We start from the raw sequence: 144,179 nt of genomic DNA on the forward strand, positions 1-144,179 counted from the left end.
CCTATGCGAGGTCCATGTTTGTTGCAATGGACGTCGTTTTCTTTGGATCTGTCGGGTGAACCTGCACCTCCTTGGAATCTTTCGTGGTATTAAAGGTTGGCTCCCTGAGAGGCCTTCCTACATATGGCAACACATCATAATCAGTTGTGAGCCTTGACGCCATGTATTCTGCTTGCATCCCGAAAGTTTCTGACAGTCGATGAAAATCCTTGTCGCATTTATCAGCTAACGCGAAACTTCCTTTGACTGTAATTGGTCCATTATGTCCAGGTAGCCTCCACAACAGGTACGTGTAGTGTGGTACCGCCATAAACCTGGCATATGCTGGTCGTCCCAACAGGGCGTGATACTGCGACGGGAAATCCACGACTTCAAACTCCAGCCTTTCTATCCTGTAGTTTTCTCGGATCCCAAACTGAACGTCGAGACTGATCTTCCCCAACGGATAACTTGGCTTCTCTGGCGTGATACCATGAAAACGTGTATCAGTTGGTTTCAGATTTGCTAGGGATATGTTCATCTTCCTTAGTGTATCTGCGTACATAAGGTTTAGACTGCTGCCTCCATCTATGAATACTCGAGATACGTCGAATCCTGCAATCACTGCTGGTAAGATAAGTGCTGACTGCCCTGGTCGAGGAACTTGCTGCGGGTGATCCGCTATTATGAAGCCAATTTCCTGTCCCGACCAATTTAGGTACTCAGTCGTTGGTGGAGGTATCTTCTCTGCCATGAACACTTATCGCGAGATTACTTTCTGAGCCCTGTTAGACGGCCTAGCTTTCTGAATCATCGAGACCACGCCGTTGGAATTGGGGTCGACATATGGAGGTGGGTGTGGTGCTGCCGCTATTCTGAGCTGGTGTCTATTTTCGTCCGTAATTGCGGGAGGAGGTGGCAGGTGGATCTCACTCCTGGGCCCCTGGGGGTTTCTATTTGTTGCTTGAGCATTGGCTTGCCCTGCAAACCTCAACATTGCTTGAAAATTTCGACAGTCCTTCTGTAGATGTCCTGACTGCCTCTTCCCATTATTGTCGACATAGAAATGCATCTGACATGGCCCGTTCATCATATCCTCAGGGGATACAAAAGGTCTCTGAAACCTTGGTCCACTATTTTGTCTGTTATTCCGAGAGTCATCTCTATTGTCGCCTCGCTGCTTGTTACTCCTTTGATATTCATCTCTATTGTTTCCTCCAGTGCTTCCCCGAAAACCAGCCGATATTTGATCAGGAGCATCATAACTCGAGAATTGCCGAGGGAATCGTCGCCTGTTTTGAAAGTTTCGACCACGGTCCTCCTCCGGTGACTTGTGTCGCTTATTGTGGACAGCATCTTCTCCATCTGCCCACCTGTTTGCTATCTCCATCAATGCTGACACTGTCCTTGGGTTAGTTCTCCCCAAGTCTTCGACAAAATCTCCTCGTCGAATTCCTGCTACGAACGCATCTATTGCTCTCTCGTCAGATATGTTCTCTGCCGAGTTTTTAATGATGTTCCACCTCTGGATGTACTTTCTCATTGATTCATCATGCTTTTGTCGACACGATCTCAACTCTTCTTGTGATGCGGGTTTTTTTGCAGGTGGATCGTAAATTCTTGACGAATACATCCTCAAAACTGTCCCAGCTGTCGATGGAACCTGGAGGAAGCTTCTTTATCCAAGATCTTGCGGCTCCACTCAGATGTACTTGAATACTCTGCATGGCTGTTGCTCTGGTTCCACCTATTAGCTTCACCGTCTCAAGGTAATCGACTAGCCAATCCTCGGGATCTTGCAGGCCATCGAATTTTTTGAAATTATCGGGTAACTTAAACCCTGAAGGAACCCGAGTTTTCCGGACCCTCCTTGTAAAGCACGGTAGCCCACACATATCCTCGTCATCTATCTCTGGGGAATGCCGATGTTCCCTTCTATTTTGTCGTGCTCTGTCTACCCGTGCTTGGGCTGCTGTATCTCTTGCCCCACTTGTTCTCTCGGGAACTGGTGCTGCTGCAGTAGGTCGTGGACTATTTTGCCTTGCTGATCCTTCGGGAGGCGAATTTATAAACGTCGTTCCCATGGCACCAACTCCTGCCATGGCCATATTGTACAATGCCTCTCTTGGATCTCCGGGAGGTGGCTTGGATGCGAGGATGAAAGCCTGCATCGCCATGTACCCAGCTTCTGGTGTCTTAGGGATAATGTTCCCCCTCGTGTCTATCGACATAAATGACATGTCGAGGTTTTGAACCAAATTCTCCCTATCTGCCTCAGGTATATTCTGCAGCCGCGATCTTGCCCTATTTCGAGCTGCTCTGTGACTATCTCCCGAAGTGCCAGATTGTCGACTCAACTTCGCCCTTCGCCTGCTTGACGCGGAAGCCGCTTCCTGCCTCCTATCCAACTCGTTTTTTTGTTTCTCGAGCTCCCGCCTGATACGTGCAAGTCTATATTGATATGCTTGTAACTCCTCAGGTGTCGCCGTTACAGTCATTGGTTCTGTGCCATCAATGGCTCTCGCAACTCTATCTCATACTGCCTGCGGAAATTGTATCATCTGCCGCACTCCAGGCCCAACATATTTTTTTCCTAAACCTCGAGTGAGGTCTGCAGGGTCGACATACGGATTTCCCGCATCGTCGAAGTTCTCTGACGTCTCCTCCTGTGGGCGACTTGTTTCTCCAATGGCATAGATCTGATGATATTTTGGATTTTGAACTTTGTCAGGTTTGGTGACACCATCATAGAGAGTGGTGAAGACCTTCCCCACAACATTGGATCTGTCGATGAAGTTGAAGCTGTCTATGTTGCTCGGGTCATCGCTTATATCGGAGTCCGCAGATGACTCGAAAGACATGTCGCTGAAGATCTTGGCGAGTTTTTCGCTTGCCACAGTACTGATGAAGCGTGGCGATGAAGTTTCCTCGTCGCCTGACTCGATGGACGATGCAGAACTCAAAAAATCGGGATCGACCGCTGATAATCCCGACGAGATCGGAATTTCGAGACGATACGCTCCTTCTTTCTCGACGCGGAAGTGGAACTTTCCGAACGTCATCTTCATGGGCTCCTCCAGATACGCATATGCATCCAAACGGGAGAGCGGGTGAGGAACAAAATCAATTAGACCAGTTTCGATCTGTTTACCTCTGTCCATCGCGTTGCTTGCAGTTGACGAAGTCAACGATCTTGAACGTGCCATCGAGATCAGATCCTTGACACCTCCAATTCCCACAGACGGCGCCAATTGACAAGGGATTAACTTATCAATGCCTACGGATTATAGACTAGGGTTTTAGCGGAAGTAGAGGGCAAGTAGATCTCGAAGGTTTCAGCCGAAAAGTACTCGGCGATGTGAAAACTAGGGTTGCGTGAGACAATGAATCGGTCCTCTCTTTGTCCCTCGACTCCCTCTTATATAGGAGGTGGAGCCGAGGGATTCACAATATACATTTTACAGAGTCCGGGAAAGTTTCTAACTCATCCCGTAAGATTACAAGTATATTTTTCATAATACAACTCTAGCTTTCCTTAATACTAACTTGGGCTTCCGAATCTTCATATTCATCGAGTCGTGGGCCTTCAGTAAACCCCGGGTACCATCTTCGGCAGGCCCATTGGGGATGCCTATGTCAACTGTAAAAGAATAAGATACAAATGAATACATGAGCTATATGTGTGTGTATATATATATATCAAATCACAATCAAACAATTATGACTGAAACTCAGCACAAGTTATGGTAAGAAAATAAATTTGTGAATATTGTTTTCGTACCTCTCTATTTCTTTGATTATTCGTTCTCTCGCTGACAATCTTGTGGATGTACTCGCAAACGTAGTATCCACATAGATTAGTCCCCTCTGGTTGTTTCGCGCATTTCTGTACAAGAATATAATTCAATCAAACAATAATCAAGTATGATAAAGGTGTGTGGACCTAGGTAGTACTACTTACTTTGTTCGCACGCCATATTAGCTTCGGTTTCCATTCATGGGACTGATCTTCCTGGATGAACGTTTGCCATACGCTGCCCGACAAAAGAAAATGCATAAAAGAGTTGTCAATTTATTCATATCAGGAAATTAACGAAAAAACCGATAAGAATTAAAATTACTTTTTGAGCATATCAAAAGCCGACTTGTATAGTATAGGCTCTTTGGTTAGTGAGTCAAAGACTTCAACTTCTCCATCGTATATTTTAATGACGATAAGAATAAAGTGGAACCTGCGCACGTTTAAATATGCAGTGTCATATATATAAGTCATCACTTAAAATTTTAACATATGGTGAGCAAAATAGAATGTGTTATAAGACAGTAACACTCACTTGAAGTTGTAAGGCCAAAGTATTATCTTTTTGTCACGTTGTCGCTTCAAAAACCTTAGCAAAGTCTCCGGTGTATCCTTGTTATAGATGGGATTTTCTATGGTTCTTTCATGCATTGTATCTGGGTCAATGAACCCAATGTCCGTGATTTCATCCCTTTTGCATTCGAGCTTCTTCGATCTGCATAATATAGCGCACAAAAGATTAAATTGAATATAATTTGCAGACAATGAACGAGCTGAGCTAAAGACTTCTCAAATTGCATTAATAAATCACTTACAGACAATAGCAACTGATGATAGATTTGTCGAGGGCCCGGAGATTGTATAACTGAAAACGTTCGCAGAAGTCAACGCTCACAGAGTATTCTTGGAAGTAGTGCTCATCCTTAACTCGCACCATCATAGTCTCGATCCCTCTCTTTGTGGCATTAATGTACCACAGATGCAAATTACGCATACTTGTTGGTAACGACCTGATATTCTCGACCAAATCGTTCCCTTGAACAAATTTATATGCTACTTCAGCAATGGGGTAATCGGTTGTGTTTTGTCGAGAACTTTCAACGGCCTTCTCGTCAAACACCTTGAGAGGGGGGGCCGATTGAACGGGTTCTTCTACGAGCTGGTGCACTTGTTTCCTTTTTTTCTCCGAGACCACCGATTGACCGGGTTTTTTCGCCTCCACCATATCGTCATACGACCTTTCAATAGAACGCCTATAGTCAGATGGCGGCGATGGTACAGGGTCATATAGATTCTCAACGGTACGCACAACTTTCACCGGATCTAGAGTCTTCTCAAAAGGTATCTATGACACTTTCTTAGCAAAATGGGCTTCCAACTGGGACTTACAGGTTTCCATGTTTTCCTCGATAGTTTTTTCCCAAGGTAACTTCTCAATAGGCGGCAGTGGTTTCTCCATTCTAGGTCTCTTCCTAGGCGGCGTACCGTTCCGCTTAACGGGCGCTGTCTTACGCGGAGGATCTCAAGATGGTGGACTCGCGCTGGGTGACATAGGCATCCCCAATGGGCTTGCCGAAGAAGGTACCCGGGGTTTGATTGAAGGCCCACGACCCGAAGTTTATGAAGCCCGGAAGCCCAGTTGTGGAGCAGTTTGGGAACATAGAGTTGTATTAGAAATAATGATTTGTAACTACTACGGGTCGAACTCAAAGAGTCTCCCGGACTTTGTAACTTGTACATCACGAAGCCCTCGACTCCGCCTCCTACATAAGGGGGAGTCGAGGGACAAAGAGAGGATCGATTCATTGTCAACATAACCCTAGTTTTCCCAGCAGTCGAGTACCTTTTCCGGCTGAAACCCTCGAGATCTACTTGCCCTCTACTTCCGCTAAAACCCTAGTCTACAATCTGTAGGCATTGACAAGTTGATACCTTGTCAATTGGCGCCGTCTGTGGGAATTAGAGGCGACAAGGAGCTGATCTCGATGGCACGTTCAACATCGTCGATATCTTCGGTGGCAAGCAACGCGATGGATGGAGGTAAACGGATCGAAACTGATCTAGTCGATTTTATTGCTCACCCGCCCTCCCGTGTGGATGCATATGCGTATCTGGAGGAGCCCATAGAGATGACGTTCGGAAGTTTCCACTTCCGCGTCGGGAAGGATGGATCTCACCGTCTCGCGATGCCGAATTCTTCGGGATCGTTCGCGGTCGATTCTGATTTCTCGGGATCGGCATCATCCTTCGAGTCAGGCGAAGAGGAGATCTCGCCGTCAATCTTCACCAAGCCCGCGTCAAGCGGAAAACTCGCCAAGATCTTCAGCAACATGTCCTTCGGGTCGTCTGCGGACTCCAATATAAGCAGTGACTCAGATAGTGTCGATAGCTTCATCGACAAACCTACCCTTATTCGGGAGGTCTTCGCCGATCGTTACGACGGTGTCACCGACAGAGAAAAGAACAACTCAGGGCCAACATATCATCAAGTATACGTGATTGGCGAATCCAGCCATCCGGAGAACGAAACATCAGAGGCTTTCGATGATTTGGGAAATCCATACGTCGATCCCGCTGATCTTACGCGAGGTTTAGGGACCAAATATGTCGGGACTACACCACGCCAGAAGTTGCAGCTACCACAAGCAGCTTGGGATAGAGCGACAACAGCCCTAAACGGCACCAACCCGTTGACTACTGCCGCGACGGTGGAAGAGTTGCAAGCGTACCAATATAGGCTCGCGCGTGCAAGTCGAGAATTGGAGAAACAAAAGGTGAAACTGGAGCAAAGAAAGGCAGCAGCTTCCGCGTCAAGCAGGCGTAGAGCTGAGCTGAGTCGACAATCAGGAACTTCGGGAAATAGCCACAGAGAAGCTCGCAACAGGGCAAGATCTCAGCTGCACAACATACCTGAAGGCGAGAGGGAGCATCTGGTCCAAAACCTCGACATGTCCTTTATGTCGATAGACACAAGAGGAAACATCATCCCAAAAACACCGGAAGCCGGGTACATGGCGACTCAGGCTTACATACTGGCATCAAGGCCACCACCTGGAGATCCAAGGGAAGCGCTCTATAACATGGCTATGGTAGGAGTCGGAGTTATGGGGACAGCGTTCGCAAGTACAAGCACACCTCCCGAAGGCGTGGCAAGGCAAAATAGTCCACGACCCACAGTAGTGGTTCAGGACCCTCCGAGAACGTCGGCAAGAGATACAGCCACACAGGCGCGGGTCGACAGGGCGCGACAAGAAAGGAGAGAACGTCGGCACTCACCAGAGGTCGATGAGGAGGATATGTGCGGCCTCCCCTGTTTTACTCGACGAGTTCGTAAAACACGGGTCCCGTCTGGGTTTAAATTACCCGACAACTACAAGAAGTTCGACGGATTGCAAGATCCTGAGGATTGGTTGGTGGATTACCTGGAGACAGTAAAGCTTACGGGTGGAACCAAAGCAACTGCCATGCAGAGCATCCAGGTACACTTGAGCGGAGCAACGCGATCGTGGATAAAAAAGTTACCGCCTGGATCTATCGACAGTTGGGAAACCTTCGAGGACATGTTCGTAAAGAAATTTTTATCCACATGCAAGAAACCTGCGTCAATAGAGCAACTAAGAGCTTGTCGACAGAAATATGACGAGTCGATGAGGACATACATCCAGCGGTGGAACATTATCAAAAACTCGGCAGAGAATATATTTGATGAAAGAGCGATAGATGCATTTGTCGCTGGGATCAGGAGGAAGGATTTAGTCGAGGACTTGGGAAGGACTAATCCAAAAATAATATCGGCACTCATGGAGATAGCGAATCGCTGGGCAGATGGAGAAGATGTTGTTCACAACAAGCGGCATAGGTCGCCTGAGGATGACCGTAACCGAAATATTCAAAATAGACGACGTTTTTCTCGACAGTTCACAGATTATGACGGTCCCGGCCAAATATCGGCCGGCTTCCGAGGAAATATAGGAGGAAACAGTCGAGATGATTCTCAAAAGAGCGGTGAGCACCGCAGCGATTACAGGACGGTCCTCGTCCCAATAGGCAAAATAATGGTCCAAGGTTCCAGAGGCTGTATATATCTGCCGAAGATATGTTGAACGGACCATGCCAAATGCACTTCTACCTCGACAACAACGGGAAGAGACAGTTGGGACATCTGCAGAAGGACTGTCGAACTTTCCAAGTACTGAACAAGTACGCAGGGCATGTCAATACACAGGCAGCAAATAGAAATCCCCAGGGGCCAAGGAGTGAGATTCATCTTCCACCTCCTCCCGCAATCACGGACGAAAATCGACATCAGTTGCAAATAGCGGTAGCTCCAATGAATGGTCCCTATATCAACACCAATGGGGAGGTCTCGATGATTCAGAAGGGCAGGCCATCCAATAGAGCTCAAAAAGTAATTTCGCGGCAAGTCTTTATGGCTGAGAAGATGCCTCCACCAACAATTGAGTACCTGAATTGGTCGGGGCAGGACATCGGCTTCACCATAGCGGACCACCCGCAGCAAGTCCCTCGACCAGGGCAATCAGCTTTGATCCTGCCGGCGGTGATTGCAGGATTCGACGTTTCACGAGTGTTCATAGATGGAGGCAGCAGCTTGAACCTCATGTATGCAGATACTTTGAGGAAAATGAATATATCCTTGGCGAACCTGACACCAACCGACACGCGTTTTCATGGTATTACACCAGATAAGCCAAGTTATCCATTGGGAAAGATCAGTCTCGACGTTCAGTTTGGAACCCCAGAGAATTACAGGAGAGAGAAGCTGGAATTTGAAGTCGTGGATTTCCCGTCACAGTATCACGCTTTGCTAGGGCGACCGGCGTATGCCAGGTTTATGGCGGTACCACACTACACATACTTGTTGTGGAGGCTCCCTGGACCTAAGGGCCCGATCACAGTAAAATGAAGCTTCGCACTAGCGGATAAGTGCGACAAGGATTTTCATCGGCTAGAAGAAACTTTCGGGATGCAAGCAGAATATCTGGCGTCAAAGCTGACAACTGACTACAATGTATTACCAGATGGAGGGAGGCCGCTCAAGGAACCCACCTTTGATACCACGAAGAACTCGAAGGAAGTGCAGATACACCCGACAGATCCCAAGAAAACGACAGCTATCGCCACAAACATGGACCTCACATAGGAAAGCGCGCTCGTCGAGTTCCTCCGTGAGCGCTGGGAAATCTTCGCATGGTGTCCAGCTAACATGCCAGGAGTACCCAGGGAACTTGCCGAGCACCCCCTTAACTTGGATCCATTGGCCAGGCCAATTAGACAACCTCTGCGGCGTTTTTCGGAACCAAACCGCAAAGCAATGCTGTCAGAAATTAATCGACTCAGAGAAGCTGGATTCATCAAAGAGTTACATACAGAAGCCACGTGGGTAGCTAACCTAGTGCTGGTCCCAAAGAAAAACACGGAGGTCCTTCGCATGTGCGTCGACTTCACGTGTCTCAATAAACATTGTCCAAAGGATCACTTTCCCCTCCCGAGGATTGATCAAATTATCTTCTCCACGGCAGGCTGTGAACGTCTTTCCTTCCTGGACGCTTATTCTGGTTATAACCAGATACGACTAAAAGAAGAAGATGAAGTCAAAACAGCTTTCATAACACCCTATGGCGTGTTCTGCTATAGAACAATGCCTTTCGGGTTAAAAAACGCGGGAGCCACATATCAACGGCTGATGCAAAAATGTCTCGCCACGCAGATTGGCAAGAACATTCAAGTGTACATCGACGATGTCGTCATTACAACAAAGCAGGGCTCAACCTTGGTTGAGGACCTCAAGGAGACTTTCGACAATCTCGATAAGTTTTGCCTCAAGCTGAACCCGATGAAGTGCTCTTTCGGCGTCCCTGCAGGAGAACTTCTCGGGTTTCTGGTGTCAGCAAGAGGAATCGAGGCTAACCCAGAGAAAATCCAGGCTATAATAACAATGCGGAAGCCAACCAAGCTAAAGGAAATACAGCAATTAACTGGGCGAGTCGCGGCTTTGAGCAGATTCGTCGCCAGACTGGGAGAAAAGGCGTTGCCATTTTACGCCCTGATCAAGCAAGGAGAGAAGTTCGAGTGGAATGAAGAAGCAGACAGAGCCTTTGAGAACCTCAAGCGCACAATCTCAACACCTCCAATATTGGTAGCACCTAAGGAAAAGGAACCCCTCTTGTTATATATTGCAGCCACACCTCAGGTGGTCAGCACGGTACTTGTGGTCGAGAGAGAAGAAGAAGGGAAACTTCATGGAGTTCAGAGGCCGGTATATTTCATCAGTGAAGTTTTATCGCCTTCAAAACAGCGGTACCCGCATTATCAGAAGTTGGCATATGGGGTGTTCACAACTGCAAGAAAGTTGCGACACTATTTTTCGGCGCATCCGATAATAGTGGTCAATAAGGCACCTTTATCAAATATATTAAACAATCCAGAGGCTACGGGTCGTGTCTCCCTTTGGGGAATAGAACTTTCCCCTCGGGACATCACGTACGAAAAAAGAAAAGCAATAAAGTCGCAGATCTTACCAGACTTTGTCGCAGAATGGATGGAGCTGCAAAGCACGGGACCTCCAGACTTGTCGAGAACATGGACCATGAACTTTGACGGATCCAAAAGGCTAGAAGGAGCTGGAGCAGGCGTGATATTAGTATCGCCTCAGGGAGATAAGTTGAAGTATGTGCTACGGATGACGTTTCCTAACGCGTCTAATAACGAGGCGGAGTACGAGGCACTCATACACGGGATGAAGATGGCGAAAGCTTGCGGCGCAACCCGGTTAAAAATATTCTGTGATTCTCAACTAGTGGCTCAACAGGTGATGAACCAGTGCGACGCAGTCAACGACAGCATGATAGCATACAAGGAGGTATACAACGAACTCGAGAAACTTTTTGATGGGTGCGAAGTGAATCATATTAGCAGACTCAGCAACGACGAAGCCGACATTTTGGCAAACATCGGGTCGCAATGTTTGGCAATACCACCCGACGTATTTTGGGAGGAGATAAGTGAAAGATCAACAAAGGCGAAGAAATAGCCAAAGAAAAAGGAGAAGCTCGAGAAAGCTTTGGGGGCTCCACCGGCAGTAGAAGCAAGTACATCGGGAGATGAAGAAGAATCACATGAGGTGATGGTGGTTCAGGTTCCTTGGATGCAGGTATATGTCGCATATATTTCAAGGAAAGAAATACCCGAGGATCCAGTAGAAGCAAGGCGAGTTATTCGACGGTCCAAGGCTTTCACTGTGGTTAAAGGTGAGCTGTATAAGCGAAGTATATCGGGCGTTTTGCAGCGATGTGTCACGCCCGAAGAAGGTCGAGTACTCTTAAGAGATGTGCATGAAGGAGTGTGCGGACACCACGCAAGCAGTCGAGCTATTGCAGCCAAGGTTTTTAGAGCAGGGTTCTACTGGCTAACAGCAATCGAAGATGCAAAGGACATAGTACGTACCTGCGATGCGTGCCAAAGGTTCGCCGCAAAACCTCATTCTCCGGCAGCAGAGCTGATGCCAATACCGTTGTCATGGCCCTTCGCTCAATGGGGTCTCGATATGGTGGGCAAATTGCATAAGGCATGGCCAGGAGGGTACGAGTATATGCTTGTAGCTGTCGACAAGTTTACCAAGTGGGTTGAGGCAAAACCAATAATCTCGCCAGACGCAGCATCAGCGGTAAAGTTCATCAAAAGTATAGTTTTTCGGTTTGGAGTTCCTCATAGCATAGTCACAGACAATGGCAGCAATTTTACATCCAAGGAATTCAAAGCATATTGCGCAGAAGTAGGCATCAAGTTACATTTTGCGTCGGTGGCGCACCCGCAAACCAATGGTCAAGTCGAGAAAGCAAACGACATCATCTGCAGCGGCATCAAGAAACGCCTGTTAGCACCATTGGAAAAAGCTCGACACACTTGGCCAGAGGAGTTGCCTAGCGTGTTATGGAGCATACGGACGACGCCCAATACAGCGACACAAGAAACTCCGTTTTTTCTGGTCCACGGAGCTGAGGCAGTGTTACCAATAGAGTTAGAACACAATTCCCCGAGAGTGGCGGAATTTAATGAAGAAACCTCGAGGAAGGCACTTGAAGACGACGTGGACGCACTCGATGAAGCTAGAGATGAAGTGCTATCAAGAGTTACCAAGTATCAGCAAGACCTGAAAAACTATCATAGTCGACGATTGCGCCCGAGATCTATTCAAGTTGGCGACCTCGTTCTTCGGCTTACTCAGGACAGCCACGAAAAACTTGAGTCACCATGGGTGGGACCATACATCGTTACAGAGGTGATCGCAGGAGGAGCATACAGAATAAAGGACAAGAAGACAGGGGTCGCAGAGCCAAATCCATGGAACGTGGCGCAGCTTCGGCGTTTTTACGCATAGAAGTCAAAATATAGATGCATGTAAACATACAATGTACTGAAACGCTCGCGAGTTTTCAGACGCACTCTTTTCCTTTCAGGGCACCGAGTGGGGCTGGAAGGTTTTTAATGAGGCGGGCTCGCGATGCTGCAATATAGTGAAGATATTGGTGACATACATCTTTTTCTTCGACAGACTCGGGGGCTTGCAACCCGCGAGTTACACAATATATACTCGGTCTTTACAATATAGACAACCAATTTGCCTTGGTCTAAAAACCTCGCAAATAACATAACTATATTCGGGGGGCTAAAGGAAAAAATACATAGCTCTCGTAACTTACAATATATTTCTCGCAATATACAAGATATCTATGTATTTCAGGGAAAACTTGACAGAAGGGAAAGAACTTCAATCACCCCCTAAAAGGTCATCTATGTTTACCCTCTCTTCTCCCGCAGAAGCACCCATGAAATCAGCATAATGGCTGTCCGTGAAGTATGCAGCATCCATCCGAAGAAGATCATCAATCATCCTTTCGGCTACGGGTGTCACCACTTCATTGATCTTGTCGACGTTCCTCCTTCGCTTCTTTAAGCGTTCGTGGCAAAGATCAACAACGTTGGACATATCAAGTTTCGGGTAGCAGATCTGGAGCATGATCATAGCAAACCTAGCACCAGCCATCAATTGAGCCTTCACAAATCCGTGAACTCGCTGAACACTTTTAAACTTGTTCATCAGTTCGGGCAGAGTTTTGGGTTGCAGGTTCCGAGGAAACATGGCATTGTAAACCATGGCGAGTGTCCTTGTGCAGAAGTCGAGATATTCCCGAACCTGGGAAGCACGATCTTGAAATCGTACAATTTGTCGGGTTTGGTCCGGAGAAGACCAAAAGCTGGAGTTGTTCTGCTGTGCAAGACGAACGAGAATCTCGGTCCTCGCATTAACACGCTGGTCTTCGGCAGCAACATCCAAGAAAGAACCTAACCATATCAAAAGATATGAGGACCGAAAAACTCGTATGCAAAGTAAGTAAAAGAACGCATGAGGTGAGACTTACCCGCCATATCCAGACTTGCGTCAGTCAGCAGGTCAAGCATATAATTCTCTCGAGACGTAGCTTGCAAAGCCTCGGCAACGGCAGCATCTTTTAACTCTGAGGCTTCTTGAGCCTGCTGAAGAGCCATTTTTTCCCGCTCGGAAGATTTGCGCGATTGTTCCTTGAAAATAAGGGATTGTTTCTTCGCGGCCTGGAGTTGTTGTCGAAGTTCAGCTATTTCTAGTTGATTTAAGTTCACAGATGAGGAGTCATCCAGCAAAACTTCGTCAGCTATACGTGTGGAGTAAGAAGTTGCAGGAGAAGCAGAAGGTGGTACAGCAGCCTTAGAATAGTTGTCAAATATCAACTGAAAGAAAGAAAAGGTCGACATCAATAACCAAACAGAGGATTACTCCTTTCATTAATAAGTGGGGATATTTACAAGTGATGGTCCATTACAAAAGGTCAGCTCCTAGCGAGTCGACGAAAATAGTCGCATATCGTAAGGATATCGACATCTATCAAAAGAAAGAGGAGTAAGTTGGTCTACTTGACCTCCGGCCTGGCGGAACTGGAAGGAGTAGCTGGCTTGTATCCAAGGAAGGAGAGAATCTTCTTCGAGTGCAGTTTGGCGGCCTTGATTAGAGACTGCCATCTCTCCTTGTTCATCCTCTTCGCCTCACCAGTTTTCGCCCAGTCGACGCTCTGCTGGGCCTCGGCAATCAAAGCTATGGTGCCTTCCACGCCGATCTTCAAGTTTTCTTGCCGGAAAGCAAGTCCAAGATCTTCCTCAGGGATGAACTGCTTGGCGAGATCGGCGTAGGCCTCTGGTTGTTTTTTCTTCGGGAAGAAGTAGGGGAAAAGGCGCGTAAACGCGGTCCGCGCATCAGCAATGCTGCGGCGCGCCAGATCAACGTGAATTTCAAGGAGGGAAAGGGCGTCGACGAGACGGTCCCCTTCTGGCTCCTGCAGTTCGAAGTCTTGACCCATTTTTCCTGCTGAAACAAAGTGCGGGTTATCAACAGATATAAGGACACATCTTGGAAGGGACTCGAGAAAAGTGCTTAGTAAACTTACTGGCGAAGCGCCGATTTTGCGACTCAAGGCGGCCGATGATAGCTTCTTCACGCGCTATCTGTTGGGTTGTCTTCTCGCTTAAGGAATCTTCAGCCTGGTGAAGCCTCTTCTGAAGATCCCCAACAGAGGCAGCGTCTTCTTCGGCTTTCTTGCGAGCTTTTTCGCTTTGCTCCAGCTTGAGGGCAAGGTCATCGGTGCGCTTATTGGCCTCAGAAAGGCCCTCTAGCAAAACAAGAGGTAACAATGTTATGACAAAAAAGCAGAGGAAAATCTACTCGATGAAAAGAGGCAAGAGAGGAATACCTTTCAACTTATCAGCATGGTCATGATACCCGATAAATTGGGTACCAAGACGAATAAATTCTTTCATCAAAGGCTGAAAAGTAATAAGGATGAGAAAAACAAGATGGGGAAAAAGTTCGACAGCAAAAAAGAAATTGAGCAGAGCACTTACATCGTCCATAGGAGGAGTCGCAGAGCTACCAGTCAAAAGACTCGACTCTTTGCCTGGCTCAATCCTCGCTCTCTTCGGTGACGGGGCACGGGGGCTCGCGACAGGAGTCGGATGCCTTATATCTTGAGGAGGCGAGGTTTCGTCCGTAACTGGGCGAGTCTCCGAAAGAACTAAAGTACGAGACGTGCTCGTCAGAGCAGCCACGTTAGCAAGAGGATCTTCTTCCTCCTCGCCACTATACATCAAGAAATAGTATAAGAAACGACCAACAAGCAATATATCGGGTGCAAAATAAAGACAGGGACTTACGAGCTGACGAGGGCATCGTCGTACGGGTTGAAGGCTATCCCCTCTTCTTCGGGTGCAGTCTCCTCGACAGGAGATTTCCCCGCTTTGGAAGTGCCAGAGTCCGCGACCTCATCCCTTTTGCTCTTGTTTGTCGGGGAAGCAGCAGAAGGGAGAGAATGCGTCGACTCAGAAGCTTCAGATTCTTCTCTTTCAGAGGAAGCCGCGGATTTACGAGAACCCGCGACTTCACTCTCAGGACGAGAAGTACCCTGGTTCTCGTCGGTGACGACGGTTCGTTCTTCGATTTCCCCGCCTTCAGGAAGGGGAGGAAGAGAAGATAGAATTTGGTGCTTCTACAAGGAGCAAAGATATATCGACAAAAAAGTCAGCAATTCACCAGCACGAAATAAAGGCAAAAGAAATCAGCAAAAATAGCAGTCGACAAATGTTAAAAATTCGGAAGGACAAAAAGTTTACCTTGGGGAGGGCGTTGGTGCCGCTATACGGCTCCACGCGACAGGAGGATGGAACGGCGTCTTTCTTGCTGAGCGATGAGATTTTTCGGACAAGCTTCTCCAAATCCTTTACTGACAGATCCTTGGAGAAGCGGTCCACGTCTTTGGCGCCAGAATACATCCAGAGAGGGTTCTTGCGAGCCTGAAGAGGCTGCACCCTAATCCTAAGGAAGTATGCAGTAATCTGAATACCCGACAGTTCTTTGCCACGGGTATTCTGGAGTTCGTGGATTCGCTTCATCAGCGCATCTGTCACCGTTTTTTCTTCATCAGAAGCTTCAGCGTCCCACGAGTGACGACGAAAGATTTTCTCGGCGCCGTCAAAAGGAGCGACATTGTACTCTTGCGAGTCGTTATGCTCTTCATGGATGTAAAGCCATCTTCTGCGCCATCGTTGAACAGAGTCAGGGAATTTGACATCGAAATATTCGACATCTGGGCGGACGCATATAACTACACCACCTACATTATAGGCGGTGGTGTGGGAGCTGTTGCGGCGGACAAGGAATATGCGTTTCCACAGGCCCCAGTTGGGAGGGGTCCCGAGAAAGCATTCGCAGAGGGTGATGAAGATAGATATGTGAAGGATGGAATTGGGGGTGAGATGATGAAGTTGCAGGCCGTAAACAAAGAGTAGTCCACGAAGAAATTCGTGGATCGGAGTAGCTAAACCGCGGATGAGGTGGTCGACAAAGGTTACCCGGTATCCAATGCGCGGCGTGGGGTAGCTCTCCTCGCCGGGGAAGATCAGCGTCTTCTCCTGCTTCATAAACCCAAGCTTCTTGAGCAGGTTCACGTCCTGGTTGGAGATCCTGGATCTCTCCCACTCGGAAAACTGCAGATCTTCCGTCGCCATGGGTGAAGTGTGCTTGGTGAGCCTGGACCGCGGCGGCATTCAGTGGGATTGACTGGTAGGAAAGTAAGCACGGGCGCAGGAGCGTTTTTGGCAATGGGGATTTTGGAAAGAGATGGAGCAGAGGTGCGGCGCAGCGAAGGGGAGAACGGAGGAAGAAGAAGATCCTTTATAGACAACTTGCGAATCGACGTACCGTTAGATGCAGCAGTAATGGACTTGATGCTTTACACGTGGCTCAAAGGGGTAAAAATGTATTTTCACTGTGAAGGAACTGGACAGGCGCTGCAGTGCGCGTGCCAGAAAAAGCGGAGGACGTGTGTCCCCCACTTGCGTAACGTGTCAAACTGCTGGAGATTTTGGGTCCACAAGCCAGTGACAGGACAGAACTCGTGTTCTCCTGATACGACGGTCGTGGCTATCGTCAGCACTGATGTCACTTTAAAAGAGAGAAATTTCGACTGTGTTGTTCTGAAGATTGGCGACAGAGATGGATTGATGATAACTTCGTGAGCTTTTGATCAAATACAAGTTTTTGATCAAATGCTCGGGGGCTACTTTTGAAAGAAGGAAACCTCGAGTATGGCAAGAAAGAAAAGGCGAGAGCCTATGATCAAATACAAGCATTTGTTCATATGCTCGGGGGCTACTCCCATCGGGAGCGCTGGTCGCGCACCCGATAAAGATGGAAGCACTGGAAAAAGTCGACAATATAGCAATTGCGATACTGCAAAGGTGAGCCTACAACCAAGTACAAGCACTTGGTTGTAGCCTCGGGGGCTACTCCCATCGGGAGCGCTGGTCGCGCACCCGATAAAGATAAAACGAGCAGAAGAAATGACAATATAGCGACAAATGTGTTAAAAAGGTGAGCCTACAACCAAGTGCAAGCACTTGGCTGTAGCCTCGGGGGCTACTCCCATTGGGAACGTTGTTCGCGTGCCTGATGAAATTCAAGAAATCTTGGCGAGCATATTTCGAGTTATCAAAATAACTCTTCATATACTCCCATCGGGAGGACAAGATAACAATACACAAGTCATCCGTTGACTCGAATAAATGTGCTATTCCAGCAGCCGAAAAAGGCACTCGACAATATATTCTCAGAGCGCTTCAGTTGCGAATTAATCTCTGAATGCCGCAAAACTTTGCGAAGGTAAGTCCCCAGGATCTGTCCTGTGCGGCGTGGCACCGCCTCTGACTGTGCTTTGCTACTTTTTCCGTATCAACAGATACGAAGAAAAATCCTAACGGACGCGTTAGGTACCCGATAAAACATAAACTGGGGTCCGGCATATGGTAAGACCTTAAGCGGCGCATGTCGAACTTACACCAGTTTCCCGAGATCATGTCCGGGGACTTGATCTTGAAGTAGGTTTTTGCGGATTGCCACGAGAGCAGTTAACTGGTACCTGATCCGTCAGATGAACCAACCCCAACTACCATTATCCCTGTACAACATATGGCTGTTATAAAATGATTCGGAAAAATTATGTGTTATTATAATGACGGAGATTTTCCCTGATTCTTCGGTTCAAGAAAAATCTCGGGGGCTACTGACATAGGCATCCCCAATGGGCTTGCCGAAGAAGGTACCCGGGGTTTGATTGAAGGCCCACGACCCGAAGTTTATGAAGCCCGAAAGCCCAGTTGTGGAGCAGTTTGGGAACATAGAGTTGTATTAGAAATAATGATTTGTAACTACTACGGGTCGAACTCAAAGAGTCTCCCGGACTTTGTAACTTGTACATCACGAAGCCCTCGACTCCGCCTCCTACATAAGGGGGAGTCGAGGGACAAAGAGAGGATCGATTCATTGTCAACATAACCCTAGTTTTCCCAGCAGTCGAGTACCTTTTCCGGCTGAAACCCTCGAGATCTACTTGCCATCTACTTCTGCTAAAACCCTAGTCTACAATCTGTAGGCATTGACAAGTTGATACCTTGTCACTGGGGTCCCTCTCAGGTAGGTGTGGACTTTGCTGCTCATGTGGACTGCTACCAGGAGGAGTCGATGGCCATTGCTGCTCATGTCGAATTTGATGCTCATGTGGACTGCTACGAGGAGGAGTCTGTGGCCTTGGCAAAAGTACGATGTATTTCTTGGGCCGTAGGGCGAAACCGCGCTTGACATCGGCCATTGTCTTCTCATCGTCACCTCCAGGAAAATCAAGCTCCAATGTTTCATAACCCGTCAGAACGTCATCCACCCCGACACGAGCACAACCAGGTGGAATGGGCATATGATGGTGCGTTGCTCCATCTTCATTTGGGTAAACATAGCCGACCGCCACCTTAACGGACACGTTCCTCATTGACATATATAGCTCGCAATCTATCTTCTCCGTGACATAATCCACGGGGTAGCTTCCTCCACATCCATCAAGATGAGAGGAACCCACACTGCTTCTTCGCTGAGATGGGGCGGCATCGGCTTGAGGATCTTGTAGAAACAGCGGCTGATCAGGTGCCCTCTGATTTTTCTCAAGCACCTCCACCCTATTTATCAATTACGTTAACCTGTCTGACTCCTTCTTCTTCTTTCTCGAACGGCTTCTATAAGTGTCAGCGCACTCCAGCCACGCTTCCTTCATGGTGACACCTGGGAGGGCTCGTACCTGTCCAACGTGTTCAGGATTCCCCAGAGCGAGTGTCAGCTCGTCATTCTCTCTATCGGGAATGTACTCTCCCTTTCTAACCTTTTCAATTGCATCTATAAGCTGCGTCGTGATTGCTTCAATTTTTTCCTTCCATTTTCCCTTTGCAACGATCTGCCCTGTCTTTGGGTCCAACCCTGCCCCATGCGCGAACAACCAGAACTTGGACCGGTCGGGCCAGTCCCATGTCTGTGGAGTGATTCCTGCCTCCATCAGTTTAGTTTCAAATGCTCTCCACTTCGGAATGGCAGTCTTGTAGCCACCTGTCCCCAAATGATGGAAATGTACCTTCTTTGAAGCATTTTTCGTATTTATGACTGATCGGGACACAGCAGTAGACGATTGCTTATACCTCGTAAATGCGGGCCAGTGATCTTTTATCTTCACTAGACTTTCAGTGAATACTGGATCTTCATGTTTATATCTGTCCCATAAATTTTTCTTCCAGGTCTGGAATTGTGTGGCCATCTTCTTCAGAGTCCATTCCTTGACTTTCTTCTTCTGTCCTTCTGTCATGTCTTCCGGTAGGTTGAAGTGTGTCAGTAGACTGTCCCAAAGAAAAAAATTCAGAGTATCGTTGACATAACTAGCTTCAGGCCCCGCATTCTTCGGCTTATGCCACTCTGGAATGCTGATCGGTACATGGTCCCTAACAAGAACTCCAGCTTGATTTATAAATTTGCGGCAGTGCTCTTTGGGATCCATCGGTTCACCACTATCCTTAAATACGGTGAGGGCTAACCTACCCTCACCCTTTAGACGTTGCGTCGGGCCTCGTTGTTTTTTAACAGATTTGCTCGATGATCCAGAAGGCTAAAAGAAAAATGATTCGTTAATAAGTGCAATACAAATAAATGAATGCATCTAGTGATGAACATAGCCTTGATATATAAATATACACCTCACCGGAGTTTGTTAAGGACACTTCGTTGTCTCTTCTAATTTCTTCATACTCAAGTCCCTCACCGACATCGTTCAGAAATTGTGAGGACTCATAGTCATCTACAACGGGTTCTCCATCGGGTTCCGGTCCACGGGCACTCTCATATATCATTTTCTGCACGATTTCTTTTTGATCCTCATCTCGAACGAAGGTGCCGTCCTCCATAGCTCAATGTCACTACAAAATTAAGTGCAATTATTTCATTCATCATGTCATGATCATAACAGATTGCTAGATGGATAACAATTGCTAGATGGATAAAAATTAAGTGCAATTATTTCTACACGGAATCGGCGTTCCCCCTCCTCCTCTCGCTCTTCTCTCTATTTCTCGACCCTAGCCCTAACACTCGGCGCTCCTCCTCGATGTCACGGTGGCACCGCCACGGACTCGGCGTTCCTCCACCGACGCCGAGAGCGCCACGGCCACGGACTCGGTGTTCCTCCACCGACGCCGAGAGCGACACGGCCACAGACTCGGCGTTCCCCCTCCTCTCGCTCTTCTCTCTATTTCTCTCCATCTACATGTAATCAGCGTCCCCCCTCCTCCTCTCGCTCTTCTCTCTATTTCTCGACCCTAACCCTGACACTCGGCGCTCCTCCTCGATGTCGCGGTGGCACCGGCATGGACTCGGCGTTCCTCCACCGACGCCGAGAGCGCCACGGCCACGGACTCGGCGTTCCTCCACTGACGCCGAGAGCGGCACCGCCACGGACTCGGCGTTCCCCCTCCTCCTCTCGCTCTTCTCTCTATTTCTCTCCATCTACGCGGAATCGGCGTTCCCCCTCCTCCTCTTGCTCTTCTCTCTATTTCTCGACCCTAACCCTAACACTCGGCGCTCCCTCTTCTTCCTCTACCTATCGAGCCAGGACAGCACGGTGCAGGTCACCGCCAAGGCCTTCGCCTTGCGCTGCACCATCTCCGTCTTCAACGTCACCACCATGCAGCGGCCGCCGCCTCCTCGCCTTGCGCTGCACCATCTCCGTCGCCACCATGCAGCGGCCGTCGCCTCCTCGCCTTGCACTGCACAATCTCCGTCGCCACCATGCAGCGGCCGTCGCCTCCTCGCCTTGCGTTGCACCATCTCCGTCGCCACCATGCAGCGGGCGCCGCCTCCTCGCCTTGCGCTGCACCATCTCCGTCGCTACCATGCAGCGGCCGCCACCTCCTCGCCAGCATCGGTGTCAATCAAAGGCCAGCCAGGTGCTATCCCCCGGGCTGGGGATTGTGTCGAGCACCTGGCGGGCGGTGGTCGGCGAGCGCGCGGTGGCATGGGGCGCCGTGGCCGGCCTGGTCATCTAGGTGGCGCGCGCGCGGCGAGACGGGCAGGGAATCGAGGCGGCGGCGCAGAGGCTAGCGGCGGGCGACGGCGCCGGAGGAGGGGAGGAAGGGGCCGGGCCGGAGGTCTCACCTCGGTTGGCCGGCGCGCGGAGAGGATGGAGCGGCGGCGACGGCGGCGGCGCGTGGAGCTGCGGGGCGACGGCGATGATGACGGCGTGGTCCGCGCGGGCGACGGCGACGGTCCTCTGTGTGTGCGCGCGGTGAATTTGTTCTGCTCTGGTTCGATTTGGCCGCGCGGCCAAGGGAAAAGGAGCTGCGGACCTTTGGTATCGGTTGGAGCCACCAACCGGTACGTACCGGTTGGTGGCTCCAACCGATACCAAAGGTAATTTTTTTGTTTTCTTTTTCTTTTTCTCTTTCTTTTCTTTTTCCGTTTCTTTTCTGTTTCTTTTTCTTTTTCTATTTCTTTTCTGTTTCTTTTCTTTTTCTGTTTCTTTTTTTTTCTTTTTCTATTTATTTTTCTTTTCTATTTTTCTTTTCTATTTCTATTTATTTTTTATTTTTATTTATTTTTCTATTTCTTTTCTGTTTCTTTTCTTTTTCTATTTCTTTTTCTTTTCTATTTCTTTTTCTTTTTCTATTTCTTTTTTTCTTTTCTATTTCTTTTTCTATTTCTTTTTCTATTTCTTTTCTGCTTTTTTTCTTTACTCCCGCCACGATGCCGTCCGCGCGGGAAAGTTTTCCGCCACGACGCCGCGCGGGAGGAAAAGGGCGGGAAATAATGGGAGGGAATAAAATTTTATTACGATTGAACTGGAATTAAAGTACATAGCTCAACTGAAAATTAAGATACATGGCCAGATTCGAATGTTGGAGTCATTCAGTCATACTCGTGCTTAACCCTATAAATGTCGCCATTGTAGTCATCGTAGTCGCCGACGTCGTCGTCGCTGGCATCGGGGTCGCGGTAGTCGAACCTCGGCTGGTGAGCACGCGTGGGCTGGGACTGAGGGTAGCGCAGGCGGGGGCCACGGTAGGCCATGACGCTCTGGAGAGTCCGGCCGCGCCACCACAGCCGACGGCCGGCCTCGTTGAAGTTCGAACGAGGTGGGCCATCCTCCTCGTGCCTGGCAAGCGCACTCTCACGCCGATTGATGAAGAAGCTGTCCCAAGTCGGGTTGTAGTCGGGATGCCACTGGGGATTCCTCCGCTACTCTGGCGTGAGCTCGAAGTAGCAGTGGTTCGTGATGGCCATCTGGCGCGCCACACCTAGAGGGATAGGAGGGACCGGTACGCCTCCGACGCTCAGCAACCAGCCGGTTGGGGCGCAGTAGCCCGGCGGGCAGGGGTAGTTCGAGGCGCAAAGCGCCTCCGCCTCCCGGGGGGTTAGAGATACGATGGAAGCCATGGGATAGAATGATGAGGTTTGCAGATATGAGTCTAGATGTGATATGTAAATGGAGGCCAAGCCTACATATATATAGTGAAAAAATGGCGGGAAGACGGAGGCGGGAAGACAGAGGTGGGAAGCGGTGGAAAGCGCGGGAAGAAAATAGGCGGGAACGCAGTGGCGCGGGAAACTTTCATCCCGGGTGGGGGCTCAAACCGGGACAAAAGATTGGGGGGCCTTATCTGGGGGAGGCTTGTCTGGGAGGGCCTTATCTGGGGGGTGGCTAACCTTTAGTACCGGCTGGTGGGTGCAACCGGGACTAAAGGTGGTTTTTGTGTCATCTAACAAAACTGTCGGTGGGAAAAATTTCCCTGCAAGCCCGTGAAAGACTCCATCTCCTCTAACAGTAATGGGGAAAGGGTTGGGAAATCTCCCGTGGCGGAGCTTCTCGAAGATGTCGTTGGTGCACACGCCCTACGGCATCTTCGGAAGCCCGTGAAAGCTACTTAACTAGTAAAACAAGCCAACCATCTCCATTGTTAATATCTTACATACAGTAACATCATTACACAAAAATAAATGGGAAAGTGATTTCCATATTGAGATACACAAGTTATGATCCCTATATAGTCTTCTGAGTTTTCTTCGTGTATTTCCCTTTCTTCTGATTGCGACGCAACCATGGACAATCTTCATTATTTAACATGATGCTTGGGTCAGTTTTTACCTTGAAGGGTGGAATATCATCAAACTTATTATAATCTTCTGACATGTCTGTCTTGTCCTCTACTCCCACGATGTTTCTTTTTCCTGAAAGAACTATGTGGCGCTTTGGCTCATCGTATGATGTGTCCTCTTGCCTTTCTTTTCTTTTTTTTCGGTTTGGTAGACATGTCCTTCACATAAAAAACCTGAGCCACTTCACTGGCTAGGACGAATGGTTCGGTGTCGTACCCTAGATTCTTGAGATCCACTGTAGTCATTCCGTACTGCGGGTCTACCTGTACCCCGTCTTTCAGGTTGAACCATTTGCACCGGAATAAAGGGACCTTGAAATTATGTCCATAGTCAAGTTCCCATATTTCCTCTATGTACCCATAATATGTGACCTTCTTCCCATTGTCCTCTGCTGCATCAAAGCGGACACCACTATTTTGGTTGGTGCTCTTTTTATCTTGGGCGAACGTGTAAAATATATTCCCATTTATCTCGTACCCTTGAAAAGTCGATATAGTCGAAGATGGTTGCTTGGCCAACAAGTATAGCTGTTCTTCATCAGTGACATTCATGAGACGTGTTTGCAACCAACTGCCGAAAGTCTTCATGTGTTCTCCATCAATCCAATCTTCACATTGCTCCGGGTATTCAGAGCGTAAGATATTCTTGTGTTCCACTATGTACGGAGCCACCAAGCTGAAATTATGTAGAACTGTGTAGTGTGCTTGAGTGAAAGAATGTCCGTCCATACACGTTGTTGCTTTCTTTCCTAGCGTGTCTTTTCCACGCAGTCTCCCCTCATAGCGCGATTCAGGAACACCGATCGGCTTAAGGTCAGGAATAAAGTCAACACAAAACTCAATGACCTCCTCTGTTCCATAGCCCTTGGAGATGCTTCCTTCTGGCCTAGCACGGTTATGAACGTACTTCTTTAAGACTCCCATGAATCTCTCAAAGGGGAACATATTGTGTAGAAATACAGGACCGAGAACGCCAATCTCTTTGACCAGGTGAACGAGGAGATGCGTCATAATATTGAAGAATGATGGTGGGAACACCAACTCGAAGCTGACTAGACATTGCACCACATCCTTCTGTAAATTTTGTAGAGTTAGTGGATTGATCACCTTCTAAGAAATTGCATTGAGGAACGCACATAGCTTCACAATGGGTACTCGTACATTTTCCGGCAGAAGCCCCCTCAATGCAACCAGAAGTAATTGTGTCATAATCACGTGGCAGTCATGAGACTTTAGGTTTTGAAACTTTTTCTCTGACATGTTTATTATTCCCTTTATATTCGACGAGAAGCCAGAAAGGACCTTGATGCTACTCAGGACTTCAAAAAAGATCTCCTTCTCTTCTTTGGTAAGAGCGTAGCTGGCAGTACCTTGATACTTCTCTGGATTCAGGTTGTTTCCTTCGTGGATACTTTGCTGGTCCTGCCGTGCATCCGGTGTATCTTTTGTCTTCCCATACACGCCCAAGAAGTTTAGCAGGTTCACGCAAAGATTTTTCGTCACGTGCATCACGTCGATTGCAGAGTGAACCTCTAAGATTTTCCAGTAGGGTAGCTCCCAAAATATAGACTTCTTCTTTCACATGGGTACGTGTCCGTCAACATCATGCGGAACAGATTGTCCGCCAGGACCCTTTCCAAAGATCACTTTTAAATCCTTGACCATATCATATATAACATCCCCAGTAGGGCGGGTAGGCTTCGTTCGGTTATCTGCCTCACCTCTGAAATGATTTTCTCTCTTTCTTACGTGATGTTGTTTTGGAAGAAATCAACGATGCCCCAGGTACACATTCTTGTTTCCCAAATATATACTATCAGTCTCACATAAATAGTGTGTGCATGTATTGTATCCCTTGTTTGACTGTCCTAAAATGTTACTAAGAGCAGGCCAATCATTGATGATTACAAACAACAACGCTCGTAGGTTAAATTCCTTTTGTTCGTGCTCATCCCACACAGGTACACCTTCTTCACGCCACAACTGTAAAAGTTCTTCAACCAATGGCCTCAGGTACACATCAATGTCGTTGCCGGGTTGCCTCGGGCCTTGGATGAGCACTGGCATCATAATGAACTTCCGCTTCATGCACAACCAAGGAGGAAGGTTATAGATACATAGAGTCACTGGCCAGGTGCTATGACTGGAGCTCTGCTCCTCGAAAGGATTAAAGCCATCTGTACTTAGACCAAATCTTAAGTTCTTTGCGTCATCTGAAAATGACTTGAACTCTCTGTCGATTTTTCTCCACTGCGACCCGTCAGCGGGGTGTCTCAGCATCACATCTTTCTTACGGTCATCTTTGTGCCATCGCAACAACTTGCCATGCTCTTTGTTTTGGAACAAACGTTTCAACCGTGGTATTATAGGAGCATACCACATCACCTTTGCAGGAACCCTCTTCCTGGGGGTGGACTCGCCCTCAACATCGCCAGGGTCATCTCGCATGATCTTATACCTCAATGCACTACATACCGGGCATGCATTCAAATTCTCGTACTCCTCGCGGTAGAGGATGCAGTCATTGATGCATGCATGTATCTTCTGCACCTCTAATTCTAGAGGGCAGACAACCTTCTTTGCTTCGTACGTACTAGAGGGCAATACGTTCTCCCCTGGAAGCATCTTCTTTATTATTTTTAGCAACTTTTCAAATCCCTTGTCAGAAGTACCATTCTCTGCCTTCCATTGCAGCAATTCTAGCGTGGTACCCAGCTTTTTCTGGCCATCTTCGCAATTTGGGTATAACAGTTTGTTGTGATCCTCTAACATTTTCTCCAACTTCAACCTCTCCTTTTCACTTCCGCAGTTTATCTTCGCATCAAGAATGGCCCGACCCAAATCATCATCGGGGTCATCAAAAATCGGCTCATCAAAAATGGGCTCTTCTTCAGCTTCGTCTTCCCCCATTCTACTATCACCGTCTTCAGTGAACATAGGATAGTTGTCACTATCCTCTTCTTCTTCGTTGTCTTCCAATATAACCCCTCTTTCTCCGTGCTTGGTCAAACAATTATAGCTGGGCATGAAACCGTTCTCAAGCAGGTGGACGTGAAGGGTCTTTGAGGTAGAGTAATCCTTCGTATTCTTACAGGAACTACATGGACAATAAATGAAACCATTCGACCGCCTGTTTGCCTCAGCCACGTTGAGAAAATAATGCATGCCATTAATGAAGTCGGGATGGCACCGGTCACCGTACATCCATTGTCGATTCATCTGCATTATATAAGTATATCAAAAATCATTAATTACACAACATCATGGATATATGAGTGACCAACTTAATTAATATTCAAGTTCATCACATAAAACTAAGTTTTTTTATAAAAAAGAAGAGGCTCACCGAGGTGGTACGGTGCCGGCTAGGGGACGACGCTGGCGATCGACGGCGGTGAGGACGGGGATGATACTAAAACCTACAAAACGTACTTTAATTTGAGCTCAAATTGCATATAAAAAGAATGAAATCCCTAACTTAGGCATTTCATCGAACACCTTGCTAGCACTAGAAAAATAATACGAGTTAAACTAGCAAAGAAATGAGCTAAATTAGAAACGACGGAAGAAAGGATGATATTGCTAACCCTTGGATAGATGGATGCCATTAATCTTGTTAAAATGGTGGAGAAAAAATGAAGATTTGTTGGAGTGTGAGGGGTGCAAAATATTTAGAAATGTGAGAGGAGAGAAGGAGAAGAGAAAATGAGAGATGCAGGGATCGGGGGCGCTGAAGATATAGGAAGGTACCCTTTAGTACCGGTTCTTTAGATGAACCGGTACCAAAGGTCCAGCCCTGGCCCCACCTACGCCTGAAAATTGGGCTGAAAACCTTTCGTATCGGTTCGTAAGAGAACCGGTACTAAAGGCTCAGACGGTTGCCCATTTTTCTACTAGTGGTCATTATCTCCGGAATTCTTCCCCTTCATTTCTTTTGCTTGCTTCACTCCCATTGGTCTTTTGGGCCTTGCCACCGAGCTTGGCATAGAACTTCTCTTGACACCATCACTTGATGCTTCATCCTCATCATCATCGCCCACAAGGTGTGGCTCCATCTTGGCTCTGATGGGCACCTCCATGTCTCGGTTCCTCCACTTCTCTTCCTTCTCAAGCACCGTGTAGCAATGTGCTAAAGTGAATGGTCTCCCTTTCACCACCTTTCCTTTCTTCGATTTCTTCCAGTTACCTCTAAATAGATTTTGGGCAACGGTGAGCTGCACAAAGAAGAGAACAAATTAGGCACAAATAAATCACATATTTGACATATGAAACATCAACAAAAACACAACTCACCCTATCAAAGTCGCGGTAAATCGGCGGTTTTTGTGTGCCGCGCTAAAATAGCGCTTCTGCTGGAGATGCTATAAAATTAACTATTTCAATTGCAAGCTCTTTCTTTTGATGTGCTGAAATGTTTGTTATCTAATAATCACTCTGTCCATATCACAAAAATAAATAAAAAAGATGACGGTAGTCTTCGAGATTTGCCTTTGACCACTAACTTTTTTTCACTATGATACATGTTTTAAACGAAAATTTATATCATAATCTACATCTGAGGACAAGTTTAAGCATATGATTTACAAGTTCTGATTCAAAATATTAGAAACAATCCATATAATAACAGGAGTCATCTCCAAAACAACAGCTATTTGTGATCCGGAGGGAGTAAGGTTTTTTGTTTAAATAAAAGATTCCTTAAAAATATTATAAACCAATGATCCCATATTCATTCCTTTTTTTGTTCAATCATATAATCAGCAAACAAGTAGAAATCCAGTTGAACCATATTGCAATGACTAAGCACACAAGTAGGTATACTTCCAACGAAGTTCCAACTTTTTTTTACCAATCTTTTTGCCAAGTGCAGAATCTGGTTCTCATATTTATCTATTCCCCTATTTACGACGAAGGCATCAGGCCTGATTCGATCGTCTGAGTGCCTTGAAATCATTTCTAAATTCCCCATACCCACTACTAAAAAAGTTAAGTATTTTGATAATGAGATTGGCTTTGTCAGTGAGCTTCCCACTAGGAGCAAAAATAGAAAAGATAAAAGGGAGCCCAAGTTGACCTGGACAGCTTTGGATTAGTGCACTTTAAGCTTCACCCGGGAGTAATATGTAGCAGCTAGCAAGCAAAAGTCCACCATCACTTTCTGTCTCATGATATTCAGCAACAGAAGTAAAACTTGACCGCGGCAACAATATCCAGCCAGAAATTTTATATGGAAGCAAGATTTGGAAAACCTTTCTGGTATTGATTCAAATGTTTGATTTCTTCAGAGCATGACGATGATAGAACAACTCCACCTTCACAGGACCATGGCAAAACCCAAAAGAAGGGGCATGCATGACTGACTGTGACTGACAGTAATATGTAGTGCAATCTGATGCATTGAAACCCATGGAAGTTGAGTGGGAAAAAATCATTGAATTTATGCATATATATGAGTATGACAACAACTAAATCTTCGTATATCGCTATGCTATTACATTGACCATTATCATGATCAGACCAAACATCATCGTGATAACTAAAAACAATGGTGGTCAACCTTTACATCCTGAACATGAATATCAGTTACATGGTGGTTACAGCCTATATACACCCTCGTGATCATCTGCCCCTAGAGTTTGTCCTACCACTGTCACTCCTTGGTGAATTTCCCCGACCACGCGGCATCGATGGGCTGTCTCGTCTAGCCTCCCTTGATTTCGACTTGCTCTTCATCAACTCGATCTGCTCGAGCGCCTCAACGACCTCCTTCATGGACGGGCGGCTCTTCGGTTCACCAGACAGGCACTTGAGAGTGAGCTGAGCAGCGTGGAAGGCCCCTCTTGCATGGTACTGCCCCTCAAGCCGGCTATCCATCAGCTGGCTCAGTCTCCTCCGGTCAGCCAGTAGCGGCTTTGCCCAGTTCACCAAGTTGAGTTTCTCGCTTGGGCGGCTTGGGTCCAATGCCCTCAGCCCGCATAGCATCTCGAGCAGCACGACGCCGAAGCCGTACACATCACTCTTCACATACAGGTGACCTAGAATGGAATGGAAATCAGTGTTAACCACTGCTATGAACAGATGATGTACATTGCTTATTTTGTATTTGAGCCTGAATACTAGAATGAGGGTTAGCTGGAGAACATACCAGTAGAGACATACTCTGGAGCTGCATAGCCGTACGTGCCCATGACTCGTGTCGTCACGTGCGACTCCCCATCATCTGGGCCATGCTTGGCCAATCCAAAATCTGAGAGCTTTGCATTGAAGTGCTGAACACACATGACATGGTTGCAGGCTGGTTAGAGTCTAATTCAGAGAGAGATTGGCATTGATAGCTCTTAGAATAATGCTTACCGAATCTAATAGGATGTTCGAAGCTTTGAAGTCCCGGTAAATGATCTGTCTTTCGGATGAATGAAGGAAGGCGAGGCCACGAGCTGCACCAATGACAATCTTCAGCCTAAGGCTCCAAGACAGTGGCTCGTAAACTGCCCCTCCTGGTGATGTTAATGAATTAGTAAGGAAAATGAATAAATGCGGAATTTGTTCACAAATTTCCTTTGGTAGACAAGCAAAAAAAAAAGCACACACGTGCAAACCTTAATTTTGACCCTCTATTGGAAATTGACTTGGCAAGAATGATGGAAGGCAGTAGCAACAAGATATTTTCTAGGTTCGTACAATCTAGTCGATGCTAATGCCCTCGAAAAGTGCTAGTGTCGTTAGTTGTATCGCACTATGGACCATGGTGCTTGGTATATAATAATGTGATGAAAATGATGTTGCAGTTTCACCAGCATCTGCAAGGCGTGCTACTTTGCAGACCAGGTCGGCATAAAGAGAAGAACAGTTTGACAAAAGGAGAACTGTTTCAGATACGATCATTAGAAAAAGATGGTGTGCCGAAAGAAAGACTCACTTCTGAAGAGGTGGTTCTCTAAGCTCCCCTTTGCCATGAACTCGTACACGAGCATTAGCTCGCTGTCCTCCATGCAGTAGCCCAAGAGTTTGACTAGGTTGGGGTGTGAGATCCTCCCAAGGAAATTCACTTCAGACTGCATCGAAAAGACATAATTCCTTATGAGAGAAGTGAACACTGGAAAATCTTAGAAAAGTAGTACTACATCAAAAATAACAATAAAATATGAAAAACCTATTTACCGATACTATAAATATACTAGTGCTATTTTTTTTCCAAAAAATAGTGCTACCTATGTCCATAAAAGGATGTCTTAGTTTTGTCTAACTTTAGATGTATAAAGACACCATTTAGTGTATAGATACATCCGAATTTACACAAATCTAAGACATCTTTTTATAGACGGAGGGAGCACTAGTAGTTGTCAACAAGACAATAGATACAATGTGAGATAACAGTAGTATGTGGGTATGCACAAAAATCAAGCAACAAGAGCACTATGACCAATAATGCAAAGGGCCAGCATTGTCCACTTGGCCACAAACATGCAAATGTGGCGATTGCAGCTTGAGAAAATCCAAGCTACTATCATTGGTTCCAATGATTTCAGGAAGACTGAAACATACCTAAGAATTACCAAGCACCATTTTTTGTCATTTTAACCATTGAAATTCATAATTCAGTAAAACAAAACAAAAAACATGTACAGAGAACCAGTTCATCTCTGGATGAGGAATCACCTGCCATTGCTCCATCCCCTGCACACTCTCGGGGTTGAGCTTCTTGACGGCGACCACCGTGGCGGTGCTTCCCTTGGATGGATTCATGTCAACCCACCCCTTGTAGACCTTCCCGAAGCCGCCCTCCCCGAGCACCGTCTCGGCCCTGAAGCCCCTGCAGGCGCTCTTGAGCTCGGCGAATGTGAAGATCCGGAGGTTGGGGGACTCGAGGATCTCTCCGCCCTCCGGATAGTCATCGGTGCTGCAGCCGCTGACCGTCGACGGCATGAAGGTGCTGGCGGTGGACAGCTTCCCCGTGGTGGCGGTGGTGGAGGAGCTCGTGGTCCTCTTCGACGCAGACATCCCTACACAGAGCATCAGCAAATGTGAGGGCTTGTGCTTACTGGTTTACCAGAAGCAACGCATTTGATGCGCTGGATTGAGATACTGAACTGAAAAGTTCATGAACTGAACACAGTTTGGAATCGAGCTGTTTATCATTTGGGCAGAGTTGTCAAGTAGTTGCCCGCCCATGGAAGAAGGAAAAATTCAAGTGAGGCCAAACATGAACTTATTTGGCTGGTACATATTGTAACTTGTAAAGAGTAACAAAAAATTCTGCTACTTTCTACATATGTATCGGTGGAGTGTGTATGCAAGCAATAAACAAAAATTTGATTGCAAGAGCGAGGTTTACTTCGCTAGAACTACATACAGACACAGGTTGACCAAGTCCTTACTACTTTCTACATGTGTATCGGTGGAGTATGCATGCCGGCAGTTGCAGCAGGGAGAGGTTGCTACCGGTACTAGTCCCACTGCTAGGGCAGAGTAAGTCTAAGAACAGAGAAATTCTTCTACAGTTAAATCCAAGAAATGCACAAGGGCGGCCGTCCTCAAGACAAAAACGGGCGTAGAAATGGGGAGGGCATCAGGGAAGAAAAAGAACTTTCTCCCAGCGGCAAAAAGATATGGAGTCTGGCGCAGGAGAGTACTGAACAAACCCCAAAGCCTGAAACTTTTTCCTCTCGCAAGAGGAAACAAAAGAGAGAACAAGAATGAAACGGGTGGAGGAAGGGATTTGGCCGCGGCGGGGTTCGGCGTCGGTGTGTGTATACCTGCGGGGTTGGTGGGCGCGGCGGCGTTGTTGGCGCCCCAGCCCCAGGGGATGAGCCCGTCCATGGCGCTCGCGCAGTTCCCCATCCGGGCGGGCCGGCCGGCCGTGCGAGAAGCAGCCTGCGACCGCAGCCGCAACTGGAACTGCGGCGCAGCAGATGCTTGGTGGGGGGAGGCGGGGAAGGAGGGAGGAAGTTGGAGTAGTCGCAGAGGGAAGCGACGCGGAAGAAGAAGAAGAAGAACCGACGCCGAGTGAGTTACTCCACTCGATTTCAGACAGAGACGACGACGACCACCGAGAAAATGCACTATGAGTTCTGCAGAATTTCTCGTCTCTTTGCACTGACGAAATATGCACGTCGGTTCTGTCTCTGACATGTGGGGCCATGTTTGTCCTCTCTGCCGTGGAGTCCACGGGACGGTCAACGGCAATAAAGTGCCAATGTTCTCAAAAAAAAAAAGTGCAGTGTTAATCTTTCTTTTTCTTCTGCAGATTGCAGCATGGAGTTTTAAGTAAGCGGGCCAAGAGATGCTTTGATTCTCGGTGTTTAATTAAGCATCCGTGTCAGGACGACTTGCAAAACATATTCTCTTGAACATACATACCACTTAAGTTTTATTTATTATATATACATTTCGTAACCAAGATATTCTCATTTTATTCATTGGCATTATATTTCGAGCCATATACATTGATTCTCTTAAGAGAATATATCACTCAATTGTGTATTTGAGAAATCCAACTTTCGAAAGATTAAAAATGACACTATACATTGATTTTAAACCATTCTCACCTCAGGAGTCCATATACCTTATGTCCAACTTTACTACTGTAGCAACCTCTGCTTATCTTAGTTTTGTGCATTGTTGTGCCAAGTAAAGTCGTTGATAGTAAGGTTCATACTAGATTTGGATTACTGCGCAGAAACAGATTTCTTTGCTGTAACGAATCTGGGCCTAATTCTCTGTAGGTAACTCAGAAAATTATGTCAATTTACGTGAGTGATTCTCAGATATGTACGCAACTTTCATTCAATTTGGGAATTTTCATTTGAGCAAGTCTGGTGCCACTTTAAAATTCGTCTTTACGAACTGTTCTGTTTTGACAGATTCTGCCTTTTATTTCGCATTGCCTCTTTTGCTATGTTGGATGAATTTCTTTGTTCCATTAATATCCAGTAGCTTTGTGCAATGTCCAGAAGTGTTAAGAATGATTATGTCACCTCTGAACATGTAAATTTTTATTGTGCACTAACCCTCTAATGAGTTGTTTCGAGTTTAGTGTGGAGGAAGTTTTCAAGGATCAAGAGAGGGAGATGATACAATATGATCAAGGAGAGTGAAAGCTCTAAGCTTGGGGATGCCCCGGTGGTTCACCCCTGCATATTTTAAGAAGACTCAAGCGTCTAAGCTTGGGGATGCCCAAGGCATCCCCTTCTTCATCGACAACATTATCAGGTTCCTCCCCTGAAACTATATTTTTATTCCATCACATCTTATGTGCTTTGCTTGGAGCGTCGGTTTGTTTTTGTTTTTGTTTTTGTTTGAATAAAATGGATCCTAGCATTCATTGTGTGGGAGAGAGACACGCTCCGCTGTTGCATATGGACAAATATGTCCTTAGGCTTTACTCATAATATTTATGGCGAAGGTTGAATCTTCTTCGTTAAATTGTTATATGGTTGGAATCGGGAAATGCTACATGTAGTAATTCTAAATGTCTTGAATAATTTGATACTTGGCAATTGTTGTGCTCATGTTTAAGCTCTTGCATCATATACTTTGCACCTATTAATGAAGAAATACATAGAGCTTGCTAAAATTTGGTTTGCATAATTGGTCTCTCTAAAGTCTAGATAATTTCTAGTATTGAGTTTTGAACAACAAGGAAGACGGTGTAGAGTCTTATAATGTTTACAATATGTCTTTTATGTAAGTTTTGCTGCACCGGTTCATCCTTGTGTTTGTTTCAAATAACTTTGCTAGCCTAAACCTTGTATCGAGAGGGAATACTTCTCATGCATCCAAAATCCTTGAGCCAACCACTATGCCATTTGTGTCCACCATACCTACCTACTACATGGTATTTCTCCGCCATTCCAAAGTAAAATTGCTTGAGTGCTACCTTTAAAATTTCCATTCTTTACCTTTGCAATATATAGCTCATGGGACAAATAGCTTAAAAACTATTGTGGTATTGAATATGTACTTATGCACTTTATCTCTTATTAAGTTGTTTGTTGTGCGATAACCATGTTCCTGGGGACGCCATCAACTACTCTTTGTTGAATATCATGTGAGTTGCTATGCATGTCCGTCTTGTCTGAAGTAAGGAAGATTTACCACTCATTTAATGGTTAGAGCATGCATACTGTTAGAGAAGAACATTGGGCCGCTAACTAAAGCCATGAATCATGGTGAAAGTTTCAGTTTTGGACATACATCCTCAATCTCATATGAGAACATTAATTGTTGCTACATGCTTATGCATTAAAGAGGAGTCCATTATCTGTTGTCTATGTTGTCCCGGTATGGATGTCTAAGTTGAGAATAATCAAAAGCGAGAAATCCAAATGCGAGTTTTCTCCTTAGATCTTTGTACATGCGGCATAGAGGTACCCCTTTGTGACACTTGGTTAAAACATGTGTATTGCGATGATAATCCCGGTAATCCAAGCTAATTAGGACAAGGTGCGGGCACTATTAGTACACTATGCATGAGGCTTGCAACTTGTAAGATATAATTTACATAACACATATGCTTTATTACTACCGTTGACAAAATTGTTTCTTGTTTCCAAAACCAAAGCTCTAGCACAAATATAGCAATCAATGCTTCCCTCTGCGAAGGGCCTTTCTTTTACTTTTATGTTGAGTCAGTTCACCTATCTCTTTCCACCTCAAGAAGCAAACACTTGTGTGAACTGTGCATTGATTCCTACATACTTGCATATTGCACTTGTTATATTACTTTACATTGACAATATCCATGAGATATACATGTTATAAGTTGAAAGCAACCGCTGAAACTCAATCTTCCTTTGTGTTACTTCAATACCTTTACTTTGATTTATTGCTTTATGAGTTAACTCTTATGCAAGACTTATTGATGCTTGTCTTGAAAGTACTATTCATGAAAAGTCTTTGCTTTGTGATTCATTTGTTTACTCATGTCATTACCATTGTTTTGATCGCTGCATTCATTACATATGCTTACAATAGTATGATCAAGGTTATGATGGCATGTCACTCCAGAAATTATCTTTGTTATCGTTTACTCGCCGGACGAGCAGGAACTAAGCTTGGGGATGCTGATACGTCTCCGACGTATCGATAATTTCTTATGTTCCATGCCACATTATTGATGATATCTACATGTTTTATGCATACTTTATGTCATATTTATGCATTTTCCGGCACTAACCTATTAACGAGATGCCGAAGAGCCAGTTGCTATTTTCTGCTGTTTTTGGTTTCAGAAATCCTAGTAAGGAAATATTCTCGGAATTGGACGAAATCAACGCACAGGGGCCTATTTTTACACGAAGCTTCCAGAAGACCGGAGGGGAGACCAAGTGGGGCCACGGGGCGCCGCCACACTAGGGCGGCGCGGCCTAGAGGGGGCCCGCGCGGCCCTAGCGTGTGGGGCCCCCGTGACTCTCCCGACTCCGCCCTTCCGCCTACTTAAAGCCTTCGTCGCGAAACCCCCAGTACCGAGAGCCACGATACGGAAAACCTTTCAGAGACGCCGCCGCCGCCAATCCCATCTCGGGGGATTCAGGAGATCGCCTCCGGCACCCTGCCGGAGAGGGGAATCATCTCCCGGAGGACTCTTCATCGCCATGATCGCCTCCGGAGTGATGAGTGAGTAGTTCACCCCTAGACTATGGGTCCATAGCAGTAGCTAGATGGTCGTCTTCTCCTTATGTGCTTCATTGTCGGATCTTGTGAGCTGCCTAACATGATCAAGATCATCTATCTGTAATGCTATATGTTGTGTTTGTCGGGATCCGATGGATAGAGAATACTATGTTATGTTGATTATCAATCTATTACCTATGTGTTGTTTATGATCTTGCATGCTCTCCGTTATTAGTAGAGGCTCTGGCCAAGTTTTTACTCTTAACTCCAAGAGGGAGTATTTATGCTCGATAGTGGGTTCATGCCTCCATTAAATCTGGGACAAAGGATGAAAAGTTCTAAGGTTGTGGATGTGCTGTTGCCACTAGGGATAAAACATTGATGCTATGTCCGAGGATGTAGTTATTGATTACATTACGCACCATACTTAATGCAATTGTCTGTTGTTTGCAACTTAATACTGGAAGGGGTTCGGATGATAACCTGAAGGTGGACTTTTTAGCCATAGATGCATGCTGGATAGCGGTCTATGTACTTTGTCGTAATGCCCAATTAAATCTCACTATACTCATCATATCATGTATGTGCATGGTCATGCCCTCTCTATTTGTCAATTGCCGACTGTAATTTGTTCACCCAACATGCTATTTATCTTATGGGAGAGACACCTCTAGTGAACTGTGGACCCCGGTCCTATTCTTTTACATTGAATACAATCTGCTGCAATACTTGTTCTTTACTGTTTTCTGCAAACAATCATCATCCACACTATACATCTAATCCTTTGTTACAGCAAGCCGGTGAGATTGACAACCTCAGTGTTTCGTTGGGGCAAAGTACTTTGGTTGTGTTGTGCAGGTTCCACGTTGGCGCCGGAATCCCTGGTGTTGCGCCGCACTACATCCCGCCGCCATCAACCTTCAACGTGCTTCTTGACTCCTACTGGTTCGATTAAACCTTGGTTTCTTACTGAGGGAAACTTGCTACTGTGCGCATCATACCTTCCTCTTGGGGTTCCCAACGGACGTGTCAACTACACGTATCACGGAGCCTTCCGGAACTCAACCCCCCGTCCAGATCACGAGTCCAGGCCTCAGGTAGGTCCTCCTCTTCACGCAAGAGAGGCCCTAGGACCCCCGCCTTTATTCAGGTCGGACTCCCACGTCGGCGACCATCCCGGGCTGGCCAATCCAACCCTCCACCGGCAACACCATCGCCGGCTTCCATGCTCCTCCATCTCGCCGCCGGATGGCGGTGATAGATCAAGGATCCACCACCACCAACCCCAGGCCGACCATCTTCGGCAAAGAAGAGGGCCACCTCCTCCGTCGAACCCAAGGCTGCTGCCCCGGGCGCCCTCGTGTCGCGGAAGAATCCCGAGATCGCCTCCATGCACCGACGAGAGGCGGGGGAGGGCATGGCGCAGATCGAGGGCCTGGCCGCCGTCCACCCAGCCCCTGCCGGAGTGCTACGGGGGAAAGCCGACGGAAGGAGGGAGACAGGACGCCACCGCCCAACCCACCCGCGCCGGCCGGTCCGCCAGGGGATAGCCGCCGGGAGGAGAGGGCTGCAGCGCACGTCGCCCATCCCATCCGATCTGCGCCTGCTCCGCCATGCGTCGAGGAGGTGGGATCCGGCCGCCGTTCATCACGCAGCGACGAGGAAGGGCCTCCGCCGCCGCCACGCCCCGAGGATCTTTGCCCCGGCGGCGCTACCGACGGCGGCGGCGGCTGTTAGGGTTGGGAGGGTGGGGTGCGGGAGTGAGGGTTGGGTGCGGGAGAGCCAGATGCGTTTTTCGGCAACTTGAGACTTGAGAGGATGTATTTATTTTCTCTATCTATCTCACTTGAAGAATAATAATGGTCCAAGACTTGAGGACGACATTCTAGATAGCAGCAGCTCGCTACGACATGGATCGGATGGTCAATTATATATCTTCCCGGTTAACTAGCTGAAATCCGTCCTGTCGGCTCGCGCTGAAGCTGGCCGGTCGATGGAGCGGGTTTTCCACGACGAAGACGAACCGCACGTCGATGCATTTACGCACGTTTCTTCTTCGAGATGGAGCCGTACGTCGTTGCCGTGTGAAACTCCGACAGGCGACGGGAGAATGGCCTGCGCGCCAAGTCAAGTTGCATGTCCTGAACGTTGATGCATATGCATACAGACCGGAGGCAAAGCTTAATTTTCTTCTTTGAGATGGATGGAGCTGCGTCGTCGTCGGCGAAATCCGTCTACTTTCTCAGTTCACAGTCCACCCACGCTATGCACGCGCCGAAATGTATCTAGCTCAGTCAGACGGGTACCTAGGCTAGGCCAACCCAACAACTTCACAGCCAAAAACGGGAGCTCCTACTCATCTTCTTAAGCGATGACTACGGACCATCCCGCTCAGAGAATGAGGGGCGCCTCAGAAGTAAATTAGGCTCAGCCAATGTTTCGTACGGCCTTAGAGCAGGTCTAACAGGCCCCTTATAACCCGCCCACCCCGTAAAATTCCGGCGACATACGGGGCAGGCGCGGTTTGGGCCGTCTAGCAGGCCCCGTATTCGGGCCGCCCCGTTTCGGCGGAATACGGGGCCCAGGAAATCGGCCCCTCCGCCCACTATTTATGCTGGGCGCAGGTGCGAGTGAGGGGTTAACCCCTCACTCGCAACCCTAGCTCCGCCGTGCGCCGCCGCCTCCTCCTCCTGCTCCGGCGAGCAATTAGTCGCTCCCTCACGCCGCATTCCACCCGCCGCCACCTATGGACTCCCGCCGCCGTAGTACCGCCTCGCCGGCAGCACCATCGGCAGCACCAGCGGCGGAGGAAGCGGAGGCGGCGAGGAGGAAGAGGAGGCGGCAGAGGAGGAGGCGGCCTTCCGGCGTGCGGTGGCCGAATCCGAGGCGGATGCCGCCGAGAAAGCTCGGGCGGAGGCAGAGGAGCAGGCGGCGGCCATCGCCGCCGTCCAGGAGTTCGAGGCGTTCGAGGCGCAGGAGGCGCAGGAGGAGGCGGCCACCATCGCCTTCATCCCCTACGTCATCCTTGACGAGTAGACGTAGGTTGATCCGTAGTTAGATGTAGTATGATCCGTAGTATGATCGGAATGTATGTATGATCCGTAGTATGATCAATGAAGATGAACTTCCCGGGGTTTTATTTTTGAAAATACGGAGCGAAATACGGGGTCTGCTAGACGGAATGGCTCGAAATGGAGCAGTTTTTCGATACGGGGCGAAATGCGAGAGTTATACGGGGCAGCGAAATACGGGGCCTGTTAGACATGCTCTTAGTCCATCCTTGCTCCGCTATTTTCAGTGGTGATTCCGTCCACTGATTGTGTGCTCCGGTTTTCTTTGGTTTTTTATTTTGACAAATATTCAGTTTCCGAAAAAAGTTTAAATTTGAAAATTGTTCAGATTTTGAAAATTTTCAGCATTTGAAAAATACTCAAACCAGAAAAATGCTCAAATACAAAATAAACATGATATTTGTAAATGCGAACATTTAAAAAATTGAAATTCTTAAAACTCTAAACATTTTCAAAATGGCAACACTACTTAAATGGAATATTTTTCAAAATCTTAGCGCTTTCAAAATTTAAATATTTAGACAAATTAAAATAATAAAAGGGAAAAAAGACAAAACAAAATAGATACCAAACAAAGAAAACAAGAAAAAGCAGACAAAAAATGAAGAAAAGCCTACTGCCAACCACTTGACAGCCAAAAGCAGAGAAAATCGAAAAACATGTTATCGATAATAGACACCTAGGGGTAAATGGGCTGGCCTAATTAAATTTCGCCATGTGCGATCATTAGATAGAGTTTGTATTAGGTGGGAGATCCTATGTGCCAACCCGTGCGGCAGTTGTGCCCTACCGCACACTCTGGTGTGCCCCGTGGCAGTCTGTTGGGTCGCGACCCAACAAGATATGCAGTTTTTTCTTTTTTGTTTCGTTGTTGTTTTTTTAATAGATTTTATTTTAAAAACAAATGATTTTTTTTTGCAATGTGAGAATTTATAAAAAAAATTGAACAATTTTCATAATCTTGAAATTTTAAAAAAATTTGAACAAATTCTATTTTTTAAATGGAACAAATTGTATTAGGTGGGTAGCTATGGAGATGGGCGTGCATGGAGGGCAGTAGGATGCCTCGATGGTAGGTGACGTGGCGGATGAAGGACTAATCAAGGAAGGCGAGGTGAAGTAGCTTGCATGCGGTGGCTCAACGAAAAAGGTTGATGGAGTCCAAACATGCGAGAGGCCGTCGGTAGCGTGCACTCGTCCATCACTCGTCCATCGCCGGTGAAAGCTGATTATGTTGCTTTTTTTGCAGAACATGGTGGAGACTCACACACTCACAAATACATGCATACACACAACCCTATGAACATATGCATACGCACCCTGCCCCTAAGCATGAGCACCTCCGACAGACGGAGCCCGAGAGAATAATTTGGTAAGTTTTAAGATTGACGAAGTCACCGGACGTCTAACTATCAACGGAATATCATTTCCCATTTAAAAAATTATTCTATTTTTTACAAGACATCATCAAAGCGGTTAAACTAAAATGTAATCCTTAATTAGTACCTTGTTGGCTGATTTTGGCGAGCTTGGTCTCCCCAATCCATCTACGAAACACGCAATAAATCAGGGCGAGTTGGATTTGGAACCGGTGCGTGCAGCTCTACCTATCGACACCAGGGCCTTTGCTGTTGCCGCGCGCTGACCGAGACGTGTGAGCCATGACATACGATACGAGCACGTATATATGCAGAACGGAAACCCTCGCCGAATCCTAGTCCAGTTCGGCGACCGATGGACCTATATATAGTATTAGGTACGTCCAGCCGCCCAACCGCCGCCGAGTGCTTGACCAAGATCGATGGAAACCCCAGCAGCCCTCGACGGAGGCGCCACGGACGCATCGGCATTGTCGTCATCATCGCAGCTGCCGGGCGCCGCCATGTCTTCCTCGACCACGCCACTTGCTCCGGCGGCGCCGGCGAGGAAGAGGACGCCGGGGAGGTGGAGGAGGCTCCCGCGCGTCCGGACCCCAGCCATGGAGGCCACGAGGGTGGCCATGCAGGCCGTAGAGGTGCTGGGGATCGTCGATTTTGAGGAGCGGAACCGGTTTCTCCTGCAGAGGGCCGACGAGCTGGAGGCCATGGACGCCAACGACTGCGACTCGGAGGAAGCCAAGACCGCCTTCCTGATCGCCCGAGCCCAGGAAGTCGCCTTCTGCCGCAAAATCGCCAGAACCAGGCCGGAGGATGTGGTCCTCCGCCCCATCGAGCTCAGCGACACACAGTAATTACTTGGACCCTCACTTCAAATTAACCATGCACCTTGCCTGCCTAAAATTATCGACCACTACTTCCGCCACCGACTATGCAGAGAAATTAAGGACAATGCAAAGTTTTGCACTTTTACTCATTACTTTTTGATTAAAAAAAAAAGTGCTCATCTTGTTCGGCACTTGTTGTTATCAGGTTCCGAACATCTAGTTCCTGTACTTGACAAATTAATACTAGTAGTATGTAGTACTAGTAAGCAGTTGGATTTATTTGAATTTAGAGTTCGTATATTATGATTCTGCTGCAACTGTATTGAGTGAGTGTACCTTAATTAACTTCCTGCAGGGAAGAGCACCTGACCGCTGAGGAGATGGAAGCGCAGCTGGCTCCACGCAAGGTCTCTCATACAGCGCAAGTGCAACACTTTGCTCAGCTTGCTCTGGCGCACTACAATGGCAGAAAGACAACGGTATGTATCTACGCAAAACCTGTACACTCTCAGTTTCGATCATATACTAGTTTTTGCTCTATTTTCTTGGTCCACTTTAAATCTTACTGATGGAAAGAATGTAAACACAATCAGCACAAGTTTGAGCTCTCTCAAGCCTTGACGTCCAACTGCTTCTCCGAGGCATGTGGGACGACGTACGCTCATGTCAATTTCACCGCCGTTCCCCAGAAGAGTCACTCAAATGACGACCCAGGTCATGCTCACATGAACAAGAGGCTGTTCTTCGCCGAGCTTATGTTTGTTCTCCATCTCGGGGCGCACGAAGGTACAGAACCGATGCGTGTCCTGCATGTCTCTACTATTGATGATGTTCCCTGCTACGGTATGTTCTTAGAGTCTCTTTTATTCTAGATCATTAAACATGCTTCCATTGTTCTTGATTTGGACAATAGCATTAACAATGAATCCTGAAAGCTAGTGATCATGATGGAGTTATGTTGCTTGATCTGCAGGTGGATGCCACGAGATAAGCCGAAAGATCAACCACACGATGAGGGGGGTCATGGATTACGAGCGCTGCCATGCATGTCATGGCATTCTCAAGCATCCAAAAGGAGATATGTTCATCGGAGGGAATAACAGTACTAGGATGCCTTATTATTCTGCAATCTAAGATCGTAATGCCCCGTGGTAACTTATGCATTGAGTACTTATTTTTGTAACTTTGGGCATTGAAGTAGCGACGACAAGAGAATTTCACAAAAAAATGTCTTACTGTGTACATCTGCAGTTTACTCAAAGGTGCATAGAGCGGTGCTTTCAAATTAGTGACAAGCTCAAGGTGACGGATCCCATCTCTATTGCAGCTGAATGTTTTTTCCTGTGTCAACATTATTGGATACTAGTGTCTCCACCACTAATGTTTAAGGAGATTTTTGTTGTCCCAAGAGAGATATTTTCTTCCCCGAATTCTTTCTAGAAACATAAGTACAAAAGATTCTATAAACCTTTGAGATATCCTATGCAAAAGAAATTAAAAGGGCCTCATATAAACAATGTGTCTACTGAATTTTCATGCGAATACTAACAAAGCATGTTGGCAGTTTATTTATTTCGACATTTCCAACCTAACTAGATTTAAAAAATTAATATTTGTGCAAAAGTTGTAGGTTGTGTTTGACATAGGGTTGGATTATGATAATCTCAATTCCCAAACAATAATTTTCTTCTCTTTAGACTAGGTAGCCAATTTTTCGATTCGTGGATATTTTTCTACATTAGACTATAAAGCTTGATGCAAAGCAAATGCACGAATAGGAAACCGAAGCTTTATAATTTAATATTAAAATTATTAATGATTGATCTGTATTGGGACAATGATCCAATGTTATGGTAAAATACCAATATTTAACTTGATGTTTCTAGAAAAAAGAAAAAAAATGAAATTACATTTTGACAAATCTGAAATTAATGTTAAACCAAAAATAGTAATAAAAATAAAGTTTTTATAACAATAGTAATCCACTTACATTCAAGTATCAAATCAAGTGTATACAATTACTTACGTCCAATCTATATTCGCATTGGTGGCAGAAATTTCACACCCCCTGTTGATTGAACTTTGTTTCAGGTAAGCCTCCTAAAGTTTTAGTGTATCGTTTGGACCATGGGTTTGCACTTGTAACAAATTCGGCCATAGTCTATAGTATGTTTTTTCTCCTTTATCAGTGGACAGATAACACTTACTAGTTTATTTCAACATAATAATGATGTGCACAAGTTCTTTAATGATAACTGGACTCCTTAGGTGCATTATTTTTCCTAAAAGAGGATGACCTTTCACGACCACACTTGGGTTGCTATTCTCATAATAATTAATTGTCTATCTCGATCGTGGTGTATAATTTGTTTGGCACTGCTATTCTCATAATTATGATCCGCCTTCCAGTAGACACGAGGGGTCTTTTCATTGGAAAATCATCTTAATTTGCTCTAATTTTACAAAGAAAAGTTTGGATGCATGAAGCTTCCGTGATTGTACTTTATTTCCAACACGAAATAATCAAGTAAGTTATACTATTTGAGGATCAATGTGTTAGACTTACAAGGTATCCTGCAAACTCTAGTCCACTATATGTGGTTCTAGGGAGCTAATACCATCAATTTGTTTTTCTTCCGACGATTACTTCTCCATTTTTGGGTTAATGCGAGAAGATTAACTTAAATGGAGAAACTTCTAGTCAACCGAAACAAAGTGAGGTGCATGGTTGACGCCAAAATGTTGGTCCGAAATATCTGGTCTAATAAGGTCATATGCAGCTTCGAATCAAAGTCTCAACTCATTAGACGATAAAATGTTGGGCGCAAGCAAAAGAAGAAGTAGACCAAGTCACAGTCGAGTTGTCTGTTTGTCGGGAACAAACAAGGGCCGGGGTTGTAGGCAAGGCCGATCCTAACATTTCTGGGGCCCAGGGCAAAACTAGAATCTAGGGCCTATATGCATAAAAATGGTTGTATGTTTTGGTCCAAAATATGTTGAAAAGGGTGAAGAGGATGATCCCCAGCCATTGAATCTTCTTGGAATATTTACGAATTAATCCGTGACACTCATTGGTCGAAGCAGCTGTAGCAAACTCGGCAATGTCTGATGCATGAAAAACAAACAAAGCTCAGGCAAAAAATAGAGAGAAATAGAAAGACAAGAGGTACCGTATGCTGGGCGTCGACTGCACGCACCACAGCCCGGTGTAGACGGCCTTGAAGCCAACGTCGCCTCCTTCTCCTGGTGGGCAAGGGGTTTTGAGGCCTCTCTGTTGGGTGCTTGGTAGCGGCAAAAGAAAGAAGGGGGGCAAGGGTGAGTTCTAGGAACAAGAAAGGCATCAAGGCATCTCCAACGTGGCGAGATTTTTCGGTCAGCGTTTTCTTGCCAACAACACCATACATACATGTTATGTTGCTTTTTTTGCGGAACATGCTGTAGACGCACACACTCACAAATACATACATACACTCAACCCTATGCACAGTGGCGGAGCTTGGGAGAAAATGAGGGGGCGAAATGCAAAATACGAGGATTTTGGGGGCGGGGGCAAAAGTCTAATTTTTTTTTCTTCCAAGCTACTCCCAAACAGGATTCCTTCATAGTTTGCTAAAAATCTGGGGGGCGGTGCCCCCTGGCTTACACTAATCTATGCCCCTGCCTATGAACATATGCATGCACACCCTACCCTAAGCATGAGCACTAATGAGAGACGGAGCCCGAGAGAATAATCCGGTAGGTTTTAAGATTGGCAAATTAAATCACCACAATTGACAGAAACAGCGTCTCCCATTTAAAAAAAATCTATTTTTTATGAGACATCATCAAAGGGTTAAAACTAAAATTTAATCCTTAGTGGGGGATAGGGATGTTAACGACTCAACCATGTTGGCTGATTTTGGCGAGCTTGGTCTCCCCAATCCATCTACGAAACACGCAATAAATCAGGGCGAATTGGATTTGGAGCCGATGAGCGTGCAGCTCTACCTATCGACACCCCTGGCCCTTTGCTGTTGCCGCGCGCTGACCGAGACGTTCTTCAGTGGGAGGCGACGTTCCCGTCGACAGCGAGGCGCGTGTGGTGATTTCGTCAATCTCAAGACCCGCCGGATCAGTTCTTCGATGCAGTATCTTGGAGGTGCTCATAGGGGTAGGGTGTGCGTGCGTGCGTTCATAGGGGTGAGTGTGTGCGCGTATGTATGAGCGTCTTTGATTGTACTGTGTTTCGCAAAAAAAAAAAAAAAAAAAAAGACGAGCACGTACGTATGCAGAACGGAAACCCTGGCCGAATCCTATATTAGGTACGTCCAGCCGCCGCCGAGTGCTTGACCCAGATGGAAACCCCAGCAGCCCTCGCCGGAGGCGCCACCGCCACCGCCACGGACGCATCGGCATTGTCGTCATCATCGCAGCCGGGCGCCGCCATGTCTTCCTCGACCACGCCGCTTCTCGCTCCGGCGGCGCCGGCGAGGAAGAGGACGCCGGGGCGGTGGAGGAGGCTCCCGCGCGTCCGGACCCCAGCCATGGAGGCCACGAGGGTGGCCATGCAGGCCGTAGAGGTGCTGGGGATCGTGGATTTTGAGGAGCGGAACCGGTTTTACCTGAAGAAGGCCGAGGAGCTGGAGGCAATGGACGCCGACGACTGCGACTCGGAGGAAGCCAAGGCCACCTTCCTGATCGCCCGAGCCGAGGAAGTCGCCTTCTGCCGCAAAATCGCCAGAACCAGGCCGGAGGATGTGGTCCTCCGCCCCATCGAGCTCAGCGACACCAAGTAAGGAACACCACCACCTGCCAAAATTTCCATGCTTTGTTCTCTCTAGGAATTTTTTTTGGCTCCTGGATATCGTTATTTTGTGGGATTTGCCAAAACACACCACTCAATCATGTACTACTTGCCGAGTACCATTACAATTTTGTGGTACAATTGCTGTAACAACCACCATAGAAGGTAAGCTTCTGGTGTAGAGAGGTCAATTGACACGAGAACCTTTTTGCCCTTCGGTATTTATATTGCGGTCAAATTCTTCACTGCCGTTGAGCATCTTACCACCGTGATCCCCACCTCGTCAATCTAGCGTGGCCACTGATCACCTAATTTACCGGCCGTACGCCTTGCTAGCGTCCACTCGGTGGATTGGAGTGTCCAATTGGTATGGTACACCCCGTCAATTTAGACTTGACTTTCCTTTTTTTTGGCCTTGTGGTGTGCTTCAGCAAATGTACCACACAACTATAATGGTGGTCAGCAAAGACATGATTGCGTGGTGTGATTTGGCAAAGGCCACAAAATAACCGTGTATAGGAGCCAATTTTCCCTCTTGATAATGCGGTAGAAGAAAGTGCAAAGTAGTACCTAACTTTCACCTGCAGGGAGGAGCTGGTCACCGCTGAGGAGATGGAAGCACGCTTCGCCGGGCGCAAGGTCTCTCATGTAGCACAATTACAGCACTTTGCTCAACTTGCCTTGGACCATTATAATGCCAGAAAGGCAGAGGTATGCATCCAAAACTTATCAAATATATAATTCTGTTATTAGTTGGTTCACTAACTAGATCTTTTTACGAAAATGCCAGCACAACCAGTTTGATCTATCTCAAGCCTTGACATCCAACTGCTTCTCTGAGGCTTGTGGAACGACATATGCCCATGTCAACTTCACAGCCATTCCCCAGAAAAATCAGAGCGATCACCCGATGAAGAGACTCTTCTTCGCCGAGCTTATGCTAATTCCAGAGCTCCTGTCATGTAAAGATGCCGAGCCTATGAAAGTGCTTCAAGTCTCCACTATTAATGATGTTCCTTGTTTTGGTATGGTGTCTGTGTCTGAATCTCTTGCTATGTATTTTGAGGTCACTAACGTGTTGCCTCGTAAGCTAAATATATAGTTATGCATTGTCACCATTTAGATGTATTAACTGTTTAGAAATCAATAACATGCTCCTTGGTGACTAAAGCTCTCCTCTTCTTTTTGAGGTCACTAACGTGTTACCTCGTAAGCTAAATATATAGTTATGCAGTGTCACCATTTAGATGTATTTACTGTTTAGCAACCAATAACATGTTTCCTGGTGACTAAAGCTCTCCTCTTTATTTTAAGGTCACTAACGTGTTGCCTCTTAAGCTAAATATATAGTTATGCAGCGTCACCATTTAGATGTATTAACTGTTTAGCAACCAATAACATGCTTCTTGGTGACTAAAGCTCTCCTCTTCATTTTGAGGTCACTAACATGTTGCCTCGTAAGCTAAATATATATTTATGCATTGTCACCATTTAGATGTATTTACTGTTCAACCAGTAACAAGCTTCTTGGTGACTAGAGCTCTCCTCTTTATTTTGAGGTCACTAACGTGTTGCCTCGTAAGCTAAATATATAGTTATGCATTGTCACCATTTAGATGTATTTACTGTTCAGCAACCAATAACATGCTTCTTGGTGACTAAAGCTCTCTTTATTAGGGACGAATCACCAACTCTTGGTCCTTAATGATTAATGGATACTTGTAGGCATTTTGGATCTCCTTGTCTGCTCTCTACATCATCAACAACTAAGTCTTATATTTTTTATCAAATGTGTAGTATACTAACTTAATACATCATACAAATAGCAATTTAAATGTTGACCTATGGCATTTGTTGCTCAACATGATGAGTCAAATCATGGAGAAGCCGACTGTAATTTTGCTCTTTCTTGTGCTTGGAAACTAATCCTTGACATGAATGAGGAAGATCACACTATTATGGCTACTAGATTAGATCTTAAGTTGTAGGTATGATCAATAGGGGTATGAGGCCCGAGTCCCTGTTAACCTGTTTATGGATAAGAGCCTAATTGTGGATACACATAGAAAGGGATTAGAAAGAGAGACCTATTATGCTGGCCTGCTTTATTCATTGCCAGTGCCTGACAATCTGACATCCTATAGCCACTCCTCACACCTTCAAATTTAGATAAAATAAAATAATTAACTTGCAAATAAATCAGTTAATCTGAACTTCCTAAAATAAACAGTTGAACATACCTCTAGTTCTTGCTGGATTGCAGCTCCTGGTGAGGCCACCTTCTTATGCTTGTAGGTTATGCTCCACATGGCAGATAGTTTCTCATCTCATGTTCTCAAAATATGAAACTGAGATAGCTGTGGATATCATCGGTCGCTTCAGCTTAGCTGTTGCACGAGTGCTGGATGGACTATTGTCCTCAGCCTGATGACTAGCTCTCCTCGCGCAGATTTGTGCAATAGGTTTTGGTCACTCAAACTGGTGTTCCAAAATAGAAAAGTGCAAACAGAAAGCCTTTTGAACAAAGAAATCTAGCAAGCTCTTTGAAAATAAAAAATAGTGCTATATGTGCAGTTTGCTAGTCTAGGTCTGCTGCAAGTTTGAAATGATTTGTATGAATGCCGCTTTAGTTGATAGAGAGATCTTATGCCGCTTTATCTATTGTAGCAGCATTTAGATATGTGTGTGCTTGTACTTGAACTTTGTAATCTGTATTTAATTTTGAAATATCATGTGTGTTGCTCTGCAGGTGGATGCCACGAGATACGTCGCAGGATCGATCACAAGATGAGGGGGGTTATGGATTACGAGCGCTGCCACGCGTGCCGCGACATTCTCAAGCATCCAAAAGGAGAGACCTTCGATGGAGGGCATAATAGCACCAGGATGCCGTACTTCTCTGCAATTTAAGTCTGAAATGGCCGCAGATTGAAAACTATTGTCATGGGTGGTGCTTTGAGATAAGTTATTGTCATGTGTGCTGTCTGCATGGATGCTTTCAGATTAGAGGGTTATATGAATAGTTTGAAACCAAGTATGCTTCAAACCGGTGCTGGTTACCCTTGTGAATCCTTCTTGCCCATGACTATATTATCTCATGAATCTTCTTTAGAACAAGTTATAATATTATGGGAGTGCCTAATGAACAGCTAGCTGTTTTTCAATTTGGTAACAGACAGATTTTTATAGCCAATTAGAAAATAGCAGCTGTACTGACTGATATAATGAGAGAATAAGTAAAATCTGTCTGTTTCTAGGTTACGAAACGGACAGATCTTAGCATGGCGGGCTCAGTCTTTGATTTCTAGTCCGTTTGAGTGCTTGGCAAAAAGAAACTAAGCCTGTAAAAGCCCATTAGTACCAACCAACACATTGCACAGGCTTTGGTGTTTTTGCTGGGCTAAGCTAGACTCGGTCCAATTCAACAGAAAAGAGGGAAACGTGCACACCAATGCCAAAGTAACAGAAATAGAAAGGGAAAATTGATTTTCACCACCAAGACACACCACGGTGTGGCTGTTGGGTGGTAAATCGTACGGGAAAGACCCAAGGATCTAGCAAAGGGGAATAGGACAGGAAATGAAAGGGAAACAAGATACAGACCAGAGATGGTACAAAAAGAACAAGGAATTCTGTCTGAAGATAGAGATGACCTGCAAGACATAAAAGACAATTTGCAAGCCCAGATAACTCTCGAATCAAAACCCTTATGATCTAGTACATCAAACATGCACCAACAATCGAATATAACAGCCAGTAGAAACAATAGGTAGAGAAAAAAAATGATGAACCTAGTGTTTCTATGCAAATTGCCTACTCCAGTTCTAGTTGATGGGTAAACAGGAGGGGTCCCATGGTAAATGAAGCACAGTGAGCAAAGTTAAACAGAGAAGACCATCCAGAAAGCTATTCACAAAAGACCATTTTGAACAAACTTGCATCCAACTTAGTCCAGCGAGTTCGCATTGGAATGACCAAACCCAGAATACTACAAGTTTGATAGAATGGCTCGACAAGCTCAACGTGCGAAGCATATAACATAAAAATTCAGTAGAACGTCGTCAGATACAATTTACTGCGCGAACACACACATGGCAACTTCCCAAAATACCGAGAATCAATGGGCACCCACCCACCACACAGCTTCACACCTACAGCACATAGAATGATATTGTGACAGTGCCTTTGTCTTGTGGAACAACATCAGTACATCGAGTCATGTATCCAATCATTCATCAGGGCAAACTGACTCCATCCGGTCTGAAGCTAACCCTTATGGCAGAGCTCATGTAGAAGTCTACTTCCATGGTATTTCCCTGATACATTGCCAGAACTGCAACTCCGTCTTTTGGAAGGCTGAGAGCTTCACAAATCGCTTAGTGATCCTCTGCATAAGAAGAAAAACATGGAATAAAATGAAAGAATGCATGGATGTTACGGTCGGTCTGACCTATACACGTAGGAAGCCCACTAGTGGCTAGTTATGGGCTTAGCCCAAGTAAATTAGGGGCTTAGCCCAAGTAAATTAGGGTTTCGAGGAGGCCGTCCTCCTATATAAACACTTGTATCCCTTCAAGATTAATCAGACAATAATTCAGTATCATTACTGTCTCGTCTCCTGAAGGGAGACGGGAGAACCCTAGCCCCCGCCGCACCAACCCTAGCCGCCTCCTTCTTCCTCCGCGACGGCGCCCAGCCGCCGGCGCCGAGCTCCCCAACCTCTCCGCCCTCACTTCCACCCTTACAACCTCCGCCCTAAACCCGGTAGAACCCTAGTCACTACTACTTTGGTATCAGATTGCCTAGGTCTCATGGGTTCCAACAGCCCCCCCGTCGACACCATCGCCGCCACGTCCACCGCCGCCACCAACATCACTCCCGCCGCCATGACCGGCGCCCACGCGGCTGCGAGGCCGCCGCCGCCGCCAACGGAGACCAGGCCGCCGCCGTCCCCACGGGCCTCGACCTCCTGCCCGCTACTTTGGCGGACCTCGCCGACGGCCTCCGCGCCATCCGCCGAGCTCGCGGAGATCGGGGCCGGCCGCACCCGCCGTCCCCACCGTCCGCCGTTCCGCCGCCGCCCCACCGACCGCGGTTCCGCCGCCGCCGCCGCCACCGCCGCTACGCCGCCGCCCCACCGACCGCCGCTACGCCGCCGCCCCCACCGCCCGCCTCGGCGCCGGCCCGGGGCCGGCCCGCGTGGTGGCCGCCGTCGCCCTCGCCGATTCCCACGTGGACCGACGCGGCGCCCGTCTACACCCATCTCGCGCCGCGGACGACGGTCCAGCCACCCGCCCATCGCCCTGGCGGTCTGGCGGGTTTGCGGGGCCCTTCGCCGCAAGCACGTCCGTCAACCCAAGCCGCCGGGCGGACACCCCGAGGTCCCGCCCGTGGCACACGCAGCCGCCCGCTTCACGAAGCCGGAGTTCGCCACCTACGACGGCGCCACCGACCCCCGAATCGGCTGAACCGGTGTGAGCGATTTCGGGGGCGGACGCTCGGCACCGACCGCACATGGATCGCCTCCTATCACCTACGGGCGCCGCGCGGACTTGGTACTACGCCCTCGAGCAGACGAGGGCGGGATGCCGCCTTGGGAGCGTTTCCGCGACTGTGCCTCCGGCGGTTTGGGCCGACCCTCCGTGGCAGCCGCCTCGCCGAGCTAGGACGCCTCGCCTTCACCACCACGGTCCAGGACTTCGCCGACCGCTTTCGAGGCGCTCGCGTGCCATGCCCCGGGCGTTTCGGCACGCCGGCGCGCCGATCTCTTCGTCGGCGGCCTCCCGACTACATCCGCGTCGACGTCGAGATGCGCGAGCCGGCGGACCTGCAGACGGCCATGTACTACGCACGAGCCTACGAGCGGCGCGCCCTCGCCATGCGGCGGGTCTACGCGCAGCGTGGCGGCGCTCGTCCGCGCCCCGCCCCGCTCCGACGCCCACCGGCCCGCCACGCCCGCACCGGCCGCTGCGCCCGCAGCCCTCCTGCGCCAACTCGCCCCTTCAAACGGCCGACAGTGCCGCGGAGCAGCTTGAGCGGCGCCGCTGTGGGCCGTGCTTCAACCGCGACGAGAAGTACGCGCCGGGCCACACGTGCGCCCGCCTCTTCTACTTGGAGACCCTCGACGACGCCGACGTTGAGGCCCTCACCGCCGTGCTCGCGGCCGCCACCGTCACGCGAGGCCGGTGTCACGACCTACGCGCCCGATCGACGCGTCCGCCTTCGTCGTGTCTCTCCATGCTATGGCGGGCATCAAAACGGCAAAGACGATGCCGCTTCCGGTGACGATCAAGGGGAGCGTCTCCCGCGCCGCGGTGGACACGGGCTCCACGCACAACTTCTGTCCAACACCGCCATGCGCCGCCTCGCTCTCACCCGGCGGGATCGGAGAAGTACAGCGTCACCGTCGCCAACGGGGATCGTCTTACGTGCCGGGCGTGGCGCGACAGTTCCCGTGCTCGTAGGCGACGAGCCGTTCTCCATCGGCCGTGTCGGCATCGACTTGGGCTGCTACGACTTCATCCTCGGCCTCGACTTCGAGCACCTTAGGCCCCATCCTATGGGACCTCGACGTGCTTGTCCCTCATCTTACGGCGCGAGGGCGGCCGCCGTGTTCACCGGACGGGCGTGGGCAGCACCGGCACATCCCCGCAGCTACACCCGATGGCCGCCGCGCTAGACGAGGCGCATCCGCTCTGGCCGCCCTATCGCGAAGACGGCGACCTCTTCGACGAGACGCAGGGCCTCCTCCCTCGCCACCCTGTGACCATCGCATCCACTGCCGCCGAACACGGCACCCGTAGGCGTGCGGCCGTGCCGTACCCCCACCTGCAGAAGGACGAGCTCGAGCGCCGGTGGCGGTCATGCTAGCACAGGGCATCTACGGATCTCGACGTCACCATTCTCGCGCCCGTGCTCTGGTGCGCAAGACCGACGGCACGTGGCGTTTCTGCATCGACTTCCGCGCCCTCAACACCGTCACGTCCAAGGACAAGTTCCCCATCCCCGTCGTGGATGAGCTCCTGGATGAGCTGCATGGCGCGCGCTTTTTCACCAAGCTCGACTTGCGCTCGGGCTATCATCAGGTGCGCATGCACCCGGACGACATCGCCAAGACGGCGTTCCGCACTCACCATGGCCACTACGAGTTTTTGGTGATGCCGTTCGGCCTCTCCAATGCGCCGGCGACCTTCCAGGCTCTGATGAACGACGTGCTCAGCCCCTACTTACGCCGCTTTGTGCTTGTTTTCTTTGATGATATTTTGATCTACAGCGCATCTTGGGCGGAGCACTGCAAAGACGTGGCCATCATCTTCAACGAGCTTCGAGCGCATCGTCTTCACCTCAAGCGCTCGAAGTGCTCGTTTGGCACGACCTCCGTCGCATACTTGGGCCACGTCATCTCCGCCGACGGTGTCGCGATGGACGCGGACAAGGTCGCTGCCGTCGCCGCGGCCAACGCCCCGCCGCCACGAGCTCTTCGCGGATTTTTGGGCCTCGCCGGATACTACCGGCGCTACATCCAGGACTTCGGTCTCATCGCCGCACCCCTCACGCGCTTGCTTCGCCGCGACGCTTTCTCCTGGGACGAGGAGGCGGCCACGGCCTTCGCCGGCCTGCAGCGGGCACTCACGACGGGTCCCGTTCTTCAGATGCCGGACTTCGACGAGCCGTTCGTGGTGGACTGCGACGCCTCCGGCATCGGCTTCGGCGACGTCCTTCACCAGGGCGAGGGTCCACTCGCCTTCTTCAGTCACCCCTTCGCCGCGCGCCACCACAAGCTCGCCGCATATGAGCGCGAGCTGATCGGGCTGGTCCAGGCAGTGCGCCACTAGCGGGCGTATCTTTGGGGCCGGACATTCCGTGTGCGCACGGACCACTACAGCCTGAAGTTCTTGCTGGATTAGCGCCTTTCCACCGTGCCGCAACATCAGTGGATCAGCAAGCTCTTCGGCCGACTTCATCGTCGAGTACCGTCCCGCCGCCTCAACACGATCGCGACGCCCTGTCCCGCCGAGACGTTGACGATGCCGCGACGCACCCACGATCGGTGCAGCCCTCTCGCATCCACTCCGGGCCATCTTTCGCCTTCATCGACGAGGTTCGCCGCGCCATCGCCACGGCTGCGGATGCGCAGCAGCTGCGCGCCGCCGGCCGACGGCGAGCTGGCCGCGCCTCGGCGCTCGGACGAGGGACTACTCCTCCATGGCCGCCGCATCTTCGTGCCGGATCATGGAGACCTGCGCCACCAGGCCTTGTCCTTGGCGCATTCTCGCAGTCACGAGGGCGCCCGTAAGACCCCGCACCGTCTCCGCGCTGATTTTTACATTCCAGGGGATGGCGCCACGGTGCGAGATCGGGTGCGGGCGTGTGTCACATGCCGGCGGAACAAGACGGAGACGCTTCGTGCAGCGCAAAGCTTGCTACGGCCATCGGACGTGCCGTCCTGTGTGTGGGCGGACATCTCGATGGACTTCATTGAGGGCTACCGAAGGTTGGCGGCAAGTCCGTCATCCTCACGGTGGTTGACCGCTTCTCCAAGTACGCGCACTTCATCGCCCTCGGCCATCCCTATACGGCGGCGTCCGTGGCACGCGCTTTCTTCGACGGCATCGTTCGCCTCCACGGGTTTCCATCCTCCATCGTCAGTGATCGTGATCCTGTGTTCACAGTCACGTACGGGAGGGACCTTTTTGGGTTGGCGGGCGTGAAGCTCCGCATGAGTACGGCGTTTCATCCTCGGACGGACGGCCAGTCCGAGGTCGTCAACAAGATCATCGCCATGTACTGCGCCGCATCACCGGGGACCGTCCACGGGCTTGGGTGGACCGCCGGGCGTGGGCCGAGTACCGCTACAACACGTCCTACCACTCCGCGCTGCATGCTACTCCCTTTGAGGTGGTCTACGGGAGGCCACCACCGGCGATGCTTCCCTATACGGCCGGCACGGCCCGCACCGAGACGGCGGATGACCCGCTGCGTACCCGCGACGAGATCGGGCCGAGGCGCGCCGGCCGACTTCTTCGAGCTCGGCGGCTGGCCGGAAATACTATGATGCACACCATCGCGAGGTGGAGTTCGCGGTGGGCGAATGGGTGCAGCTACGCCTTCTTCACCGGACGACCCAGTCCTTGGACCCACGCTCCGGGCGCAAGTTGGGACCTCGTTACGCTGGTCCTTTCCGTGTCTTTGGAGCGCATCGGCACGCTCGCCTACCGCCTTGAGTTGCTGCGAGCTCGCGCCTCCACGACGTCTTCAACGTCGGCCTCCCGAAGGCCTACCGGGCGACCCTCCTTCTGCACCACCAGCTCTTCCACCTACTTCGGATGGGCGTCTAGAGCCCGCCCGGCGAGTGTGGCTCGCGTGTTGAAGGCCCAGCAGCGCCGTGGTGTTTGGCACGTCTTGGTGCATTGGACCGGCCTGCCCGAGGACGAGGCGACTTGGGAGAAGCTTGAAGATCTCCGCCAGCGGTTTCCGGAAGTTCAGCTCGAGGACGAGCTGTTTGAGAAGGCGGGGAGAGATGTTATGGTCGGTCCGACCTATACACGTAGGAAGCCCACTAGTGGCTAGTTATGGGCTTAGCCCAAGTAAATTAGGGGCTTAGCCCAAGTAAATTAGGGTTTCGAGGAGGCCGTCCTCCTATATAAACACTTGTATCCCTTCAAGATTAATCGGACAATAATTCGGTATCATTCTTGTCTCGTCTCTGAAGGGAGACGGAGAACCCTAGCCCCCGCCGCACCAACCCTAGCCGCCTCCTTCTTCCTCCGCGACGGCGCCCAGCCGCCGGCGCCGAGCTCCCCAACCTCTCCGCCCTCACTTCCACCCTTACAACCTCCGCCCTAAACCCGGTAGAACCCTAGTCACTACTAATGGAAATCAACAAAAACGAGATAAGATGATGCTAAGCTCAACGAAAAAAAGTTTTAAGAAGACTGAAACAAAGTTCTTATATGCAAACAAATACAACAAGCTGGACTGAAGGAAGACTGAAAAATCAATTATTATTTGTTTCCAGGTTGTCGTAGCTGACATCAAGCAAGAAGTATATAACAATGACAGAAATGAAGGTCTGTATTTCCAGATGCCTTTTAATCTATTCAATAAAAGATGAAATGACGAACTTGAAGGGTATATATTCATTTCTATGCACATAGATTTTGATTGTTTTGAATAAAATGCTCTTTGGTAAACACATGCAGGGTAGCTTTTCATACATGGCGCGTCTGCGCGGTGAACTGGATATGAACTATGCATATGAAGCCGACAATTTGAGTTATGGCAAGAAATCAATGAAAAAAAGCAACGAATCTAAAAACTTAAATACACATCAGAAGCTCTTGGAGGTCCAAAAATACTCACTTTCTTGAAAAATAAAATGATGACCACATTGAAAAGTTGCATAAAGAAGGCAGGAGCTAGTCATCATCTTCTGAAAGCAATGACAGTATTTGGCGTTTTAAGAGTGCATTTCAGAGCGAAAGTGTGCTAAGCAGAAGTAAAGAAGCATCAATATACACTACTAGCCCAGATGCGGCTGGATAAAGTGGTGCTGTGATATATGAATTCGTCCTATATATATGTGCGTGTCAAAAACTTTCGTTCTTATTCCCAGTTTTGACTGAATAAAATGATATGAGCATTGAAATGTGGAACACATCAGAATAAAAAAAGAACTTGAAGTAGACAATGATACCTTGATAATAATCTTCACTAAAGAAGAATAAGACTGACTTGCTACAGCCGCTAATCCACCCACATTACTCCACCCCTGGCTTAACAAAGCTGCTCTTTTTTGACCAAATGAGAGAATTAACCCCCATGTGTGTAATAAAGCCTGCAGGTAGAAACAAATAAAATCGTTCAGAGACTTACTGAAAGTAATGCAAACTGAAAGAGTAAGGGCGACTGCAAACTTAGCTGAACTGAATAAATACTGATGTGATATTACAGACTTAACTACAAAACTACTTATTCAACAGGCCAGGACTGAGTTAGTGGACAATACCATCACAAATTCAATCATATGTCGCACTACTAAGCCACCATGATCCCGTTGTCTCATGCCATCACACAACATGATCACAGTGACATCCTATTCTACCAGAAAACAAACACAACGAGCAAGCTGGAAACATTCATCAGGCTGCTTGGCTTATTTTTCCTAACAGAATGACACTAATCTAGAGGAAGAATCAGACTAACGTAAACACACTATAGACACTGCTCCAGCCACCTCGATCCACCGTGGATTACCCGTTGTGTAATGAACCTGCATGTAAAACAAGGATACCGTTCTACGACAAAACTGAAGAGTGAGGACAAATATAACTCAAAACTGAAGAAATAGAAGTGGAGAATTCAAGCTAAAAAATGCAAAATAATATTTAGGAACTGAAAAAATGTAAAATGTGAACGAACTGACGAACAAATCATGAACATGAACTTACAAAATGATCATGAAAAAATGAACGGAAAGGCGGTAGGCCGACGTTTTTGTTGATTTCCGTGTGCTGGAGCGCATCGGCACGCTCGCCTACCGCCTTGAGTTGCCTGCAGGCTCGCGCCTCCACGACGTCTTCAACGTCGGCCTCCTGAAGGCCTACCGGGGCGACCCTCCTTCTGCACCACCAGCTCTTCCACCTACTTCGGATGGGCGTCTAGAGCCTGCCCCGGCGAGTGTGGCTCGCGTGTTGAAGGCCCAGCAGCGCCGTGGTGTTTGGCACGTCTTGGTGCATTGGACCGGCCTGCCCGAGGACGAGGCGACTTGGGAGAAGCTTGAAGATCTCCGCCAGCAGTTTCCAGAAGTTCAGCTCGAGGACGAGCTGTTTGAGAAGGCGGGGAGAGATGTTATGGTCGGTCTGACCTATACACGTAGGAAGCCCACTAGTGGCTAGTTATGGGCTTAGCCCAAGTAAATTAGGGGCTTAGCCCAAGTAAATTAGGGTTTCGAGGAGGCCGTCCTCCTATATAAACACTTGTATCCCTTCAAGATTAATCAGACAATAATTCAGTATCATTACTGTCTCGTCTCCTGAAGGGAGACGGGAGAACCCTAGCCCCCGCCGCACCAACCCTAGCCGCCTCCTTCTTCCTCCGCGACGGCGCCCAGCCGCCGGCGCCGAGCTCCCCAACCTCTCCGCCCTCACTTCCACCCTTACAACCTCCGCCCTAAACCCGGTAGAACCCTAGTCACTACTAATGGAAATCAACAAAAACGAGATAAGATGATGCTAAGCTCAACGAAAAAAAGTTTTAAGAAGACTGAAACAAAGTTCTTATATGCAAACAAATACAACAACTGCGGACTGAAGGAAGACTGAAAAATCAATTATTATTTGTTTCCAGGTTGTCGTAGCTGACATCAAGCAAGAAGTATATAACAATGACAGAAATGAAGGTCTGTATTTCCAGATGCCTTTTAATCTATTCAATAAAAGATGAAATGACGAACTTGAAGGGTATATATTCATTTCTATGCACATAGATTTTGATTGTTTTGAATAAAATGCTCTTTGGTAAACACATGCAGGGTAGCTTTTCATACATGGCGCGTCTGCGCGGTGAACTGGATATGAACTATGCATATGAAGCCGACAATTTGAGTTATGGCAAGAAATCAATGAAAAAAAGCAACGAATCTAAAAACTTAAATACACATCAGAAGCTCTTGGAGGTCCAAAAATACTCACTTTCTTGAAAAATAAAATGATGACCACATTGAAAAGTTGCATAAAGAAGGCAGGAGCTAGTCATCATCTTCTGAAAGCAATGACAGTATTTGGCGTTTTAAGAGTGCATTTCAGAGCGAAAGTGTGCTAAGCAGAAGTAAAGAAGCATCAATATACACTACTAGCCCAGATGCGGCTGGATAAAGTGGTGCTGTGATATATGAATTCGTCCTATATATATGTGCGTGTCAAAAACTTTCGTTCTTATTCCCAGTTTTGACTGAATAAAATGATATGAGCATTGAAATGTGGAACACATCAGAATAAAAAAAGAACTTGAAGTAGACAATGATACCTTGATAATAATCTTCACTAAAGAAGAATAAGACTGACTTGCTACAGCCGCTAATCCACCCACATTACTCCACCCCTGGCTTAACAAAGCTGCTCTTTTTTGACCAAATGAGAGAATTAACCCCCATGTGTGTAATAAAGCCTGCAGGTAGAAACAAATAAAATCGTTCAGAGACTTACTGAAAGTAATGCAAACTGAAAGAGTAAGGGCGACTGCAAACTTAGCTGAACTGAATAAATACTGATGTGATATTACAGACTTAACTACAAAACTACTTATTCAACAGGCCAGGACTGAGTTAGTGGACAATACCATCACAAATTCAATCATATGTCGCACTACTAAGCCACCATGATCCCGTTGTCTCATGCCATCACACAACATGATCACAGTGACATCCTATTCTACCAGAAAACAAACACAACGAGCAAGCTGGAAACATTCATCAGGCTGCTTGGCTTATTTTTCCTAACAGAATGACACTAATCTAGAGGAAGAATCAGACTAACGTAAACACACTATAGACACTGCTCCAGCCACCTCGATCCACCGTGGATTACCCGTTGTGTAATGAACCTGCATGTAAAACAAGGATACCGTTCTACGACAAAACTGAAGAGTGAGGACAAATATAACTCAAAACTGAAGAAATAGAAGTGGAGAATTCAAGCTAAAAAATGCAAAATAATATTTAGGAACTGAAAAAATGTAAAATGTGAACGAACTGACGAACAAATTATGAACATGAACTTACAAAATGATCATGAAAAAATGAACTGAACGAAGAGTAGAAAAACAGAAAGAAAGAAGAAATAAGAGAATAAGAAAATATAGCAACATTTTGACCGAACACTTCAGCTGAAGAAAGAAGAAAGAAAGGCCGAAGACAAACGCCGAAGAAAGCAACATATGACTGAAAAAAGAAAAGCCAAAGATTTAGTGACTGAAGAATTGAGGAACTTTGAGGCAATAAGATACTGAGAGATGACTAACGAAAATTGACTGGAAAACATGTAGATAATAAAGTCCGAAGAAAGTAACAAGAAAGAGAGGAACAAGACTACAGTCTTAAGAACAACAGAAAAAAGAAACAACACTACACTACACTCTTAAGAACAAGACTGAAGACCGAGAGGACTGAGAAAGAACAAAATAACTGAACTGGGCAGCTGCAAACTGGATGATCAAAGAATGAAAAATGAAGAATAAATAATGAAGGATAGGATTGAGAACTGCTAAAAGGACCTGAACATCAGCAGGAACTAAAGAAGAACCGGGACTGAAGAATGACTGAGAGAAAATAAAAGAAATGAACAACAGAAATGATATTCAAACTGAAAGACTAAAGAATGGGGAAAAACTGAGATTGGAAGACTAACATACTGAGCTAATAAGATGGACTAAGAGAATGCAAAACTGAGAAATGAACATTGACAGAGCTAATTAAGATTGACTGAAAGACTACAAGACTGAACTAATAAGATATACTAAGAAATTGCATGACAGAGGTAATTAAGAGGACTGAAAGAATACTTGACTGAGCTAATAAGATAGACTGAAAGAGAGAGGCCTAAGCAAATAAACTGAATGAGCTAATTAAGATGGACCGAAAGACCACAAAACTGAGGACTAATGGAATTAAAGATAGCAATACTAAAATACTGAACAAATGACAAACTAACTAGCAAAAGAAAGAGGGACTGATAGCTGAAAAACAAAGGCTAATTGAGAAACTAAGACGCTGCGAAACTGAGAGTCTGAGGGACTGCAGGAATGAATAACTAATGAGCAGAAGAATGAAGATAACAGAGTGACTGAAAAAAAAAGAGAGAAAACAATGGAGCACATAGCTAACTGCACCGACAAATTGCAGTGAATTAAAAGATCATCTACCGCACCCCACAGGAAAAACCCAAAATTCAACAAAACCAGTGACAAAAATGGACAACAAACAACATGAGCACCAGCCAAAGCACCACCAAAACACCTACAAGATAGTGACAAGATTAAAAAACAAGATCCATGTTGCCTCATAGTGATCATATACTTACTGTTGAATAGTGACAACCTGCTCTTCAACATACTCAACAAGAATAAACAAAAGTAGTTCTCCAGCGTTACTGTTAACAACCTCTGTGAACCGATAAGGCATACTTCATCAAAAAATGTTCCAAGGAGAACAAGGATCTTGAGCATTAAAACTCCTAAAAGGAAAAAAAAATGGTAACACTATCCTCCTGTAAAAGAAACAAAATACTCAACACGAGCATCTAGTAGCTGAATAGTGACAACCTATGCTCACAACCTACACAAATATCAATAATAATAAACGTGTGGAACTGACCCACAATCAACAACAATCGCCTAAGTGACAAAAACATACATCACGAAAAAATTATGCTGAAACCACAGAAGTAAAACCTAACTTATTCAAGCTGTGAGCACACTAGAAGACATGAAAAATTAGCTCAAGCAAAGTAACAATAACATACCCTGAAAATTAACTAAACCCTAATATAATGAGACGATCTTACCCATACCTGAAATCTGAAGTTCAGATGGAACTCACACAAACAGAGAACACAAAACAGATGACCCTAATATGAACACTAATCCAACTTCAGCGAGCTCGGTCACCTCCTCAACACGAAACCATAGAGCTTGGCGTCCTACTCCCCACAGCAACCTCCGCCTTTAACACATCACTCTACATGCTTACCATGATGGTGAAGCGAATGGCGGCATCGGGTCTCCAACTACAGCATCAATGCTACCTCATACAAAAATTCGAGCTACCCACAAGGCAGAAAATTATCACTGACTACGCAGATCTGGCGCCAACAAGGCACAAAAATTCTATCCTTCAAGGCACGGATCGAGCTACCCACAAGGCACTGAATTATCACTGGCTGCCCAAAATGAAAGCGCGTATGATCGAGCTAGAGATAAACTGAAATCAGAGGACACCGATGTAGAACAAAAAGCAGGAATCGGGAGTACCCGTCTCGCAAGCAGCAGCCCTGTCTTCGAAGGTCGCGAATCGCTGGTCCCTCCGGCATGGATCGAACAACCTCCCGACCCACAGCGCTCCCCGACGCCCCCTGCCGATGCCGCCCGAGCAGGCTGCGGAGACACCTGTGCCTTCCAAGGCGGTGGCGGCTGCCTGCGAAAGCACCGCTCCCTACGTCGCTGGCCGCACCGGCTGAGGGGTTGCCGCTGAACTCTCCGCCATGGCGCGTGCTTGCTCCCCTTCTCTCCTGAAATAAAGAAAAGACCCAAAAAAGGTACGTTGACTAAGCCCAAACCAAAAACAAAAAAAAACAGACACAACGCGCGGAGATTTGTGACAGAAGACACATATCGGACGCTCCAAAAAATAGCTGTTCACCAATTGCAAAACAGCTAGCTGTTTCTTAGGAAAAGTGAATATTATTGATAATCGCTGATCATTGTATCCGAGTCCATTCATGCCTAAAATAAATGTTCATGTACCTCAATTCCTTTCATGTATTAGCATGAAAAAGAAAATAAAAAAATGTATTTGAAAAACAATGTGAGAAAATAAGTACTAATAAAATGGAACTGTGCCACTCACTGGACCCCTATGGCGGCGCGATGGATCTGGATGAGAGGCTGTGCGAGGGGAGGTCTCAGGTGAGAGGATTTTCAGGGGAGGTGGCACACAGCAGTTGCTTATCTGTGTACTGGGCGACTTTGGGATGCGGCTGCGGGACGAATCAGCCCACTAGCGTCTTTGTCACTCGTGTACTGGGCCCTAGAGGCATGCACGCAAATTATAACTGAATGTAGCCCGGGCTACATGTAGCCCGGTTCTGTTTTCTTTTTTTAAACTTCAAATTTTTTGATTTCAAAGTGTTAGAAAATTTCGAAAAAAATATGTAGACGTAGAGAATGTTGAATTTTATTTGAGTTGATATAAGGGAAATAACACACTAATGCTATGTAGTCAGGATGCACTGAACTACAAGGCATAACAAACTCCAAGAGAGCACATTGCAAATTATGAAATACAAGACATAAAATCCAAAACAAAAAACATTCTACTTGACTGACCAATTATGTTTCAGTATAAGGTAATCAAATCCAGGAAAATAGATTCTCCCAATTCATCGATGAACTATCATTTGCATGGCAACAAAGTAAAAACTTTGTAATAATAAATATTCCAGAACCACAAGCTTTGACACGGAGGATTAGTGTTGTGCATTTTAGGAGGTTTGCACCTCATCCAAGGGAAGATCTTCATTTAGATCGGGCAGCACATCTCTTCTTGCTCTCTGTTCTTGCTCCACTATCACCAAAAAGTAAACTGTGAGCACTGTTAGGTCCAGAGGTCCAGTGTTGTACGTTGACCTCTCGTCTGCTCCTTTGGCTGTTGTTCCACCTCTTGTACCTCTTAATGTTGTTCTTCCACCTCTTGTACCTGCTAATGTTGTTCGTCCTCCTCTTGTACCTCGTGATGTTGTCCCTACTCCTCTTGTGCTTCTTGATGCTCCTCTTCTTCCTCATGTTCTTCCTACCCTAGATGTTGCAGGTTCATCATCAACTACTTTTGTTCTTCCCTCTTTCTGTCACTTTTGATGTATCTCCCCCGCCTCTTGATCTTGACATTGATATTGCAGTTGTAAACCTTCTATTACCAATAGAAATCTAGTCCCTTTTAGCTGCCACAAAGTCACCAATATCTGGCAATTGTTCATACACACTTAAAAGCTTTATAATGTGTTCCTTTCGACATATGACAGTGAATTCTTTTAGTACCATAATACATGGCAATATTTGAACCACAATAGGAACTGTTGTATACTACCATGACTGCCAATATAAAAATAGTGAACAAAGATATGCAATTGGGAGGGTAGGAAAACACCTCTTGTCCCATTATGTATACCATATGTCAAGTTGTGGCTAGCATGTCTTGTAGGGTCTGTTTGTTGTGCACGTGCTGCCACAATTTAAAGGGATATGTTTTTTTTCGAAATGGGGGAAATATCGCCCCAGCTTCTGCATCCAAGGGATGCACACGGCTTTTTTATTAGATTATTCACAATACCTTACAAGAGCAAAACAAAAGATCAAACTCGAAGCCACCTCGCTAAACCTACAGAGGGATGAAGGGGGTGACAATTCACCAACTCACATCAACCAAAACCAAATGCCTTCCCAGGCCGCCCAATAGCAGATGACAAGCACATCCAGTCAAGCAGACTCCCAGCATACGCCAACGCCTACGCCATAGAAGTTGCTACCGTCGTCTTCCTCGACTCCATCTTCAAGAGAGATCATCGCATTGACCATGCCAGGACTGTCATCGATGCCGCCACGGCGCCAGAGACGACTCCACCATCCTGCGCGAGTCCATCACACTGCATCCGTCCCGAGACACCACTGCACCATGCCGCGGCGACTCGACGACGCCGACACAACGAAAGCACACCGCTCCACCTCAGCACCACCGCCATCCGTTGTCTGCTCCAAAAACGATGCCCCCAACAGGGAGAACGGCGTTGCGCGCCGCCATCGTCCGATCCGGGAGACCCGGGTCTAGGATTTCCCCCGGAGCAGCCCAGGCGAAGAAACACAGGCTGCAGAGACAATGCCTTCAACAAGGTAACGACGAAAGAGGCCGCCATCATCTGCCAATGTGTTAGTATCATATTTAAAGGGATATGTGTTAGCATAATGTGGCTTCATAACTTAAAGATACAATTATTATTTCAAACTTTCAAGATGGTAGGGTCATGTTCATCTACAACATGAGCTTCTTTTGCTTGCTAGCTCTCAATGTACTTAACATGGCCTTTATTATCGTGGTCGGCCTTCCCACAAATGCATTATCAGACCATTCCTGGTAACATACTTAGCTCCTTGCATCATCATAATCCGTTGTTTCCTAGTGTCACTTTCAAATTTTATGAACCATGGGCAACCATTCCAATTGCAGTATTAACCATCAAACCTTGTAGCTTCATTTCTCACCTTTTAATATCCGCTCCTTCCCTAATGCTATAGGCAGGTAATGCACTTTTGAATTCTTTTCTACAAGAGAATAGCATACGAACTCTGAATGTTGGACTCTCCATATCAACTTATGGATTAAATGTCTTGAATTTGTACTTCAACTCAAGATGTTGCTCCTTTGTTAGTTCCAAATCATCATGATCTAGGCCACCCTAATCCTCCTTTTCTATTATTTCCGTGTGCTCATTATTGTCATTCACATCCTTGTCAACAAAAGAATTAAATATGTCCTCATCCCTATCTTCTGCATCATAGCCTCTATCATAAAACTCAAAATCCGTGTCTCCATCTCTAGCTAGTTAAAAATCCTCCCACTCAACCCTTTGTAGAAGTGATATCTCTAGCAACCTTTGGAACTTTCTTAGGGTTATAACATGTGGGAGCGTACGTCCGTTTATAACCACGTCATCTCTCAATCCCTCCAGAAATTTTGTGTGATCAATGAATATACACAAATTTGTGTACTTCTTGGCAATTGTTGTTATTGCTAATATATGAGCATCATTCACGGTGTAGAATAAAACATCCATGAAATCTTTCCCAGGCATGCACCAGTAGACATGTAGTCTTTCAGTTATCTCATTCCTAAAAAACTTGATGAAATCATGGATCCAAATCAGCGAGAAGGTGTCAATGTCGCAGTTGTCCCAGAAATCACAACTACCATTGATGTAGCTCAGATTCTCCACTAGTCCAGAAAAATCCATTGTGATCCATTTGTAGTGTGAACTTGTCCGGATCATCACCTAAATCATAAATAAATGAAACATTCGATTATAATTCAATTTAAATTGTGCGAAAGCATGCGCACTACACTACTACGAAAAAGGGTGCACAAAGGTGGCATGTTGCACACTACTGAATCCAGTGATTTGCACACAAAATTCAGTTCACACAAGATTACATGTTACACACAACGTGACATGTTAAAAATTGAACTTTAAATCATTGTTGCACACTACTGAATTCAGTGCACACGAATGTAAACAATTAGTCAATGAAATCCAGTTCAAATGTTGCACACTACTGAATTCAGTGCACACGAATGTAAACAATTAGTCAATGAAATCCAGTTCAAATGTTGCACAAGATTTCCTTGTGCACATCGAAGCACAAAATTCATTTAAAGGTGAACACTTGCATCTGCGATTCAGGTAACACAAGAGAAACATGGCATGGTCAAAATCACATGTACCTCAAGATCTAACCTAACTTATTGCCTCCACTTCATCACTAGACTAACACAAACATCGAGATTAATCCACGCTATAGTATGGTTTGTCGGACGACCTACCAACCCGAAATAAAACATGCTCCAAATCGTCACAATCAGACACACCATCGGTGGAGCGGGGACCATCCCAATATCATCGTAATACGTAAACATTGAAGCTTTACCGACGAACAAGAAGTGGAATGCGGCCATGAACCCTAGCAGCGATGCTGGCCTCCACGGAAAGGGAAAGAACCAAAATCAGTGGAGAGAGGGGAGACAACACATACCGTAATGAAGAGGATCTTCTCCGTGAAGCTGCATGAGTAGATCGTTGGCCATCGTCATGGAGAGATGGCGCCAAAGCTAAGGACCAGCTCAATACCCCCTTGTTGGACACGGAAAGGAAGTCACATCAAAATGCCACGAAAAAAAGGAAAGAGAGCGAGATTTATGCCTCATATTGTTTAGTCTACTTGATAAGTCGAAAAAGAATGAGTACTAGTAAATTTCCCTCTGTTGTCTATTATATGGACCACCTAGTATAGTTTGTAGGTTTCGGGGGTGGTGGTGGGGGTTCTTTGTGAAATTCACAGTTTAGCAAGTATGATTTTTTTTGACAATGATTTTGCACCCACTCTAGCACATTGTGCAAGCCCCTTTTTTTTATGAAAAGGCACCCGGTGAAGAACTATTTGTACCCCGGGTGCAAATAGCTTTAATAAATACTATCTCCGCTTTAAAATATATAGTAAGTTTTTTTTACAGATTTAATTTAGTTTTCTCTACTACTTAAAAAGAAGGAACGTGTTCCCCCTTCTCCCCCTCCTTTCATCGTTCTCTTTGGTCGTCCGTCTCCCATCCCTTCGTCGCCCACCCGCCTGGGCCAGGCATCAACATGGGCCGACCTCAGCCCATCGCCTCAACCGCATCACCTCGCCCAGGTACCAACCGCATCAGGAATTAAATCATGCGACATGAGTCACGCTACAAAGGAAAAAAATCAATCTCACTTAAATGACCAGGTATCACGCTCCAAAGGTATGTAATCTCACAATAACGCTAACACAATTAAATCAATTAAATGAGAACATGGGGCGAGATATATGCAGTCACAAAGGTATGTAATCTCACCCAGACATTAGGCAGGTATCATCTCATGCAAAAGGTATGTAATCTCCGCAGTAATCACGAAACAAAGGTATGTAATCTCATCAAGGCTAGAATGACGCAATCTCATTACTGTCAATTAAAGGGGAACCTGAATTGCACCCAGGATGCAGTCATATCTCTACTACTAAAGCAGGACCTGCACGAGACATATCGTTTACCTGGGACGATCTTCAAACATCTTTAGATGATCGTCGCGCATGTCGCTGTTGCAGAAAAGCCGCCGAGATCTACCGGTACCCTGGAGGTACAAGCCATAATAAGAATTTCCTTCAAGATGTGATATCTTCGTGATCTAAAGCTGTTCATCATCAAGGACGGTGAGGGGTTAGGAACATGCATCTGTTCAAACCAATTGAATTGTATCATCAATTGCAGCCCCATTTGTTTTACCTATCATGTAAAACAATCTGCTGGTACCACCGCAGGTACACGCCATCTTCAAAGGATTGTCCACGCCCGTCCCTGCTGCAGCGCTGCCCGGCCGCCGAGATCCACTGGTACACTGCAGGTACACGCCATCATTAGATTTTTTTCTTATAGACATGCTATCTTTATGATATGTTATGAACATGCATATGTTCCTGCGAATTAAATTGTATCAAGAACTGCCAACACATTTGTTTTACCTATCAAGTAAATCAAGTCTCTGGTAGACCACAGTCCCACCCCACTGTCAGCTTTCCCACGTGCCCGCTCGAGCCCGGATGCCGTCGCGCCGACTACTGAGTTGACGTGCGATGGCATCTTTATTGAGTTGTCCTTTGGTATCTTCCTCTCTGCTACGCAGGTGCTGTCGGTGCGTACGGCGGCCATGGCTTCCATGGCGTCGAAGGCTGACGACCAGGCTGAAGGCGAGTAATGCCAATGTATGTGGTGTGACTGAAATTCCATATATTGAAAGGGCACTGCTCACTGCTTAGAAATTTGTTTTACACAGTGATACTATATTTTGTGAACTTTATACTTACACATATCAATATGTCCAGATTCTGGCTCCAAAGCGAGGAGAAATTGTTAGTCAGATTGGTGATGCACAGAGAGCAAAAGTTTATCATCATGGCAGACTTATATCACTCAAGATGGTGAAAAATCGCCCTGAAGGAAGTGGGGAGGTTCAAGTAAACATAATGTATGTCTCTAGGAGGTAGGCACACAAATTCATGTTGGAGAATAATTGCTATTAAGTAATAACAAGAAGCCTGAGATAGTGATCTTTTCTAGAATAGGCGATTATGTTCCTGTTTATAACATTATTGATATTAATTAGCAATTACATTGTCATCAGTATGTTTCAACTGTTTTTTCGGCTGGCAATAACTTAGCCAAAATACCCTTGATTTGCAGCAGTATAGAAATATGCAGTGGCTTGTGTTATGTTTCTTCGTTTCTACATTAATCAACATTGTGCCAAACTGCTAACAAACTATGTCTCCTAAGGTTGTGGCTTCTACTTAAGAATGATCATATAAGTGAAAGTGCACTATATTGTTAGTTTCTCCTTGTGAGAAATATATTAGTATGTCTAGATTCCGGCTCCAAAGCAATGAGAAATTGTTAGTCAGATTGGTGATGCACATAGAGCAAATTTCATCATCGTAGCAGGCTTCTGTCACTGAAGATGGGGAAAATTCGCACCGAAGGAATTGAGAAGATTCAGGTAAACATAATGTATGCCCCTAGGAGGTAGGCACACCAATTCAGGTAGGATAATAATTGGTATTAGGCAATAACTAGAAGCCTCAAATAGTTAATCTTTTCCAAAACAGGCGACTATCTCCCTGTTTACAACATTATTACTATTAATTAGCAACTAAATTATCATCTGTATGGTATAAATATTTTGTCCATTGGGAATACAGCCAATAATACAAATACCTTTGATTTGTAGCAGTATATTAATCAACATTGTGCCAAATTGCTAACAAACTGTGTCTCCTAAGGTTGTGGCTTCTAACTAAGATACTGGATGATCATATAAGTGAACTGTGAAAGTGCACTATACCAATTCGGAAGACGCTGCGTGCTAGGGAGCGATATGGGCAAATGGTTAAACAGAAGAAAAAATGAACTACTTGAGAAGCGTCATGATTCATGAAGCCTATGAAAAAAATTAGCAAAAGGCACCGATCTGACTAGGTTATGTTTACTTTTTTATTTTCTGGATAATTAAATGCAACTGACAGTTACCATGTTCTCACCATGATAAGATCAACCCTTGAGATCTCCAATGAAGTATATGCAATAATTTTCTTGACATCACTTTACCAACCCTAAAGGTCTAATAGTCGTGTTAATTGTTCTGATCATATTATTCATAGCTTAATCAGGTCCAGGCAACCAATGGAGACACTTCCCTTGGTGGTGAGGACATTGATGCTACCTGGTTAACGTATTTAAAAGTTGACTCTTCAAGGCTCAGGGATGCTGCTGAGAAGGCCAAGCGGCCAAGGTTGAGCTTTCTTTAGGCTGATTCCTCTGAAGCTGGCAGGGAAGGTTCTACGGGTTGGTGGTATGACAAGGATGCCAAAGGTCCATGACTTTGGTTCTCAGATATTTGGCAAGTCGCCTAACATCTGAATAATGGAATTCCTTGAAATCCATGTAGCGGGCATGAGCAGTAGCCAGCACTAAGCAAGTAAGCATACACAATACCCAGAATAGTGACAATTAACATGTATGTTGGTCTCATGAGTCTCATCTCAGAGATTCAGGTTTCCCCATGACCATAGTTGTTTGATATATTAATATTTACATGCATCATTATCCCCTTGCAAGAGTGCTATAAACGAGTTTAGTTAATGTGTTGGATAAAGAACTCTAACAAACTGAATAACTGATCATTACCTGAGATTCAACATGTTTATGCTTTAGCTGGGCTTCGGAATGTGCAGGAGCCAAGATGCATGTGCTCAAACATCTCACACTGCCCGGCGGAGAAGGGACGCAGAGGGGCGGGCGTGCGGCAGGGGAGGTAGGGTGGTCGGGGACCGAGCGGCGGAGGGTCGAGAACTCGCGCGTGTGGTGGGGAACTCATGCCGGTCGTCGTGGCTTGATGTGGCCTCAGTACTATTTTGATAGTAAAAAAACATCCATCGACGAGATCGACTAATTGTTGGTATAGAATAAGAGACTCAGCTGTGTGAGTATGGGTAGCAGCAAACTAAAATGATTCGATTCATCACGACAGCAAATATATACATTATACCCAATATGATTTGTGCTTCCACTTGCTTGAAGAATTATTTCTTCCAACTTTCTTATATAATTTCAACCAGAACTTTAGCAGGCTTTCTCGTGTTCAATTCTATGATCTATCAGATGCATGAGACAAATCTGAACAGATACCTGAAGCAATTCCAATAGCTGATCGTGCACGCCTCCCTGCCGAATCCCGGCTAGCTCTTCTGTGTGCCTCCCAGCTGAATCCGACTGCACCGGAATCGAGCTCGGCCGGCGGTGCTGACGGAGAGGAAGAGGCCATCGACCCCGTGGCGGGGAGATCGGGCGGCTGCGACCTCGATCTACCATGCGAGGGTCGGCGAAGGGAGAGCGCAGCCGTGCACCCAGGCTCCGGCGCGACCTCGAGATCAAGGAGCGCCCATGGCTGAGATAAATTGGTGGGGGCGGAATGAGGCCATGGCGGAGAAACGAGGGTAAAACGAGTGGGGAATGACTCATGTCCTTGTGACTGGTGCCGTGGTGCATTTGGTTATTACATTGCCCAGCTAGCCTATAGCTCGGCTAATACTAGAAAAATACTACCTCTGATTGAAAAATGTAAGACCATTTAGATATTTTGAAGTTGTCTAGATATATAAACTAAAATGTGTGAACCTCCACACTAAAAATAGACTTGATACATGCAGTAAGTCCTGGCGACACTTCCTATCCCTAATTTCTCACGCTTGCCTCGCCGGTAAGGTCGAAAACCTACCTAGCGTTTGACCATGTAACTGTCGTCAACCTAATTTCCACGGCGGCACATCATGCCCCATCGTTTGAGGATTTCTTGGCTGGTTGTTGTTCTTCCTTTCCGCATTTTTAGGACATCCCTTCCTGGAAGTCTTAATCCCTTTTCAAAACATTGTAGTCATAGGAGGCCGGCTAGCAGATCGCTTGCATGTGGTTTTGAGTTTTTCTACACGGTAAATTAGTTAACGAAAGAGGACATGACATGTTTTTGTGGACAACGATTGAAAATTTGTATCAGGGATTGAGATAATAATCTTATATAGCTCAACCCATTACAACATACATTGAAAAATTCAAGAGATGGTTGATAGTGAGAGGAGTCAAAAAGAGCCGTACATTTTTTTCATTTGGGGATTAGTTCGTAAAGCTTCTTCCCGGTTCCAAAATTTTATTTACTATTTCGTTGTTGTTCAAAGTTATTTTTCCAGGTTTTGTTCCAAGTTTTCCTTGTTTTGTTCCAAGTTAATTTTTTATCTAGGTACGGAGTCGAGAGAGCGATGGTAATAGCATTAAGACAATGAAATAAATTTAGAATCAGGAAACTACATATTACTGCATACATGATCTCTAAGAGAAAATAAAGCCATGGTTTTCAAGTGTTTACAGTGCCAATAATTAAATATATATACATGTATGTCAAATGGTGAAGTATAATACTCAAGTAACCCTGAATGACATGTATTTTATTAACGAGGGACCATTTTATCTTAATAAAGAGGTACTTTCTATGGATCTTTATTGACGTTTTACAGTTGCGAGCATGATAGGACATCATGGAGGTGCTGAAAGGTTTGGAAGAGGAGAGCCTCGCCACGTCCAGTGCCATCATGGAGGCAATGGCTATGATGTTGCGCCTGTAGAGGGAGAAGGCTGATGTCCAGATGGACCTTTGCCAGTTTTGCCACCTTGCTGATGGGAAGATCGTCATTTTTTACGCCAAGATTGAGATTATGGAGCCTGCTGCAGCATTAAGGACTGGTTACATCAACACTCTGTTCGCCATTTTTCAATGTTCCGTTTTGTTTCCTTCCCTTGATCGACATGCCGACCAGCTAAACGTGCTCTCGACCGGTTGTTTTTGTTTCAGGAAAGGAATCAGCATGACATTCAGCGCCAAAGAGAAGGGCTTGTGAACTCCCGGAAAGGTGATTCACCACATCTTCTCCATGCCTGTCTACATAAACACTCATATGCTTAGAGTGTTCTTTGCTCAGAGAAGATTATACCAAAATTCATATTCTTTGCTAGATTGAACTATCAAAGTGGCCAATTTTCGAAGCTATTTTTACTAGCATACAAAGTAGGCAAATAACACAGGTAAATTCAGGCCTTCAATGTTGCCACTTGCTGATTTTTGGGATAATTGGGTTTCGTAAAGTGTTGCTTCACTAGCCTGTTTTATGTATAGTTGTAATGTTCTAATGAATTTTGATCCATAAAAAGGGCCGAAGGCTGTTGCTTGGAAATAAAGAAGACGACTAACCTGGTAAGGACCAATTTTGATTTTTGACTCCACCAGAAAGATTGTTGTACTGTTGAACTGAGAGTTTTGGACAGATATGATTGGTGTAGCAAGGCACGAACTGTTTGAACCAATGTCATTTTGGAAATATATTTTTGTTTCTTTACATGTATTGTCACCCGTGGCAACGCACGGGCATTTTAACTAGTCTATATAAAAGACTCAGATTTTGGAAACGGACCAATCGACGGGAAGCCCTACGGAACTGTACGGACCAATGGACGGGAAGCGAACAAAGCCAAAGCGGGTCCAATAATTGCTCGACCGAGGCGAGTATCTTCCACACCGCGCTGCGCTGCACACCAACTCACTCCGCCCGCCGCCGCCGCCGACGACGACGACGGAAGACGAGCCCTTTTTTCCACACCGCGGCCGCCGACCGAATCTGCAGGTGAGAGACCCCTATCCCCCCCCCCCCCCCCCTCGAGGCCGACGGGCTATAGTCTTGCACGGCGCGCGACGGCCTAATCCCGCACCGCCCCGGCCGGCGCCCTAGCACCGCTGCTCTCGCGCCGACAAACGCCCCGGCCGGCGCTAGCACGCTAGGTTCTTTCTGGTCTGCTATCTAGCTTGATTCTTTCCCGGCCTACATGTGGTTTCCTGGTTCCGGCCGCGCTGGCTCCATGGCGCGCGGCAGCCATAACTAGCGCCCCTTCACCTCGCTCTCCCTCTTGCCCATTTTGCAGCCAAGCGTCGATAACACTAGCTTGTTGCAACGATCCTGAGCACACGCGCGGCCACACACAGCACAAAACAGTAGCAGCCGGCCCACCCTCCCACAGTGCACTCATATTACCAAGTATTGCATTCCTGACTCATTCCTTTCGTTGTTTATGTTGACTAATAGGTCTCTTGATTGGTGGTTCCAACTTCTCTGCCTTCTTTTAGGTGGAGCTTCAACAATGCCTCCAAAAAGGTATGGATCGAGATGCCCTAGCAGATTGAAAGTTTGCACATTTCCTTTTCAACAACACCAATGTGAGTGGTTTAAAGAAAAGTCAGATGTGTTTCTTGCCATATCAGATTTCATGTACCCTTCCTCTATAAATCGTATCGGCTTTACCAAGTAGCATGGCACATTTATATGATTTAGAGGCCCTTACTCTCATCAGTAGTATGTTCTAAATAGGTAAATAATTAACGGTTCTACGAGTCCATCACATGGCTGGCTACAGTAGAGGATGCGCTCTACCTCCAACCTGCATGATTGCTAGGTGCATATCATGTGGTAATGCACTAAAGGACATCCATGCAGGTTGATCGATAGATTGCCAATAGAATCCAAACTGAGAGAAAATAAGGATTTTGCATGCATGGCTTGGATGATCTAGGTCACTAGAACTTTATCAAGCAGCTGATAGATAGATAGGTTGTCACTTAAGGCTCCCCTCTCAAACCCGGGGAGTTCTTGTTCTTCACAAAGTATTTGCTGCTTCAGGGGTTTTTATGTGGCGCTTCGTGCCTTTTGTTTCCATGTGACCGAGTAATTCATTTAATTCCTGGTATAACACAAACTGATTAGAGCATACCTTTGCCAGTGTTGCTGATGAGTTTGTTGATCACCGTCTGCTAAGTCGAGTTCAGACTTTTCCTGATTCACAAGATCTACAACTTCCAAGCCATATGGAGAAGTACGCCAAGAACGACCCTCCATGTCAGACAACGCAATGCACAAATGTGGCGGTGCAGCAGTACAACGCCCAGCAGGTATGTGCATCTGTGTTTCTTTGTGTATTAGCTTGCCAACCCGTGTTCATTGTGTTAACCATAGCCTTGGGGCTTAAAATTGCATGATCAGAACCTAGAGATCTGAACACCACATTAGAGAAGTGGAATCTATTAGACATTATCGTAGATGGTTTGACCAGTGATGATCATCGGATTTAAGATGCCCGTTGGTGCCTCTTCTTAAGAACTGTGGTTAGGCAGGTTGGTGCTAACCCAAATCTGTCTACACTAGTACACAAAGGCCTCCTCTTATGTTATATCTAAGGCGTCGAGGCCGGTGTAGTGTGTCACATATTAATTTCAGAATTTTGATTTGGAAAAGTGATCATTGGGACTTTAAGATTTTATTTACCAAATAAATCCATAGCTTCAAAGACTGAATTACTGTGCTTAAAATTTACTGTCATATGTCAATGTTCTGCACATTTTTTAATGTACTTTCTGAATCAAAATAACTCGATTTTTATTAAGTTGCACATTCTTAAACCACATTTTTTAAGTTCTCAAGTGAAAATGTTCATTTGGACCATGTTACAGAATATAAATAACTCGACGTTTGGTTGCCAAAAACCTAGAAGTTCATCCAGAGCTTGTGCGCATTGCAAGGAGACGTTCCGCATGTGTGTGTGTGTCTTCTCCATTCAGAAATAAAATGCTCTTCTGTTGCTATACATACCTTAATCTGCAGCGAGTTGCGGTAGGAGAGATGCATAACTTTCTTAGACTTTTGTGTTCTACAGCTTACTAGTATTATGTTTGCTATCACTTAATTTAGTGGATCAGTCTTCTTATGCTGTGCTCATGTATGCATAGGTGGAGAGTGGTAAGAAGATAAGGCGAGCTGTTGGAGTGGACAGTCAAATGTTTGTTTTGTCTCAAAGACTGAATTACCGTGCTTAAAATTTACTGTCATATGTCTGAATCAAAATAACTCGACTTTTTTAAGTTGCACTTTCTTAAACCACATTTTTTAAGTTCTCAAGTGAAAATGCTCATTTGGACCATGTATATAAATAACTCGACGTTTGGTTGCCAAAAACTTAGAAGTTCATCCAGAACTTGTGCGCATGTTGGCTGGTCTGTTCTTTCTACAGTTGCAAGGAGACGTTTCGCATGTGTGTGTGTCTTCTCCACTGAGAAATGAAATGCTCTACTGTTGCTGGTGTATATATATACCTTAGTCTGCTGCTAGTCGCGGTAGGAGAGATGCATAACTTTCTTAGACTTTTGTGTTCTACAGCTTACTAGTATTATGTTTGCTATCACTTAATTTAGTGGATCAGTCTTCTTATGCTGTGCTCATGTATGCATAGGTGGAGAGTGGTAAGAAGATAAGGCGAGCTGTTGGAGTGGACAGTCAAATGTTTGTTTTGTCTCAGAACGACCCAGTCAGCTACTGGCACCTATACTTCAAGGGTTCGGTGGGGAGGAAAAAGTGCAAGTTCTTTGCCGAGCTGAGCGGCGTAGGAGGGCCGAAGGAGCTAAGGATCTGTGTATTCGTGGACAAAGCAATAGCTGGTAAGTAGTACTCGAACTATTCTCACTTTGCACCTGCGATGTCACAGCTAGTAAAAGTAACTTACAACCGTGATGCAATCAGTAGCGTATTTCTGTGTATACATGCTATGGTATGTTTGATAGCAAATTGTATGTTATTTATCTGCAGCTTCTGTTGTGAATTGCAACCATTGCTTTGGAGGAATCTGGCACCCTCTACAAAATTTTCTTGGATGCAAAGAAGAAGAAGAAGAAGAAGAAGAAGAAGAAGAACAACAACAACAACAAGATGATGAGGAGGAGGAGCAACATAAGAAGAAGAAAAGAAAGCACGGCTGAGTTTATAAGTTGGACTGGCTTGATTCTGATTAGCGTGTCAGGCAGGATTTTTGTTTTTGTATCATGCGTCAGTTGATCCCCCTACTGTGTATCGAAAGCTAGCAACTGGGTGCATGCTCCTGAAGTGCTGAACTGCGACCGTGGTGAGTTGGTCATCCCGCAGCTAGCTGCATATGTGTGGGTTGCTCATATGGTTGGCACAAGCAGTTATGATATTTATTGTCTTTGATAAGAAAAGCACATTTTTCTTCTTGTTCTTCTCCGAAATTGCATCATACATATTTTTCGGCTGGCCCTAGACAGTACACACACGTCGTACTAACACTGAATTAAGGGGTATATATAGAGCGCCGATGGATGGATAGTTTCTGTCTGAATTACACACGGGAACGTCCGTGCAGCTCCAAGGGGAAAAGCCCCCGTACGAGTTACACGCACGTCGACACGATGAATTTTCGTTATGTTAACTAACCCGGTCGATGTCGTGACCAAGCCAGCAAGCTAGCTGGCCATCGATCGTGAGAAGTGAGAAACATAATGCGTAGTCATCGTCGTTGGATGATACAGGTCTTGGGCTTGTACTCCTCACAAGTGAGAAAAAAAGATATTAAGTCGCCATCTCGTGACACGTCTTATGAATGGTTTGTTAACATTGCTGGAACCTAATTATGAGCTTTTATTGTCGGTGTATATAAATATATATAGATTGTATATTTGGTCTTCATTTCGTCCTCCTACTAAATCTTCAATTAGGGAGAATTTCACTTCATAGCATCTGCACCAACTTGAGATGCACACAATCATTAAGCATAAGCACTAGATTTCTTTTTAGTCTTGGTTAAGATTACATCATAGTTCTCAAGATAAAGTGCATTAGTACCAGACGAATACCAGGACCAGCCTGACTCTCAAGTATAAATATGAACATAAATTCGTGTCTGTGAGAATTTAAACTCAAGTGATGGGTTTATACATCCATTTCCTCAACCCGTTGAGCTAGACTCACTTCCATAAAAAAAGAGCTCTCTCAGAGGCTCCCATGCTGCTCCCTAGGGCCACACTGGGGCTAACCCTAACCGCCACCAAAATCTCCTCGCTGGTGTAGATCCTCATCGTTGTTGCTAGCCTCGTCCGTGGCGGTGGGCGCTGGCATCGAAGGAGCTGGGGGGCAGATCGTGGCGACGACGGCGTGGCTGGGACATCACGAGAAACTGTCGTCGAGTGCGGTGGCCGGTGCAGATTCCTCTGGTCAAGGCAGCGACAATGAAAACTTCCTCGACGATGCACTTCGGTGCGATCATGCGGAAGAGGCGGTGTTTTTTTTTCAAATATGTTCAGAGAGGTTTAGGTACAAAGAGCCACAAATATGCGGAAGAGGCTGTGCTCCGGTGTCCCCCCCTGGCGAACGACGTTCAGGTGGTAAACGTGTGTTTGGTTCGTGACCAGAAAATATGGATGATCCCATCCCAAAAGCCGAATATTTCTGAGAAAGGCTGGACCATATGATCCGTGAATTTCATGACTAATCTCACTAGCCGCCTGAGAATCCATGGCCGTCGACGCGACTCCGACACCTGCCACCGTCGTATGTGTGGCTCCCCAGCTCAGCGGCGGCCACCATGTCACGGCGAGCGGTGGGCTTGCTTTTCCACGTGGCTCCCCAGCTCGACATCGGCGGCCTCCAGGGCGCGGTAAGCGGCGGGCTTGATTTTCAACGTGGCTCCCTAGCTCAGCGGCGGCGGTCTCCATGGCGTGGCGAGCAACGAGCTTGCTACGTCTGCGCCACACCCAGTCGACAGAAACGGTCTCGCTAAATATGTGCGGGTAGTGACCTTGCTAGGCACGGGTAGGCGGCCGCCCGCTAGGTCCGGCCTCCACCACAAAGGGAAAAGGACCCGTTAATTACATATTAACCGGTGTGTTAATGGCATATTTATCTTTTTCTAATAATCATTAATTAAATATATTTTATCTCATCCCATCCTGTACATGTTTGCCCATGAACTAAACACACATGTTAAATTAATCCACGAAGAGGTATCAGCAGATCCTAACCGTCTAAATAGAACAAAGTTTAGAGAGGGGGACACAGGAGCAATAGCCCAACTGGAAAACAAGCAACAGAGTTTCGTATGTCATCCGCAGTGACATGACACACACGTTGGTGGTGCGATGCTGGCCCTGACCTGACACGCACGCACGCATATATGCAAGCCCCCGCTGCACATATTCAACACACTGTCACTGTCGCTGGCAATAATTAATTAAGCCAATAATTTTGATAATTTCTTATTTTAACTGTGACTTTGCTTCATTGCTAGGGTATATACCCTTAATCCCGTCGCAGTCGCAGAACAGCATATATCCCTCTCGTCCGATCACAGCTACTATGCATGCTTATCCGTGCGGTGGCTATGAATAGTTGTTTTGTTGGCGGAAATTCAATTTGGCTCATGTGCTCCACCAATAAAAAAATATTTTTAATTATTAAAAAAATAACAAATATTTCTTATGTACATCTCGATAATCTAAAAGACAAATCATTTTTTTCATTTTAAAAAAGGTGAAACTTGTCTCACAAAAACCTTTACTTTTAGTACCAAATGTTGTCATTTTTACACATCCTAAAAGATAAGTCATTTTTTCATGGAAAGACTTTTGTAGGCATGTACCATGTTGTTATGTTGTTAGAGTATATTGCGTTTAGTTATATTAGGTAGTTTATGATTGTAACCTAGATCTATCTCTACTAGGCTTTTTGCCCTCCAAGTCTTCTCTACTATATAAACAGCCCAAGAGACTCAATGTAATCATCAATTACCACATATCAATACAATCATATTCCGCAATCTATCATGGTATCAGACGCCTAGCTTTTCCGCACCTAGATGGCTCCGCCCACTCCGCCGCCGACGCGTCCACTCTAGACCACGGCCGAGGCGCGCGCCGCCACCGCCGATCTATCTTCTTCCTCTACCTCTACTCTCCACCAAAATCACCAACAAAATTCACAGCTCCCAAAACTTACCCTAGCCGACGCGATCGCCGACGTCTCTCCGTTCATCCCGATCGTCCTCGATCTCTCCAAGCATAACTTTTACCATTGGCGCCACCTCTTCCATGTTCATCTCGGTCGCTGCGGCCTCCGCGATCACATCAACCTCGCCTCGACACCACGCCCGCCAATCCACGCTGGGTCAAGGATGACCTCACCGTCATTCAATGGATCTACACCAGGATCTCCACCGAGCTCTTCAACCTGGTCTCCACCGACGACGCCACGGCTGCCCAACTATGGGCCGCTCTTCAGCAGCTCTTTCAGGACAACTCCGACTCGCGCGTCAATGCTCTTCACATCGAGCTCCGCACTAGCACTCAAGGCGACTCCCCCATCACCGTCTTCTGCCAACGCATCAAGGCCATCGGTGACGAACTTCGGGAACTCGGTGATCACGTCGACGACCGCACCCTCATCAACGCCCTTCTCGTTGGTCTCGGCGATCAATTTGAGAAGCAAGTCGCCTTCATCCCGCTGCTGAAACCTTACCCAACTTTCGCCGAATTGCGATCTATTTTGCACCTCGAAGCTCAGAATCAAGCTCGCAAGGCCACGCGTCCTCCGCAGGTGTTTCACAAGGCGCTTCGCCCGCCCCTACTGCCTACCCCTGCTACACCACCGACGGCCCCTCCTGGATGGCGTCTGAGCCCCAACTACCGCGGCAAAAATCCCATATATTGGCCACCCGCTCCAGCGCCGACTCCTACGCCGTGGCCACCTGCTCCTGCACCAGCTCCACTCGCGCCGACATCACCAGCGCCTCCACCCCTCCGCCATGGCCCCTTGGCCGCCGCAGCATGACCCATGGATGGGTCTCGTTCAGGCCTGGCCGATGCCCTGGTCGACCCCCTCTCCGTACGGTGCCCCACCGGCTTACACCGGGCACTGGAGTCCCGGCCTCCGCCCCTCCATCGGCGCACCCGGGCCTCTCGCACCTCATCCTCCGTAGCAGGTCTACAACGCCCAGGCTTCACCGACTTACATGTTGTCGCCGCAGCAATGCATGGTTCCGCCGATGTCGCTGCCCCACATGTACCACGCTCCTCCGGCTCTTCAGTACATGCTGAAAGTGCATGGAGCCCCCATGTGTGGTTTTGGTAATTAATGACAATCCCTATGGACTAATGTTTGCATTGAGTTATATTTGTAGGAGTTGTCCATAGGCAATTCTTGAACCATATGTTGGCTTCAAGGTTGCAATAAGAAGAATTTGATGTAGGATATCAAGTGTCAAGTATGTCTTGAAGATGAAGATGAAGTGAGCCCTCAAGTTACTTCAAGACATCAACATGATGAATAATGAAGAAATGAAGTGCAAGTTCAAGATGAGCCAACTCGAAGAGTTCATAAGCTTGAAGCTTTCCATGGAGAAATGAAGTGCAAGTTCAAGATGAGCCATCTCGAAGAGGTCCTTTGCTTGAGTCTTGCCATCCATATGGTGATCATGGATATGTGAAGATGCGCCGAAGAAGAAGTTCTCCCATGGTGGATTATGGGGGAGCAATCCACATGGTGGTCATGGTTATGTGAAGATGCGCCGAAGAAGAAGCTCTCCCATGGTGGATTATGGGGGAGCAATCCACAAGACTTCGTCAAGCAAACACAAGCAAGAAAGGTGTTCCATCTTGTTGAGGTCAAGATCGTCGTCATCGAGCTCAAGTGGAATGCGCAAGTATAAGGTTTGCTCTTGATAGGGTTTCTTTCTCACCGGTCTCATAGTGTAGTTGGAGACCGGTTTATAGTATAGTTGCCGTACTATCAAGAGGGCTCTCGAGTGAGTAACTCGATCGTATCGTTCGGAGAGAGCTCAAACCTTTGCCTCCTTGCATCATCTTTCTTGGTTGTTATTTGGACCTTATCCATGTGATGTTTTAGAGCTTGTGCTTATTCTCATGACGAGCTCTAGTTCATCGAAAACTGATTTCGCATAGATCACTTGTTGCGTTTTCGAGTTTGGTTCATAATCTTTCTTGGTTGTCATTTGGATCTTATCCATGTGATGATTTAGAGCTTGTGCTTATTCTCATGATAAGCTCTAGTTCATCAAGAATGGTTTTTGCACGGGCAACTTGTTGCATTTTCGAGATTGGAGGTTTTACCGGTATGTCTTTTTTAGATAGGTCAAAACTTTCATCATTTGTTTCTATCCTCCCTTGTTGGACTATGATGGTTTCCTGCATGATCTTGTAGAGCTTGTTCCTAGCTTCAAAACAAGCTCAAGATCATCAAAATCGGAATCCGGATGCTAAAGTTATGCCCGTTTTAGTTTTGGTGTTTCTGCAGTTTACTTGGGCCGGATATTTCGGAAATATCCGGCCCGGATAATCCGGGCCGGATATTTCGGAAATATCCGGCCCCCTCGAAATCGGCTAAGGACCTGAGGAATTGCTGCTCAGTATAGGGGCCGGACATTTGCCCGGATTTTGACCAGGTTTTGTCCCAGAGGCCGGATTATCCGGGGGGGCGAATTATCCGGCCCTTACTTAGGCCGGATTATCCGGCCCTGGTTTTGCCCAACGGCTCGATTTTCTTGGGGGGTATAAATACCCCCCTTCTTCCTCCTTGGACTGTTGCTTCTCTCACTCTCTCTCTCCTCCATTGTTGAACTAGAGAAGCTTGCACTATCTCTCAATCCCTCCATGATTCTTGCCCCCATTTGAGGGAAAAGAGAGAGGAGATCTAGATCTACATTTCTACCAATCAAATCCATCTCTTTGTGAGTGGAACTCTCTAGATCTTGATCTTGGTGTTCTTTGTGAATTCCTTTGTTCTTCCTCTCTTATTCCCCAATAGCTTTTGTAGCTTTATTGGAATTTGAGAGAGAAGGACTTGAGCATCTTTGTGGTGTTCTTGCCATTGCATTTGGTGCATCGGTTTGAGTTCTCCACGGTGATTCGTGGAGGTGAAAGCAAGAAAGTTGTTACTCTTGGGTTCTTGGAACCCTAGACGGATTCTAGGCCTTTGTGGCGGTTTGTTGGGAGCCTCCAATTAAGTTGTGGATGTGTGCCCCAATCTTTGTGTAAGGCCCGGTTTCCGCCTCGAAGGAAATCCCTTAGTGGAACCGTGACCTAGGCCTTTGTGGCGAGGGTCGCCGGAGATTTAGGTGAGGCGCCTTCGTGGCGTTCGGTGTGTGGTGTGAGTACCGCATCTTGGGGTGAGGCCTTTGTGGCGTTGGTGTGCATCGAGCAACCACACCTCAAGGTGAGCCTCTTGTGGCGTTCGGGAGCACTAAGCAACCGCACCTCTCCACCGGAGATTAGCACTCGCAAGAGTGTGAACTCCGGGATAAATCATCGTCTCCCGCGTGCCTCGGTTATCTCTATACCCGAGCTCTTTACTTATGCACTTTACCTTGTGATAGCCATCGTGCTTGAAGTTATATATATCTTGCTATCACATACTTGCTTGTATTACTTAGCATAAGTTGTTGGTGCACATAGGTGAACCATTGCTTAGAATAAGTTGTTGGTGCACATAGGTGAACAATAGTATATAGGCTTTGGGCTTGACAAAGTAAACGCTAGTTTTATTCCGCATTTGTTAAGCCCATCTCGTAAAAGTTTTAAATCGCCTATTCACCCCCCCTCTAGGCGACATCCGTGTCCTTTCAATTGGTATCAGAGCAAGGTCTCTCATTCTTAGGCTTCACCGCCTTGAGAGTAAAGATGTCGGTTAGGGGATTAGCGCACAATAACTTGTTTATATTTGATGGCACAAATTATGATCTATGGAAAATTTATGTGCTTAATATTTTGCGGCGTATGTCCCCGGACATGGAGCGATTTCTTGACATGGGTTTTTCTTCTCCTAAGGATCCTCAAAATTTATCTCTTGAGGAGGAGAAAAACTCTTGTCTCGATGCTCTTGCTTCTCATGTGTTTTCCATTGTTGTGAGCAATGTAGTTACTTCTTCAATCATGCCTTTTGGGAGCGCTCATGAATTATGGACAAAGCTTCAAGATAAATATGATGTGTCCAATATTATTGAGGATGATTGTATTGCTTCCACTTCCGGCCGTGATGAGTTCTCATCTTCATCCACTTCACCAAAGTGTGGTAAGACACAAGGTAATGATATGGTGAGTGGTGATGAAAATTGCAATGTTGATATTGAGCTTACTATTGATGATTCTTCATCTCTATCTCATTGCAATGCTTCATCTATGGACTTAAACACATCTAGCACTAGAAATGATTTACATGCTTGTGTTGATAGTCCTTGCATATCATGTGTAAGTTGCTTGAATAAATTTCATAATGATATGCTTGATTTGTCTTGTGGCCATGATAAAAATGATTCTATTTCCTCTAGTTGTTGTGTGTCTAACAATGTAAAGAAAACCAAAGATTCTATTGGTCAAGACAAGATCTTGGAAGGAGCCTCAAGTAACTCCTCATCTTTATCTCATGGTCCTCATATATGCCTTATGGCCAAGGGTTCCACGGTACCTCCTACCATGGAACCTAATATTTCTCGTGGTGATAAGGATGAGGATGAATATGAAGAAGAGGATTGGGTTGTCTATCTACGCGATAAGGGTAAGAGTGTATTCAAGGTTCTTTACAAAGATAAAATTGCTAGCTCTCACTTCTTTGAAATCTTGACTACCGCTATTGAGAGCCAAAAACTTATTTGGATGCATGAGAACACCATTGATAAAAAGGGTGCTCTTGAACGAGAGTATGCCGATGATGTAGCATCATTAAAGAATGAACTTGAAGAAGAACAAACCATCAAGGAAGCTCTTGAGGAGACCTTTGCTCTAGAATTGTCTAGAGAAAAGGAAAACCATGATAGAGCTCTTGAGATGGCAAATGAACTAAAGCTAAAAAATGATAAGCTTGTGTTTGTTAATGCTAAACTCCTTGAGGATTTTGAGCAACTCAAAAAGGGCTCAAGGGTCATTGAGAGTGCGCTCACCAAACTCACCGAGTCGCATGAGCAACTTAAAGCTTCTTATCTAAACGAGCATGCCAACTTTCCTTCTCCTATTGCTATTGATAATGATGCTTGTGCTACTAACTCTACTTCTTGTGAAGCATTTATCTTGAAGGAGAATGTTGAGCTAAGGGCTCAACTTGAGTTGCTAACTAGAAATTATGGGAAATTGGAAGAAAATCATGGAAAGCTTTCTAGCTCCCATGAGGATCTTCTAGCTTCTCATGATAGGCTAAAGTTAGCTCATGAGGCTATCATATCAAAGGCAACACCTTGTGAGCCTCATGTGGATACTAGCACTACTACCCAAAATGCTATATTGCCATGTGCTAGTCCTAGTAATTCATCCACTCATAATATTGCTAAATCTTGTGATGAATTATCTTCCTTGCCTTGTTGCTCTAACAATGAGGGTTCTAGTTCCTCTAGTACTTGTGTTGTTACTAACCATGTAGAGGAAATCAAAGAGCTCAAGGCCCAAGTCACTTCTTTGAAGACCGACTTGGTAAAGAGTCATGAAGGGAAATGCAAACTTGACACGATGTTAAGTGTGCAACAATCCCCCAATGACAAGAGTGGACTTGGATTCAAATCCAACAAAAAGAACAAGTCCAACAACAACAACAACAACAACAACAACAAGGGCCAAGTACAAGTCAAAGACCCGGCCAAGATTGTTTGCTTCAAGTGCAAAATTGAAGGGCACCATGTTAGATCTTGCCCTTTGAAGAAGAAGCAAAAAGGGAAGCGGCCTCAAGCTCAAACTCATATTCAACCTCAAGTTGAAGAAATGTCACTTCCCAAGAAGAATCAAGCCAATGCTCCCATTGTGGAGAAATCTAGTGAGAAGAAGGAGAAGAAAAGAACTTGCTACATATGCCGCGAGAAGGGCCACATCTCCTCCTTTTGCACTATTGGTACCTCATCCAACTCTATCACCGTTGATGATGTTTATTCTCTTCGTAAGGATGAGGGTGGCAATGTGTTTGCCAAATATGTTGGTGCTCAAAGTGGTGTCAAGAAAAGAACCATTTGGGTTGCCAAGCCTATTGTGACTAACCTATTAGGACCCAACTTAGTTGGGGACCAACAATCCAAAACTTGATCAATAGGTGCTTGTTGGAGGGCATTGGAGACTTGACTACATCATGAAGAATTAAGGGATCTTCATCATTTATATTATCTCAAGCCAAGTCTTTTGTTTATCTTACTTCTATCATACACCCAATGTTCCTCCTTGCGGTAACATGTGCTCAACTCATTTATATTGAAAGTTACTCGCCCCTTTGCATGTGTTAGTTTTGTTCCTAACATGTGTTTGTATATGTTGTGCATCCTACTTGTTTTTCTTGAGAAATCAAGTCTATGTATGTTAGGTTGCACACCATGTATTTGTGCTTGTGTTGGAGCCTCTTTGCATCTTGTTGTATATGGCTCTTATGAGAGATTAATGGACTATAACATTTTGGGGGAGTGATATGCCTTTAGGAATTTCACAATCCTAACAATGTGTGTACATGAGGAATATCACTTAGAATTGATATTGTAAGATTATCTAGTCTCTATGTGGTATGTCATCTTCATGAGAAATTCAAATTCTAATGTTCATTAATATCTCTAGTTGGATCTTGTTTGCCTCTTGTGAAAATAAATTCCTTATCACATTATGGGGGAGTAATAAGCTTTGTGCATATTACAAGCCTAGGAAATGTGAACATTTGAGGTTGTGTCACATAGAATTGATATTGTAAATTATCTCTCATATGTGACATGTTTTCTGAAACAGGTTCCAATTTGCTTAAATGGCTTCATTGCTAATATCTTTGTGGATCTTATTTGTGAAAGTGGTTCTTAGCATGGTTTTTCACAATGTGTCCCTCAATATATTTTTGGAAAACCATATGCTTCAAGTTATACTATTAATTGCTTTGCATGTTGGTATGAATACTATTAATTGCTTTGCATGTTGGTATGAATACTATTAATTGCTTTGCATGTTGGTATGAATACTATTAATTGCTTTGCATGATGGTATGACTAATTAAAGCTATCAAGAAACTCTCTTTGCATGATGGTTAACTCTTATCTTTTACCATATGCTTTATTTCGTGTAGATATGATCTTACATATACTTACAAACTACCGCCGGGAAATATTTCCTAATACCTTGTGTCCTAGGACAATTGGCAATCTATTATGAGGTAGAAATTTATTGATCATATTTACATTGGCTCTTGTGTTTAAATTGTCTTATTTATTGCCATGAATGTGTTGTGCTTTTACTCCCATGTGTCTTCCTTGCATCTTATAGATCTAATTTGTCTATTCAAACTTTCTTAGCATTTTACTAGATATAGGTAGCGTGATGACCCTAGTTTTGTGCATTTTGTATTCATATGAAAAATCCTAGATAATGCACCAATATTGGGGGAGCTCTTCTATATTTATTAGAATGCTTAACATCTCTTGATCATTATCAAAAATTTGGTTTTGGGAGACATAAAATTTTCTTTTTGGTACGTTGTGCCATCATAAAAAGTGTCGAGGGTTTGGTTTATTTGTTGGAACCTTGCTCTCTTGGGAGTTGGTTATCTCATTCCTTTGTGTTTAGGTTTAATTAGCTTCTTATAATGAGATAAGTCCTTGAAGTCAATCTTGTGTTGATTTGATTCTTTGATATAATTTGGACAACCATTGTCTCTTGGTTTATTTGGTGTTTTTGTCCAAATTGTATCTTCCTTTGGTTGTTGAAAGTATTGTGCATGCATATTTAATATATGTATATCTTATGGCATGTGTCACTTTCTTTGATCCAATATATAGGGTAAACTCCATCAAATCCTAATTTGGCTAAGATGTGCATGAAATTCAATTTCATATCTATATGCACATAGAATTGTGGAGTTTGTCCTATATGTTGTAGTGTGTATAACTACTTTGAACCCAATTAGTTTGGGGACCTTTTTGTACTTACCTTTGTGTTAGGTACAATGGATATGCATTGGATGCTTGTCTCACTCTTGGGGAGAAGTGGTGACTCAATGGTAACTTGAGGCAAGCTAGGATGGTCAACGAACACATACCTACTACATCCTCACCAATGCTATCTCGGTAACAAGTATCTTCTCATGCATATTTTTCTAGCATCCAACCATGTGGTTGCATCTTGGCATGAATCTCTTGATTTGCAAATGTTGTGCTTCTTGCTAAAATCTTAACGAAACCTCTTTATTGCGAATGTGAGTAGTTTGAGATGAGCACATATGTTGGGAAGTATATAAAATCATGATCATGATTCACCCATCCCATCTATGCCTATCTAGCAATTTTATTGCATATCAATTCCTCAAGCCTCTCACATGTGCAATATCGATGAAAGTGCAAATTGAGTTATTTCTTTTAGTATCCTCGTTTGTGATACTTGTTGCCTTTCTCAATGCATCCCAACTATCTTCTATCCCTTGTTGATATTTGTGATGTATTTTAGTTGTTTGTGGTTGAAGTTCATGAATGTACAAGAAGATAAAATTGAGCCTTTGGCCATGCTATTAAGCAAAAATTCTTATTGGTATATTGCATGACTTCGTCTTGGATATCATACTATTTTTCTTGCGTATCTATTTTATGTGTGCATGTTTGTTTGTGGATAAATATCTTTGTTATATTGCCCACTTAGAGAAACTTATACACATAAGACATGATACATCTCCTTTTGATATCTTATTTATTTATTGCGTGTTGATTGGTCATGCTAAGCAATATAATTCATTGAAGACTATGATGATGCTTTTTGCTCATCCTTGTAATAGTCTTATAATATGCTTTATCATGCCTTTCACATATCCTCTTGGTTGAGCCTTTTTATTATGGTGCCTCTTACTTGTTGCTCAACTATTTGTTTATTGCAAGTGTTTAGCTTACTTTTCTATCTATGATCTATTACAAATGTTTGTGTTTTAAATGAGGGAGTGAGGATTCCATGTTATGCATATTGTATTCAAATGCAACATTTTATTTTATGCATGTACCTTGGGGAACTTCCTCATTTGATTTAGAACACTATCTTGTGGTGATCATTAGAGTTTGATTCACTTGGTATCTTTTGTTTTTGAATGATATTATTGGAGTGATGATTCCATGTTTGTTCACTTTATACTCCAATGCAAATTGTCTAGTTTTGTGCACAAACCTTGGGGAGCTTCCTCATATTATTTAGAGCAATCTTCTTGATCTTATCATAATATCTATCTTTCTTTTGGTATCTTCCTTGTGGTTCATTTGGTTGCTTGCTTCATTTGTTGAAGCTTCTTGACTTTGTTATCTTTTTGCAATCTTCGATCATATCTATAGTATGATTCCTTCCGAATATTCGTCATTGGATATGTGCATTTGATTCCACTCAAATTATGAGAAATGCACACGCTATGGAGGAACTCTCACTATATGGGCCTTCTAAATTTTTCACCCATTTCGGCAATTGGTGCCAATGGGGGAGAAGTTTGGAGGGTTTAAGGGAATTTGGTTATGTCTTTGCTTTGTGCTTAAGCATGTGCCTTTATTGCATTGCATCTTGTTGCTTTGCATAGTTGAATATTTAGAGGAAACTCCACTAGGCTTTGAATGCCAATATATGCAATGAAAGTCAAGATCATTCACACATGCATATATTATAGGGGAGTTTGCTCTATATATTCAACTTATTTGTTACTTAAATTCCCTATATAAACCCTCTCAAAGAGATTGTCATCAATTACCAAAATGGGGGAGATTGAAAGTGCATGGAGCCCCCATGTGTGGTTTTGGTAATTAATGACAATCCCTATGGACTACTGTTTGCATTGAGTTATATTTGTAGGAGTTGTCCATAGGCAATTCTTGAACCATATGTTGGCTTCAAGGTTGCAATAAGAAGAATTTGATGTAGGATATCAAGTGTCAAGTATGTCTTGAAGATGAAGATGAAGTGAGCCCTCAAGTTACTTCAAGACATCAACATGATGAAGAATGAAGAAATGAAGTGCAAGTTCAAGATGAGCCAACTCGAAGAGTTCATAAGCTTGAAGCTTTCCATGGAGAAATGAAGTGCAAGTTCAAGATGAGTCATCTCGAAGAGGTCCTTTGCTTGAGTCTTGCCATCCATATGGTGATCATGGATATGTGAAGATGCGCCGAAGAAGAAGCTCTCCCATGGTGGATTATGGGGGAGCAATCCACATGGTGGTCATGGTTATGTGAAGATGCGCCGAAGAAGAAGCTCTCCCATGGTGGATTATGGGGGAGCAATCCACAAGACTTCGTCAAGCAAACACAAGCAAGAAAGGCGTTCCATCTTGTTGAGGTCAAGATCGTCGTCATCGAGCTCAAGTGGAATGCGCAAGTATAAGATTTGCTCTTGATAGGGTTTCTTTCTCACCGGTCTCATAGTGTAGTTGGAGACCGGTTTATAGTATAGTTGCCGTACTATCAAGAGGGCTCTCGAGTGAGTAACTCGATCGTATCGTTCGGAGAGAGCTCAAACCTTTGCCTCCTTGCATCATCTGTCTTGGTTGTTATTTGGACCTTATCCATGTGATGTTTTAGAGCTTGTGCTTATTCTCATGACAAGCTCTAGTTCATCGAAAACGGATTTCGCATAGATCACTTGTTGCGTTTTCGAGTTTGGTTCATCATCTTTCTTGGTTGTCATTTGGATCTTATCCATGTGATGATTTAGAGCTTGTGCTTATTCTCATGACAAGCTCTAGTTCATCAAGAATGGTTTTTGCACGGGCAACTTGTTGCATTTTCGAGATTGGAGGTTTTACCGGTATGTCTTTTTTAGATAGGTCAAACCTTTCATCATTTGTTTCTATCCTCCCTTTTTGTACTATGATGGTTTCCTGCATGATCTTGTAGAGCTTGTTCCTAGCTTCAAAACAAGCCCAAGATCATCAAAATCGGAGTCCGGATGCTAAAGTTATGCCCGTTTTAGTTTTGGTGTTTCTGCAGTTTACTTGGGCTGGATATTTCGGAAATATCCGGCCCGGATAATCCGGGTCGGATATTTCGGAAATATCCGGCCCCCTCGAAATCGGCTAAGGACCTGAGGAATTGCTGCTCAGTATAGGGGCCGGACATTTGCCCGGATTTTGACCAGGTTTTGTCCCAGAGGCCGGATTATCCGGGGGGGGCGGATTATCCGGCCCTGGTTTTGCCCAACGGCTCGATTTTCTTGGAGGGTATAAATACCCCCCCTTCTTCCTCCTTGGACTGTTGCTTCTCTCACTCTCTCTCTCCTCCATTGTTGAACTAGAGAAGCTTGCACTATCTCTCAATCCCTCCATGATTCTTGCCCCCATTTGAGGGAAAAGAGAGAGGAGATCTAGATCTACATTTCTACCAATCAAATCCATCTCTTTGTGAGTGGAACTCTCTAGATCTTGATCTTGGTGTTCTTTGTGAATTCCTTTGTTCTTCCTCTCTTATTCCCCCAATGGCTTTTGTAGCTTTGTTGGAATTTGAGAGAGAAGGACTTGAGCATCTTTGTGGTGTTCTTGCCATTGCATTTGGTGCATCGGTTTGAGTTCTCCACGGTGATTCGTGGAGGTGAAAGCAAGAAAGTTGTTACTCTTGGGTTCTTGGAACCCTAGACGGATTCTAGGCCTTTGTGGCGGTTTGTTGGGAGCCTCCAATTAAGTTGTGGATGTGTGCCCCAATCTTTGTGTAAGGCCCGGTTTCCGCCTCGAAGGAAATCCCTTAGTGGAACCGTGACCTAGGCCTTTGTGGCGAGGGTCACCGGAGATTTAGGTGAGGCGCCTTCGTGGCGTTCGGTGTGTGGTGTGAGTACCGCATCTTGGGGTGAGGCCTTTGTGGCGTTGGTGTGCATCGAGCAACCACACCTCAAGGTGAGCCTCTTGTGGCGTTCGGGAGCACTAAGCAACCGCACCTCTCCACCGGAGATTAGCACTCGCAAGAGTGTGAACTCCGGGATAAATCATCGTCTCCCGCGTGCCTCGGTTATCTCTATACCCGAGCTCTTTACTTATGCACTTTACCTTGTGATAGCCATCGTGCTTGAAGTTATATATATCTTACTATCACATACTTGCTTGTATTACTTGGCATAAGTTGTTGGTGCACATAGGTGAACCATTGCTTAGAATAAGTTGTTGGTGCACATAGGTGAACAATAGTATATAGGCTTTGGGCTTGACAAAGTAAACGCTAGTTTTATTCCGCATTTGTTAAGCCCATCTCGTAAAAGTTTTAAATCGCCTATTCACCCCCCCCCCCCTCTAGGCGACATCCGTGTCCTTTCACATGCCTGCGTCTCCTACTCCGTCAACCACTCCACCAAGCCGGACCAAGCCGCCTTCCTCGCTGCCATGAACAATTTCACACTCAACAACCATGAAGGTACGGATTGGATTTTTGATTCTGGTGCTTCCTCGCATATGTCTTCAAACATGGATTTTCTGTCAGCTTGTTCCTCATCTCCCCTTTTTACCATCACCATTGGCGATGGATCCTCTATTCCAATCTCATGCACCGGTCACTCTTATATCATTAATCCAAACACAAATTTTAAAAATCTCCTAAATTTTATCCTTCGAAATATTTTAATTGCTCCATCATTGATTAAAAATCAGATTTCTATTCGTCAATTCACCATTGACAATAATGTTTCCATAGAATTTGATCCCTTTAGTTTATCTGTGATTGATCTGAAAACGGGGGCGGTCCTCGCTCATTACAATATTTCGGGCGATCTCTATCCTCTCCATGGCGCACCCACCTACACACCTCAAGCCATGATTGCCTCCGTCGACCTATGATATCGTCGTCTCGGTCACCCCAATAAAACCATCGTGTCATCCATGCTGCAAGAGTTTAGCATCCTAGTTCTAGTTCTTCTCATGATCACTCTATTTGTAATGCATGTTGATACGTCCCAAACGTATCTATAATTTCTTATGTTCCATGCTACTTTTATGATGATACACACATGTTTTATACACACTTTATGTCATTATTATGCATTTTCCGGAACTAACCTATTGACAAGATGCCGAAGTGCCAGTTCCTGTTTTCTGCTGTTTTTGGTTTCAGAAATCCTAGTAAGGAAATATTCTCGGAATTGGACGAAATCAACGCCCAGTATCTTATTTTTCCACGAAGCTTCCAGAACACTGGAGAGAGACCGGAGGGGATCCAGGGGGGCCCCACACGCCAGGGCGGCGCGGCCAAGGGGTGGGGCGCGCCCCCTAGTGTGTGGTCCCACCAGGGCCCCTCCGAGGCTGCCCTTCCGCCTACTTAAGGACTCCGTCGCGAAAACCCTAAGGAAATAAGCCACGATACGAGAAAAGTTCCAGAGCCGCCGCCATCGCGAAGCCAAGATTCGGGGGACATAAGTCTCTGTTCCGGCACGCCGCTGGGACGGGGAAGTGCCCCCGGAAGGCATCTCCATCGACATCACCGCCATCTTCATCGCCGCTGCTGTCTCCCATGATGAGGAGGGAGTAGTTCTCCCCCGAGGCTGAGGGCTCTACCGGTAGCTATGTGGTTAATCTCCCTCTCATGTACCTCAATACAATGATATCATGAGCTGCCTTACATGATTGAGATCCATATGATGAGCTTTGTATCACTATTAATCTATGTGCTACTCTAGTGATGTTATTAAAGTAGTCTATTCCTCCTTCATGATGTAAAGGTGACGGTGTCTGCATCATGTAGTACTTGGCGTAGGTTATGATTGTGATCTCTTGTAGATTATGAAGTTAACTATTACTATGATAGTATTGATGTGATCTATTCCCCCTTTCATAGCTGATGTTGACAGGTGCATGCTATGTTAGTACTCGGTATAATTGTGTTGGTCTATCATGCACTCTAAGGTTATTTAAATATGAACATCGAATGTTGTGGAGCTTGTTAACTCCGGCATTGAGGTGCTCTTGTAGCCCTACACAATGAATGGTGTTTGTCATCCAACAAGAGAGTGTAGAGAAAGTAGTATTTGTTTATTCAGTTATGTGATCAATGTTGAGAGTGTCCACTAGTGAAAGTATGATCCCTAGGCCTTGTTTCCAAGCACTGAAACTCCGTTTATTTACTGTTCTGTTGCATATTTACTCGCTGCCATATTCTATTTAGATTGCTATTACCACTCATATACATCCATATTACTTGTATTTCACTATCTCTTCGCCGAACTAGTGCACCTATACATCTGACAAGTGTATTAGGTGTGTTGGGGACACAAGAGACTTCTTGTATCGTGATTGCAGGGTTGCTTGAGAGGGATATCTTTGACCTCTTCCTCCCTGAGTTCGATAAACCTTGGGTGATTCACTTAAGGGAAACTTGTTGCTGTTCTACAAACCTCTGCTCTTGGAGGCCCAACACTGTCTACAGGAATAGAAGCGTGCGTAGACATCAAGCTATTTTCTGGCGCCGTTGCCGGGGAGGTAAGGTAAAAGGCACTCACACTCCTGACCCCGGCAACTAAGCTATTTTCTGGCACCGTTGCCGGGGAGGTAAGGTAAAAGGTATTCACATCCTCCGACTACTAAGCTATTTCCTAGCACTGTTGCCGGTGTGTGAGTGCTCGAAGCTATTTCAATAGATCCTGCAATTGCATCTTTTTGTTTCTTGTTTTACACTAGTAAGGCATAATGGAAAACAACTGTGAGCTTTTTAATCTATTTCCTGAGTTAAGACATGGATGGTTTGATGCGAAAATTTAAAAACCTATGGAACCTTATTTGCATGCTAGTAGCAATGATATTAGTATGAACGCTTCGAACACCATTGTTGCTAATGCTATGGAAAATTCTAAGCTTGGGGAAGCTGGTTTTGATGAGCATGATATCTTTAGTCCCCCAAGCATGGAGGAGAAAATTTACTTTGATGATACTTTACCTCCTATATATGATGATTACAATGATGACTATCATATTTTCAGTCCACCTACTACTGAGGAGAAAATTAATTATGATTACAATATGCCTCCTATATATGATGATTATGGTGATGAGAATAATAATGATAGTTACTTTGTTGAATTTGCTCCCACTACAATTAATAAGAATGACTATGCTTATGTGGAGAGTAATAATTTTATGCATGTAGCTCATGATAAGAATGCTTTATGTGATAGTTATATTGTTGAGTTTGTTCATGATGCCACTGAAAGTTATTATGAGAGAGGGAAACATGGTTACATGCATCTTAATAATACTAAGTTTCCCCTCTTTGTGTTGAGAATCTTGAAGTTGCGCTTGTGTTGCCTTCCTACGCTTATTGCATTATGCTTACATGACTTGTTTATTTACAAGATTCCTTTTCATAGGAAGTGGGTTAGACTTAAATGTGTTTTGAATTTGCTTCTTGATGCTTGATGGCGTGTAACTCACACGTTCGTTGGGAACCCCAAGAGGAAGGTATGATGCGCACAGCAGCAAGTTTTCCCTCAGAAAGAAACCAAGGTTTATCGAACCAGGAGGAGCCAAGAAGCACGTTGAAGGTTGATGGCGGCGGGATGTAGTGCGGCGCAACACCAGGGATTCCGGCGCCAACGTGGAACCTGCACAACACAACCAAAGTACTTTGCCCCAACGAAACAGTGAGGTTGTCAATCTCACCGGCTTGCTGTAACAAAGGATTAACCGTATTGTGTGGAAGATGATTGTTTGCAGAAAACAGTAGAACAGCATTGCAGTAGATTGTATTTCAGTATAGAGAATTGGACCGGGGTCCACAGTTCACTAGAGGTGTCTCTCCCATAAGATAAACAGCATGTTGGGTGAACAAATTACAGTTGGGCAATTGACAAATAAAGAGGGCATGACCATGCACATACATATTATGATGAGTATAGTGAGATTTAATTGGGCATTACGACAAAGTACATAGACCGCCATCCAGCATGCATCTATGCCTAAAAAGTCCACCTTCAGGTTATCATCCGAACCCCCTCCAGTATTAAGTTGCTAACAATAGACAATTGCATTAAGTATTGCGCGTAATGTAATCAGTAACTACATCCTCGAACATAGCACCAATGTTTTATCCCTAGTGGCAACAGCACATCCACAACCTTAGAACTTTCATCAGTCCCGAGATATCAATGGAGGCATGAACCCACTATCGAGCATAAATACTCCCTCTTGGAGTTACAAGCATCTACTTGGCCAGAGCATCTACTAGTAACGGAGAGCATGCAAGATCATAAACAACACATAGACATAACTTTGATAATCAACATAACAAGTATTCTCTATTCATCGGATCCCAACAAACGCAACATATAGGATTACAGATAGATGATCTTGATCATGTTAGGCAGCTCACAAGATCCGACGATGAAGCACAATGGGGAGAAGACAACCATCTAGCTACTGCTATGGACCCATAGTCCAGGGGTAGACTACTCACACATCACTCCGGAGGCGACCATGGTGGCGTAGAGTCCTCCGGGAGATGAATCCCCTCTCCGGCAGGGTGCCGGAGGCGATCTCCTGGATCCCCCGAGATGGGATCGGCGGCGGCGGCGTCTCTGGAGGGTTTTCCGTATCGTGGCTCTCGGTACTGGGGGTTTCGCGACGGAGGCTTTAAGTAGGCGGAAGGGCGGGTCAGGAGGCGGCACGAGGGGCCCACACCACAGGGCCGCGCGGCCAAGGGGGGGGGCCGCGCCGCCCTAGGGTGTGGCCACCTCGTGGCCCCACTTCGTCTCCTCTTCGGTCTTCTGGAAGCTTCGTGGCAAAATAGGACCCTGGGCGTTGATTTCGTCCAATTCCGAGAATATTTCGTTACTAGGATTTCTGAAACCAAAAACAGCAGAAAACAACAACTGGCACTTCGGCATCTTGTTAATAGGTTAGTTCCAGAAAATGCACGAATATGACATAAAGTGTGCATAAAACATGTAGATAACATCAATAATGTGGCATGGAACATAAGAAATTATCGATACGTCGGAGACGTATCAGCATCCCCAAGCTTAGTTCTGCTCGTCCCGAGCAGGTAAAACGATAACACAGATAATTTCTGGAGTGACATGCCATCATAACCTTGATCATACTATTTGTAAAGCATATGTAGTGAATGCAGCGATCAAAACAATGTATATGACATGAGTAAACAAATGAATCATAAAGCAAAGACTTTTCATGAATAGCACTTCAAGACAAGCATTAATAAGTCTTGCATAAGAGTTAACTCATAAAGCAATAATTCAAAGTAAAAGCATTGAAGCAACACAAAGGAAGATTAAGTTTCAGCGTTTGCTTTCAACTTGTAACATGTATATCTCATGAATATTGTCAACATAGAGTAATATAATTAGTGCAATATGCAAGTATGTAGGAATCAATGCACAGTTCACACAAGTGTTTGCTTCTTGAGGTGGAGAGAAATAGGTGAACTGACTCAACATTGAAAGTAAAAGAAATGTCCTCCATAGAGGAAAAGCATCGATTGCTATATTTGTGCTAGAGCTTTGATTTTGAAAACATGAAACAATTTTGTCAACGGTAGTAATAAAGCATATGTATCATGTAAATTATATCTTACAAGTTGCAAGCCTCATGCATAGTATACTAATAGTGCCCGCACCTTGTCCTAATTAGCTTGGACTACCGGATCATCACAATGCACATGTTTTAACCAAGTGTCACAAAGGGGTACCTCTATGCCGCCTGTACAAAGGTCTAAGGAGAAAGCTCGCATTGGATTTCTCGCTATTGATTGTTCTCAACTTAGACATCCATACCGGGACAACATAGACAATAGATAATGGACTCCTCTTTTATGCATAAGCATGTAACAACAATTAATAATTTTCTCATATGAGATTGAGGATATATGTCCAAAACTGAAACTTCCACCATGGATCATGGCTTTAGTTAGCGGCCCAATGTTCTTCTCTAACAATATGCATGCTTAACCATAAGGTGGTAGATCTCTCTTACTTCAGACAAGACGAACATGCATAGCAACTCACATGAAATCCAACAAAGAGTAGTTGATGGCGTCCCCAGTGAACATGGTTATCGCACAACAAGCAACTTAATAAGAGATAAAGTGCATAAGTACATATTCAATACCACAATAGTTTTTAAGCTATTTGTCCCATGAGCTATATATTGCAAAGGTGAATGATGGAATTTTAAAGGTAGCACTCAAGCAATTTACTTTGGAATGGCGGAAAATACCATGTAGTAGGTAGGTATGGTGGACACAAATGGCATAGTGGTTGGCTCAAGTATTTTGGATGCATGAGAAGTATTCCCTCTCGATACAAGGTTTAGGCTAGCAAGGCTTATTTGAAACAAACACAAGGATGAACCGGTGCAGCAAAACTCACATAAAAGACATATTGAAAACATTATAAGACTCTACACCGTCTTCCTTGTTGTTCAAACTCAATACTAGAAATTATCTAGACCTTAGAGAAACCAAATATGCAAACCAAATTTTAGCATGCTCTATGTATTTCTTCATTAATGGGTGCAAAGCATATGATGCAAGAGCTTAAACATGAGCACAACAATTGCCAAGTATCACATTACCCAAGACATTTATAGCAATTACTACATGTATCATTTTCCAATTCCAACCATATAACAATTTAACGAAGAAGAAACTTCGCCATGAATACTATGAGTAGAAACTAAGGACATACTTGTCCATATGCTACAGCGGAGCGTGTCTCTCTCCCATAAAGTGAATGCTAGGATCCATTTTATTCAAACAAAACAAAAACAAAAACAAACCGACGCTCCAAGCAAAGCACATAAGATGTGATGGAATAAAAATATAGTTTCAGGGGAGGAACCTGATAATGTTGTCGATGAAGAAGGGGATGCCCAAGGCATCCCCAAGCTTAGACGCTTGAGTCTTCTTGATATATGCAGGGGTGAACCACCGGGGCATCCCCAAGCTTAGAGTTTTCACTCTCCTTGATCATGTTGCATCATACTCCTCTCTTGATCCTTGAAAACTTCCTCCACACCAAACTTAGAACAACTCATTAGAGGGTTAGCGACAATAAAAATTAACATGTTCAGAGGTGACACAATCATTCTTAACACTTCTGGACATTGCATAAAGCTACTGGACATTCATGGATCAAAGAAATTCATCCAACATAGCAAAAGAGGCAATGCGAAATAAAAGGCAGAATCTGTCAAAACAGAACAGTTCATATTGACGAATTTTATCGAGGCACCAGACTTGCTCAAATGAAAATGCTCAAATTTAATGAAAGTTGCGTACATATCTGAGGATCACTCACGTAAATTGGCATAATTTTCTGAGTTACCTACAGAGAAAACAGCCCAGATTCGTGACAGCAAAGAAATCTGTTTCTGCGCAGTAATCCAAATCTAGTATGAACTTTTCTATCAACGACTTTACTTGGCACAACAAAACACTAAACTAAGATAAGGAGAGGTTGCTACAGTAGTAAACAACTTCCAAGACACAAAATAAAAACAAAGTACTGTAGGTAAAAACCATGGGTTGTCTCCCATAAGCGCTTTTCTTTAACGCCTTTCAGCTAGGCGCAGAAAGTGTGTATCAAGTATTATCAAGAGACGAAGTATCAACATCATAATTTGTTCTAATAATAGAATCAAAAGGTAACTTCATTCTCTTTCTAGGGAAGTGTTCCATACCTTTCTTGAGAGGAAATTGATATTTTATATTACCTTCCTTCATATCAATGATAGCACCAACAGTTCGAAGAAAAGGTCTTCCCAATATAATGGGACAAGATGCATTGCATTCAATATCCAAGACAACAAAATCAACGGGGACAAGGTTATTGTTAACGGTAATGCGAACATTATCAACTTTCCCCAAAGGTTTCTTTGTAGAATGATCAGCAAGATTAACATCCAAATAACAATTTTTCAGCGGTGGCAAGTCAAGCATATTATAAATTTTCTTAGGCATAACAGAAATACTTGCACCAAGATCACATAAAGCATTACAATCAAAATCTTTAACCTTCATCTTAATGATGGGCTCCCAACCATCCTCTAGCTTTTTAGGAATAGAGGCTTCGCGCTCTAGTTTCTCTTCTCTAGCTTTTATGAGAGCATTTGTAATATGTTGCGTGAAAGCCAAATTTATAGCACTAGCATTAGGACTTTTAGCAAGTTTTTGTAAGAACTTTATAACTTCAGAGATGTGGCAATCATCAAAATCTAAATCATTATGAGCTACAGCAATGGGATCATCATCCCCAAGGTTGGAAAAAATTTCAGCAGTTTTATCACAGGCAGTTTTAGCAGTTTTAGCAGTTTCAGGCAGTTTTGTACGCTTTGCACTAGGAGTAGAAACATTGCCAACACCAATTATTTTACCATTAATAGTAGGAGGTGCAGCAACATGTGAAGAATCAACATTACTTGTGGTGGTAATAGTCCAAACTTTAGCTACATTTTTCTCTTTAGCTAGTTTTTCATTTTCTTCTCTATCCCACCTAGCACGTAGTTCAGCCATTAATCTTATATTCTCATTAATTCTAACTTGGATGGCATTTGCTGTAGTAACAATTTTATTATGATGATTTTCATTAGGCATAACTTTCGATTTCAAAAGATCAACATCAATGACAAGACTATCGACTTTAGAAGCAAGTATATCAATTTTCCCAAGCTTTTCTTCAACAGATTTGTTAAAGGCAGTTTGTGTACTAATAAATTCTTTAAGCATGGCTTCAAGTCCAGGGGGTGAACTCCTATTATTGTTGTAAGAATTCCCATAAGAATTAGCATAACCGTTACCATTATTATAAGGATATGGCCTATAGTTATTACTAGAATTGTTCCGGTAAGCATTGTTGTTGAAATTATTATTTTTAATGAAGTTCACATCAACATGTTCTTCTTGTGCAACCAATGAAGCTAACGGAACATTATTAGGATCAACATTTGTCCTATCATTCACAAGCATAGACATAATAGCATCAATCTTATCACTCAAGGAAGAGGTTTCTTCGACAGAATTTACCTTCTTACCTTGTGGAGCTCTTTCCGTGTGCCATTCAGAATAGTTGATCATCATATTATCAAGAAGCTTTGTTGCTTCACCAAGAGTGATGGACATAAAGGTACCTCCAGCAGCTGAATCCAATAAATTCCGCGAAGAAAAATTTAGTCCTGCATAGAAGGTTTGGATGATCATCCAAGTAGTCAGTCCATGGGTTGGGCAATTTTTAACCAAAGATTTCATTCTTTCCCATGCTTGTGCAACATGTTCAGTATCTAATTGTTTAAAATTCATTATGCTACTCCTCAAAGATATAATTTTAGCAGGGGGATAATATCTACCAATAAAAGCATCCTTGCATTTAGTCCATGAATCAATACTATTCTTAGGCAGAGATAGCAACCAATCTTTAGCTCTTCCTCTTAATGAGAAAGGGAACAATTTTAATTTTATAATGTCACCATCTACATATTTATACTTTTGCATTTCACATAATTCAACAAAATTATTAAGATGGGCAGCAGCATCATCAGAACTAACACCAGATAATTGCTCTCGCATAACAAGATTCAGTAAAGCAGGTTTAATTTCAAAGAATTCTGCTGTAGTAGCAGGTGGAGCAATAGGTGTGCATAAGAAATCATTATTATTTGTGGTTATGAAGTCACACAACTTAGTATTTTCAGGGGTGGCCATTTTAGCAGTAGTAAATAAAGCAAACTAGATAAAGTAAATGCAAGTAACTAATTTTTTTGTGTTTTTGATATAGCAAACAAGATAGCAAATAAAGTAAAACTAGCAACTAATTTTTTTGTATTTTGATTTAGTGCAGCAAACAAAGTAGTAAATAAAACTAAGCAAGACAAAAACAAAGTAAAGAGATTGGGAAGTGGAGACTCCCCTTGCAGCGTGTCTTGATCTCCCCGGCAACGGCGCCAAAAAAAGAGCTTGATGGCGTGTAACTCACACGTTCGTTGGGAACCCCAAGAGGAAGGTATGATGCGCACAGCAGCAAGTTTTCCCTCAGAAAGAAACCAAGGTTTATCGAACCAGGAGGAGCCAAGAAGCACGTTGAAGGTTGATGGCGGCGGGATGTAGTGCGGCGCAACACCAGGGATTCCGGCGCCAACGTGGAACCTGCACAACACAACCAAAGTACTTTGCCCCAACGAAACAGTGAGGTTGTCAATCTCACCGGCTTGCTGTAACAAAGGATTAACCGTATTGTGTGGAAGATGATTGTTTGCAGAAAACAGTAGAACAGTCTTGCAGTAGATTGTATTTCAGTATAGAGAATTGGACCGGGGTCCACAGTTCACTAGAGGTGTCTCTCCCATAAGATAAACAGCATGTTGGGTGAACAAATTACAGTTGGGCAATTGACAAATAAAGAGGGCATGACCATGCACATACATATTATGATGAGTATAGTGAGATTTAATTGGGCATTACGACAAAGTACATAGACCGCCATCCAGCATGCATCTATGCCTAAAAAGTCCACCTTCAGGTTATCATCCGAACCCCCTCCAGTATTAAGTTGCTAACAACAGACAATTGCATTAAGTATTGCGCGTAATGTAATCAGTAACTACATCCTCGAACATAGCACCAATGTTTTATCCCTAGTGGCAACAGCACATCCACAACCTTAGAACTTTCTGTCAGTGTCCCAGATATCAATGGAGGCATGAACCCACTATCGAGCATAAATACTCCCTCTTGGAGTTACAAGCATCTACTTGGCCAGAGCATCTACTAGTAACGGAGAGCATGCAAGATCATAAACAACACATAGACATAACTTTGATAATCAACATAACAAGTATTCTCTATTCATCGGATCCCAACAAACGCAACATATAGGATTACAGATAGATGATCTTGATCATGTTAGGCAGCTCACAAGATCCGACGATGAAGCACAATGGGGAGAGGACAACCATCTAGCTACTGCTATGGACCCATAGTCCAGGGGTAGACTACTCACACATCACTCCGGAGGCGACCATGGCGGCGTAGAGTCCTCCGGGAGATGAATCCCCTCTCCGGCAGGGTGCCGGAGGCGATCTCCTGGATCCCCCGAGATGGGATCGGCGGCGGCGGCGTCTCTGGAGGGTTTTCCGTATCGTGGCTCTCGGTACTGGGGGTTTCGCGACGGAGGCTTTAAGTAGGCGGAAGGGCAGGTCAGGAGGCGGCACGAGGGGCCCACACCACAGGGCCGCGCCGCCAAGGGGGGGCCGCGCCGCCCTAGGGTGTGGCCACCTCGTGGCCCCACTTCGTCTCCTCTTCGGTCTTCTGGAAGTTTCGTGGCAAAATAGGACCCTGGGCGTTGATTTCGTCCAATTCCGAGAATATTTCGTTACTAGGATTTCTGAAACCAAAAACAGCAGAAAACAGCAACCGGCACTTCGGCATCTTGTTAATAGGTTAGTTCCAGAAAATGCACGAATATGACATAAAGTGTGCATAAAACATGTAGATAACATCAATAATGTGGCATGGAACATAAGAAATTATCGATACGTCGGAGACGTATCAATGCTCTCTTTTGCTTCAACTCTTATTTCTTGCGCGAGCATCATTAAAATTACTGAGCCCATCTTAATGGCTATAAAGAAAGAACTTCTTGGGAGATAACCCTTGTGTTTATTTTGCTACTGTTTTGTTGTGTCTTGGAAGTTGTTACTACTGTAGCAACCTCTCCTTATCTTTATTTTATTGCATTGTTGTGCCAAGTAAAGTCTTTGATAGTAGGGTTGATACTAGATTTGGATTATTGCGCAGAAACAGATTTCCGTCTGTCACGAATTTGAGTAGAATTCTCTGTAGGTAACTCAGAAAAATCTGCCAATTTACGTGCGTGATCCTCAGATATGTACGCAACTTTCATTAGTTTTAAGCTTTTTCATCTGAGCAAGTTAAGTGCCCCAGAAAAATTCGTTTTCACGGACTGTTCTGTTTTGACAGATTCTGCCTTTTATTTCGCATTGCCTCTTTTGCTATGTTGAATGGATTTCTTTGTTCCATTAACTTCCAGTAGCTTTGGGCAATGTCCAGAAGTGTTAAGAATGATTGTGTTACCCCTGAACATGTGAATTTTTGATTATGCACTAACCCTCTAATGAGTTTGTTTCGAGTTTGGTGTGGAGGAAGTTTTCAAGGGTCAAGAGAGGAGGATGATACAATATGATCAAGAAGAGTGAAAAGTCTAAGCTTGGGGATGCCCCCGTGGTTCATCCCTGCATATTTCAAGAAGACTCAAGCATCTAAGCTTGGGGATGCCCAAGGCATCCCCTTCTTCATCAACAATTTATCAGGTTTCTTCTCTTAAAACTATATTTTTATTCAGTCACGTCTTATGTACTTTACTTGGAGCGTATGTGTGCTTTTATTTTCGTTTTGTTATTTTCATTCTCTGAATAAATTCATGCTTGTGTGGGAGAGAGACACGCTCCGCTGTTTCATATGAACACTAGTGTTCTTCGCTTTTACTTTTAATGTTCATGGTGGAGTTGAAAACCGCTTCGTTAATTGCTATTTGGTTGGAAACAGGAAATGCTTCATGTGGTAATTGGTATAATGTCGTGAATAATTTTATACTTGGCGATTGTTGTGCTCATATAGATCATGTTTAAGCTCTTGCATCATGTACTTTGCACCTATTAATGAAGAACTACATAGAGCTTGTTAAAATTTGGTTTGCATGATTGGTCTCTAGAGTCTAGATATTTTCTGGTTAAGGTGTTTGAACAACAAGGAAGACAGTGTAGAGTCTTATAATGCTTGCAATGTGTTCATATGTGAGTCTTGCTGCACCGTTTTATACTTGAGTTTGCTTCAAACAACCTTGCTAGCCTAGCCTTGTATTGAGAGGAATTCTTCTCGTGCATCCTAATCCTTGAGCCAAAATCCATTCCATTTGTGTCCACCATACCTACCTACTACATGGTATTTCTCTGCCATTCCAAAGTAAATTACTTGAGTGCTACCTTTAAAATTCTATTCTTTGTCTTTACAATACATAGCTCATGGGAAAATAGCCTTAAAAACTATTATGGTGAAGAATATGTACTTATGTATCTTATTTCTTAATAAGTTGCTTGTTGAGCGGTAACCATGTTTCTGGGGACGCCATCAACTTTTACCTTTGTTGAATATCATGTGAGTTGCTATGCATGTTCGTCTTGTCTGAAGTAAGGGCAATTTTCATGATCAAATGGTTTGAGTATGCATATTGTTAGAGAAGAACATTGGGCCGCTAACTAAATCCATGAATCATGGTGGAAGTTTCAGTTTGGACATTAATCCTCAATCTATTATGAGAATATTATCTGTTGTTGAATGCTTATGCATTAAAAGAGGAGTCCATTATCTGTTTTCTATGTTGTCCCGGTATGGATGTCCTTAGTTAAGATCTATCAAAAACGAGAAATCAAATGCGATCTATCTCCTTGGACCTTTGTACAAGCGGCATAGAGGTACCCCTTTGTGACACTTGGTTGAAACATATGTTATGCAATGATAATCCATGTTAATCCAAGCTAATTAGGACAAGGTGCGAGCACTATTGGTATTCTATGCATGAGGCTTGCAACTTATAGGATGTCTTATACATAACGCATATGAATTATTACTACCGTTGACAAAATTGTTTCTATGTTTTCAAAATAAAAGCTCTAGCACAAAAATAGTAATCCATGCTTCCCTCTGCGAAGGGCCTTTCTTTTACTTTATGTTGAGTCAGTTTACCTACTTCCTTCCATCTTAGAAGCAAACGCTTGTGTCAACTGTGTGCATTGATTCTTACATGTTTACCTATTGCACTTGCTATATTGCTTTATGTTGACAATTATCCATGAGATATACATGTTGAAGTTGAAAGCAACCGCTGAAACTTATATCTTCCTTTGTGTTGCTTCAAAGCTTTCTACTAAGAATCTATTGCTTTATGAGTTAACTCTTATGCAAGACTTATTGATGCTTGTCTTGAAAGTACTATTCATGAAAAGTCTTTGCTATATGGTTCAGTTGTTTACTCATTGTCTTTACCATTGCTTTGAATCACTTCATTCATCTCATATGCTTTACAATAGTATGATCAAAATTATGATAGCATGTCACTTAAGAAATTATCTTTGTTATCGTTTACCTACTCGAGGGCGAGTAGGAACTAAGCTTGGGGATGCTTGATACGTCCCAAACGTATCTATAATTTCTTATGTTTCATGCTACTTTTATGATGATACACATATGTTTTATACACACTTTATGTCATTATTATGCATTTTCCGGAACTAACCTATTGACAAGATGCCGAAGTGTCAGTTCCTGTTTTCTGCTATTTTTGGTTTCAGAAATCCTAGTAAGGAAATATTCTCGACATTGGATGAAATCAACGCCCGGTATCTTATTTTTCCACGAAGCTTCCAGAACACTCGAGAGAGACCAGAAGGGAGCCAGGGGGCCCCACACGCCAGGGCAGCGCGGCCAAGGGGTGGGGCGCGCCCCCCTAGTGTGTGGTCCCACCAGGGCCCCTCCGAGGCTGCCCTTCCGCCTACTTAAGGACTCCGTCGCGAAAACTCTAAGGAAATAAGCCACGATACGAGAAAAGTTCCAGAGCCGCCACCATCACGAAGCCAAGATTCGGGGGACAGAAGTCTCTGTTCCGGCACGCCGCCGGGACAGGGAAGTGCCCCCGGAAGGCATCTCCATCGACATCACCGCCATCTTCATCGCCGCTGCTGTCTCCCATGATGAGGAGGGAGTAGTTCTCCCCCGAGGCTGAGGGCTCTACCGGTAGCTATGTGGTTAATCTCTCTCTCGTGTACCTCAATATAATGATCTCATGAGCTGCCTTACATGGTTGAGATCCATATGATGAGCTTTGTATCACTATTAATCTATGTGCTACTCTAGTGATGTTATTAAAGTAGTCTATTCCTCCTTCATGATGTAAAGGTGACGGTGTGTGCATCATGTAGTACTTGGCGTAGGTTATGATTGTGATCTCTTGTAGATTATGAAGTTAACTATTACTATGATAGTATTGATGTGATCTATTCCCCCTTTCATAGCTGATGTTGACAGGTGCATGCTATGTTAGTACTCGGTATAATTGCGTTGGTCTATCATGCACTCTAAGGTTATTTAAATATGAACATCGAATGTTGTGGAGCTTGTTAACTCCGGCATTGAGGTGCTCTTGTAGCCCTACACAATGAATGGTGTTTGTCATCCAACAAGAGAGTGTAGAGAAAGTAGTATTTGTTTATTCAGTTATGTGATCAATCTTTAGAGTGTCCACTAGTGAAAGTATGATCCCTAGGCCTTGTTTCCAATCACTGAAACTCCGTTTATTTACTGTTCTGTTGCATGTTTACTCGCTGCCATATTTTATTCAGATTGCTATTACCACTCATATACATCCATATTACTTGTATTTCACTATCTCTTCGCCGAACTAGTGCACCTATACATCTGACAAGTGTATTAGGTGTGTTGGGGACACAAGAGACTTCTTGTATCGTGATTGCAGGGTTGCTTGAGAGGGATATCTTTGACCTCTTCCTCCCTGAGTTCGATAAACCTTGGGTGATTCACTTAAGGGAAACTTGCTGCTGTTCTACAAACCTCTGCTCTTGGAGGCCCAACACTGTCTACAGGAATAGAAGCGTGCGTAGACATCAAGCTATTTTCTGGCGCTGTTGCCGGGGAGGTAAGGTAAAAGGCACTCACACTCCGGACCCCGGCAACTAAGATATTTTCTGGCGCCGTTGCCGGGGAGGTAAGGTAAAAGGTATTCACATCCTCCGACTACTAAGCTATTTCCTAGCATTGTTCCGGTGTGTGAGTGCTCGAAGCTATTTCCTTTAGATCCTGCAATTGCATCTTTTTGTTTCTTGTTTTACACTAGTAAGGCATAATGGAAAACAACTGTGAGCTTTTTAATCTATTTCCTGAGTTAAGACATGGATGGTTTGATGCGAAAATTAAAAAACCTATGGAACCTTATTTGCATGCTAGTAGCAATGATATTAGTATGAACGCTTCGAACACCATTGTTGCTAATGCTATGGAAAATTCTAAGCTTGGGGAAGCTGGTTTTGATGAGCATGATATCTTTAGTCCCCCAAGCATGGAGGAGAAAATTTATTTTGATGATACTTTACCTCCTATATATGATAATTACAATGATGACTATCATATTTTCAGTCCACCTACTACTGAGGAGAAAATTAATTATGATTACAATATGCCTCCTATATATGATGATTATGGTGATGAGAATAATAATGATAGTTACTTTGTTGAATTTGCTCCCACTACAATTAATAAGAATGACTATGCTTATGTGGAGAGTAATAATTTTATGCATGTAGCTCATGATAAGAATGCTTTATGTGATAGTTATATTGTTGAGTTTGTTCATGATGCCACTGAAAGTTATTATGAGAGAGGGAAACATGGTTACATGCATCTTAATAATAATAAGTTTCCCCTCTTTGTGTTGAGAATCTTGAAGTTGCGCTTGTGTTGCCTTCCTACGCTTATTGCATTATACTTACATGACTTGTTTATTTACAAGATTCCTTTTCATAGGAAGTGGGTTAGACTTAAATGTGTTTTGAATTTGCTTCTTGATGCTCTCTTTTGCTTCAACTCTTATTTCTTGTGTGAGCATCATTAAAATTACTGAGCCCATCTTAATGGCTATAAAGAAAGAACTTTTTGGGAGATAACCCATGTGTTTATTTTGCTACTGTTTTGTTGTGTCTTGGAAGTTGTTACTACTGTAGCAACCTCTCCTTATCTTTATTTTATTGCATTTTTGTGCCAAGTAAAGTCTTTGATAGTAGGGTTGATACTAGATTTGGATTATTACGCAGAAACAGATTTCCGTCTGTCACGAATTTGAGTAGAATTCTCTGTAGGTAACTCAGAAAAATCTGCCAATTTACGTGCGTGATCCTCAGATATGTACGCAACTTTCATTAGTTTTGAGATTTTTCATCTGAGCAAGTTAAGTGCCCCCGAAAAATTCGTTTTCATAGACTATTCTGTTTTGACAGATTCTGCATTTTATTTCGCATTGCCTCTCTTGCTATGTTGAATGGATTTCTTTGTTCCATTAACTTCCAGTAGCTTTGGGCAATGTCCAGAAGTGTTAAGAATGATTTTGTTACCCCTGAATATGTGAATTTTTGATTATGCACTAACCCTCTAATGAGTTTGTTTCGAGTTTGGTGTGCAGGAAGTTTTCAAGGGTCAAGAGAGGAGGATGATACAATATGATCAAGAAGAGTGAAAAGTCTAAGCTTGGGGATGCCCCCGTGGTTCATCCCTGCATATTTCAAGAAGACTCAAGCATCTAAGCTTGGGGATGCCCAAGGCATCCCCTTCTTCATCAACAATTTATCAGGTTTCTTCTCTTGAAACTATATTTTTATTCAGTCACATCTTATGTACTTTACTTGGAGCGTCTGTGTGCTTTTATTTTCATTTTGTTATTTTCATTCTCTGAATAAATTCATGCTTGTGTGGGAGAGAGACACACTCCGCTGTTTCATATGAACACTAGTGTTCTTCGCTTTTACTTTTAATGTTCATGGCAGAGTTGAAAACCGCTTCGTTAATTGCTATTTGGTTGGAAACATGAAATGATTCATGTGGTAATTGGTATAATGTCTTGAATAATTTGATACTTGGCGATTGTTGTGCTCATATAGTTCATGTTTAAGCTCTTGCATCATGTACTTTGCACCTATTAATGAAGAACTACATAGAGCTTGTTAAAATTTGGTTTGCATGATTGGTCTCTAGAGTTTAGATATTTTCTGGTTAATGTGTTTGAACAACAAGGAAGACAGTGTAGAGTCTTATAATGCTTGCAATGTGTTCATATGTGAGTCTTGCTGCACCGTTTTATACTTGAGTTTGCTTCAAACAACCTTGCTAGCCTAGCCTTGTATTGAGAGGAATTGTTCTCGTGCATCCAAATTCTTGAGCCAAAATCCATGCCATTTGTGTCCACCATACCTACCTACTACATGGTATTTCTCTGCCATTCCAAAGTAAATTACTTGGGTGCTACCTTTAAAATTCTATTCTTTGTCTTTACAATACATAGCTCATGGAAAAATTCGTCAATTGGCGCCGTCTGTGGGAAGCGCGACGACTTGATTTTGTCATCCGGGCGGGATCCATCGAGTTCATTATCAACAATGTTCAGATCACATCTGGGCATAAAATCGTCGAGTTCGTCATCAAGTACTTCATCGGCCGGGCGACCGGATTTTTTCGCGTTGCAGTCTGGTTACTTATCGGCAGCGACAGGGCTGGCGTACGATCGGGCAAGCATGCAGAGCATAAATCCGTCGGCAACAACGCCATGAGGAGATCTGGAATACAAGGCTGGGCGGTTAATAACAAGGCTACAATACGCTGCGATTTCTGTACCCACAGGTTCAAGATCCGATCTATTTGTACCAAGAAGCAAAGCTAAGTACTATTAACTACTCTTACGTCCACGTTACACTAGCATCACTATATCTTTGATCCGTTTATTAGTACTGCTAAGCTAACTATAGCAAAGATAAATTACTTCGTGTTTTTCTACGAGAATTGCACTTCGATTGGCTCCATCAAACTTACCACAGCTGACCTCCTCACGATGGAAGCATCATATAAACTGTTGACTGAGCACGATGATTGGGCTACATCAGATCGGAATAAAACTTCAACTTTTTTTTGTTGTGTCGTTCCCGTCCGCCATCGCGCACTTGACACACTTAGGCTCACCCGTCGAGGATCCGTCACAATCGATTGCGTCCTCTACATCAACTACGTCATCTTCATCGACGACTTCCGGCCAGACACCGCGCGACTACATCGACTGCGTCTGCCGGACGACCTACTTCCACATCAACTCCGCCGCGCCCGATAAAAAGCTAAGTGTTCCTCTTCCGAGAGTTAATTATTACTTAATTTTCGCCACACCAGAATACTCGGGGGCTGCGCCATTGCATTATTACAACAAATTCATCCAAACATTGGGGGCTGCGCCATTACTTCATTATCACAAATATATTCGGTTACTTGGTGAATTTCTTTTCTTCGGCTTAGTGGAATTATCTTCTCCGGCTCAATGGAATTATCTTTTCCGGTTCAGTGGAATTATCTTCTCCGGCTCAGTGGAATTATTTTCTTCGGCTCAGTGGAATTATTTTCTTCGACTTTATCTTCTTCGGCTCAGTGGATTTATTTTCTCTGGATTACTGGATTGGTTTTCTTTGGGTTATTATTGGTTCACTTATACAATATTACCCGACGTGTTTTCAGGTCAATGGATTCATCTTTTATGGTTATTACTAGAACTATTTTCTCCGGCTCAATGGATTCATCCTCTATGATATCAACGGATTCATCTTTTATGGTTATTACTGGATTCTTCGGGTCAATGGATTCATCCTCTATGATATCGGCGAATTCATCTTCAATATATGATGGTGTAATCTTTAATATGGATTCATCTCAAGTACTTCATCTCGGACTTCATCTTCAGTATTTCATCCTTAATGGCCTTCTTTCGGCGACACGGATAATACTCGGGGGCTCGACAACGACTTCGCCCCGAGTAACAATGGTGACACGGCATCTAAGCAACAATCATGACATCACCCCAGCAGTGCTCGGGGGCTTGGCTATTTCTTCATCAATAATATGGCGGCATCTACTTTCATTATTTGGTGGTTTCTACTTTGGCTAGATTTATTATCTACACTCGAAGACTTCATCATGCATCGACTTCGTCGTGTCCAAAAAGCTAAGTGTTCTTTTATTTTGCACAAAGTTGATTATCGTTTACTTTCTCCGCACCCAACACTCGGGGGCTGCGCCATACTTCTTCACTTTACATCTCAGGTCGACAGAAAGAATAATTGCGCCTACAAAAATTGTCTTCAAGGATGAACCCGACGAAATCTTTTTCAGGGAGGAACCCGACGAAATCAAAAGAGAACCCGACAAAATCTTTTTAAGGGAGGAACCCGACGAAATCTTGAGAGAACCCGACGAAATTGTCTTCAAAAGAGAACCCGACGAAATCTTATCCTCAAGGAGGACCCGAAGAATTTTCCTCAGGGAGGACCCTAAGAATTATCTTCAAGGAGGTCCCGAAGAATTATCTTCAAGGAGGTCCCGAAGAATTATCTTCAAGGAGGTCCCGAAAAATTATCTTCAAGGAGGTCCCGAAGAATTATCCTCAAGGAGATCTCGAAGAATTATCTTCAAAAAGGACCCGAAGAATTGTCCTCAGGGAGGACCCAAAGAATTGTCCTCAAAGAGGACCCGAAATTTTTTTCCTGAAGGAGGAACTTGACGAAATTTTCATCAAGGAGGAACAAAAAAAAAAAAGGTGGAGAAATCTTCGGGTTCATTGACTTGTCATATTGTTCCGAGCAAGAGCATCGGTGATGTACCCGACAATATAGAATAACCAATATATTCGGCTGTCTCATCAAGCCCGAGAGAAAAATAGAAGAACCCGCAAAATGGGTCATTGCATCAGCCGAACAAGGCACTTGACAAAATATTCTCAGAGCGCCAAAGTCGCGAATAATCTCTGAATGCCACAAAACTCTGCGAAGGTAAGACCCCGGATCCGTTCTAAGCGGCGTGGCACCGTCTCTGACGTCGGTTTGCTACTTTTTTTCCGTATCAACAGATACGAAGAAAAATCCTAACGGACGCGTTAGGTACCCGATAAAACATGACTGGGACTCGACAGAATGGTAAGACCTTAAGCGGCACCTGTCGAGTTAACACCAGTATCCCAGGATCATGTCCAGGGACGTGATCTTGAAGTAGGTTTTTGCGGATTGCCACTAGAGCAGTTAACTAGTACCTGATCCATCAGATGAACTAGCCCCAATTACCATTATCCCTGTACAATATAGATATGGATGTCAAATAAAAATAGCAACGGCCTGGAGTCGATAAAAAGAGGGGTTGCGCCCAGAAATATAGTGAAGTTCTTTATCGAGTAGTACAACTTGAGCCTATGCCTAGGTGCAAGCACCGCCAAAGACTGCGTCCTGTGTGGCGTGGCATCGCCAAAGACTGCGCTCTGCTACTTTTTCCACATCAACAGATGTGAAGAAATATCCCGGCGGACGCGCTGTGGAACCGATAACATTACTGGAATTCGGATCATGGTAAGTCCTTAAGCGGCACGTGACGAATTACGCCAGGTCCCGAGATCATGTCCAGGGACGTGATCTTGAAGTAGGTTCTTGCGGGATTGCCACAAGAGCAGTTAACTGGTACCTGATCCGTCAGATGAACCAGCCCCATTTACCATTATCCCTGAACAACATAGATAGCAACGGCCTGGAGTCAGTAAAACGAGGGGCTGCGCCCAGAAATATAGTCAAGTTCATTATCGAGTAGTACAACTTGAGTCTATGCCTAGGTGCAAGCGCCTGCGCATAGGCTCGGGGGCTACTCTTATCGAGAGTATTGTTCACCCTCCCGATAAGATACAAGAAAGAGGAAAAATTGTGGTGTCGATTAAAAGCAAGTTGAGCCTACACCCAAGTGCAAACACTTGGCTGTAGCCTCGGGGGCTACTCCCATCGGGAGCGCTAGCCGCGCACCTGATAAAAAAATAACTTTGACAACATCTATGACAATCAAGGTTTGTAGACTCAACTCGATTCTACGACTCGAGTGGAGCCTACTCCCATCGGGAGCGCATGGATTTCATCAAGTCCTCCAGAAATATAGTTAAGTTCTTCATCGAGTAGTACAACTTGAGTCTATTCCTAAGTGCAAGCACTTACCCATAGACTCGGGGGCTACTCCCATCGGGAGCGCTGCCGCGCACCCGATAGAAAAGTAATTTCAAGAATCGTCGACATCATCTACGCTACACATGATCTACGACATGTACCTCGCCTTTGAAGATGATTATGCTTGGAGTCTCTACGCAAGTCTTCGACTTCCCTAGACACTCGGGGGCTACTAACATGGGTATACCCTTCGGGTACCCATTATTAGTATACCTGGTTTGGCTCGGCCCAATATGGAGAAGGCCCAACAAGGCAACCCGAAGAGGTAGTCGACTAGGACTCTTGTAAAACCCTAGGCTGGTTGCATATATAAAGCTAGCCAGGGCACCCGAAATAAGAGGACAATAGATAGACAACATAGCTCCGCCTACGGCGGCACCCTGTAAACACATCTATGATCATATACTGGATTGCTAGCAGCACGTAGGGATCCTCCACCGAGGGGACCCGAAGCTGGGTACGTCGTGTGCCTAATCTCGCTCCCGGAATCTCCATCGTCGCTCTCTCCCGAAACCCAAGTCTACAATACGTAGGCATTGCCGAGGTGTTCCCTCGTCACTATGTTTGGACATTCCCTCTTCGTGCCAAATCTGATGTTCACAAACTTTTCATTAATTTTAGGCAATATGTTCTAACTCACTTTGGTCTCCAATTCGTTTCATCCAATGTGACAATGGAAAATAATTTGATAATAACCAAAATCGAATCTTTCTCTCCCAAGGCATTCTCTTTTGTTTTTCCTGCCCATACACATCTCCTCAAAACGGCAAGGCTGAACGTTCTCTTCGTTCTATCAACGACATCTTACGCACCATACTAATCCAATCATCTCTTCCACCACGTTTTGGGCAGAAGCTCTACGGACAGCCACATATCTTTTAAACATATGACCAACTAAAACATGTCCTCTTTATTCTCCCTTTCAATCTCTCTTTCTATCTCACCCCGATTATTCTGATTTGCGTGTTTTTGGATGTCTATGTTTTCCTAACATCTCCTCTACCGCCGCCCATAAACTAGCTCCAAGATCGTTGCCATGCATATTCTTAGGTCCATCCGATGATCACAAAGGATCGCAATGTTTTGATCCTTCCTCTGGTCGTGTTCTTATATCCCGTCATGTCACCTTCGATGAAAATACTTTTCCCTTTTCAGTCGTTCAGTCTCTGCCGATCCCTAATTCTATTTCACCGTCACCTACCCCCATGGCGCGTCATCTTTTAGTGCCTACCGAAACTCCCGCCGCGGCAGCACCAGCTCCTACCGAGAGCCCGCGGCACCCCGCCGCGTCACCTTCTCCTGCCGCGGTAGACTCTCCTGTCATCACGTCCTCTAACTCAGAGTCTCCCATCTTCTTCTTCAGCAACTAATCCACTTCCTCCTAATGTCGTTCCCATACCTATCCCTACTAATGATCATGTCATGTGTACTCGTGGTAAAAAGGGTTTTCACATTCCCCGACGCTTTCTCAATCTCTCAGCTACTCCATCGATCTCACATATCCCAAGCTCCTACAAACGTGCTCTTCTTGATCCATTATGGCACTTGGCCATGAAAGATGAATTTGATGCTCTTATTCAAAATAATACATGGACTCTTGTTCCTAAACCATCCGGTGCCAATATTGTCTCGGGGAAGTGGGTATTTCGTCATAAGTATAACTCTGATGGGTCTTTGGCTCGCTACAAGGCTCGTTGGGTTTGCAGAGGTTTTTATCAACAACAAGGAATTGATTTTGATGAAACCTTCTCCCCTGTTGTCAAGCCAAGCACTATTCGCATCATCCTCACTCTTGCAGTTTCTTCGTCTTGGTCTATTCACCAACTTGATGTTAAAAATGCATTTCTTAATAATGGTACTCTCAATGAAACCGTTTATTGTCAACAACCATCTGGATTTGAAGATTCCTCTAATCCAAATCTTGTCTGTCTTCTTAAGAAATCTCTCTATGGTCTTAAACAAGCTCCTTGATACGCGTAAAGCACATGTCCGTTGGGAACCCCAAGTGGAAGGTATGATGCGTATAGAAGCAAGTTTCCCTCAGTAAGAAACCAAGGTTTATCGAACCAGTAGGAGCCAAGAAGCACCTTGAAGGTTGATGGCGGCGGAGTGTAGTGCGGCGCAACACCAGGGATTCCGGCGCCAACGTGGAACCTGCACAACACAATCACAGTACTTTGCCCCAACGTAACAGTGAGGTTGTCAATCTCACCGGCTTGCTGAAAACAAAGGATTAAACGTATTGTGTGGAAGATGATGGTTGTTTGCGAAGAACAGTAAAGAACAATTGCAGTAGATTGTATTTCAGATGTAAAGAATAGGACCGGGGTCCACAGTTCACTAGTGGTGTCTCTCCCATAAGATAAATAGATGTTGGGTGAACAAATTACAGTTGGGCAATTGACAAATAAAGAAGGCATAACAATGCACATACATATATCATGATGAGTACTATGAGATTTAATCAGGGTATTACGACAAAGTACATAGACCGCTATCCAGCATGCATCTATGCCTAAAAAGTCCACTTTCAAGTTATCATCCGAACCCCTTCCGGTATTAAGTTGCAAGCAACAGACAATTGCATTAAGTATGGTGCGTAATGTAATCAACACAAATATCCTTAGACAAAGCATCGATGTTTTATCCCTAGTGGCAACAGCACATCCACAACCTTAGAACTTTCTGTCACGCGCCCAGATTTAATGGAGGCATGAACCCACTATCGAGCATAAATACTCCCTCTTGGAGTCACAAGTATCAACTTGGCCAGAGCCTCTACTAGCAACGGAGAGCATGCAAGAACATAAATAACATATATGATAGATTGATAATCAACTTGACATAGTATTCAATATTCATCGGATCCCAACAAACACAACATGTAGCATTACAAATAGATGATCTTGATCATGATAGGCAGCTCACAAGATCTAACATGATAGCACAATGAGGAGAAGACAACCATCTAGCTACTGCTATGGATCCATAGTCCAGGGGTGGACTACTCACACATCGATCCGGAAGCGATCATGGCGATGAAGAGACCTCCGGGAGATGATTCCCCTCTCCGGCAGGGTGCCGGAGGCGATCTCCTGAATTCCCCGAGATGGGATTGGCGGCGGCTGCGTCTCTGGAAGGTTTTCCGTATGGTGGCTCTCGGTCAGGGGGCTTCTTATAGGCGAAGAGGCGGAGTCGGAAGGGTTACGGAGGCGCCACACAATAGGGGGGCGCCCCCCCTTGGGCCGCGCCGCCCTACTGTCTGGTGGCCCTGTGGCTCTCCTCTGGTGGCTCTCGGGTGTTCTGGAAGCTTCGTGGAATTCTAAGATGCTGGGCGTTGATTTCGTCCAATTCCGAGAATATTTCCTTACTAGGATTTCTGAAACCAAAAACAACAGAAAACAGGAACTGGCACTTCGGCATCTCGTCAATAGGTTAGTTCCGGAAAACGCATCAAAACGATATAAAGTGTGAACAAAACATGTAGGTATTGTCATAAAACTAGCATGGAACATAAGAAATTATAGATACGTTTGAGACGTATCAAGCATCCCCAAGCTTAGTTCCTACTCGCCCTCGAGTAGGTAAACGATAACAATGATAATTTCTTAAGTGACATGCTACCAACATGATCTTGATCAATACTATTGTAAAGCATATGAAGTGAATTAAGTGATTCAAAGCAATGGTAAAGACAATGAGTAAACAACTGAACCATATAGCAAAGACTTTTCATGAATAGTACTTTCAAGACAAGCATCAATAAGTCTTGCATAAGAGTTAACTCATAAAGCAATAGATTCAAAGTAGAAGGCATTGAAACAACACAAAGGATGATTAAGTTTCAGCAATTGCTTTCAACTTGTAACATGTATATCTCATGGATAGTTGTCAACATAAAGCAATATAACAAGTGCAATAGGTAAATATGTAAGAATCAATGCACACAGTTGACACAAGTGTTTGCTTCTAAGATAGAAAGAAGTAGGTAAACTGACTCAACATAAATTAAAAGAAAGGCCCTTCGCAGAGGGAAGCATGGATTACTATTTTTGTGCTAGAGCTTTTATTTTGAAAACATAGAAGCAATTTTGTCAACGGTAGTAATAAAGCATATGCGTTATGTATAAGATATCCTATAAGTTGCAAGCCTCATGCATAGATTACCAATGGTGCTCGCACCTTGTCCTAATTAGCTTGGATTAACACGGATTATAATTGCATAACATATGTTTCAACCAAGTGTCACAAAGGGGTACCTCTATGCCGCCTGTACAGAGGTCTAAGGAGAAAGTTCGCATTGGATTTCTCGCTTTTGATTATTCTCAACTTAGACATCCATACCGGGACAACATAGACAACAGATAATGGACTCCTCTTTTAATGCATAAGCATTCAACAACAGATAATATTCTCATAAGATATTGAGGATTAATGTCCAAACTGAAACTTCCACCATGATTCATGGCTTTAGTTAGCGGCCCAATGTTCTTCTCTAACAATATGCATACTCAAACCATTTGATCATGAAAATCGCCCTTACTTCAGACAAGACGAACATGCATAGCAACTCACATGATATTCAACAAAGATAATAGTTGATGGCGTCCCCAGAAACATGGTTACCGCTCAACAAGCAACTTATAAGAAATAAGATACATAGCAACATATTCAATACCACAATAGTTTTTAAGCTATTTTCCCATGAGCTATATATTGCAAAGATAAAGAATGAAATTTTAAAGGTAGCACTCAAGTAATTTACTTTGAAATGGTAGAGAAATACCATGTAGTAGGTAGGTATGATGGACACAAATGGCATAGTTTTTGGCTCAAGGATTTGGATGCACGAGAAAAATTCCTCTCAATACAAGGCTAGGCTAGCAAGGTTGTTTGAAGCAAACTCAAGTATAAAACGGTGCAGCAAGACTCACATATGAACATATTGTAAGCATTATAAGACTTTACATCGTCTTCCTTGTTGTTCAAAGACCTCAACCAGAAAATATCTAGACTTAGAGAGACCAATCATGCAAACCAAATTTTAACAAGCTCTATGTAGTTCTTCATTAATAGGTGCAAGGTACATGATGCAAGAGCTTAAACATGATCTATATGAGCACAACAATTGCCAAGTATCAAATTATTCAAGACATTATACCAATTAGCACATAAAGCATTTTCTGTTTCCAACCATATAACAATGAACGAAGCAGTTTCAACCTTCGCCATGAACATTAAGAGTAAAGCTAAGAACACATGTGTTCATACGCAACAGCGGAGCGTGTATCTCTCCCACACAAGCATGAATTTATTCAAACATAATCAAAAATAAAATCAAACAGACGCTCCAAGTAAAGTACATAAGATGTGACTGAATAAAAATATAGTTTCAAGAGAAGAAACCTGATAAATTGTTGATGAAGAAGGGGATGCCTTGGGCATCCCCAAGCTTAGATGCTTGAGTCTTCTTGAAATATGCAGGGATGAACCACGGGGGCATCCCCAAGCTTAAACTTTTCACTCTTCTTGATCATATTGTATCATCCTCCTCTCTTGACCCTTGAAAACTTCCTCCACACCAAACTCAAAACAAACTCATTAGAGGGTCAGTGCATAATTCATATATTCAGAGGTGACATAATCATTCTTAACACTTCTGGACATTGCACAAAGCTACTGAAAGTTAATGGAACAAAGAAAATCCATCCAACACAGCAAAAGAGGCAATGCGAAATAAAAGGCAGAATCTGTTAAAACAGAACAGTCCGTGAAGACGAATTTTTTAGAGGCACTGGACTTGCTCAGATGAAAATGCTCAAATTGAATGAAAGTTGCGTACATATCTGAGGATCACGCACGTAAATTGACAGATTTTTCTGAGTTACCTACAGAGAACCCTGCCCAAATTCGTGACAGCAAGAAATCTATTTCTGCGCAGTAATCCAAATCTAGTATAGACTTTACTATCAAAGACTTTACTTGGCACAACAATGCAATAAAATAAAGATAAGGAGAGGTTGCTACAGTAGTAACAACTTCCAAGACTCAAATATAAAACAAAGTACTGTAGTAAAATAAAACATGGGTTATCTCCCAAGAAGTGCTTTCTTTATAGCCATTAAGATGGGCTCAACAATTTTAATGATGCTCGCGCAAGAAATAAGAGTTGAAGCAAAAGAGAGCATCAAGAAGCAAATCCAAAACACATTTAAATCTAACCCACTTCCTATGAAAAGGAATCTTGTAAATAGACAAATTCATGAAGCATAATGCAACAAGCATAGAAAGATAAAACAAGTGTAACTTCAAGATTTTCAGCAAAAAGAGAGGTGTTTTAGTAACACGAAAATTTCTACAACCATATTTTCCTCTGTCATAAAGATTTTCAGTAGCATCATGAACAAACTCAACAATATATCCATCACTTAAAACATTCTTATAATGGTTCATGTGCATAAAAGTATTACTCTCCACATAAGCATAATCAATTTTATTAGTTGTAGTGGGAGCAAATTCAACAAAGTAGCTATCATTATTATTCTCATCAAGTGTAGGAGGCATAGTATAATCATAATAAAATTTACTCTCCATAGTAGGCGGCACCAAAAGACCACTATCATTATAATCATCATAAATAGGAGGCAAAGTATCATCAAAGAAAATTTTCTCCTCAAAACTTGGGGGACTAAAGATATCATGCTCATCAAAACCAGCTTCCCCAAGCTTAGAATTTTCCATAGCATTAGCAACAATGGTGTTCAAAGCATTCATACTAATAACATTCCCATTAGCATGCATATAAAGTTCCATGGGTTTTTTTAATTCTCTCTCAAACACATCATGTCCTAATTCAAGATAAAGTTCATAAAGATCTCTCATTTTGTTGTTGTTTTCCATTAAGCCTAACTAGTGAAGTCACACAACTTAGTGTTCTCAGGAGTATTCATTTTAACAGTAGTAAATAAAGCAAACTAAATAAAGTAAATGCAAGTAACTAATTTTTTTGTGTTTTTAATATAGACAACGCAAACAAGATAGTAAATAAAGTAAAGCTAGCAACTAAATTTTTTTGTGTTTTTGATTTAGTGCAGCAAACAAAGTAGTAATTAAAATAAAATAAAGTAAAGCAAGACAAAAACAAAGTAAAGAGATTGGAAGTGGAGACTCCCCTTGCAGCGTGTCTTGATCTCCCCGGCAACGGCGCCAGAAATTTAGCTTGATACGCGTAAAGCACACGTCCGTTGGGAACCCCAAGTGGAAGGTATGATGCGTATAGAAGCAAGTTTCCCTCAGTAAGAAACCAAGGTTTATCGAACCAGTAGGAGCCAAGAAGCACGTTGAAGGTTGATGGCGGCGGAGTGTAGTGCGGCGCAACACCAGGAATTCCGGCGCCAACGTGGAACCTGCACAACACAATCACAGTACTTTGCCCCAACGTAACAGTGAGGTTGTCAATCTCACCGGCTTGCTGAAAACAAAGGATTAAACGTATTGTGTGGAAGATGATGGTTGTTTGCGAAGAACAGTAAAGAACAATTGCAGTAGATTGTATTTCAGATGTAAAGAATAGGACCGGGATCCACAGTTCACTAGTGGTGTCTCTCCCATAAGATAAACAGATGTTGGGTGAACAAATTACAGTTGGGCAATTGACAAATAAAGAAGGCATAACAATGCACATACATATATCATGATGAGTACTATGAGATTTAATCAGGGCATTACGACAAAGTACATAGACCGCTATCCAGCATGCATCTATGCCTAAAAAGTCCACTTTCAGGTTATCATCTGAACCCCTTCCGGTATTAAGTTGCAAGCAACAGACAATTGCATTAAGTATGGTGCGTAATGTAATCAACACAAATATCCTTAGACAAAGCATCGATGTTTGATCCCTAGTGGCAACAGCACATCCACAACCTTAGAACTTTCTGTCACTGTCCCAGATTTAATGGAGGCATGAACCCACTATCGAGCATAAATACTCCCTCTTGGAGTCACAAGTATCAACTTGGCTAGAGCCTCTAATAGCAACGGAGAGCATGCAAGAACATAAATAACATATATGATAGATTGATAATCAACTTGACATAGTATTCAATATTCATCGGATCCCAACAAACACAACATGTAGCATTACAAATAGATGATCTTGATCATGATAGGCAGCTCACAAGATCTAACATGATAGCACAATGAGGAGAAGACAACCATCTAGCTACTGCTATGGACCCATAGTCCAGGGGTGGACTACTCACACATCGATTCGGAGGCGATCATGGCGATGAAGAGACCTCCGGGAGATGATTCCCCTCTCCGGCAGGGTGCCGGAGGCGATCTCCTGAATCCCCCGAGATGGGATTGGCGGCGGCTGCGTCTCTGGAAGGTTTTCCGTATCGTGGCTCTCGGTCAGGGGGCTTCTTATAGGCGAAGAGGCGGAGTCGGAAGGGTTACGGAGGCGCCACATAATAGGGGGGCGCCCCCCCTGGGCCGCGCCGCCCTGCTGTCTGGTGGCCCTGTGGCTCTCCTCTGGTGGCTCTCGGGTGTTCTGGAAGCTTCGTGGAATTCTAAGATGCTGGGCGTTGATTTCGTCCAATTCCGAGAATATTTCCTTACTAGGATTTCTGAAACCAAAAACAACAGAAAACAGGAACTGGCACTTCGGCATCTCGTCAATAGGTTAGTTCCGGAAAACGCATCAAAACGATATAAAGTGTGAACAAAACATGTAGGTATTGTCATAAAATTAGCATGGAACATAAGAAATTATAGATACGTTTGAAACGTATCACTCCTCGTGCCTAGTTTCAACGATATGCTACATTCATTCAAACTATTGGTTTTATCCCTTCTGAATCTGACACATCTATCTTTATTTTTCAATCTTCCTCTCACATGGCATATCTTCTTTTATACGTAGATGATATTGTTATTACAGCTTTCTATGATTATTTTCTTAAACATATCATCACTCTTCTTAACAAAGAATTTTCTATGAGTGATTTAGGATCACTTCATCATTTTTTGGTGTCACTGCCACAAGAACATCTTCTACTCTTTTTCTTTCTCAACGACAATATATTATTGATCTCTTAAACCGAGCTGGCATGATTGACTGTCAACCCTGTCGTACACCGGCTAATGTTGGCACTAAACTCTCGACTGACGGTGATCCTGTTCCAGATCCAACCTTATATCCTAGTCTCACTGGTGCTTTACAATATGCTACTCTCACTCGACCCGACATATCTTATTCTGTTCAGCAAGAATGTCTCTATATGCATGATCCTCATTTACCTCATCTTTCTCATGTCAAAAAGATTATTTGCTACTTAAAAGGAACTCTTGATCATGGCCTATTACTTAACTCATCTTCCCCAATAAGCTTGACAGTTTATTCTGATGCAGACTGGGCAGGATGTCCAGACACTCGACGATCCACATCCGGCTTTTGTGTTTATTTGGGTGATAATCTTGTTTCTTGGTCATCGAAAAGGGGTTACGGTATCTCGGTCTTCGGCTGAAGCGGAATACAGGGCGGTTGCGCATGCTGTTGCTGAAGCAGTTTGGATTCGCCAACTACTTGTGGAACTCCAGCTCCCCATCGAGCACGCCACAATTGTCTACTGCGACAACATTTCAGCCGTCTATATGGCCTCTAATCCTGTACAGCATCGTCGTACTAAGCCCATCGAGATCGACATTCACTTTGTTCGGGAAAAAGTTGCTCTTGGAGAAGTTCGTGTTCTGCATGTTCCAACAAGTGCACAATTTGCAGATATTTTTACCAAAGGACTCCATCCTACGTCCTTCCTCGACATACGCTCCAGTCTCAACATTGTGGCGCCCGATGTTGACACTGCGAGGGGTGTTAGAGTATATTACGTTTAGTTATATTAGGTAGTTTATGATTGTAATCTAGATCTATCTCTACTAGGCTTCTTGCCTTTCAAGTCTTCTCTACTATATAAACAGCCCAAGAGGCTCAATGTAATCATCAATTACCACATATCAATACAATCATATTCCGCGATCTATCACATGTCAAAATGTACATGTGAATTTTTGTTTAAGTTATTTTAATATTTTAAAATGTATCGAAGATGCATTTTAAAAGAAATGGACCATATGTACCAATGAGCCAAAACATCGCCCCTTCTTAATAATTTTGTTTTGTTGGTGCATATAAACTGTCCACTAGTACTAACTAGCTAAATTATTCTTCCTGAAGCTGCTCTTGCTCGCTCTGATCATCATATATATGCTTTTCCAAACAAATATCTTAGTGCAATGTGCTTTTCTGAACAAATTGATACTATGATACTGGAATTCCCTAATACTAGTATCAATGCCACGAGAATGGGTTTCAAGGCAAGCATTGATGTCTCGGACCCTGTGGCTGTCCACAAGCTTGAATTGGGATAAAGGGGAAGAATATAATTCTATGGCGTACATGATTTGGTTGTTTGCTTTTAGATCGAGAATGTCAAGCATGTCATGTCCCAATTGTTGGATTTGATCCATGCTGATGAATTTGTGAATCGGGTTCTATAAAATTATTTTCTTCGGTCGGCTTGGATTGATTAGTTCATTATACGTTGTGACCATACATACTACCGATTAGATTCGACGGTAGACATCGGGCCCGTGACCTCGATCTTCCAAAGAAACTTGGCCGCCTCTTCACATCGATCAGCCTCTGATGCAGAGCCACTTGGGCATGTCGACAACGCCGGATTGAACATGACTGGATGCGTTTCCAGTCTCTTCTACGCCAGATTAATCCGATAATAGCGATGCTATTCTCGTAACAAGGTCCAAATATATATAGGAGACAATGACCAGACGCCCGTGGCATGCCAGGTTCCTAGTCTCTTTTACCACAAACAAATCTAACACTAATAAGGTCATTTTCATGGCATAAAATCCAATCATATATACGAGACAGGTGTGACTGTGATTCTATATTTTTTCTTTTTGAGGAATTCCTATATACATGCTGCTTTCTACCGATCGATGTCTCCGGTTTAAATCAATTTTGTCTGTCTATGTACGCATCGCTTTAGCTAGAGGAAGCAAGCAGCACACGGTATGTGGATGGACCAGCAATGCAACTATGTCCATATAAAACTTAGCTCCCAAGCTTGACCATTCCCTTCCGACGACTGGCTGTGGTGCTACTACTCGTGTGACTAATACTAGAAAATAAATTAAAGGGAAAACAGCTACTGCTTTCCTAGCTATTTCTAATTTCAGCTTTCGCTTCGCACACCCCATCTCTCTCCCCATGTGCCGCCACTCGCGCTCGATTCACCCCTGCCGCCACGCTCACTCGATCCACTTCGCCTCGCGTCGTCGACCCAAATTGCATCGTCGCCATCCACCCCGTGATGTCATCGTCCGTACCGCGCCGCCACCTCCATCTCCAACGATCTGCATCGTCACTGAGTGCCGCCATCGTCTCCCCCATTTCTTTTGTAAAATGTTAGTGTATTGTTAGCTAGTGTAACTTTTTAGTGTAATGTGTAGATAAATTGTTAGATAAAATAGTGTAGTTGTTAGTGACATTAGTGTAGTGTGTAGATCATTTAATGTAGTTGGTAAAAAATGTTTGATCATCTAACTGTAGTAACGTTAGTGTAGTGTGTAGATCAAATGTAGTTGATTTTTTTTAGTAACGAGTTGTTAGTTTAAATGTTAGTGTAGTGTAAATTGCTAGTGTAGTTGGTTTGTGAAGTTGATTTGTGAAAATTGTTAGTGTAGTTTGGTTTCTGAAGTTGAGTTGTGAAAACTGTTAGATGATCTAACGATGTAGTTGGTAAAACTTGTTAACGTAGTGTAAATAATATGCTACATATTGTACTATGCCGTGAAGTTTAAAATCGTGCTAGTGTTTAGAGTGTCTTATTATTCTCTTTTTCATTTGTTAATGGATCAAATAAACATCGCGTGTCTGAAGTATGGTGACAAGAGGCTACATGAGTTTCTCTCGGTAGATTAATAACCTCAGTTTACATGCTTAAGGTGCAGATCTAGGAGCTTTTACCTAGATCTTCTGGTTTTCTTTCTACATAAGACGGTATGTTCTGATTTAACATGTGGTTGTTTTATTCATTGTTGAGAATGTACAATTATTGTTCTTCAACATGTGGGTGATTTATTAATGAGGAGGCCTCAGCAGTGGCCTAGATGAGAATGCAGAGGAACAAGATTAGCCCAGTTAACAGCACCTAGCATGTCCTGGTTTACAATGTTCTTATCACAAAGGAAGCGAACGAAACCTATTTCCGTTGCAGCACCTGGAGCTAGCGGGAGGCTCTAGCTGTATATTCAGAAGAAGGTCATCCAAGGCTCGGTGTGACCTACAACAATTCTGGATTAAAAGGAGATCGATGGTACTACCATGTAAGATACACAATAAGTACCAAACTAGTTAGTGTTATTGTTGCTACTTGTCTTATTTTTTTTAAGTGCGCAACATGTTTTGCTAGTAATTGTTGGCGGTGTTTCATTATGTAGTTATTATTGGTACTAATACATAATATTGTTGTTAATGTTCCTCTTAAATTCAACAATGTTGATGTTACATCTCGGTCAATCACCAAGGGTGGCGACACGGAACCCACCCTTGGGTCTGGGGGTAGGGATAGGCGCTCTTGAGCGCCACAGAGAGAGCGTCTGCCGTGACAATATGTACATGGAACAGCCTGCACCGATGCACCCACGCTGGTGGCTACATGCCAACGTTGCAATACGCCATGACCTCGTCGAAGTCATGGCCCATGCCAGCGTGGCAATACTCCTTGACATCGTCGAAGTCATGGCCTCTCCACCAGCCTGGCCCGTTGGGTACGGACCCTCGTAGCGTATGCTCCCGTAGTGGTGACGATCCATAGCAGCGACAACGTTGGAGGCGTGCACAAAGGGTTAATGTCTCAAGATTATGGTTAATGGTAGGGGCACCGGTGACGGAGAAGAATTCATGTCACCCTGAGTTACTTGAATCAGGGCAGGTGGGTGGTGTCAACGGGTGGCTCAGGGTACCCGGCGCCAGCGAAGAATCCATGTACTTGGAGGCATGCTCGGTTTGCGAGCTACATAGTGATGTGTTGTGCTTATTTTATAGTTTGTTACCAAAATGAGAAATAAAAATAGGCACAAGGTGGTTTAATAAGCACTAAAATAGACCCCAAAAAAGGAAAAAACATCACAATCCAAAGCAATGCAAATGCAGCCTAGGAGGATTGCAGTGTTTAGCAGCATGCATCAACGGTTGTCATAGTTTGATGGGGACGAAGTCAAAGAGTGTGCGCGCATTAGAGACGACGATAAAGTTGAGAGACCAGATAAGTTCAAAATAAACACGATTATATAAAGAAAAAGAAAAGACAAGTTGTTACAGGATAAACGACCAAAATTCCAACTTTCAAATTTCCAGGCGACTAGATTAAGCTCCCGTTGTTTGTTGCTACAGTCACGTACAAGGTTGCGCCTTTCCTTTCCTAGTTAACAAACCTGACCGAAACCGATTCCAACGCAACCGCGCGCGAGAGTCGTCAACGGCAGACGTATAAAAGTCGAGGGGCAGCCGGACTCTGGAATTCGTTAGGTGTTGTTGCGCGTCGTCGCCCCCATCCCATCGCCGCCGCCGTCGCTGCCGGCCATGCAGCTGCACGCGCGCCGGCGGCACGCAGTGGCGCGGTGCCGCGCACTGATCACCGCCGCTGCCTTCGCGCTCGCACTGGCGGCGCTCCTCTGCTTCAGCCTCGTCCCGCCCGGCGGCATGCTCGCCGCCCCCGCGCGCGCCCTGCAGCTCGTGCCGGCGCGCCGGCTCCACGTCCGCCTCGGCGCCGTCAAAGGTTACACCACAACCGCAACCGCCACGCCGGCCGCCGGTGGTCGCGCCACGAAGGCGCAGCCGGACGCGGCCGTGCTACTCCCGGACTGGGAGGCGCTCGTCCTGCTCCGCGCCGACGCCGCCGACGCGGCGGGGAACGTGACGTGCAGGTTCCGAGGCGGGGCGACGTCCCCGGCGCGCGCGCTCGGGAGGCTTCCGGCGCCCGGGAGGTCCGGCCGCCGCGCGTACGCCTGCGCCGTGCCCGAGCCGGCGCGGAGGCACAAGACGCTCCCGGCGCCGCAGCTCGTGATCGCCTCCTCGTCGACGTCGAAGAGGACCGTGGGTGCCGCCCGTGGTGGTGGCCGGTCGACCGAGATGCTGCGCTGGAGCGGGCGGCTGGTGTACGAGTCCGCTGTGGTGGACGGCGGCGACGTGCTCGTCTTCGCCAAGGGCGTCAACCCGCGCCAAGGAGTCAACCGCCCGGCCTCCGATATCCAGTGCGTGTACTACCGTGCCGGCGACCACGTCGTGGCCACGCTCCCGGCGGCCACCTCGGCGCAGCAGGTCTTCAGGTGCCCGCCTCCTCCGACGCCGGTGCAGCAGGAATCCCAGGAGGAGATCCGCGTCACGCTCGCCGTCACCGGCCAAGAGCCCCTCCCGTCCCTTGCCGTCTACAATCCGCCGAGGGCTGCCTCGTCGACGGCACCGGAGAAAAAGCTCATCTGCGCCTGCACCATGGTCCGTGACGTGGCCAAGTTCCTACCGGAGTGGGTGGTCTACCACGCGGCGGTGGGCGTGGACCGGTTCTACCTCTACGACAACGGGAGCGAGGACGACCTGGCGGACCAGGTCCACCACCTCAACGCGGCCGGGTACGACGTCTCCACCGTGGCGTGGCCCTGGACCAAGGCCCAGGAGGCCGGGTTCTCCCACAGCGCCGCCGCGCACCGCCACTCGTGCCAGTGGATGGCGTTCGTCGACGTCGACGAGTTCATCTTCTCCCCGCAGTGGAACCAATCGAACAACCCGGACAAGTCCACCATGCTCCGGTCGGTGGTATCGTCGGCCGAGCCAGACGTCGGCCAGGTGTCCCTGGGCTGCGCCGATTTCGGGCCCTCGGGTCAGACCTCGAACCCGGAGGAAGGGGTCACGCAGGGCTACACGTGCCGGAGGCGAACCCAGGAGCGGCACAAGTCACTGCTCCGGCTCGACGCAGTGGACGACTCGCTCGTCAACTCGATCCACCACTTCGCGCTCCGGCCCGGTTTCCAAGGTCAGTGGAACAAACAAGTCCGAGTGAACCATTACAAGTACCAAGCGTGGGAGGAGTTCAAGGTGAAGTTCCGGCGCCGGGTGTCGACCTACGTGGCGGACTGGACCGACCCGGTGAACCTCAAGTCCAAGGACCGGACCCCGGGATTAGGGTTTGAGGCCGTCGAACCGGTCGGTTGGACTCACAAGTTTTGCCAGGTGAATGACACTCTGCTCCGAGACGCGACGCGGAGATGGTTCGGCGCTGGGTTCAGGAATGGACCGGCTCGGCGGCAGACCGGCACAAGCTCATCATCATAGATGATACACGTACGTACAAAATTAGGAGAAGCAACACCGATTCTTTCAACGTAACTGTACAAACATTATTGGTAGCTAGGACACGATCTCTTTCTTGCTGCAGCTGACTAGAGGATGTACAAAAGCCTTCTTGATTTTGACAATATATACCCTCATATATAGTTTAATGGTTTACATGTTGCTTGATCCGATCTGAGCAAGGCAGGCACATCTTTTTACACGGAGATTGCTTGAGAGGACAAATTGGACAGCTAATATTATGGTCATAGATTGCCCCACCAAGCGAACTATGCATAACAGTTTATCTTTTGTACAAGATGCCAAATGTGTTATGGTTTTCATCGAATCAAGATTTCGTCTGTATTCTGCTAATTGCACGTTTGGGGGTCTGCGATGTGCATGTGACATTTGGATAGTTAGATACTACATATTCTTAAATTCTCTATAAAGGGGTAAAGCTTTAGCAGCTCACTATTCTAGTTAATATCCATCTGAAAACTGATGGATAATACTGAAAGCATAAATAAAACGTGGGTGCTTCTGAGAAGGTTCTTGGACGCAAAGGGGAGCCTCAAAGAGAGCATCATATTCCAAATGGTTTATACAGATTTTAAGAACAATGTTCATATCAGTGACCAACAGGGTGACTTGTGTTGCCGCTAACTTTTGAGCTTCTTCATTTGATTCTCGCTTCCTCTGGCTGAAGTAAAGAATACTTTCAGAATCAGTTGTCTCTTCGCGAAAATCTCTTTCAGAAATGACACTAAAAGAATTGTGACTTTGGTAGATTATTATTATCAGAATAGTTTTCTCATAAAAAAGGGCTCGGAACCTGGCATATCACAGGCATCTGGTCATTGTCTCGTACATCTTGTCACGATAATGACGTTGCTATTATCGTCAGATTAATACGTGACAGAAGAGACTGGAAACGCTTCCTGTCAACTGTCATGGACACATCTAAAAGAAGACTGTCATGGACAATACGGTGCTTTCAGCTGCCCGTCCACATCCATACGCGCGCTGGCCAATTGACATGTCCAAGTGGCTATGGGTCAGACGCTGTTGCCAAGGGGCGGCCAAGGTTCTTTCCGTTAGATGTATATATTTGTCTATTGTAGTTTCCCCATATGTTAGGGGGCTTTCTGCATGTGTGCACCTGTACATGTACTATATATTGTGGCATCTGGCCCCCTGGTAATACAACAAGCATATTGCCCTAACATGGTATCAGAGCAAATATTGATCCTCTAGTTTTCCCCGGCCGACGTTGATTGTTGAATCTTCCGTCCGTCGCCCGATCAATTCCGGCCGATTCCGCCCGGCCAATTCCGCCCGCCCGACTCCTCCTGCGCGTGGCCGGCCTCGCCGCCCGATTCCTTCCCCGCGCGTGGCCACCCACGCTCCGCCTGCTCTTCGATCTCATGGCGCTAGGCCCGCTCGACGCCGCCTACTGCGACCATCTGCTCCCGATTCCGCGCAGATTCCGCCCCGCGCCGGCTGTCTTCTCCGCCCGACGCCCTTCGCCCCGCGCCGGCTCTCTTCTTCGCCCCGCGCCGGCTCTCTTCTCTGCCCCGTGCTCGCTCTGGCAGTTCAGCGATTGGAGGAGTTCCGCCTGCTTCGATCCCCGACACGGCCGCCCGTTCAGCGATTGGAGGAGTTCCGCCTACTCCCTGATCTGGGCCGCCCCCGTACTCCCCGATCTGGGCCGCCCCCGCCGCCTGCTCCTTGATCTGCGCCGCCGACCTGATTTTTCGTCTCCGATGACTTCGATCTATAAAAATTGAAAAAATATCGAAAAAAAAGATAGCTATGTCTTCCTCGGGCTATGTTGTGATCCCTCGCTGCCCGGTGATCTTTGATGGCGCGAATTACCCTGATTTCGCTGCCTTCATGCGCGTCCACATGCGCGGTCTTCGTCTTTGGGGTGTGCTCTCTGGCGAGGTCTCCTGTCCGCCGCGCCTCGTTGCTCCTACGGTGCCTGTTGCACCGCCACCTGTTGCCCTTGCCCCTGATGCTACTCAGGCGGATAAGGATGCAGCCAAGAGTGCTGATGACACTGCTCTGGCTGATTATGACCGGAATGTCCAGGACCACTCTACTGCCGTTGCGACTTACCGGCTGGATCTGACCGAGTACACTCAGTGGATAGATGAGGATACTCGTGCTGCTGCTGTTCTCACCTCCAGTGTTCTGCCTCAGTATGCGGCTGAGTTTATGGGTCTTCCCACCGCTGCTGCTCAGTGGGCTTTTCTTCGTCAGCGCTTGTTGACGGTCAAAACCCACCGGCGAGTAGCGACGGGCAACACGTAGAGCCGGGAGGCTCCCAGAACTGCGGTTGGCCCTGGTCCCTCGAGCGACGGCCCGCAAAGCTCCGGCACGCACGTCCGATGCTGGTGCAAGGGCGTGCCACCTGACCTATACCTGGTCAGGAAGGTGATGGATTGCTTCGCTTAGTTTCCTGCATGGCAGACACGTAAACATTAAATACGAGCCTCGATCGGCTCTCAGATTATCCTGTGAATCGGCTCAAGGAGCCGATCCACCCATGATTCGTACGAGGTCTACGACAACATAGTGGTCCCGCTTGATCAATATTAAGTTAAAACGACCTACGACGATTTAGGGTTTTCACCACATAATCGGAACATCCTACACGTGATTGAGCCTGGCAGCCACGCAAGATGATAATAAGCCAGCCCTAGATAAGGCCTAAAAACCAACATGAAGTTGATTCCCGAAACATCTTCTCTAGGGCTAGCAAACTACACCCTACGTGCTACTGGATCCTTCAACCCGTTTGCAAGGCCTAACTATGTAGATGTTAAACTAATCCTTGGAGAACAAGGAGCAATCATAACGGATCGGATCTGCTAAACAAGGATCAAGCAAGGTGCTGCCCTTACACCTAAGATAGGTGTAATGGCAGCTAGACGTCTAGGGACAGCATAGATAAAAGCATATATCACGGTAAAACAATGCTAACCCTAACACATCTACGATAACTACGTTGCTCGCCATCAACAAGGCTTCAGCACGAGCAACGCATGAACAACGAATAAACGTGATACTGCCTAGATCGCAAGATGCGATCTAGGCAGCATGGTGCTTACCCGGAAGAAACCCTCGAAACAAGGGGTGGCGATGCGCCTAGATTGGTTTGTTGTGAACGTGATCGTCCTCCTTCTCAATAACCCTAGATACATATTTATAGTCCGTAGACTTTCTAACGTGGGAATAATCCCAACCGTGTACGAGCCAAATTCTACCTTTTAATCCTAACCGACACGTATCCTACTATATTTACAGATACACGGGCAAACCAGCCCAAACTCCTTGTACAAGGCCGATTCATGTATATTTTCCGCGTATATTCTCCAAGCCCATCTTAATCACGGCCCACCTCTGATCCGGTCAAATTCTGGTGATAACACATGCCCCCTGGTTTTGGTAATGATAATTCCAAAACCACTCTGTTTTTTCTTCGTCGGGTCATGTCGTGGCAGAGCAGAACCGTCGCAGTATCCTTCATCATGATGCCTTGCCTTCTCAACTTCTCCGCGTGATCTGGCAGTTTTCTTTTTTTTCTCTTTTGGCACCACTTCCTCGGAAACTCCTGTGGCATTAAACCTCCACTATATCCCCTTTTATTTAACCGCTCCGAACAGTTCGCCACTTCATCCCCTTGCTCTGTTCTAGCCATCGGCACCAAGAAACCCCCATCTCCTGTAGCAATGTCTTCCTCCTCTTCCTCATCCGCCTCGTCGGATCTTTCCTCCCAATCCTTCTCTTCCTCATCCTCCTCCTCCCGCGAACCCACGCCGGAGTGGGATTCGATGGCGGTGCACAACGAACGCGCCCCAGAGGAGTGGGACCAGGAGGACCACGCCTCCTCCGTCTGGTCACAGGACGACAAATCCTTGACCAGCGGAGATGATGACCTCCAGTTCCTCGCCGATGGGGAACTGGAGGCGGAGAGCGAGGACGACTCGTTCTCCTGGGACGACTACACTTCCTCCAACGAGGAGGAAGAAGAAGATGACGACGACTCCCTCGAGGACTACCCGCCGGCGAAGCGCTTCCGCGCCGGATCGGATGATGACGACGACGACGACGAGGAGGAGGAGGAGGCTCCCATAGAGGGCTATGGGAGCAGTGACGAGGAGCCCGCTGGCAGCAGCGCCGACGAGAGCTCCGATGGCGACGACGAGGGCAGCGACGGCCCGTAGGGTAGCATCTACTAGTATAGGTCTAGTAGTAGTAGCAGATTGGTCAATAGACCTTTATTTTGTTCTTCCTCCCTTGAGCAATCGGCTCTTTCTTTGTAAGAAATCCCCTTTATTAATGAAGAAAATATTCCTCTATTGATTTTGCTTTCTCGTCAAATTTGCCGATTGCCAAACGAAGTCAACGCGTAAAGAGCCGATGGCAGGGCATCGGCTTTTACCATAAAACGCAATTTAAGGCCAAATCAGTTGCCTATCCACACGGTTAAACATGTCCAATCTGTGTCCACGCCATCCTCAAATCTCGAACGCACAGATTCAACTCCTCAGCAAATCCGATGGGAAAATCATCCCAAATGCCACGGTCTCTGACCTGAAACTGATCTGTTAATTGAGCTTGTTCTTCTAGAGTTGATGGCCATGCATCGGCTTTTTTATTATTCTGAAGTCGATGTCCGTGCATCGGCTATACTGGTATCCATATTTCTAAAGTCGATGTCTGCGCATCGGCTGTAATTTGTATATAAAAAAAATTTTACTGGCCGATTTTATGCATCGGCCCCCATATTTCACTGCTCGTCATCCCACATGCTTGGGAAATATTTCTTGAGATGTTGACCATTGACAGCTACTGGGAATTTAACACCGTTCAGCTGTTCAAGCATGTATGCATTACCCTTCAAAACCTGGACGACTTTGTACGGACCGTGCCAATTAGGAGACCATTTGCCATATGCTTTATCCTTAGTTCCTAATGGCAACACGGCTTCCCATACTAGATCACCAACCTGAAACTCCTTTGGTCTCACCTTCTTATTGTATGCGCGAGCTACCCTGGCTTTGTTCTCTTTAATCTTCTCCAACGACCAAAGTGTAAGTTCCGTTGCATCCTCAATAGTATCACTCATCAGGGCTGCATATTCTTCAGCTGTCAGATCATTCTGAAATGTAACACGTCTCGATCCAGTCGTAATTTCCCAAGGTAATACGGCTTCCTGCCCATAGACGAGCTGGTATGGCGAAGTCTTTATAGCTCCATGGCATGACATGCGATAGGCCCACAAAGCTTCTGACAATACCTCATGCCAACCCCTAGGGTTCTCGTCAATTTTCCTCTTAATTAGCTTGATAAGGCTCTGGTTGGACGCTTCAGCTTGCCCATTGGCTTGAGCATAGTATGGAGATGATCAGATCAGCTTAATTCCCATATCATCGCAGAACTTTCTGAATTCTTTAGAAGTGAAGACCGAACCTCCATCGGTCGTGATGGTTTGGGGAATCCCGAATCTATGAATGACGTGTTCTTTCACAAATTTGATAACATCTTCTGATTTTACCTTCTTCATAGGGACAGCCTCCACCCATTTAGTGAAGTAATCTGTAATGGCCAAAATCCACTCGTGGCCTTTGCTCGACGCAGGATGGATTTTGCCGATCATGTCCATGCCCCAACCTCGAAATGGCCAAGGCTTGATGATGGGGTTCATTGCTGATGCTGGTACCATCTGAATCTTCCCGAACATCTGACACGCTTGGCGACCTTTGTAGTATTTGAAGCAGTCCTCAAGCATGGTGGGCCAGTAAAACCCTGATCGTCTGATCAGCCACTTCATCTTATGAGCCGATTGGTGAGTTCCACAGGCGCCTTCATGCACCTCATGTAAGAGCCGATTAGACTCAGTTGGTCCCAGGCATTTGAGTAGTAACCCTTCCAACGTCCTGTAGAACATGTCATCTCCTATAAGGACATATTTCATGGCCTTGTACCTTATCCGTTTAGGTGCCCCCCGAGCCGAATCCTTCAAGTAATTGAAGATATCGGCTCTCCAGTCATCCTGTTCCAGGAACTGCACCTGAACTTCTGACCCGTCTGGTATGTCCTTGTAGCCTGATGCCATCTGTGCGAGATCATTGGCCTCAGTATTTTGAGATCTTGGGACCCAATTGAAGTTGATGTACCGAAATTGTGTCATCAGCTCACGAAATTCCATCCATAATGGGAAGAGTGACTCACTTTCGCACTTGTATTTGTCCGTGAGCTGTGAAATCACCAACTTAGAGTCTCCAAAAATTTCCACCGCTTCTGCCCCGGCTTCCAAAAGCAACTCCATTCCCTTGCGTATTGCCTCATACTCAGCGACATTGTTGGTGCAAGGGGTAGATAGCCTGATGGAGAAGGAATACGTTGCCCCCCGAGGCGACACGAGCAGAATGCCGATGCCACAACCATCGTCACAAGCCGATCCATCGAAGAACATAGCCCATGCACGTACAGATAGTGCTGCTATATTCGTTCAGCTATAAGATCGGCCAACGCTTGTCCCTTGACTGCTTTCGCAGGCTGATACCGGAGATCAAACTCCGATAACGCAAACATCCACTTACCAAGTCGGCCTTTCAAAATAGGAGCCGACAGCATGTGCTTGACAACGTCTGACTTGCATATGATGATAATTTCTGCCGTCAGAAAGATGTGACGAAGCTTGGTGCAAGTGAAGAATAGGCAGAGGCATAACTTCTCGACCTCAGGATACCTTGTCTCTGCATCCAACATCCTTCTGCTGAGGTAGAAAGCGACCTTTTCAACACCCTCATAGAGTTGCACCACCACTGAAGCAATGGACGTGTCAGCTACTGATAAGTAGATATAGAATGGCCTGTCTTGCTGAGGTGGAACTAGCACAGGCGGCGTTGTTAGATACCGCTTAATTTTGTCAAACGCTCGCTGCTGTTCTGCCCCCCAGTGAAACTCGTCATCAGATTTAATCTTCACCAATGCCATGAACGGCTCAATTCGTCCTGACAGATTAGAGATGAACCGTCGGACGAAGTTGATCTTGCCGATGAGACGTTGGAGTTCCTTCTTCGTGGTAGGTGGCTGCATGTTACGTACTGCCTCCTGACTTTTCAGGCCGATCTCAATTCCTCGTTCATGAACCAAAAAACCTAGGAACTGACCGGCCGTCACACCAAAGGCACACTTCTTTGGATTCATTCTCAGCCCGAATTTTCTAGTTCGGTCTAGGATGCGCCGCAAATCATCCAAGTGTCCTTCTATGGAGACAGACTTGACTACCACGTCATCGATGTAGATTTCCACCAACTTGCCGATCAGATCATGAAAAATGTAATTCATGGCTCTCTGGTATGTTGCACCGGCATTCTTCAGCCCAAAAGTCATGACCACATATTCAAACAAGCCCACTGATCCTGGTACTCTGAATGCAGTCTTGTGTATATCTTCTGGAGCCATGAAAATTTGGTTGTAGCCGGCATTGCCATCCATGAAACTTAACACCTTATGGCCAGCAGCTGCATTGATCAATGTTTCCGCCACAGGCATTGGATATTCATCCTTTGGAGTGGCTCTGTTGAGATCTCGAAAATCTATGGCGACACGCCATCGGCCGTCCTTTTTCTCTACTGGTACGATAATGGAAATCCATTCAGCATACCTGCATGGCCTGATGAACCCGGCGGTCAGCATTTTCTCGATCTCTTTCTTGACTTCTTCGAGAATTTCGGCCTTCATCTGACGTGCTCGTTGTTGGAATGGCCGAAATCCTTTCTTGAGAGGGAGCCGATGCTCAATGATACTCCTGTCTAACCCAGGCATCTCTGTGTAATCCCATGCAAAGCAATCTGGGTATTCTTTTAACAGAGCTATCATCTGGCTCCTGGGATGTGGATCTAACTTTTTGCTGATAAAAGTTGGTCGTGGCTTATCCCCAGGACCAATGTCGACTTCTTCTAGCTCATCAGCCGATGTAAACCCATACCCTAGCTTTCCGTCTCCTGTTAGATCGATGCTCAGCACAGGCAAAACGTATGGCGAGGATAATATGGGCCGATTGCTGGAATCGGCCCCCATTTTGATTGCATTGCTCAATGAAGGTTTACATCTTGTTCGTGCTTTACTACAACTACGTGACATGCTTGAGACAAGATCATCACTTTTTATTTTTTGGGGCCGATCGCGGGGATCGGCCTTGTCACGTACGTCCATAGACTTTGCTCTTGTTACACGGTCAGGCCGGTGGATAAGACCAGCCTCACCCCGTTTTTTGTCACGTCGATGCGCTCGCAGTCGTCCAAACTGACTCCGGAGAGTGGCTCTTGGCCTGCCGTCTCCCAAATGTTCATGCCAGCCGTTGAGATCTCGGCTGAGTCATCTGCGTGGACGATCTCTACTTCATCTCCATCCCACTGTATTAAGCATTGGTGCATTGTGGATGGAATGCAACAGTTGGCGTGAATCCAATCTCTCCCTAGCAGGACAGCGTAGGTGCTCTTGCTATCGACAATGAAGAATGTCGTAGGGATGGTTTTCCTTCCTACGGTCAGATCCACGTTCAGAACACCTTGTGCTTCTGATGCTTGGCCGTTGAAATCGCTCAGTGTGACGTTGGTCTTGATCAGATCCAAGCTAGAGCGTCCCAACCGACGTAGCATGGAGTATGGCATGATGTTGACTGCCGCTCCGGTATCAACCAGCATCTTGTTGACAGACTGCCCATTGATATAACCTCGTAAGTACAGGGCCTTCAGATGTCTGTAGCTCCTTTCTCGTGGCTTCTCAAAGATAACTGGCCGTGGGCCGCAGTCAAGTTGTGCCACAGGTGCCTCTTCTGTTCCAGGAGCACTAAACTCCGCCGGAAGGATGAACACCATGTTTGTGCCAGCCGATGTCTCATCATCGGCTTCCTTTTGTTTGGGGCGCCACTCTTTCTTTTGTGGTCGACCCTCTTCGTCCAGAGTTCGCTGAATTTTCGCGGCTAGATCAGGCCGCGCTTTCCTCAACGTGTGCAAGTATAACCTTTCGGCTTCCTCCAAGCAACGTAGTCGCTGAACTCTACGCTTTTGGGAGTGGCTGAGTCCGTCAGGGCACCACCTTGGCCGGTGGTACTTATCTTCTTCTTCTTCTTCTTCGTCTTCTAACTCCTCGAGATCTTCCACCCGAGAGGACTCAGCTTGCTTGTTCCGAGATGGGAGAGGCCCTAGACGTTTGAACACTGACACGTCTCCTGCGCCCTTCTTCTTCTGTCTACATTCTGGGCAGTTGCCGATTGTAGGCAATCAGCTCATTCCTGAATCCCAGCAGTGTTTGAAGAAAGGACAATCCCAGTGCATGTCCACGTCGTCCTGCTCTCTTGACTTTTCCTTGGCATGGCGCTCATATCTTTCGTCGTCTCGATCATGCCGACGATATTTCCTGTTGTCCCCACTAGACCGACGATCTCTTTCGTCGTCGTCGTTGTATCGCCGGCGTTGGTCGTACTGACGCTCATATTTGTTGAGGAGATGATCAGAGAGAGGTTGCTGATATCGCACATTCTTCACTTCTCCCTCTGTGATGTAGCGCTTGCCATCGTTTCGGGGCCGGTCGCGTGGAACGGCTTCCTCCTTGTCCTTGCCACGAGAACGGGTGCCCTCATCTCTGTCCTTACCAGGGTGGTGCACAGGTCCTACCATGTTAATGCTGAACGAGAAACCTGGCTGGCACCTCCCAGGGTAAGTGCACTCCACCATGTTAATAGCGGGGAAGGGGTGCGTGTCGACTTTCATGGCGTACTGGCTGAAAATTAGACGGCCTTGTTCTATCGCCATTTGGATCTGCTGACGCCACACCCTGCAGTCGTTAGTGGTATGGGTGAACATGTTATGCCACTTGCAATATGGCTTTCCGTTCAGCTCTTGCGCCGTAGGGATTTTATGGCCTTCGGGTAACTTTAGCTGCTTCTCCTTGAGTAAGAGGTCAAAAATCTGCTCAGCTTTGCTTACATCAAAGTCAAACCCTCTTGGAGGACCTTGTGGCTTAACCCACTTGCAGGACACGGGGCTTGCCCCCCGAGTCCATTCAGCCACTGCTACCTCCTGATCTCCTGCAGAGTCTTCATCTTCCTCTGTCTCAACCAGGACTACCGCACGCTTGAACTTGTCCTGGTACAACTCTGGGTGGCGCTGTTCATATAAGGACAGATTCTGAACCATATGCGCCAGTGAAGCGTACTCTGCTTGGGAAGCCATATCCTTGATCGGTGATGCGAGACCCACCACCGCCAGCTCGACTGCTTCTTTTTCAGTCAAACGAGCCGAATAGCATCGGTTCCTGATGGTCCTGAAGCGCTGGATGTATTCTGACACTGTTTCTCCGCGCTTCTGTCGTACTTGTGCTAGATCGGCAATGCCAGCCTCGGAAGCCTCTGAGTGGTACTGCATGTGGAACTGCTCTTCCATCTTCTTCCAAGTCCGGATTGAATCTGGTGGCAGCGAGGTGTACCACCCGAAAGCCGATCCTGTGAGGGACTGTGCGAAAAACCACACACGTAATGGGTCCGATGCTGAGATCGTGCCCAACTGTGCCAAATATCGGCTCACATGCTCAATTGAACTGGAGCCTTCTGATCCACTAAACTTGGAGAATTTAGGGAGCCGATACTTGGGTGGTAGTGGGATCAAATCATACTCGTTGGGGTACGGCTTGAAATAGCCGATTGTCCTCCTTTTCGGCACCATGCCGAACTGGTCTCTCAAGATTGCACTGATCTGATCCACGGTGCTAGCTGCAGGAGTTGAGCTTTGAAGATTCGTTGGAGTGGCATACTTAGCTAGCCACGCCTGCTTCTCAAGATCTGATCCAGAAGCCCCTCCTGCTGTTCCAGAAATTCCTGCCGTTCCAGTCTGGTTCGTGCGTGCCCAGTTACTGCAGTCTGGCACATATGTGTACATGTATCCGTGCGGGATCTCTTTAGGCGGTTCATACAAGAACTGGTAATCACTAGGATCGCCACCGATCTTGTAGACGACGTATGCCGGTGAATTCGGCACTTCTGGTGCTGCCAGCGCGAATGGCAGCTGTGGTCGAGTCTGGAGTGGTATCTCTCCTTGGTGAGTCCCTAGAGCAGGTCCTGACGGAGAGTACTGATGCTTCATGATTTCCTGGACCACGCGAAGCGCGATACGCTCCAAAGTGTTCACCAGGCTCTCAGAATGGCGGTGTAGCGAATGAGCTACCATGTGATTAACCTCCTGACGCAGAGACCTGGTGCGTTCTTCTGAAGGAGTAGACAGATCCACTCCATCGAGAGCGCCTTCAGGTGAGAAACCTTTCCACCTGACGCCGTGTGAGCGGGTCCTATGGAAAGAGCCGATGAGGTCGGCTTCGAAGAGAGCTTTGATATCGTCATACTTATTCTTGAGCTCCTCAGTCAGATCTTCGTATGTGACTGGATCTTCCGCCATCTGTGATGCGGATGATGATGCAGTCGATGTCGAAGACTGTCCCACCGGGCGTGCCAGAATGTGTTGACGGTCAAAACCCACCGGCGAGTAGCGACGGGCAACACGTAGAGCCGGGAGGCTCCCAGAACTGCGGTTGGCCCTGGTCCCTCGAGCGACGGCCCGCAAAGCTCCGGCACGCACGTCCGATGCTGGTGCAAGGGCGTGCCACCTGACCTATACCTGGTCAGGAAGGTGATGGATTGCTTCGCTTAGTTTCCTGCATGGCATACACGTAAACATTAAATACAAGCCTCGATCGGCTCTCAGGTTATCCTGTGAATCGGCTCAAGGAGCCGATCCACCCATGATTCGTACGAGGACTACGACAACATGGTGGTCCTGTGATACGTCTCCGACGTATCGATAATTTCTTATGTTCCATGCCACATTATTGATGATATCTACATGTTTTATGCACACTTTATGTCATATTTGTGCATTTTCTGGAACTAACCTATTAACAAGATGCTGAAGTGCCAGTTGTTGTTTTCTGCTGTTTTTGGTTTCAGAAATCCTAGTAAGGAAATATTCTCGGAATTGGACGAAATCAACGCCCAGGGTCCTATTTTGCCACGAAGCTTCCAGAAGACCGAATAGTCAACGAAGTGGGGCCACGAGGTGGCCAGGAGGGTAGGCGGCGCGGCCCCACCCTTGGCCACGCCGACATGTCCCCTGGGCCCCTCGCGACGCCTCCTGACCTACCCTTCCGCCTACAAATAGCCTTCGTCGCGAAACCCCCAGTACCGAGAGCCACGATACGGAAAACCTTCTAGAGACGCCGCCGCCGCCAATCCCATCTCGGGGGATTCAGGAGATCGCCTCCGGCACTCTGCCGGAGAGGGGAATCATCTCCCGGAGGACTCTACGCCGCCATGGTCGCCTCCGGAGTGATGAGTGAGTAGTCTACCCCTGGACTATGGGTCCATAGCAGTAGCTAGATGGTTGTCTTCTCCTCATTATGCTTAATTGTCGGGTCTTGTGAGCTTCCGAACATGATCAAGATCATCTATCTGTAATTCTATATGTTGTGTTTGTTGGGATCCGATGAATAGAGAATACTTGTTATGTTGATTATCAATTTATATCTATGTGTTGTTTATGATCTTGCATGCTCTCCGTTATTAGTAGAGGCTCTGGCCAAGTTTTTGCTAGTAACTCCAAGATGGGGTATTTATGCTCGATAGTGGGTTCATGTCTCCGTGAATCTGGGGAAGTGACAGAAATCTCTAAGGTTATGGATGTGCTGTTGCCACTAGGGGTAAAACATTGATGCTATGTCCGAGGATGTAGTTATTGATTACATTACGCGCAATACTTCATGCAATTGTCTGTTGTTAGCAACTTAATACTGGAAGGGGTTCGGATGATAACCTGAAGGTGGACTTTTTAGGCATAGATGCATGCTGGATAGCGGTCTATGTACTTTGTCGTAATGCCCAATTAAATCTCACTATACTCATCATAATATGTATGTGCATGGTCATGCCCTCTCTATTTGTCAATTGTCCAACTGTAATTTGTTCACCCAACATGTTGTTTATCTTATGGGAGAGACACCTCTAGTGAACTGTGGACCCCGGTCCAATTCTCTATACTGAAATACAATCTACTGCAATACTTGTTCTACTGTTTTCTGCAAACAATCATCATCCACACTATACATCTAATCTTTTGTTACAGTAAGCCGGTGAGATTGATAACCTCGCTGTTTCGTTGGGGCAAAGTACTTGGTTTGTGTTGTGCAGGTTCCACGTTGGCGCCGGAATCCCTGGTGTTGCGCCGCACTACATCTCGCCGCCATCAACCTTCAACGTGCTTCTTGACTCCTACTGGTTCGATAAACCTTGGTTTCTAACTGAGAGAAACTTACTGCTGTACGCATCACACCTTCCACTTGGGGTTCCCAACGGTCGCGTGCTGTACGCGTGTCAAGCTAAATTTCTGGCGCCGTTGCCGGGGAGATCAAGACACGCTGCAAGGGGAGTCTCCACATCGCAATCTCTTTACTTTGTTTTTGTCTTGCTTAGTTTTATTTACTACTTTGTTTGCTGCATATTATCAAAATACAAAAAAATTAGTTGCTAGTTTTACTTTATTTGCTATCTTGTTTGCTATATCAAAAACACAAAAAAATTAGTTACTTGCATTTACTTTACTTATTTCATTATGTTTCCTTTTAATTTTACCGTAAAAAACATGCCGGTAGGACGCGGGTCTATAATTGGGAGAAATAATATAGAAGAATTTTCCAATCATGTTAGTACCGTTGAAGATTTTGAAGATAGACACTTGGTAGACCTTGCTCCTACTTATGAAATTGCTGCTGCTGCTTTAGTTCGCATGTTGGAAACTAAATTTGTTAATCTCAATCCTATAACCCAACACATGTTTCTTACACTTGGTGATATGGAAGAAGGGGAAAAGAAAGATTTTGTTTTAGAAACCCTTCTTAGAGAATTTGGTGGTATAGCAAGAGAGGCTAGAAAGGTCTTTGCTAAATATAATATGCTTGGTTCTTATACGAATTTTGTTAGTCTCCTTGAAAAGATGGACATGGAGAGAATAAGGTACACTAATAATATTAATGATGGTGGGGAGATCAAAGCACCAATACCATGTAAGCTCCTAGCAATGAATGATGCACTAGAAAATAACTATGCTTGGCTTGTTCCTGAAAATTTGTTTGATGAGGGTAGCAAGCCCAAGACTAATGAAAAGGGAGCCGCTAAAACTTATGTATCCAATATACTATGCATGGTTGAGAAAACTCCACACCCCTCTGAAGATGCATCACCTCTTGATAACACTTGATACACACTTTCTGCGCCTAGCTGAAAGGCGTTAAAGAAAAGCGCTTATGGGAGACAACCCATGTTTTTTTACTACAGTAATTTTGTTTTATATTTGTGTCTTGGAAGTTGTTTACTACTGTAGCAACCTCTCCTTATCTTAGTTTAGTGTTTTGTTGTGCCAAGTAAAGTCGTTGATAGTAAGGTTCATACTAGATTTGGATTACTGCGCAGAAACAGATTTCTTTGCTGTCACGAATCTGGGCAAACTTCTCTGTAGGTAACTCAGAAAATTATGCCAATTTATGTGAGTGATCCTCAGATATGTACGCAACTTTCATTCAATTTGAGCATTTTCATTTGAGCAAGTCTGGTGCCCCAATAAAATTTGTCAATACGAACTGTTCTGTTTTTGACAGATTCTGCCTTTTATTTCGCATTGCCTATTTTGCTATGTTCGATGGATTTTTCGATTTCGTTGACTTTCAGTAGCTTTGTGCAATGTCCAGAAGTGTTAAGAATGATTATGTCACCTCTGAACATGTATATTTTGATTGTGCACTAACCCTCTAATGAGTTGTTTCGAGTTTGGTGTGGAGGAAGTTTTCAAGGATCAAGAGAGGGAGATGATACAACATGATCAAGGAGAGTGAAAGCTCTAAGCTTGGGGATGCCCCGGTGGTTCACCCCTGCATATATCAAGAAGACTCAAGCGTCTAAGCTTGGGGATGCCCAAGGCATCCCCTTCTTCATCGACAACATTATCAGGTTCCTCCCCTGAAACTATATTTTTATTCCATCACATCTTATGTGCTTTGCTTGGAGCGTCGGTTTGTTTTTGTTTTTGTTTTGTTTGAATAAAATGGATCCTAGCATTCTTTGTGTGGGAGAGAGACACGCTCCGCTGTTGCATATGGACAAGTATGTCCTTAGGCTTTACTCATAATATTCATGGCGAAGTTTCTTCTTCGTTAAATTGTTATATGGTTGGAATTGGAAAATGATACATGTAGTAATTGCTATAATGTCTTGGATAATGTGATACTTGGCAATTGTTGTGCTC

The 144,179-nt window shown here is 45.3% G+C and overlaps 5 protein-coding genes and 1 long non-coding RNA gene across 10 annotated transcripts; 3 read left to right on the forward strand and 3 right to left on the reverse strand.

The window, feature by feature from the left end:
- Positions 1-28,805: 28,805 nt before the first annotated feature.
- LOC127313697 (probable serine/threonine-protein kinase PIX13) lies at positions 28,806-32,439 on the reverse strand. The gene is made up of 6 exons (XM_051344172.2): positions 32,149-32,439; positions 31,052-31,395; positions 30,312-30,447; positions 29,747-29,889; positions 29,538-29,661; positions 28,806-29,427 (listed from the first exon to the last, which is right to left on the reverse strand). Exons 1-6 carry the CDS (start codon positions 32,231-32,233, stop codon positions 29,012-29,014), a joined length of 1,248 nt encoding a protein of 415 aa, XP_051200132.1. The 5' UTR covers positions 32,234-32,439; the 3' UTR covers positions 28,806-29,011.
- A 13,097-nt stretch (positions 32,440-45,536) lies between these two features.
- Positions 45,537-49,188, forward strand: LOC127313704 (uncharacterized). The gene is made up of 4 exons (XM_051344183.1): positions 45,537-46,052; positions 46,652-46,775; positions 46,855-47,089; positions 48,814-49,188. Exons 1-4 carry the CDS (start codon positions 45,616-45,618, stop codon positions 48,972-48,974), a joined length of 957 nt encoding a protein of 318 aa, XP_051200143.1. The 5' UTR covers positions 45,537-45,615; the 3' UTR covers positions 48,975-49,188.
- Positions 49,189-49,987: 799 nt separating this feature from the next.
- On the reverse strand, positions 49,988-62,538 carry LOC127312783 (uncharacterized). Of its 4 annotated transcripts, XR_011748116.1 has the most exons (5): positions 62,091-62,538; positions 59,091-59,231; positions 57,270-58,826; positions 56,761-56,901; positions 49,988-50,451 (listed from the first exon to the last, which is right to left on the reverse strand). It is a non-coding gene; the product is annotated as an uncharacterized lncRNA (long non-coding RNA). The 4 variants fall into 4 exon arrangements; XR_011748115.1 differs by having other exon boundaries at positions 56,761-58,823; XR_011748114.1 differs by having other exon boundaries at positions 56,761-58,826.
- Positions 62,539-67,161: 4,623 nt separating this feature from the next.
- Positions 67,162-71,224, reverse strand: LOC127313706 (uncharacterized). Of its 2 annotated transcripts, XM_071823179.1 has the most exons (6): positions 70,864-71,224; positions 68,487-68,507; positions 68,145-68,397; positions 67,909-68,020; positions 67,677-67,756; positions 67,162-67,332 (listed from the first exon to the last, which is right to left on the reverse strand). In XM_071823179.1, exons 1-5 carry the CDS (start codon positions 71,221-71,223, stop codon positions 67,699-67,701), a joined length of 804 nt encoding a protein of 267 aa, XP_071679280.1. In that variant the 5' UTR covers position 71,224; the 3' UTR covers positions 67,162-67,332; positions 67,677-67,698. The 2 variants fall into 2 exon arrangements, 1 of the variants encoding a protein (XP_071679280.1); XR_011748118.1 differs by lacking the exons at positions 67,162-67,332; positions 68,145-68,397; positions 68,487-68,507 and having other exon boundaries at positions 67,718-67,816; positions 70,864-71,214.
- A 1,991-nt stretch (positions 71,225-73,215) lies between these two features.
- On the forward strand, positions 73,216-76,828 carry LOC127313709 (uncharacterized). The gene is made up of 5 exons (XM_051344184.2): positions 73,216-73,403; positions 73,860-73,928; positions 74,551-74,719; positions 76,054-76,258; positions 76,407-76,828. The coding sequence occupies exons 2-5, from the start codon at positions 73,915-73,917 to the stop codon at positions 76,574-76,576; spliced, it is 558 nt and encodes a 185-aa protein (XP_051200144.1). The 5' UTR covers positions 73,216-73,403; positions 73,860-73,914; the 3' UTR covers positions 76,577-76,828.
- A 50,075-nt stretch (positions 76,829-126,903) lies between these two features.
- Positions 126,904-128,994, forward strand: LOC127313728 (glycosyltransferase family 92 protein Os08g0121900). Its single transcript, XM_051344199.2, has one exon. The coding sequence runs from the start codon at positions 127,075-127,077 to the stop codon at positions 128,818-128,820; it is 1,746 nt and encodes a 581-aa protein (XP_051200159.1). The 5' UTR covers positions 126,904-127,074; the 3' UTR covers positions 128,821-128,994.
- The last annotated feature ends 15,185 nt before the right edge of the window (positions 128,995-144,179 follow it).

The sequence above is a fragment of the Lolium perenne genome, chromosome 7 (assembly GCF_019359855.2).
Source record: "Lolium perenne isolate Kyuss_39 chromosome 7, Kyuss_2.0, whole genome shotgun sequence".
Classification (NCBI taxonomy): Eukaryota; Viridiplantae; Streptophyta; class Magnoliopsida; order Poales; family Poaceae; genus Lolium; species Lolium perenne.

Bases quoted from the DNA above. Each gene is read 5' to 3' on its own strand.
- LOC127313697 (XM_051344172.2), bottom strand. From the start codon at position 32,233: ATGGGGAACTGCGCGAGCGCCATGGACGGGCTCATCCCCTGGGGCTGG. The intron at 31,396-32,148 runs GTATACACACAC...TGCTCTGTGTAG, and splicing joins CGCGCCCACCAACCCCGCAG to GGATGTCTGCGTCGAAGAGG. The intron at 29,428-29,537 runs GTATGTTCTCCA...ATTCCATTCTAG, and splicing joins TCCAGAGTATGTCTCTACTG to GTCACCTGTATGTGAAGAGT.
- LOC127313706 (XM_071823179.1), bottom strand. From the start codon at position 71,223: ATGCACCACGGCACCAGTCACAAGGACATGAGTCATTCCCCACTCGTT. The intron at 68,508-70,863 runs GTATCTGTTCAG...CTTTGGAGCCAG, and splicing joins AGCTATTGGAATTGCTTCAG to AATCTGGACATATTGATATG. The intron at 68,021-68,144 runs GTAAAACAAATG...GTGTACCTGCAG, and splicing joins AGACTTGATTTACTTGATAG to TGTACCAGTGGATCTCGGCG.
- LOC127313704 (XM_051344183.1), top strand. From the start codon at position 45,616: ATGGAAACCCCAGCAGCCCTCGCCGGAGGCGCCACCGCCACCGCCACG. The intron at 46,053-46,651 runs GTAAGGAACACC...TTTCACCTGCAG, and splicing joins ATCGAGCTCAGCGACACCAA to GGAGGAGCTGGTCACCGCTG. The intron at 46,776-46,854 runs GTATGCATCCAA...CGAAAATGCCAG, and splicing joins ATAATGCCAGAAAGGCAGAG to CACAACCAGTTTGATCTATC.
- LOC127313728 (XM_051344199.2), top strand. From the start codon at position 127,075: ATGCAGCTGCACGCGCGCCGGCGGCACGCAGTGGCGCGGTGCCGCGCA.
- LOC127313709 (XM_051344184.2), top strand. The intron at 74,720-76,053 runs GTATGTGCATCT...ATGTATGCATAG, and splicing joins AGCAGTACAACGCCCAGCAG to GTGGAGAGTGGTAAGAAGAT. The intron at 76,259-76,406 runs GTAAGTAGTACT...ATTTATCTGCAG, and splicing joins CGTGGACAAAGCAATAGCTG to CTTCTGTTGTGAATTGCAAC.